The sequence below is a fragment of the Falco rusticolus genome, chromosome 10, assembly GCF_015220075.1.
Source record: "Falco rusticolus isolate bFalRus1 chromosome 10, bFalRus1.pri, whole genome shotgun sequence".
Lineage (NCBI taxonomy): Eukaryota > Metazoa > Chordata > Aves > Falconiformes > Falconidae > Falco > Falco rusticolus.
Window position 1 is genome coordinate 37,051,105 of NC_051196.1, and position 121,896 is coordinate 37,173,000.

Consider the following 121,896-nt stretch of genomic DNA (forward strand, 5'->3'; position numbering starts at 1 on the left):
TCTGTCTAGGTCTGACAGGGCGAAGCCTGAGGAGGGATATGAGAACAGCCTTCTAAAATGCTAAAAATCACTAGAAAGAGATTAGTGATCATTTATTCTTGGTCTACCAAGGATATTTTGTGCACTAATTGGCTTAATTTGCATCTAGAGAGATTTAGGGTAGGTATTAGGATTGCAAGGATATTTTCCTTGGGCCACACCATGATGTATCGCAGGCTGGCTGGGACCTGGCTGCTCCAAAACAGCATGCGGAGGAGCAGCTCCTTGCAGCCCTGCTTGCCCTCTGGGGCTGGAGGGACCCCACTGTGCCAGGCAGGGGACACTTCCCGAGTAAATCAGGGCCAGGCAGGGAAAGGCTGGGGCAGAACCACCTCTGGGCACCCAGCCCTGGGGGCTGAGGCAGCAGGAGAGAGGGGAGGCAGCTGGGGCTCTTGCTCCTGCTCCCGAGAAGCTTCCTGCCTCCTTGCTGTGGGGGGAGATCTTTGCCAGTGGCAGAGGGTGGAAACTGTTCTGGTGAGCTGCGCCACTGAATAGGAAAAACAGTATCTCCAGTTCTTCCACTTTTGACCTGTCCCTCTGCCACACCATCCCTTCCTCTCCCATCTCCCCTCCATGCCTGTTTTGCATCTCATCTGTCATCCTTCTTCTGCTGTACCCCTCCTGCTCTCCACCTTCCCCATCCCTCCAGCTGCACTCCTCCTCCTTTCTAGTCTCTCCCTCTTTATTCTCATTCCTTCTCACAGCAGCTTTTTAATTCAGCAGCATGATATTTCCATTTGAATCACTCTTCTGACTCCATCCAGGACAGGAGCCGAGCCAGGGTGCTGCATCCTGCCCTAGCCCCACATTCATTAGTGTCACGTGGAGGTGCTGGCTGTCACCAGCCAGCCACTCTGTATGCGTGGCAGCAGGTCCTTCGAGCTGAGCCAGGATTGCCGTACATGGTGCTCGGTGCTCCGGTCCGGGTGCAGAGAGGGAGCCGTGGTCAGTCTCACCTGGAGGCACACTGAGTGCCCCCCATTGGCATCCCCAGGGGAGTAAAAGGGTGCTCTGCAGCCACCCATTCCCAGCGGATCTGCTGGGTGTGCAGTCTGTTTTTCCAAGCGTATAAGGCGCGCACACCTGTGCCACCTCTGCCCACCAGTCCTTGTGGGAAACCTGGGAGCCCCTCTGCCAGGTCAGGCACCACTCGGCAAAGGCAAGAGCTGTGTGCGGTGAGGAAGACCAGCTGCTGGAGGGTGGATGTCTGCGAGATCTGCTGGCTGGGGTAACCATCGGACAGTCCCCAGCAGCTGCTAGGTTTGCTCGGAGCGAAGGTCTCCCCCACCAGGATGGTGCAAGCTTGGGTGTTTGCTGGGGTGGGGGTGCTGGGCTCAGCCCAGCCTTGCCGAGGCACTCTCGGTGTAGGACCCCCCCGGCTCTATGCAGAACCTCGGATTAGCCACTAGGGTCTGGCAAAGTCTGTTCCTTCCCAAGGACCATCTCCACACGTTCCTGCTCATCTGGGTGCTGAGGGAGTGTTTTGGGGCAAATTGCCTCTTTTCCACGTTTTGAGCTCTATAAGCTCCATGCTACGACCTGTGCAAAGTGCCTGAATTTCTCCTGTTTTTAACAGCCGTTGCCTTGTGCAGGCTGAGGCAGACCGTGTGTGCGTGTTCCCTGAGGAGCATGCCACTGAGCTCCATGCTCCCAGAGCCACCCTCGGCCCTCCTGTCACCATCACGGGCGGCTGTTTTTCTACCAGAGGCAGCAGTTCAGCCCCAGGGCTTTGGTGGAGCCACCCCTGCTAAAGCACCTGCCCGACTGTCCCCATGGCACACACAGGATACGACAGCCACGTGTGTTGGGGCTGCTCCACTTTGCTCAGCTGTGTGCTCAGCCTCACCAGGACCCTGCCAAAGCAGAAGCAAACTGTGCCCTGCCTCTGCCTCCCTCAGCCTTCCCAGAGCCAGGCTCCCAGGCTGAGAGGTGTCCCCTTGGCTCTCAGCTGTCTGTGCCCATGTACCCCCAAATGCCCACTCACACCCGTGTGAATTCACTTCTTGCACATCAGCGCATGTGAACATCCATCAGGGACCAGACCCCCTTGTGCAGGAGCCACTGTGGCAGCCCCTCTGCCTCCCCTGGGGCTGCTGGCTGAGGGTCCCCAGCTCCTGCACCCGAAGGATGGAGAGTGAGGAAGTCCCATCCTGTGGGCTACCCCTCCATGGATGTGAGAGGCCCTGTTGTGAAAGTCCCCAAGACCAGGACATGGTTCTGTCCCCAGGTGCATGTCCCTGAGGTCTCTCGGTCTGGAGGGCAGGGCTGAGGTGGAAGCGGTGGGGGACATGGCTGTGCATCCTCCCCACCTCCTCTTCACTTGAGGGTCAATTTAGGTGCTCAACCTTGCAGAACTCTACCTCTCTCCCTTGTAATCTTGCAGTCTGCCCAGGCTAAATAAGATTTATTATCTCCCCAGCAGCAGGTGGACACACAGGCAAATAGCTTCCAGCCTCACAGGGCATTTCTTTCCTCCTCTATCAGGTGCCGGTTAATGGTTAACTTTCAGGACTTTTCCTCCTGGCAGACAGGGAGCCCTTCAACATTCTCTTTAACCTCTTGGTTAAAGAAAAACCTAAAGCCGGTTGGTATCTGGTGAACTTCTCTCCATGCCAGGTGGAACCGGTGCCCACTTTGCAGGTCGCTCCGTGTGGGTGCAGCGGCAGAAGGGCAGGGCAGCCAGCCACAGCCACCAGCGGGGCGCTACAGGAGGGGGGCTGGGGGGACAGTTTCCCTTAGAGGATGTAGAAGCTCAGTCTGATGGAGAGCTACGGATGCAGCTAAGGATGTGGGGGCACTGCAACGATGTGGCTGTTTGCCATAGGGGAAAGGGTTATGGTCCCCATCGGACCGTAAATCAAAATTCCACCCATCTCCTTCTCCAGGGACAGAGTGGGTGGGAAGGGGGTTGGCATGCTGATATATTCAGGGGAGCCTCAAGCCCTTCACCCGTAAATGCACAAGACACCCCCAGCATGCAGCAGTTGGCGCTGAGGCACCGGGTGCTGGGAGCTCCCTGGCAGCTGCGGCCATCGGCTCCCTCATCATGGAAGGGAAACGGGTCCACAGGTTTTCACTTACTGTCTCCAAAAGCAGAGCTGTTGCCCCAGAATTCACATATTTGAAAGAGGGTCAGATTCTACGAGTAACAGTGCCAAGGGGTGGAATGCTCTGCAGTCTGTTTTGCGTTCCACTGGTGGCCATCAGCAAAGCATGAATGGCCGTGACCCTGGGACCACCGGCGCGGGGCGGCTGGAGCTGTGCCGCGGGGGCAGCAGCGTGGCACAGTGCCTCGTCCCTTCCTTTTGGCTGGTGTGTTAAAATATCGCTTGATTTTGATTCTCTCTGCCACGATGGAAAAAGCAAACAGGCAAAGAGGCTTTGCGCTCGGGTTGTTAAATTTTCATGGCAATTTAGCAGGGCTGGTTGAGAGTCATTTTCCAGCTAATTTCAGTTCCTTTGCGCTGCTGCTGGGCTGCAGGGCCTGGGCTGCAAATGTGACAGCAGGGAGCTGCTCGTTTGCCACTCAGAGTCTTGTCATGGAAAAAAGCTGAGCTGGGAAATGTTGTTATCAGTATTTGGTAAGAGATGATAATGCTAATTTTGGTCCCAAATCTTGCCTTAATAGAAATGATCAGCTCATATTTATCCCAGCAATTACAGCTGCAAAGAGCTCACGCAGTTGAAGAATATTCTTCTTCTGCAGCTGAGAGAGAGGGGAGAGGTTTACATGGATCATGAGAACTAATGCTAACATGGCTTTTGAAGGAAATTCTCCCTTTGGAGGATGAATCAGCACCTAGCTACTAGAAATCAGGCCCTGTTCTCCCATGGGACAGGCTGTCCGGCATCTGCCTGTTGCACGGGTGTCTTGCCAGTCCCTTCGATGCATCTGGCTCTTGTCCTTGCAGGAGCTGGGAAGCAGGACCTGGCCCTGCTCCAGTGCCCAGTGTGGGCTCGTGCTCAAGGTCTGACACTGCGAGTGGTATTTTGAGGATGCCTGCAAGGGGGTTTTGCCAGTAAATGTCCCTTCCAGGGTGTCGGGTCTTGGTGGGCACATGCATCCCAGCCTACGCTTGTTCCCTGAATCCTTCTGCAGCGCAGCTATGTACAGTGTGACCTGCTGAGGTGGCACCATACATGTACCAGGGGATGAACACTGCTTGCAGATACTGGCAGCCCACGTTTCTCATTTAGCATGTGTGGCCTGAAAGCTCAGCAGGACACAAGGCAGAGCACGTATGGCTCCACAGTGGGGATGCTGGAACTGCTGCCAGGGAGCTTGAGGTTCAGGGGCACGCGCAGACCTGCAGGGCCTTTGCAGGGCATATTCTCCTGTTTTGCAGCAGTGAGAAGAGTTTTCCAGCCTGCTGCAGCCCTTGCAGCACTGCAAAGCATCGTCCTTGACTCAACACAGCTCACTGCCTCCTTTCCATAGCACCAGCCATTAACCTTCCTCCTCTGCCCAAATAAATCAATGTGTCTGCAGGGCCCTTGGAGCAGGGGAGCGATGCCAGGCAGCGCTGGCTGGTGGACCGGGAGTGTGAGGAGCCAGGTGGTGCTGCGGAGGAGTGCGGCAGCCTGGTTTTTCAGGGTCTCATCTGGCTGCTGGGTGATGTGTCAGCCAGAAGGATCAGAGCGTGCTGCCAGGCTGCTGTGGCTGCCTGCGGAGCAGCCCGGACACCAGCCCCGGTGCACGGACAGGGCTGGTACTGGTGCTTCTGCCACGCAGGTGGACAGAAAGGCAGGGACTGAAAATGTGTCTTACGTGCAAAGCACCAAAGCTGAGGGCACAGGATGAATTCCCCAGGGCTCCCACAAGTCAGTCCAAGTCGTTTATGCAAAGAGGAAATCACTGGCATTTCTGTGCCTATGTGCTTATGGCTGGTCCAGGTCTCATATAGAATATCCTTAATTTTAGCACATCAGGACTTTCGGAAATTTGACTCTTTGACTGGCTCCACATGAACACCTTCAGTGCAAAGCCTGCCAGCGCTGCTCACTGACAAAGGCCATTAGCCATCACCTTCCCCTACCCAGTCCTGCTGAAAGGAAGCTGGTATCCGCACTCTGTCTCCAGGACAGTCTGTCATCCCTGTCTCCAGGACAGGGAGAGCACATGTGTTGAGGATGGTAAAGTCCTAAGCCAGGACCCTGCTAGGACCCAGCACTTCTCATCGTGAAAGACAAGAATGTGTCCCCAAAAGCCCCCTGCTTTCCACCCTGAGCCTGTGCTCGGCTCCCATCCCATCGGGCTGGGGTTGGGGGAGCCTCGGGCAAGACCTGCACCATCTGCAAGGAATCAAGCAAGACCACAGCAACTCTGGGAGCCCTGGCCAGGGAGCAGAACTGGCAGCAGGGCAAGTTGTACCTGCAGTCCCCTTCCCTCCTTCCTTGCTTCTGGTCCCATTAACTAGCATCAGCTGAAGCTAAGGGCTGGACATCTCAGAAATGCAATAAATACCTGGAAAACAGGACCCCATGTTCAAGCTTGATCCTGTGCTGCTGGAGTAGACTTTGGCCAGGTGCTGGACACCTCTGGCAGGGTCTGGCTGTGCACATATCTTTATTTTCCAAATATTATTTGTGACTCTGTATGTGATGAGCAATAACAAGGCTGGGATCTCACAGTGCTGCTTGCTGCCAGGGTGCCTGAGCCAGGGAAATTGGCTGTGGAGGTGTTTGAAGTGTTTTCACAGTGTGTGTGTGGGGCTCAGCCCTGGCAGCCCCACAGCCACAGCGGGGGGGCTGCTCGCTGCTCTCTGTGCCCCTGGCTGTGGGGTCGGGGGCAGCTCGTGCCAGAAGCTGCAGTGGAGGTTGCTTGGAGTCCAGGGACGCAGGAATCTGGGACAAAACAGGGTTTGTTTCCTCAGCCGTGACTTGTGTCATCAGCTCAGCTGCGGGGTTCTGTTCCCATGTCTCAGTGGGGTGGCATCCCCCAGGAGGATGCTCTTCTCATCCCATGGCATTTGTGGGGTGGAGACCAAAGGTCCCATGTCCTCACTGGAGCCTCCATCAGGACGTGATGACCCCCTTCTTGTGCAGCTTATGGGCGTGGGCCCCACGGGGAGAGCTACCACTGGCCAGGGCTGCAGAGGAGGAGAGCTCAGCAAGACCCCAGCACTCCCATCACATCCTGCAAGGGGCTGAGATGGACAGATGCAGGGAGAGGGTGAGCCAGTGCCCTTCTGCGGCTGGCACTGCTGCGGGGCCACCTCCAGGCCAGGCTCAGGGGTGCCCGGGATGGGTACAACAGTGGGGAGGTGATGGCACAGCGCTGTCCCAGCCCCACATGTCTGGGATGCTGTGGCTCAGAGCTCCCTGCATCATCCTGACCCTGGGACATGGGCAGGAGATCCAGTGTCCTGTCTGGGGGCTAGAGAATGGAGGCTGTGTGGAGGGAGTGAGGTGCAGACAGTCTCCCTGGCACCATGGAGAGGAGAGGAGAAGGAGGGGAGAGGAGAGGAGAAGGAGAGGAGAGGAGGAGGGGAGAGGAGGGGAGGGGAGCTGCTCCCCATGTTCTGTCAGCAGTTTTGGCCCAGCTGGGGCTGGGCTCTGGGCTGGCCCCTGCACTGCCCTCCCACCCATGGGTACAGCCAGACTGGGTGGTACAGCACAAGCCTGTCACTGGGGATTTGGCCACTAGTCCCCTCTGGAAGAGCCAGCTGTAATCTAGCAATATTGGCTCAGGTTTTTCTTATTTACTTCTCCCAGGCTGCCAGATGCTTCTGCCAGCATATCCAGTGGGGAGGGACTGCCCTCCCCAGGCACTGGGAGTGGGAAAGTGGGGTGAGCTGTGCTGCACTCCGGGTGCTGCATTAGGTGTCAGGCTAGTTGGGTGATGCTGGGGCTCAGTTCATAGAAGCCCCTCAGCAGGGGTTTAGCCCTGTGCTCCAGGGCTAAACGAGCGCGAGGCAGAGCCCCCTGGAGAGGGAGGCAAGGAGGCAGGTACTTCCCTGCCTTGGGAGGCTGGGGAGGGCCGAGAACAGCAACGCTGGCCCAGCTTTTGCCCTGGGTCCCCCTGGAAATTTGCCATCTAGTGGGGGACCCTGGCAGCTGGGCAGGACACCGACACCGCAGCGGGCCAGGGCTGCGGCACTGCCTGTGGGCACCGCTGGCAGCCAGAACGGGCAGGAGAGCAGGCATGGGGAGTGCTGCCAGGGCAGGCAGGTCTGTGGGGCAGGAGCCCCCCGTCACCTTCGGTGCAGCCACCCATGTGGGTGCAGCCAGCCACCAGCCTGCCCCAGCTCCTGCTTCCAGCACCAGCAGTTTCCCACCTGGCAGTGCCAGTAAAACCTGGGATCCAGCCAGGTTTGGCTCTGGCTGCTCGCAGGTCCCTGACTCTCTCTCCTGCTGGTTAGTTGTCAGGGAGAAGCTCTCCTGTCCCAGGAGCTGCAGAGCTCCAGTTTCTGTCAGAGATGGACCAAAGGCATCAGCCTTTTGTCCTGAGGCTTGGGACAAAGCAGTAGGAACTCAGCATCTTGGAGACTGCCTGGGATCCAGTGGGAAGTGGCTTAGGTGCCTGTGAAGGAGGCAGCCTGCCTGCCTGCCTGCCACCAACCCCTGCCCTGACAAGAGGTCCCATGCACAAGACTGGGCAAAGCCAGTCTCAAGCCAAACTCTTGCCTGCAGAGCAAACTAAGCTCTTTTCTGGCCTTCAGCAGATCCCGTGCCAGACCAGTAAGCAGCACAGGCTGGTAGATGACAAGCGAAGGAGCTGCAGCTGCAGCAGCCATCTCGTTGTCACAAGCAGATGGGAGAGCAGGCCCTGGTGCTGATCGGGACCACCTCTCCTGCCTGATGGAAACCGCCCCAAGCACTCATTTTGCAAACAATGCTGCCTAGGGCTGGGCAACTGAGCCCATTCTAGTCTCTCCCTGCCTGCAAGATAGGCTGTGGACCAGTGACCCTGCTCTCATGACGGTGGTCCCCAGGGGGGGTCACACAGGGTCTCTCCTCACCGAGGTCCAGAGATGCTGGTTCTTCCCTGTTCCCCAAGCACATCTGCTCCTGCCCAGCTTCCCACTGGCCATGGCCAGGAGCTGGCAGAGTCTACCCTGCCCACTCTGTGCCCCAGGTTCAGGATTAAGAATTGTGAGATACTGCTGGAGCAGTCAGGGCAGGGGTAGATCTATGTGAAATAAATCCCCTCCTTCTTCCCAAAAGAAACCTGGGGTCTAGCTGCCCAAATGCCACCTACAGACTCTTGCCATGCTATGCCAGCCCCTGCAGCATGGGAGCTGTAAGCAGTTTAGTGCCTCTCCTGGAAAAGATGAGACTCAGGACTTCTCTGTAGGGGTCAAGTAAACAGAAAGGCCAAGAGCAGAAGGCTGCAAGCCCAGCCGGGGTCAGAAGAACCTGCTTGGCAGCAGCAGACCAAAGAACTTCAGCTCATCGGGTTTCTCCAGGAGAATGCCCAGAGGTGCACGTGGGAGCTGTAGGCACCAGCACGGGGAGAGGCTGGTGCATAACAGAGCACTCGGTAACCAGATACGCACAGCAAGACCTGGTGCCTGGTAACTGGAGATCCTTAAATTATGGCTGAGATACTGCTCATACAGCGGAGGTCATTAATTTTCCTTAGGCCTGTGGTCAGCTCACCATCACTCAGCAGCAGGTTGTCCCTGCCATGGACAGGCGCCTGTTCAGCCACCATCCTGGGCCTCGAGGGAGGCTGAGGCCAGTTCTCCAGGCTTTGCTGTGCAAGGCACCAGGCCAGATGACTGTTGCAATCCCCCATGGCTGGGTGCCTTTTCCACCTAAACAGATCCTTAGATCATTCTTGACCCTTTCTTGATTTGTTTTCTGCCGTTCCAGTCTTTAGGTTTCACATTTTCCTGTCCTTGCTGTACCCAGAAGTGTTAGAAGCTGGGATTTTCACAGTCACCTAGCTCCACAACTGGGACACCGGGGCTTGTAAACTGGTAATCTGAAATCCAAACAGGTGGCTTTTTTTTTTTTTTTTTTTTGGTGTTCCCTCCATGCCTGTGATTCTTAATAGAAAAACCCATAGTCTCAAAATATTTGCACTGAGAGGTAATAGCCTGGGCAGCATGAGAGATTATGTGGTACAAAGTCACGTTCTTGGGCAGAAATACCCTTTTCTGCTGGTGCAATCCCCCAGGTCAGCGCTCCTGCTGCAACACTAATAAATACTGCACTCTCCTCTGTGGCTCCCCAAAGCAGAGCAGTTTGGGATGGTCAGTGTTAAGGAGCATCCTTCTAACCAAGGCAGCTGAGGGATACGGGAGCCATGGGAGAGGATGAGATGCTTTGTTGCGGGGGCTGTGACATCAACCTAATCTTTCGTCCCTCAGAGTGATGTTATCAGAGTGGTTACTAGAATGGGTTAAAGTAGCAATCATGACCATGTCCACTCCCTGCTTTGCACCTTGTTCTCCATCTTTCTCTGGTCTCTCTCTTTGGTGCCATGGGTTTCTGCTGGGGCTCTCAGCTGTTCTCCGTGGGGCAGGCTGGTATCAGACTCATCTTCGTTCAATCCCTGCCGTCTTCAAGCTGGCAGTTAATTAAGCTGTCAGAGCCTTCCCTTTAATCAGAGCATGTCAGACCCGTGCCAGGGGCTCCCCTCAGGAGAACTGTACTTTCCTGGCAGCATCAGGGTGGAAAGACACAGGACATCCCATCGCTCTGCCTGTCATGCAGTCTGGGGCATTGCCTCGGCCTTGCTACCTTCCCAAACAGGATGGGACTGATGCTCTCCAGGGACTTGCAGCCCAGGATTGCATCCAGCTGGTCCATGCAGAAAGCCCAGCTGAGGATGGAGCGGCTCCCACAGGGCTGTCTCCTGTGTGGGGCAGGACGAGCACAGAGGGCTGGGGCTGGGAGCTGGACCTGCCAGGTCCTTCCTGCTTGCCCCCACAGCTCCTGGGACAGGAGTAATCCCTTGCCAATATCATCAGTCTCTTTGCTGGTGGCTCCTAACCCTATCGCTGACTCCATCTGCCCCACAGATCTGCGGAGATGGCTGTAGCTCCAGTGCTTTCTGGGGTTACTTTTGCACCTCGTTACAGCTCCGTTGGGTGGCATCAGGCAACCCATGTCCTGCCCTGGCTCTCAGGTTCCCTGCTTGTAACACGGGCAAATGTTCCTTCCTCCTTGACTCCCCGAGCGCTGCTGTTCTTTCTGCTGCAATCCTCTTAGCCCTGCAAGGCGTCAAGGTGGGATGTGTCATAACTGTTACACGGGTCATTAATCTCCTTGAGTTAAATTTTAAAAATGTGTTTCCTACCCCTTTCATTCCTAGTTCTTCACCATGGGCGCAACGATGGGAAGTATGCCCAGCTGTCTTGAGGTCAGCATGCACCAACAGCATTCGGGTACTGGGTCCCATTCCTTAGGAAGCAGAGGGTGAAGGCAGTGGGAGGCCTGCTCGTCCCCAAGACTTCAGGGCTCCAGACATGCAGGGATAAGGGCTTGATCTGATGTCTCTGATGACACTTCAGCCCCAGGGACTTCTTTGAGTTTTGGATCCTGCTCAAACAGCCTGGAGGAAGATGGCATCAAGAGCGGGAAATGTTTTCTTTGGATGGCAACATTTGCTTTGAGCTCCTGGAGGTGAAGCAACCCAAGTTCACCGCCGTATTCCCATCATCCACAATGTGTGAAGGGCAGAAAGTGCCCAGGACCTCAACACGAGGAGCCAAGGTCACTCTCCTGCAGGGTGGCTATCACTGCAAGCCCTCCTCAGCCCGTGGGCACCCCTATGCCTCCCTGCGAGGGACTTTGCTGAGGGAGATGGAGCTGAGGAGCACACAGGGAGCGTCTCACTAATCCCAGCTGGCAGCCAGCTCCCCGAGCTGCACAAAGGGCCTTTTCATGCCCTGCATAAACAAGCGAGAGGCATGAAAGGTTGTTATCGCAGAGCATCAGCACTAGCAGCAGCTCAGGCGGGGATTCCCAAAATAACCTACTCCCAAAAAACACACAGACATGCACACCCCTTTTTCCGTGCTGCTGGGCTTTATGGAATAAAGGGTTTGGGTGCAGCCAGCTGTTCTGCTGAACGCTGTGGCCTGCGTGCTGGCTCACAGGCAGGGCTGGACCCCTGTGCGGCCAGCACCTCCCGCCAGGGAAGGCAGAGCCAGTGGTGCACCAGTACGTGTGTGGTGGGGGTATGCACACGTGGGCATGTGTACCCTGTGCTGGAAGTGACTTCAGCTTTTGCTGCATCCCTTGTGTTTCTAAATCTGATTAAGAGTATTTTGCAGTGGTTATTAATAGCTGGCGGTGTGCTTCCCTGACACTTGTATTGCAAGTTCTCATTAGCAGTTTGCTCTGTGCCTGGAAGGTGGAGCTCCAAGAACTCCAAGGTGCTCTTCCTCAGAGGAGGTTTCCTTTTCATAGCTCCACCTTTGAAGCTGGACCCCTAGCTCCACCCATCCCATTTTTCTTCTCCAAGGAAGAGCAGGTTTCCACATAGAAATACACTCAGGGGTCACTACTGGAAGATGCTCTGATCCTCTTTGCTTTCTATCCCATAAAGCCAGGCCAGAGTCATGGCAAACTTAAATTGTAAGGGGAAAACTTGCTGGAATAAAAGAGCCTGGAGGCTCCCAAGGAGATATGGCAAGAGCTTGGTGACCAAACCTATGCTAACATTGAACCATGAAACAGCTGCAAGCCCTTGCGATTTATGCTAGTCCTTGTTTATTTCTATGGGCATTTGTGTTTTCTTATGCTGTTGTTTCAAGTTGATTTTGCCAGACAATGGGAAACTGGCCAGGAGATCCTCACTTGGGTTGCAAAAATGACCTGACTCCTGGGAGGGTTTCCCGTGGAGCTGCTGGCCAGCGGTGAGCAGGGCGTGCAGGCTCCTCCGTTCACATCGCCACTGCGGGAAGCTCACAGGTTTTCCTTGTGTACTGCTGGGCAGCAAAGGTCTCCAGTGCCCAACGGGCAGACAGAAGCAGTCCCACCAGCTGTGTGGTGGCTGCCTTTGGTGTTTAAAACAACTAACTTTTCTGGAAATCTGTTTGATTTATCTGAAAATATAACTGAGCAAATGTCAGGTCCTTTAAATTCTTTGACTTCTTTAATTCTTTAAGTTTTCAGTTAAGCTCCCCAAAACCTTGTAAAGTTTATGCTTCCTCAACATTATTTTTTTTGGGGGGAGTCTTACTGTCCCATCCCTGTCACCCCATCTGCAATGTGTGGCTGGAGCAAGTATCTCCATCGCTCCCATCGCTGCAGCAGGAATCTGACAGAGATGCAGGAAAGCTCATTTGTCTGTTATTGAATAGCCAGGGGAGGGTCCAGCACATGGTGGGGTGACCTATAGCTCACAGGTGATTATTTTGCGGATCAGGCTCTTTTCCTCATTTCAGCAGGCAGAGGGCTAAACAGTCAGGTACATGCATAGCCTGTTTTCTGTGTCTTCAGGACTGTTCAAGAGTTTCAGGTTTTAACGTGGTGGGAACTGGAGACAGTTCCTGCCGGGCTGTTTGCGAGAAGGAGAGTGAAGGATTCACTGGAGGAATTTGTTCTACATGTTCTTCTGGCTCCTTGGCTTTGTGAGGGGAATGCTCCCTGCATTAGGTACTGGGGAACTATACCAAGGATGTCTGTGCTCATAACTCTGCCAACGTGGTCACCCACTGACTTATCTGACACAAATTCACTTAAAAGTGAATTCCACATTTAAATTTCCTGGATTTTCCTTTGGAGTATGACAGAACCTGACCCATTGAGTAGAAGTTGCTATATTTCCTTTGAATGACCTGAAAGATGAAAACAGGCAGTAACAGTCCTCAAGGCACTGCGCAGAGCTACAGTTGCAATTATTTTTTGCAACAATACGGTACTACTTTTCTCCTGTACCAGTTCCCTACAAATTCAGCCCAGCATGACACGTGAATGATGTCACTCGAAGCACAGCCACCCCCACAGCGAGGTGAGGCACCTATTCAGCGTCGTGCCTGAATGATGCGCAGTGGTGGAGGGCCGGAGGTGAAAATCATGCCTGCAAGGGGAATCTGAGCAGCCAGATGAACTGTCTTTTATTTGTAAATGAATGCCCTCCCTCAAGGGTGGAGTTTTTATTCCAAGAGGTTCCTGCTATTTACCCAACTTTCCAGCTGGGCTTCTCCGAGGCACAAAGCAGCAGGACCTGCCTGAGTTTGTACAGTGAGTCAACAGCTCAGCAGGGGATTAGAGCCCACAATCCTGCTGGCATCGCTGCCTTGGCTCGAACCACTGGACCATGCAGCCTCATTTTGTTCCTGGTACTCTCTGCTGGTATGTGGTTTGTCAGGAAAAAAGGCTCAGTGTGGCTAATAAAGCAGGCACTTTATAAAGCAGTAAAAAAAAAAAAAAAAAAGCCTGCCTCATTCCAGTGCTTCATCCCAGTCGTGGTGGCATAGGGGTCAGGTTCCCTGTGTGAGCGGGAAGGACAGGTTTCCCAAAGGCTGGCGAGAAGGAAGCTAAGGGGCAGCAACCAGAGGCAGCCAGCACAGAGCCCTGGCACCCACTGCTGCCAGGCAGGCGACCATGTGCTGACACACCATGATGAGCCTCCCCAGGCCAGCCCCGGCTTGCAGAGGACAAGCAGAAGCAGCCAGGACCTTCCTGCTGGGAAGAGTCCCTAAGCCTGCCCTTCACTGCTGGATACCCTCCTTTCCTGGGGTCCTGCGCAGGGCTGCACCCTCCGAACTTCAGAGGACCAACGCAGGAACTGAGGGCAGATGCACTACGAGAGAACGGAGCAAAGCCAGGGCCCTATGGGGAGGTGCAGGGCCGTGACACACTGCTCTGCTCAGAGCCCTCCATATGGTGCAGCACGTACCAGTGGGCTTCGGTACCAGCCGGGGGGCTGTGGGAACAAGGGAACCAGCCCCAGCGCTAACCCGTGCGTGCCATCCCCGCTGTCCTTTGCCCCTCAGCATCCGTGGGGCGAAGGGGGATGAGTGTGCAGCACTCCTCCAGCCCCATTGCCCGTTTATGAGCATCAATCTGACTTCACTGAAGGTTTCACCTAGGGCCGTAGAGGCCAGTGCATCCATCCTATGCATCCACGCACCCAGGGCACCTGTGCTGCGCACCCAGTACCCATGCGCCCTGTGGGTGCATGCCAGCTGCCCCCCTTTTCACCTGCACCCCCTGGGAGGGGTGGATTGCCTTGAGACACCCACAATACACAAGTGGGGTCTCTTGGTGCTGTGGGGGTCTTGGGGAACTGGCTTGGGGGTGCCCCATGCAAGCACCGCACACAGCACTGTGGCCGTGGACACTGGGTAGGCACTGGGTGGGCAGCCCACCCCGGACGCTCCAGGAAAGGGGCGACCACCCCCTGGGGGGCTGCAAAACGATGCTGGTGAGTCCCACTGAGGCAAAGCTCCTTCCCTGCGGAAGGAGGGGGGAGCGGCTGGCGCAGCCGTCCGAGCTGAGCCGGGTAGCGTAAAAGGGGGATCACGGGTGCCCCCGCGGGACACTGCCCGTGGGGTGGGGGGTGGGGCACCCGGACGCGCGTGGAAGCAGCAGCAGCAACTCCTCCGCCGCCAGAGCCGCCCCGCCGCCCCCCGCCCCGCAGCGCCCAACGGCGCGGGGGTCCCGCACCCCACCGCGCGGCCGGGGGCAGCTCCCACGGGGCGGGGCGGGGCGGGGCGGGGCGGGGCGGGGCCGGGGCGGGCCGGGCCGGGGGGCGGGGCGGAGCTGGGCGGGGCGCTGCGGAGCCGGGGGGGCGGCGCCCCCTCCGCAGAGCCGCGGCAGCTCCGCCCCGCCCCGCGCTGCGCTGTGCTCCCGCCGCACGGCGGGCAGGCGGCAGGGGCGGCAGGGGCGGCAGGGGCGGCAGGGCGGGCGGCGGCCGCTGCTGCGGCGTGGGGCCGCGCCCGGGAGGCGGCCGCGGCGGCGGAGCGGGCTGAGCCAAGGTGAGCGCCCGGGCGGGCCGGGGATGGGGGGCGCGAGGGTGGGCAGCGCCGGCAGCCCCGTGGCCGCTGCCCGCGGGGGGAGGCGGGCAGGGCGCCAGGCAGGGCTCGCAGGCAGGGCTCGCAGGCAGGGGTCCAGGCAGGCGCAGCCCTGCCGCTGGGAAAGCTTTTTTCCCGGTCGGGCCTCCTCTCCTCGGCCGCTGGCAGGAGGGGGGGCGCCAGCCGCATCGCGTCCTGCCCGCCGGGGGGGCGGGATGCTGGCTCGGGGCGCGGCTCCCCACGGGGGTCCGGCCGGCGCGGGGGGGCAGGGCACGGCGCCTCCCACCCGCAGCGCGGAGCGCGGGGGGGCGTTAGCGCGAGCCGGGTCCCTGCCGCGGGGCGAGCCGGCCGCGGGGACCCCTAGCCCCGAGCTGCGGGTTGCCGTAATGGCATTTGGCTGCCGGGCTGTGATTGCAGGGAGACGGTTTACATTAGAGGGGAATGAGCGGAGAGCCAGGAGCAACTTGGAATGGGTCCGCGCATATTTCTGTGATTATTTTTGGAGTATCGTCATATGGCAGGAGGTGGGCTCCGGAGGTATCCTTGAGCTCAGCATTTTCTCCATAGGCTGGTTACCCGGGAGATTGTACTAGAGGACCTGCCCGGCCCTTTTCCCTCTCGGTGGTTTCCATATAAAACACGGTTTCTCCTGCTGTTCCCGCGGCGGTATTGTTTCCCTCCGGCATGCCCAGCCTTCAGCGCTTTATGGTGGGGGACCCTTCAGTGGACAAACAATGGTCGAGGTATGTGCGGTCGAGTATTCACGATGTGTTGCAGGAGCAGACGATGGAGAAGCTGTATTTGCTTCAGCTGTAGATGGTGTGAGGTGACTCCTGATCAGCCCCCTCTCCACTGCTGTGGATGAGGTGTGGCTTCTCCAGCATCCCTAGAGAGACCAGCCCATGCATCAGTCTCCTTCCGCACTGGACTGTCACTTTCCCTCCAGCTTTCTCATGCTAGACTTGTCCAAAGTGATTTTTGCTTCCAAACAAGTGGAGATGTGGGAAGCACATTGTTTCCAAGGTCTGCTCCTTGGGGCTGCCTTGTGGATCTCTGCGTCCTTTGCACCCTGCTGGAGGGCTCTGCATGTGTCCAACCCCTCTGGCTGTGGCTGCGGGCTGGAGAGCTGCTCTAGTGGCCTTCAACTGCGTGCCCTTGTTGCTGTCAAGCAAGTTTTAAGCTGAGGGAAGGCTGGATTTGGGTGATGATCCTGGCAAGAAGGGAATTACTCTTTAATTACATTATTTTAAGAATCTGGTTTGGTAGGCATGGAGCCTGCCCATGGAGGCCTCCCCAGGGTGCTCGGAGCTGAGTCTCCCTGGGGTGCTCTTGATGAGGACCCTGGTTTCTGCTGGGTGCAGAGATGCTGGGCATGTTCTGGAAGCTGTAGTGGACCCTGGCTGTTGTTGTGTGTGGCAGGTCCTCAACCACCCTCTTCCTCCCAGAGCGTTCCCTCCTCGTGCAGGGGTAACCTCCACGATTGGTGTCAAAGACCCTTGGTGTACGCGTCCCTCACAGGGTGTGAGGTGCCTCCTCTGCACCGTCCTTGTGCCATGTTGATTGTTTTAGCCGCAACTTCAGATGGCAATGCAGTCATTAAACCAGACATCCCTGCAAGGAGCAGAGCCCTGGGCTGGGTCACAGGGGTGTGGGCTGTCTTGGAGGGTGTGATGCAGCTCTGGGTCAGCTGCAGAGCCTGGGCGTTTGTGTTGACAGTGGTCTGGCTTTGGCTGCAGGTGATGTGTTCTTCCCTTGCTGTTTTGGTTGCTTGTTGATGTTGTAGTTGTCCAGAATTTTTATTTTTACCAATATTTTGAGAAATCAGCATTTTCCAAAACCCTCAGAGGACATGTTTTGTTTTGGAGGATGCTTCTAAAAAAGGGTTTTGAAGTCCAGTGTTGTATTTCTGGTCAAAAAGCATGAGGGCAGAAGAGAGCCTGTGTTCCTGGCATGGGGGGGTGAAGGTTTCGGTACTTTTCCTGTCCAGTGCAGGCTCAGAGCTTGCTGCGCCCCCTTGCCTGGGCTGCTGCCGTGGTTGCCACCACCACAACAACCTTCCAGGGTAAGTGTCTTCTGGTATGTCATTTATGGGTGGCCAGGAGGAGTGGCTGGGTCAGCTGAAGAAGTCACTGCAGTGTAGAATGGGGAAAATATTAAAAATCAGTTTTCTTCCCCCAGGTAGTTGAGCTCCCTGTTAAACTCTGGGTGATGACCTTGGTCCCGGTGAGGAGCTGGATCTCTCACTGATTTACACAACAGCCTTTCACGCTTTCTGCTGGCAGCACCAAGCCCTCGTTCCATGTATAACTTCAGCGTCACTCTGTGTTGCCTGCGTTCCTCCTTGCTTTAGCACTGCTGATGACTTCTGCATTACTAGAGGGGGTTTGCAGAGACAGACAGACAGACCGGTCAGGAGCCTGATTAATTTTGTCTCTGAAAAAAGAAATCTTGCCCATAGCTAATGATGTTTCTAAATTAGGAAGTTGCAGAGAATGGCTTGTTGGTTAAAGGGCAGGGGGTGGGCTTGGCTGTTCCTGGGCTTGCTCCGAGTTTCCTGCCTGGTCTCACAGACATCACTTGAGTGTCCTTTGCCTTAATTTTATTTGGCCATGGATCGGGGATATTTCCCTGCTGCCTTGGGCACAGCACTATGGTGCCTGAGTGACAGCTGGGATACTGATGGGGAAGCAAGTGTGTGCGAGGAGATGGGCTGAGTATGGGCTTAAGCTTTGCAGCAGATCAGCGTGGGCGTCTGTAAGGCCTGTGTTTAGCTATATAGTAGACTTTCATGTGGTGCCTGTCACTTGGAGGTCTGAGCCGAGTATGAAGCTCTGTTTTAAGCATAGATACAAAAGAAGAAACACAAAACGGCAGAGGTTCCTGAGTCCCTGGTTGCTGGAAGCTCCTGTGCAGAAAGACTTGTACAGCTACAAATACAGGACTCCTATGGCACTGAAAAATGTGCTTGCACTGAGGCTGTGACAGTGATGACTGCGTGGCTTATTGTTCTCATTTGAGCAGTCGGGTGGCTCTGAGTCAGCAGGTTTGGATTTGTCACCACTGGGGCAATGGCACGGGGAGACCTGTGCGGTTCTGTGGTGCTGAGCGGAGGGGCTGGCCCTGGCTGTCTCCTCCTGCATGGGGATGCTGGGGTTTGAGCCTCGACCCGTGCTCATTGTTGGCTTGAGCCTGGAAGGGTTCGTATGTGTTTGTGGGAGTTGTAGGACAGTCTCCTTTGGCAGCTCCTTTCCGGCACTTGCCCTGTGCCATTTGGGTCTATAAAGTTGAGCCTCACCACTGCCAGCGAGGTAGCTTGCTGAGTGGACCAGTCTTTTTCATGCACATCACCTTGTCTGGATTACAGGAGATGGGAAGCATGGTGGGAGGAGACTGCCTTTGGTGAGGACATGTTGCAGTATTGCCTTGTAGTTGCAGTTCCATCTTTCCTCTCCTCCCAGTCCTGGGGCAGAAGCTTGTATGTTGTCCAGGACCTAAGTGTGCCTTAAAGGGGAGAGAAGGAGATCTGGGAACCACATCTTCCACCATGGAAGCCCTGGCTGCTTTCTGCAGCAGCTCTCCCGTTGGCACAGCGTACCCTGGTGCAGAGCGGGGTGTTGCGCCCAGGCCCCACGGATGTCGTCGTCGTCGTCCCCCCCCCCCCCCCGTTGTCTTGGATGATAGTTGCTCCCTCCGCCCTGCCTTGCTCCAAGGGGGTGAACTGTCTGGGGGTGCGCGGAGGCAGCTGTACCAAGAGCTGCTGGGCTGAGCTTTTGTACAACTGGGACAGAAGCCAAGGTTTGCTTTCCTTGTGCCAGACAGGGAGCTGTGGGACTGTGTGGAAAGGTGCAGTCATCCTAGAGCCCTAGATGGGTGATTTGGTACAAATACTTCATGTCTGCTTGTCTTAGTACACAGCTGAGGGTGCTCTGAACTGATGCTGAGAATTAGTCAGCGCCCTGCCTATAGTGTGTGCATGCCCACGTGCATGCTCACGCACACTCACAGGTTTGCTGTCTGGGAGGATGGGAGTAGCAGACAGAGCCTTAAAACCTGGATGGTAGTGCTGGAAGAGGAATTTCTTTCAATCTTCTCCTGCTGGTCTGTCTTTTGCCCTCCAGAGGGCAATACGGGCTCCCCGGGGGCTTAGCAATGCCCAGGGTGCCCAGGCCGGGGATGCCCAGCGCAGGAGCGGTGTGTCGGGCAGCAGCCGGGTCAGGGTGAGCAGCATCGCGGGTTCGGTGTGATCACAGCCCAGAGAGGGGAGACCGGGCTGACCCTATTGTGCTGAAAACATGAGGCAAATGAGGCTGAAGCTGCAGATCTGCAGTTGCCAGCCCGTCAGCAGTTTTACTCAGGCACTTGGCCTCTTTGCGGTGATGAAACGTTGTGGCAGTTCAGTATCTGCGCCACCCCCCTTTCAGAAACCAGCCCGCTGCCCACCAGCTATTAGTGGACCCTGCAGGCATCTCACTGGGCTTTGCTGTCCCTGACCCCTTCTCAGTCACAAAGACTGACGCTCCTCTGCAAGGTCCTGATGATGGGGTGGAAACCAGGGCTAGGTGCTGCGTGAACGTAAAACCATCCTGTGTTTGAGGTGATGCTGAATGAGGATTCACAGCCCAGCCCTGCTGCCAGGTTCCACCCACCGGCTCCTTCCTCCCTCTGCTTCTACTAACCCACTGCCGGCCCTGCTCGCTGCCACGCAGCGGAGCCGAGATGTGTGCTGGTATCCTTCCCCCAGTATCAGATGGAGAGGAAAACACAGGGTGGAGTCATCTCCTGCACAAAGGAAATGTTGAGGTATCGTTTCTGCCTTCGGTGGATTTTTTAGGTGGCTGGGGAGAAATTAAACAGGATCTTAACGCATTCACAGCCCCCTTCCCACCTCATTTTCCTGCAAATCTGTTGTTGTCGTGGTATCTTTCAGAAGATATTTTTAGCTTTGCCTTTTCTTTCCCCCCCCCCTCTTTTCATATCAGGCTTTTGAAAGGAAACGTGTTTCTATGGGAGAACAGAATGAGCCATTTCACGAGACATTTTGCTATGGGCAGAAGGGCCCGGAAATTTGATTGTGCGTTTTAAATGACACATTCCCCTTTGTAATCAGCTAATTGTACTTGCTGGGGTGAGTGCCAGCCAAAAGCCACCCTGGCCAGGCCAGAGGCAGGCAGGTGCAGACCCTGGTGGGCTGCAGGGCGGGAGGGGGTGCGGACCAGCCCTTCGCATCCTCCACCTGCCCATCCACATGGGACCGGCCACGCGTGAGGGGCTTCGGTGCCGGGAGGGATCCTGCAGGTTTTTCTTAATGATCCTATTGGGGAAGCAGTACCCCCGTGTATAAGAGAAGCAATTACATGCCCTAATTAGGTGCACTATTGATCTGGCAGTGTTTCTGCTGGCAGGAGCTCCCGTTGAGCATGGGATGGTGTGGCACCTGACAAAGCTTTGGGTCTCTGTTTTGCTGGTGATGAGAGGGATGTGGCAGAGGTCTCCAAGTGGGAGAGCAGCTGAGGGCTAAGGGGTGGTTGTACAGCTGGGTCTGCTGCTCTCAGTGGGAAGGTGCAATTTGTTGCAAGAGTATAAACCCGACATTGATGGTGGATGTCGGGGTGGAAAGCTTCCAGCCTGAATTTTCAGCAGTGTTGCCTTTTAGGAGATGTACTGCAAGTCCTGACAGGTGAAGGTCCTGCAGAGTGACCTGGCGAGAGCAACAGAAACCTCCTCTGAGCTCTGATCTCGCTCTGGGTGTGTGCATGCCTACGTGAGGCAGGGGCCATTACTTCTGCAAATTCACTGAGGCTCTTCTTCAGGGAACCAAAAAATGCTTTCTGGTAGTATGGCATGAGTAAATCCATGTTGTCACCTTGGCCTCATGTGTGGTAGGTACATCTCTAAGAAATGCAGCTGGCTTTAGGGTGACCGTTGGAACTACTGCAAGACGTAGAGGAAACGCAGCTGTCCATGCAACTTCCACCGTTGCTGTGAGCCCACCTGGCTGCCTCTGTGCTGCTGCAAGAGCCTTGGAGCCCAGCCCCACCCTGGCGCAGCGGCAGCCCGGCGTGGGTGGGCAGGGCAGCCCAAAGGCCCGCAGGTTGTGGTCCATGGTCACCTCCTGCAGAGCCTGGCTGGGCCCAGCCTTCCCAGCTCTCCAACGCTGATGTGATCCCAGCACAGTGGGACCTCACTCCAGTCGCGCTTGGCAGAGCTGCCCTGGGGCTGCCGTGCTGCCCTGCCCTGCTTACGTGCCTGCTCCCGGCAGATGTGTGAAGAGGGCAGCATGAATCCTTGTCCCCTTCCTTGCCCTTTGGTGTACCCATGAGCATTTTTGCAACGTGCTGGCTCAGATTTGGCCTCCCTCCTAACCCCAGCCAGCGGTTGAGCCTGCCAGTGGTGCTGAGCAGGATTTGCCCCTTGCACGGACCACAGTCTTCATCTGGATGCTGTTGGTGTCCCAGTGCCTGCTTCCACAGCCAGCATTTGCACTCACCCCATCAGGGTCAGGCTGGATGGCTGTGATGATGACGTTGTGACAATGTGGGTCACTGGGGGATGCTTTCAAGCCTGGGGCAGTGTCTGTGGCTGAGATACACTGGCCTGGTGCCGGGGAGAGCTGCACAGCAGGTGATCACGATGCAATCTAGCATGGATTTTTGCTTGCAGGAGTGTTACGGGGAGCTGCTTGTTTGTAGGCAGAAGTGAGCAGGGTTGGGGGAGGGTCTTGCTCCCTCTGCCTGTATTCTCAGAACACTTCATTAATATGAAAATAATTGATGCAGTAGCTCAGATCTCAAAATGTCTATAGCTCAGAGCTTGCTGTGATGCAGCCAGCCCCAGCGAATGCTGCTTCATGCAGCAGAAGATGGGAAGGAGGCAGAGCTGGTGTCTGATGGAGAGCACAGGGGCTTTGTTTGGCAGTGTTAACACAGGCAGGTCGGGGAGCGCTCTGTTGCCCTGCCTTTGGTGACTGCATCCTCCGTCCTCCCTTGCAGGAGGAACACAGTGTGGCCACAGCACCCCTTCTTCTGGGTCTGTTGAAAGCCGGTTGCTCTTGTCCCTGGTTGTGTGTCTGCCTGACCATCTCTGCTGAGCATCTCTTGACGCATCCTTGAGCTGGGATGGGAGAAAGCAGAGTGTATGAACCCAGGAACAGCACAAGGCAGAAATCGCTGGGCTTGGTAGAATAGGAGCAAGGCCACAGAGGCTATGCCAAAGAGGGGAGAGTGCCCCACAGATCCCCACAGCTTTGTGTGATGGTCTGCAGGTGGGAGCAGGGGCTGCTGATACTGGTGTCTGTTCCCCAGATCAGCTTGGCCTGTTGGGGCACCCGCATGTTCTGCCACTGGGAGAGGGCAGAGTTCTCCTGGTGGGCTTTTCTCTCCTTTGGCTCATTAGCCTCTGGGCAGTGGCATCTGCATGAGGAGAGGAGGCAAGTGAAGGACAGAGGTCTCTTGTGGGTGTGGGCACGTAGATAGTGGCATGGGACAGTAGCTTCCACATGCCAGCGGCATCCCTTGGTCCGTGGGCAGTGCAGGCTTTTGCGTAATTGCAAGCAGGTTGGGGAAATGCCATTTCCAGGTCTGGGAGAGCAGTGAGCTGTGCACCAGGGCGCATGTTCGGCTCCTGTGCTGGGCACTGGTGTGGGGTGTTCAGGCCCCGTGACAGTGGCCCCGTGGTGTGTGTGGGTGGGGGGACATGGGGCTGTGGGTGCAGCCAGTGCTGGTGCTGGCTGGCCAGGTACAGGGGTGCCCCGTGTTGCATCACGGCCCTGCTCCCCACACCATGAGACAGACAGCTGAGTGAGTAAAACCAGCGTACATGGTCGCTGCAAAGAAACCTGTCCCTGATGGGCAGGGGTGTATGAGAGCGTGCCCAGAAGCAGCCTTTGGTGACACCCTGCTTGTGCTTCTCCTTGTGTGACAGCAGCAGAGAGCGAGGACAGGACCCTGCACAGGTGGTGGCTGTAATTCCCTCCTCTTTCCCATACCTCTCATGCCAATCGTTTGGGGTGCAGTTTCTCCCTGCTCAAAGGTGATTTTGTTTCCTTGGAGGTGACGTTCCCGGCCTTATTGCATCAGGTTTTCTGCCAGGGGGGCGGCAGTGGGTCCTGTCCTTGTCCAGGAGGGAACGGCTGGAGCCCCACATGGTAGCTGCCCAGCCACGGGTCCATTGCTGCGTGTTGCTGTGCTGCTTGGGGACTCTGTCCAAACGGAAAGTGGAGCAGCTTTTGTGTCCTGGGTGAGCTCTTGGGAGAGTGCTGTGGGTCAGTGTCACTCAGGGTAAGCTGTGTTGGGCTGCACACAGCTGATGTTTGCCTGCAGAGTGAAAGGTTTTTTGCTGAATCCATGGGAGGGGTGGGTGCTTTGCATAGGTGGGTCATCCCACCTGCTCTGCTGCTGTGCTTATGGGAGGATGGCCCTTGCCTGTTGAAGGTATGTCTGAAAACTGACCCTTGGACAAGCAGAAGGTAGCCTTGCTGTGCCGTGAGGTTGTGCTGGCTCCTTCATGTAACTGTAGTAGTGTCTGCCGGGCAGTTTCCCCCCTCCATTAGATTTTCGTAATCTAAAAAGTGTCTCTGAAAATGCTGTGGCAGGATTGAGGCTGCTCCTGTTAAAAGTGCTGATTTTACTGCTGGTGTGGCAGAGCTGCTGGCAGCTCCATGCATGAGGGAGTGGGGCTGGCTCCCGTGGGTCCTGCATCACTGATCTGCATCGTTACCTGGGGTAAAAGCCCTGCTGACCAGATGCCGCCCTTGGCGTTACCGCAGGGGCCGTGCCGGTGAGCCAGAAGGACAGGTGACAATGGGGTGGCACAGATGGCCCTGAAAGGAGAACTTGGGCAGTGCCAGGAGGGTATCTCTATTTCACTTCTCGGAGGTGTGTTGGTTCTGCGGCACTGCCTCTAGTAAATATTTGCTTTTATCACTCAAATGAGCAGAGCTGGCTCACAACGCACACAGCGGGTAGACTGACTGCATGAGAAGGTGCTGTTTTCACATCAGTCTTTTTGAGAGTAAAGTGGCATCTAACGTAAGCTGGAGCTTACATTCTCCAGCAAGCAGATTTGTACGGAGTCTAAACGCAGCGCTCGAGCCGCGCAGGCACCATCTTGTGATGAAGTGTCTGGCTAACATCCTTCCATGCACTTGCCATCATCTCTGGGAAGGGTTTATTTTCTTTTTAACCAAATCTGATTTCTCCTTTGCAGGTTCTGAGTCGTGCCTGAGCAGAGCGCTGAGAGCAGACCCCGGAAGCAGCGTGAGTTTATCCTGAAAGCTTTTTTTCTCCTTTCCAGATCCCACATGAGGCTGAGTGGCTTTTGTAGCGTAGAAGGGGTGGCTCAGCACGGAGCCAGTGCTGCAGGGAGGTTCGTCTGCCAGAAACCCCCGGCAGAACTGAAAATCTGGCCTGCTACCACCAAAGCACAAAACTGCTGGGCTTGGGCTTGTTCTGGCTTTCTTCACATGTTGGCATTTTTTTCCTGGTCTTTGCCTGCTGACAGACCGACTTTAGGATGTCACTCTCTAGTGCTGAGTTTCCAGGCTCTCTTTTGTGTGGAGCATCGGAGGCAGATGGCATGTTTGCAGACCAGCCGCTGTGTTCCGCCTGGTGCAGGTCCCCAGCTCACGGGGGCTGGGCACGGCTGGCCTGAGGTGCATCCTGGGGAGGCTGCCACCGCCGGGCAGCTGGGGGCGAGGGGTGGGAGAGGAGAGCGATAGGTCCGAACTGCAGAATTAAATTGCTGGGATGCCTGAAAGAGCATGTGGTCCAGACTTTCTTGGAGACCCCTGGGGCCCCTCCATCTGGGTGGGCTGCTTCACCCCAGGACCCCAGTGCATGGTACGTTTGCACAGTGTCATCCATGTGAAACCAGATGTGAGCTGCTTCCATGCATCCTGCGGACAGTGTGGGGCTGGGGATAGATGGGAGGACAAGGTCTCACTTCTGCTTTTGCTCCCTGACCTGCAAGGTGAGCCTGGGCAGGGAGCCGCGCAGGGGCTCTACCCTCGCTCTGGCCCCAAGGTGGGAGGAAGGTGTTGTCATCTGAAAACTGGGGACAAGGAGCTTCATGGCTGCTGTCCTGGCTCTTGCCTGGGTGACAGGAACATGCGGCTCATGCACGGCAAGGCTCGCTGCATCCATGGAACCCCGCTGCCTGCTGGGGCTTGGCTCCTGCGCACGCGAGGCAAAGGGTGCAGAGGCAGGCAGCACCCTGGGTGCGGGCAGGGGATCCGTGTCCTTGCCGAGGGCTGCGATGGGCTGCCGTGATGTGCTCCTCAGGGCTAGAGGTGTCTCTGGCCCTGAATGGGGCAGCTTGTTGCTTTTTATGAGTGCTTTCTCACCAGCAGTGCTACAAGACCATCCCTCCAGGAAAGCTCTTTGTGGGTCTGGCACGATTCCAGCTCTGCCTGTGTTTGGGGCGGGGTGTGCCTGTAGGGAAAGCAAGGAGGATGTCAGGGCTTCTTGTCCCACCTCTGTATGCTGAAGAGTTTGGGTGGTGAAGGCCAGTTTTGGAACTGGTGGAGGCAGAGGTGCAGGCTCAGCTTCAGTGGTGGAGTGCATGTGATCCTGCATCGCCACACGCCTCAGTTTGCCTCCAGCATGGGGCGGGTTGCCTGTGGGCTTCTGCAGTGGGGCTCCGCGCGAGGGGGGCTGCTTGGGAGAGTGGGCACCAGCCACCGCCAGCGTGGGAGCGTTTCGCTCCTGGGCAGGAAGCTCAGCCCCTGCATGGGGGTATAAGTCCCTGTCGGGGTTCCCCGTGCTGGGGTGACATGGGGAATGCAACACACAACACCACCTCCACCACTCCTGGTACCCAGCCAACCCTTCACTTCTGCTGGGGGACGGTGGTCCAGGTCTGGGGGTCTTTGGTTTCATGTTTCCCTCTTTCAGTTGTGTCTTGTGAGCCAGTGCTGGGGACTTGGGGAAGCACTTGCACAGCAGAACTGCTCCGTGGCTGTGCATGCGGGGCAGACTCTCCCAGCAGTGTGCCAGTCTCCCGTGGGTCCCAGCTCCCTGGCAAGTCCCGGCAAGCAAAGCCTTGCCAGCAGAGCTGGGCCAGCTGCTGCTTTGTGCCGAGGGAGGTGTCCCCTGGCTTCTGGAAGGGTTGTTGACATTCCGGTCATGGTACAGTGGTTGTGCTGGTGCTGAGTTTTTAATTTCTTTGTATTTCTACAGCTCCCTCACAGCTGGTATAATACCCTACCTCCTGGATGCCATGACGGGCTTGCTGCTGGGTTTGGTAGGCAGGGGTGAAGGGGAAGGACTGTCTCCTTGGGAGCTTGCTCGAAAGAGACGGTCATCAGTTAAATTGTGGTTGTAGGTCCCTTCCAACTGAACTACTCCATCTTCCTTGTTAGTGGCGCACCAGATGTGACCATTACCTTGGGGAAAATGGCATGTCGTAGCCACTGCTTTACACCCCAAACAGGGCTCTGGGGCTGTGGATCCAGAGGATGATGACTGTAGGCAGACAGCCTGGGCCTTCCTTTGGAAGAAGAAGATGGGAGGTGCCTGTGCTGGGCTGCTAGCAGTGGCTGCTCTTACTCTAGGTGCTCTTCACCTACTCAAGCTCCTCTCCTCTTCCAACACGCTGCTTACAGCCTGGCCTTGTGGTTACCACGGCATTTGGTCCTGTGTTCTTCTTGCATGTAAGGTAACTGATCCCCCCTGGCTGCTACATCCCAGTGCAAGACGGCTGAACCCATGGTCTCTACCTTCTTGTCTGCAAGCAGAGATTGTTGCAGAGACAGCGGGTGACCTGGAGTAGGGACAGGAGCTGCTCTTCATTGTCACCGGTGGAGGAAGAGCGTTCCTTGGTGATGGGTGGTCCACATGGTTTGCAACACCCCTGCCTGCTTCTGGTGTGTGTCTGAGGTGCCTTGCTGGTGCTCTGCAGTGGTCAGCCACAGGGCATATCTGCAGCTACCTGAGCTGGGTTCAAAGAGGGTTCAAAAGTTATGGCTGTTGCCATAACAGCCTTTGGTTCAGTCTCCCTCCATCTGCTCCACCAGCCCAGCCCCAGGCTCCACTCTGGTGCCATGGCTGCTTGAAGCTTGGTGTAGGAGGGGAGAGATGGCTGCAGTGCTGGTGGTGCCGGTGTCTCCCTGGAGAGCCTGGTCCCTACCAGACAGACTGCTCTGTTTGGCCACAGCACCTCCTGGGCAGCTCTTTCCCATCCAAAAACACGTGCAGGGGCCAGCAGGGCACAGCCAGCTTTGCAGCAGGGCAGCCCCGTCCCCCAGGTAGAGCCCTCTGCACTGTCTGGATGCAGCACTGAGATGGTTTAGCCCCATAACTCTGCTTGCAGGTGGTTTCCAATGGCTGCAAGGCACAGATGAGCACAGAGCAGCTGCTGAGGTGCCTCCCCAGCACCCCTGGGCAGGATTAGCTCATTATAAGAATTGGTCCAGGATGCTGCACAGATCACCTTCTGCCTGAGAAACGCTGACAGTTTTATGGAGTAGTTAGGAAGGTGAAGCTGTTCTTTCCCCCCTGCCCTTCACCCTGCTCAGCAGTGGGACTCTGGCTGGGCAGGCAGCGCTGCCAGCCCCTGGCACAGCGCTGCTGCAGGGCAGGTGCTGGCTCAGTGGCAGTGCTGTGCCTGCTCCCCCCGCCCTGGCTTAGGGCTGCTGGTGCACTTTCCTCTTGATTTGGGGCCCATCCTCACTGCAAGACATGCCTTGGTCAATGAAGCTTACTCCGTGCTGTGCCATCCCAGCTGCTTTGGCCTGGGCTGTGCAAACAGGTTTGCGGTATGTGGCAATGCGCACCCTGAAGGCTGGTGAGTGTTGCCTGTTCCCTTAAACTCAGCTTGGGAAAGGCTGGCTTCTGGCCAGACACCCTGCTCACTGTGGCTGATGCTTTTAACCTCTTCTGCATCATATCAGTTAAGAGCTGGGCTTCCCCCGTGTTGTGTTACAGCTGGGGTGGGCTGGGACACCCACCCATCTCCAAGCCCTCTGCCCGAAAGCTGTGCTGGGGCTGTGGTCTTGCCCCACCTTTGACATGTGGCACTGTCTGCTCGGGCAGAGGAGATGGGGCTTTCCTTGGAAGATGCAGCTTTGCTGCTCCGATGGCCGTGTGCTCGCCCAAGTCCTCAGCAGGACTCAGCGTGGCAGAGCGCGCTCTGTTCCCACACGATGTACTACCCTCACCACTGATTCTGGATGAGGGTGTGAAAGGCTAGGATGGGCTCCTGCCTTTCTAAGCTGGTGATACCATCAGGCCTGGGTGGAAAGGAAGAGCTGTCTGTTCTCAGATCCCTGTGGAGGAGGACTTGCCCCTTGGGACTGGTGTTTCAGCAGCTTTGTCGACACAGCAGGAACCAAGGGATGGGAAGCTGTAGGCAGCGCCTGAGCAGGCGCAGGGCAGGGATCTGCAGGACTTGCTCCTAAGGGTGAATGCAGAGGTTGGACCATGTCCAGGAGAGCACCCAACCCTGGCATGTGTATGTTCCAGGGCGTCATCTTCCAACAGATGGGTGCAGGTAGTGGCACCTCTTTGGGCTTCTTCCAGCCTGGCTCCCCCACGGCCCTTGTGCTCTCTCCTTTGGTCTGGGATGGAAGCTTTCAATTTTCCTTTCTTGGCTTTCTTCCCTGTTGCTGAAGGGGTTAAACAGTGTTTGGGCCACTTCCCATCTTCAGCAGCTACAAGAGCAGGTGCTCAGAGCTGCTGAGTGGGAGGCTAACAGGTTCTGTGGGGCACAGTCTGCTCCCCTCGTTGCAGCTTGCCAGGCTCAGCCCCATCCAGGGTGCAGGTCTGGGGTGCCAGGGCTTGCCTGCCTTCTTGGTGCCTCCTCAGGGAATGGCCCTTCCATGGGGACTGGGGGCTTGTCGTGCCTCTGCTTACGGCATCTCAGCCTGCTGATAGGCTCCTCAGCACAGCTGATATTTCCTCTACTGTGACATTGCTCAGGGACCTCTGGGAAAGGGCCAGTTCTTCATGGAGCTGTGTGCTGCCCTGCGACTCAGATCTTGGCTTGTGTCCTTCCCCACCTGAAAAGAAGGCAGAACACTTGGTGATGGGGAAGCTGGCAGGGCACCAGTGGGAGCTTTGTGCTGCGGTGAGGAGTTTTCGGAGCCTCTGAGGCCACCAAATGTGCTGGATGGAAGGTGAGGCTGGGTCTCCCTGCCACTGGTGTCACCTGGAGGATGCTCATCCTGCTCCCACATGCACGTAATGGCCCAGGCCGTTCAAGGTAGCCAGCGTTAAGACCGCATCTGTCACTCCACATGTGGCTGCTGCACAGGTCCCACTTCCCTCCAGCCAAAAGCCCAGCAGTGCCCAGTAAACCCCATGGTGGTGGTGGCTGGTGGGATGAGCAGGAGTGCTGGCACTCCCTGTGACCCTGGCATGCTACTGCTTGTTCTCACCACAAGGTTATGTTTTAATGATAAATTTTGGATGGAAAAGGCAGGAGGGCAAGGAAAGGAGAGGGCTGCTGTCATCCTGCTACGGATTCAGCATGGCTTTTGCTGTACAAGACTGCTAAGCTGCAAGTAAGAAGGCACTGGTACCCAGGTTGCCGGGGAGACGGAGATGTTCAGACGTGGCAGATGCTGCGACCGTGCCAGGCGGATTGCCGTCTCACCCCTTCGCTGCCACCAGTGACAGCCCCAGTGGCTGTCCCTGATGCTGTTGCAGGGGATGCAGTGCTGAGCGGTCAGTGTGTGCTGCCTTGTCCCGGGAGGCACTGGCGATGGAGCCCCCACACCAGTGGCTACTGGTGGCTGTGGCTGTACCAGTGCCCTGGATGGATGCCCCAAGTTGGGGCAGGCTGGGAAGGGCTGGCCAAACGTGAGCGTGCCCGATACGGATCAGGGACCCATGCGCCAGGGCCATCTCTAAGTGGGTCCCTTGTGCTGGCCCCTGTGGGGTGATGCTGGTGTGGGGTGCGAGGCTGGCTGGGGTGGCAGGTGTCTTTGCTATTGCTTGTCTCATCCGTGTGGTGACTGAGACTGGCAGCCCCTTCTCTTGGAAAGTCTAGACTTCTCTTCCAGAAGGAAGGTCCTGCCTACTGTCCAGAGGCCATGCTGGGAAGGAGCAAACCCGTCAGGGATGGCTGCCAGGTATGAGAAGCCTCTCTGTCTTGTTCCCCTGATGCTGCAGTGCGAGCACTGGAGCCTCGTGCTTGCGGCATCGTGGTGTCACTGCTCCATGCCCGGCCACCCTGCTACCAGGCTGGGCTCTGCAGGACAGAGGGGTCAGGCTGGGAAGGACTGGGCTGCTAGAGGTGCCTGGGAGCTGCCACTGGCTTTGCATCCCTGGTCCGGGCTGAGGCTGTCCCAGTGTAGCTGGGAGGGCAGGAGCCGTGGCAGCCTGTGCCCAGGACTGCTTGGCACAACCCGTATGCTGGGGAGTGCTGCTGCCTCTGCCAGCCGCTTGTGTCCAGGACCTCCTGGAGACAAATTTCTCTCTTGGGTTGTGCTGCGGGGGTGCCAGCTTGGCTGCAGAGATGGGATCCCTGCTCCCTGTGTTCAGGCTGGCTGCAGCACCCTCCTGTGCCAGGAGCAGAGTTTGTGTCCAGGGTGCCTGGATTGGGACCTTCCTCTCCAAGCACTAGAGCAGGAGGCATTGGTGGTTATTATGGGCTCTGCCCACCTTGGGGCTCTGCCTTGGGTGTGGTGGGGAAGAGAGGCTTCCTTCAGGTTTGCTTACCACCCCCACCCCCCTTTATTTATTTATTTATTTATTTTTAAACTTCCTCTCCAGCCTTTCCTTCTGTTGTTGCTTAATTGTCCAAGTTCCCTGAATACCCGTCACCTGCCTGGGGGTAGAATTTGAGACACATCAAAGCCAGATGAGCTTCTGCAGGTGCTAAGCATACATCCTCTGGGAGCTGGAGAGAGGTTAAACAGCCGAGAAAAACAACTGCTCACGATTGTCCAAGAGGTAAAATGGAAGGACTGGGGGAAAGAAAGCAAAACCCGGCATTATTTGCTTACCAGAAAATGTCTGCCTCCTGCCTGGGAGGCCAGCTGGCGTAGTGGGTCCCTCCTGGGGTGAGGTCTGGAGGATGCTGGATGGAGGAACACCAGGCTGGAGGAGTTCCGCAGTGGGAGCTGGGGGTCTCTGTGCATCTCTCTCAATTTTGACCCTGACATGGGTTTGCACAGCTGTTTGTCAGGGTTATATCTGTGCGTCATCTAAATGACTCTGGTTCCTGCCACCCCTCTGACAGGGTTGGCATCTGGTTGCGTGGAAGTGGAGGAGCAGTGCCAGGGATGAAAAGGGTTAAAACGAAGTGGCAAACTTGGTGTTATACCTGGGCTGGATACCTGCGGGGTCTGCAGGCACAGCAGGCGCAGCGTGGGCAGTGAGCCCAGGCAGCAGGAGCAGACCTGCACCCACCCAGCTGCCTGCGGCTGGCAGAGACCTGCCCGCACCCGAGGGGGCTGAGGCAGGCTTCCACTCACAGTTGAGTGGGGGGGAGGGAGAAGGGAATTTTAAACTTCGTATTTGAAAATAATACAAATCAAATGGAATAAATCCCAAGTGGCGGCGTTGTTTGTATTCTGGGGAGCAGATCAAGGCAGCGCTTGGAGAGGTGTCAGTGGCTGGGTCTCCGGTAGCAGCCAGCTGCCGTCGTGCACGGGGGAGCATGGGGGGAACACGGTGTGGAGCTCAGCCGACCAGCCTCCTGCGGCTCCTGGTTGCTACCCTGGCCTTGCTGATGCCTTTGACCAGTCCTCTGTGCCTTATTAAACCTTCCTTTGAAGAAGAATGTTTTTTTTTAATTTGTTTCAAGAAAACCTATAGTAGTCATTTTGTTGCATCGCCTTGCCATATCTTAAAACCCCAAAGAGCAACCCAGCTAAGCTACTCTGTTCACGGAAACACCTTTGGTTTTGATGATGCTGGTGAGCAAGCTGGGCATGGGATGCTGGGCCACGTCAGCCAGTAGCATCTCCCCTGCCCCCTGGCATGGCCCTGGGTGGGGGTGCAAGGGAAGGTGGGGGCCTTTGGGAGAGCAACCTGTGGAGACCCAACTGCCAGTATTTTGGGCAACTTTAATGCCCGAGGCCTTTGGCTGCTGCAGGCTGGCAACCATTACCCAGCTGCAAGGAGGCTGTTACTGCAGGGTTGAAAGCTCGTGGAAGCCCCCCAGCTTTTTTAACGAGACTTTGGGGCAGTGTGCTTGTTGTCACGTCAATTTCTTGCAGTGCTGATGATTAATCAGCTTTTCAGGTGCCGAGTCAAAGGAGAAGCTTGGTTTGCTCTTGAGGTTGGACCTCCGCTAGAGCACCAGTGCCAGGGATAGTTTAAGGAAGCCCCAGAAAGTCTATTTTCCGGTTTTGATTTTCCATGGTTAGGATAGCAATTTCCTCCTCTTTCCAGCCAGCTAATCTGTCTTCACTCAGAAGTGAGATGAACAGCAGCATAAACTGCAGGCAGTGTTCAAAAAGGTGCTGCAAGAACCATTTTCTTCTGTGAGCTCCAGCTCCTGCCTGTTTCACTTACTGATCTGCTGCTTTTCTTCCTGTGAACCTGAAGCTTTTTCTTCCCTGCAAAGGAGTTTTGAGGTGTTTGGAGGGATTTTTCCCAAGTACATTTGCCTCATCGGTTGGGAAGCAACAGTGACGCTGAGGCTTGTGACTTACCCTTTGCAGCTTGGGGACTAGCTAGGGGAGAGCCAAGCTGTGAGGGCTGATGCTGGGCCAGGGGCGGGGTGGGCTCAGGCACACCGGTGTCCCTGGGAAGGCAGGTTGTGTGGTGCTGTGGGAGATGCTCGTTCCTGGTCAGCCAGGCTAACTGCTTGAGATGGCCTCAGACGGCACGAAATGGTTTCCATTTATCCTTTTCCTTTCCCTATCTAGGATTTGTCAGCTTCCAGAGGCAGCAGCTGGACTTGAGGTGGGTCTGTCTCATGTAAAAGTGCTGCTCCCTTTCCTGTAGGCCGTGGCTCTGAGGCAGGGCTTCGGGCTGAGATGGGGGGGCTGGTGGGGTGCACAGACAGACTGCTGCAGTGCATGTGCCTGGCATGGCCAGACCCTTGTGCTTCAGCTGGAAGGGGGGACGCTGGTGGGTACCAGGTGGAGGTTTCTGGTCTCACCGCTGCTGCCAGAGCCATTCCAGCAGAGCTGGCGCTGCCAGGGACACGCAGGTGAGGTAGCTCCTGAGGGATGCTGGTCGCTAAGCAACTGGCAGAGGTGGAGCTTTCTGTGTACCATCCCCAGCACCTCTGCCTGTGTTGCTGCCTGTCTGCTCTGGCATTGCCCCTCCATCCCCAGGCAGCGCAGCCCTGCCTGCACCACCCTGTCCTGGGGCACCCCAGCGCGTCTCTGGGAATTGCTGAACCCTGGTTTGGGGTTCCTCTGCCCAAGATGACCGACACCAGCACCCTGGGGAAGGAGGTTGTCTTGAAACTCTGTTGACCCTCTTGTTTGGGGCTTCTACCTCAGTGCTGCTTCCCTGCCTGGTTCTGCCATTTGGCACTGAAGCAAGGCAAAAAGTGGGGAGCCCAGGACTCCTGCACCCCCTGGCTCACATGCAGCTCCTTGGCTGGGCTGGGGACTGTGGATGCAGGGTGGGCTGGCTGCGAAATGCTGGGGGAGTATGTTTTGCCTCTGAGACAGTTGTCCCAGTGGAGCCTGGGTGCCTTCGGTCCTCCTTAGGTGGTGGCTGCAGGGAGACAGGGGCAGTCAGGGCGGTACGGGAAGGCTGGGTGGTACAGAAAGGCTTAGGGGACATGTCGGTGGCTGTACTGTTCAGGTGTCCCTACTCAGGGGTGTTCCTTGAGGCGACTGTAACTCTGCCTGGGTCCCTTTTCTTTATGACCTTCCTGAAGCCTGGTGTTGGAAAGTCTTTGGGTCAAATGACATCCTGCAGCGTGGGATGGAGCTGTGCCAATGACTGCTCAGGGGCTGGAGGATGGGGAGGTTGCTTTGGGTGGTGGCTTAAACCCTTCAGCGCACCCACAGTGCTGGTCCACCGTGTGCATTGGAGGATGTGTGCTGCATGTTAACCCACCTGCTTTCTCCCTGCCCTCTCCAGTAATATTCCTGCCCGCAGCCAGTGCTTCTTGCTGGAACTTTGCCGGAAGAGCTGAATGCCCTGGGTGCACCATCATGTCATAAATCTGTCTCCCCACTGCTAGTGTGCTCTGAGCTCTGCTGACAGTGCAAGCATGCCTTTTAAAAGGTATGTGTTTGCCTGGAAGAGGCACATTCCTGGCTTTACAGAGCTGCCTGCAGTGCGAGAGGGACAAGCCGAGCAGCCTTTGGCTTTGCCTGGAGCAGCGGGCAGGGTGCGGGCAGCCAGTGGAGGGTGGTGCGGGGCAGGGTTCTGGTGGCTGTGTGGTTTCTGGCACAGGGTCTGCCTGGTTTGCTGCTGGATCCTGGTGTGAGGGTCTGTCCTCGATGCGCCCTTTGCTCCGGAGTGGCTGAGCTGCCACCCTGCCGCTGGGAGCCTGTGCTTTGGGGTCCCTGTAAGCCTGTGGGCTGGTGTGGCTGTACCAGCATGAAGGTGCTGCATGGCCATGTGGCCGTCGCGGTCAGGGAGGGGACTGGCAAGCTGTTCCCTGCCGAGACATGCTCCTGTCCCTGAGAGCCAGCGGCGGTGCTGGCAGGGTGCAGCCTTGCTGCCAGGCTCCCTTCCTGAGGAGGCAGTGCTGCCTGCCTGCCTGCACCTGCCTGCTGAGCTGCTTCGCGGATGCCTTGGGGTGGGTGGCCGGCAGGGATGGCTCCTGGGGAGCAGCAGCAGTGGCTCTGCCTGGGAGCAGGGGCTCGTTTTCAGCTGGTTGGTGGCACACAGGCATTTCTGCTTGTGCTCCGAGTAGCTGTCATCAGGGGGAGGGAGCTGAAGTGTGAGGGAGTCAGGCTGAAATCGGAGGGCTTTGGAATAGCATCAGCCCTTTGGCACCTCCGAAGGTTGAGGGGCTGCCCTGGACTGGGCAGGGGCAGGCAGGGCCCTGGCGTGGCTGAGGGCATCGACTGGACTTGGCTTTTGGAGGGGAAAACAGGTGAGACCGGAGGGACCCTTAGGTGCCACGGAAAGCAAAGAAGTCCCCAGTGTTGCTAAGTGGGTGGGTTGTGGTCTGCCAAGAAGATGATGCTGTGGTGTCCAGCTGGGCTCAGCGATGGCACACGGCATGCCATGGCTGGTGGTGCTGGTCCCATCCCACGTGCTCACGGGGGACTCTGGGAGCAGGGATGGGGACTAGGGGTGGCTGGGGGTTGTGGTCTGTGCCAGCTCTTTCATCTCAGTGATGGGTGGTGTCTGGGCTGCACTTTCATCTGGAGAAGTACAGGGTGTTTTTGCAAGGGCTGAATCACTGCTCTCCTGACCCACCGGTTGAGAAAGCTTCATTTGCATGTTAATGAAGTTGTGTGGAAGGTGTTTCTTGGCTTTCTGAGCTGAGCTGTCTGCTGCAAGGGGTCACAGCAATTTATTCCTGAACTTATTTATTCAGCTGGGAGGTGTCACTCAAAAGGGTAGGAGTGAAACCTTGTTTAAAATGGCCTGAAATTGCCCAGGTCTTGGAAAACAACCACGTGGTGCCGTGTGTGGCAGGAGCAGGGCAGCAGGGAGAGGACATGCTGCCTTTGCATCCTGGCAGGCTTGGAGGAGGTGGTGCTTCAGGCCTGTCCTGTGCCCCTGCCAGGGATGCAGCAGAGGTCATGCTCCTCTTCCCTGGTTTTTCCTGGTGTCAAAATGGTTGGGGCCAAAGCACAGAGGTAGCGTGCTGGGGGGAAGGTTTGGTCTCTTGGAATGGACTCTGCCCTGGCTGCTCTCGACACTGGCAGCGGAGCTGGGGAGGCAGTGAGTTGCCATCGGTGCCTAACTTGGCTGACTTGGGGGACAGCCCTGCCTTCTCCCTGTGAACTCGGTGGCTTTTTAACTCCCCCCCCAGCTTTCTCATGATTCATTTTTGACCCATAGCACAATGCCTTTGGAGCTGCAGGGGAGCTGAGCCCAGCCCCCAGCGTGTAGTTTGGTGAAGTAAGCTCAGGCTCCTGCTTTAACCCTAAAGCAGGTTACTGCCCACCTCCCCGGGGCCATGCCAGTGGAGGACAGTGTGATTTGTGGTGGGGGAGGCACTTTTCTGCCTGTCAGCTGTATTAGCAAAAGCCCAGCATCCTGCTCTGGGGTCAGATGTCACCACGCTGCCTGGCTCCTGCATGATGAGTGAGCAGATGTCCAGGCCTTGACAACTGCTGACATAATATAAATCTATAATTGCTCAAACACAGATTCAACACGTGTCAATTAAGTCTGAGCTTGCTGCAGGAGAGCAGCTTTGCCAGCCCCATTCGGAGAGGTGAGAGCCCCATGCCATGAGCTCCTCCCCCCTGGTGGATCCCAAGGCCTGTGGAGGTGCTATACAGCATCACTGCCCTCACATGAGTGTGTTGCCACAGGTGTTGTTTACTCTCATATTTTTCCATGCTTGACCCAGTTCATTGCTTGGCAGCTCCAGCCTGGCTGTCGTGTACCCTGTCGATGAAGAGCCACCATCCGTGTCTCATCATGGTGCTCAGCAGCTGCTTCAGCCCTGGGTTTGACTCCTTTTCCCCAGCTCAGCATCCCTCTGGAACTGCAGATCAGGTCAGTGGTTGCAGGGCACACCAGCTCAACAGCCCAAGCTTGCCAGGCTTGCCTGGGGCTGGAAGGCAACCACCTCTCCTGACAAAGGTGCCTGCAGTAGCCATCAAAGCCCTGCATTGATTTAAAGCCTGCTGAGAAGACAGGCTTGGTCCTGTCTTCAGGAAGGGACAGGTCCAGCCAGCCTCAGTGAGATCTTCTGCCCTCCATCACCGAGCAGGCTCTGGGCTGGACCAGTCACCTCTGCTGGAGTGGCGGGAGCTGCTGGGAGCAGTCTGTTGTGGTCAGTTGGTGGTGATCTCTGCAGCCAGCTGGTTCAAACCTCATTGGTCTTCCCTGCCTGAAGGCAGGAGCTGTGGCAGGGCTGGGTCCTGGTGCTGTGTGGTTGTGTGGTGGGCCAGCCTTGGTCCAGTGAGCAGGACAGTGCAGAAGAGCTCGGCTGGGCCAGTGTGAGGTCTGCTCACAGGCTGGGGCGAAGAGGGAATGCTCACACTATCCTTCGTGTTCCTAGAGTGACCTACTTGAGCTCACACCATCCTGCTGGGCAGGAGAACGTCGTGCTGTGTTGGTCTGATGTTTCCTTTCCAAATGCTCTTGGCACGCACGCGGGTGGGAGGGAGCAGGCCTGGAGGGGGTGTGATGGCAAAGGGGTGAGTTACGGGCAGCGTGGCTGTGAGACCATGCCTGTATGCAATGCCATGATTGCACATGTGATGCAAGGCTCATGGATGGATGGAGGGGTGATGTCTGCAAGCACCTCATGGTTGCAGGGAGAACTGGTTGAGGTGGATGGGTGAGCAGTAGAAGTGTCTCCCAGCACCCCAGTGCCCAGCTGCTTCTGCAGTAATAGAGCCCTGCTGCACAGGGTGCCTGTGGGGAGCAGTGCCTGTGCTCTCGTGCTTTAGTCCTGCCTGTTGTGTGCACGTCTAAGTGCTTGCTGGGTGGAGGAGCCAAGTCATTGGGAACTGGAGGATGCCTTTGGTGTGAGGCAAGGGGGGAACTGCTTTACTATTGATGGAAAACATCAGAAGATTGTGATTGTCTGGAAAAAGACTTGGATGCTAAAACATCCATCTGTGTGACTGATCTGAACAGAGAGAAAATATTGGGACATGAGGAGGGAATGTAGAGGGAGGGCTTAAGACAACTGTGCGGGCATGAGGGGGTTAGAAAGCTGTGGTTACGCACCAGACGGCAAGCCTCAGTGCTGTGATCACAAAGCCTTGCTCTCCCAGCTAACAAGGATCTGCAGGAGCCAGCCAGAGATGAGAAGTGAACCCCAAGTCCATCCAGCTGCATGTGGACTAGACCTTCGTGGCACATCCAAGACCCTGGTGGCAACAGCAGGACTCAAGTCCTTTTGGTTTGGACCCAGCAGCACTCGGTGCCCAGCTGCCCGTGCCTCTGCCAGCTGTTTTCTGCTCTTCCGGGGTTGAACAGAGAGGAGCTCCTGGGGCTGGTCCTGCAGGGACCTCCCTGGGCAGCGATCTCTGCCTTGGCTCAGTGGCACTGTAGACCTGTTGCTCTCTGAGGGTCTCCAGATGGCCTCTGGGAAGGGCCAAGGCTGGAATCTGATGGACCTGAGAACGGGGTGGACGCAGGTCCTGCTGGTTGAATGGTGGCTACAGGTCGTTGCTGTCCCTGGGCTGAGCGAGCTACCACCGGCGTTGCCTTCTCCTCCATGCAGGGCTGAGCTGCTGCCAGTGGCTCTCTGTGGGGCTGCTCCCATGGAGGGGTTGCTGTAGCCTGGGGACAGTGGGGAGCTGCAGAGCTTGATGTAGTGGAAAGGCAGAAGGAGCTCTGCCCTGGCTCCTCGGGACAAGGACAACCACAGCCCAAAACTGCAGGGAGGGAGGTTTGATGAGATGCTGGAGAATACCTTTCTGATGTGATGAGGGTAAAGCCCTGGCCCAGGCGGTAGTGCAGGAGTTTCCACCACAGGAGACTATGAAAGGCTTGTGGGGCCGATGTGGATAGAGCTGCTCCCTGCCTTGAGCCAGATGGGATTAAATGACCTCTTGAAGCATCATCTCCTGCTGGGGTGGAGGGCTGGTGCGGCCCCCTGGGGCTTGTGGAGGCGGTGTGGGGACCTGGAAGAGGGCTGCCAGGAGCGGGCTCGTGGGGGGCTGCGGGGACCAGGGCTCCCACGTCAGTCGCATCCAGAGCGTCACCTCTGTGAGTCAGCGTTTCGCTGCCGATGATTCACAGCAGCACTGCAAGACAGCCACGGGCTGGCGCAGGGCTAAAATTAATTGTCTGGAAGGAGAGCAGTGCAAGAGTAGGGAGAGAAGATGTTTTCTCTCATCTTATCAGCGTTTCCCAAGCCTGGCTGCGAGGTACACCAGCACCGAGATGGAGAGAGATTGTGCTCTGCCTGCAAAGGGAGCTCCACCGTTCAGTCCCCTCCCTGGCAGCAGCTGGGGCACAGAGATTGGTGCCCTGGCACCTTGGCAAGCTGGTGGCTGCATCCAGCCATCATTGTCCTAACCTGAGAGCACAGTCCCCTGTTGGCTGGACCTCCTGGCGTGCTGCTTTGGTCACAGGCAGCTCCTGCCCTCCTGCGAGCTAGTGGGGAGGATGAGATGACCTCTCTCCTCCCTGTGCCTGCATGGGGACGCATCTCTGGTCCCTGCAAACCGCACTGCGGGGCTCCTTGCTGAGCAGGTGTTTCTGTAATTCAGGTTAAAAGTTGGGGTCACGTGCCTCCCACCAGGAAAAGGGACATCTGGCATAACTCTAAGTCCGTTGGGCTATTCTGAACCAACTCAAGGATAATGGACAAGTACTGTTGTTATGCTTCAAAAATATTTGGGTATCTTTCCAGGTCCTTTCTGGGCTCGGATACCCGCAGCCTGAGATGTAAATTGTCAGAACTGCCCATGGGTGTAATCCTCGCAGGAGGCTCGGCCCCATCCTGGATGCTGTAGCTCACAGCTGGGTTGTAGGCTGAAGTACTGCATCCTCAGTGCGCACGTGTCCAGGCCGGTGCTTTCCAGCCTCTCATTTCCTTCTGAAGGATTTTTGCAGACCAGGTGCCCTGCAGCAAGCTGGAGCCTGATGTCAGTGGTTTTTTTGGTTGTATTTTGCAAGTCATTGAGGATTTTTCCATTTGTCCCTGGTTTGGGTGTCTGTAGTGTCTGAGCGCTCCAATGCCAAAGGACGGATTCTCCCCAGCTCTGCGGGGACGCAAATGCTGTTGCTTGCAAATATGTATTGAAGTGAGACTAGTGAAGTATTTTCTTAGCAAAGCAGAGTCAGAGCTGGGAAAGGAAGGTTGTGCAAGGCTGTGAACCTCTTGCCATCCATCTCCACTGAGGCACCTATTTGAAGGTTGTTTTCTGATGGGGGGGGGGTGTCTGGCTGCCCACGCCATGGACCTTCCCAGCGCAGCCGAACCCAGGCTCCTGGTTGCTATTTCTGGCTCCTGCTCAGCCCTGTGACTCCTTCAAGCTCCTTTGACACCTTGTTGGTCCTTTCACGTATCTGAAATGCTTCAGAGCATGGAAATTTCCAAGTTAACGTTTTCCCCACAGCAGCTGGAATCCAGCTATGCCGCACATATATTTTAGGACTCGGATGTAGGGCGGACACTGCAGTGCTGGTCGCTGTGGGCACAGCTGGCAACCAGTGTCATGGTGGCTCTGGGACTCAGACCTTCTGAAGTGATTGTGCATGGTGCATTTGACTGTGTGGTGATAACACTGCATTAATGTATATTATATATATGTTATGTATATGTTCTGAATATAAAACAGGCAGGGAAAGCAGCCTGGGCAGAGCTAATTGCTGCTGAAAGACAGACAGGGGATGGAAAAAGGATATTAAGCAGGAGGGAATCTGTTCCCAAGAACTGGCTGGCTGGTGTGCAGGCATTTCTCATGTCATGCTGCCATGAAGCCAGAGCAGTGCTGGGGGGAGGTGGCATCCCAGTGCCTGGAGGATGTGACCTGGTGGGGGAGCCGATGGGAGAGGAGAGCGGGGCCGGGAGCATGTGGGACTTGTGAAGGTGGGTGTGGGGCAGTGCCAGGGGCTGGGGCAGCTATGCTTCTGCTCCACCAGGCTTGGTGGCATGGCGTGGCCTGTCCCCTCCCTGTCGTCTCTGTGGCAGGTGGGGAGGGCTGGGGGCCTCTTTCCTCCTTGCCCTTGAGGCTTACCCTGCGCAGCCAAGCCCCAGTCCAGTGAAGTGGGGTGCTCCCCCCAGTGTCTGCCTGCCAGAGCCCCAGATCCGGCCAGCACATCTCCTGGCAAGCTTTGCATCAGGTCCGGGTGTGCCTAGGGGCATCTCTGGGGACCCTGGATGCTGGAGCACTTTCCCAGGTAAACTGGAAAATGTGAGGACAGGCGGGAGCGAGCCCCTGGAGGCTTGCCTGGCAAGCAGGGCACTGCACAGCCCCGCAGGACCAGGGGCATGGTGCAGCGTGTCCTGCCCTCGGGGGTGGTGGGAGGTGGCAGGACCCCGCTGTGGGCAGCACTAGCGGGGGTCTGGCTTGGGTTGGGGTGCACCACACAGTGCAGTTGCAGTCCTGGGGCAGGACCAAGTACCTTCTCCTTGGCACCATTTTTTTTTTCTCTGCAGTAGCCCCAGATCTGCCCATGTGACCTGAGTCCCTGCTGTGTCCCACTGTCCCATGGTGTCCTCTGTGTGGAAGGTCAGAGCTGATGAAGGAAGCCTGTGTGCTGCTCCCCACCCTGCCGCGCCTCTGAGCAGACTTGCTTTTTCTTCTCCCCACCCTCTGTTATCCCTCTTCCGTCCCTTCTGGCCTTTAAAACGTTTGTCTCTTATCTTTGATAATTGCCTGCAAGGCTTGAACATCTCCAAGGGCTCAGAACTATCCTTGCCTTGGAAAAAGCTAAAAAGCTCTTTCTCCTGTGCCTGGGCACCCGCAGAAGGTGTACATCCCTCTGGGCAGCAGCGGGGGGGGCGGATATCTCCCTGCACAGGGGAGGGTTCCTCCTCCTCTGCCCTCCTGCTCCTCGTTGGAGCTGCAGGTCTTCACCAGCAGATGGGCTGCTCCAGGGTTGCTCCTGCCCTGGCTGCAGGCGCTGCCCAGCAGAGCTGGCCTCGTCCAGTGGGTCAGTGCCCCCAGCCCAGCTTCTTAGTGGGATGTTGATCCCAGAGATGGACAGGGGGCCGTGCTGCCCGTGCTCTTGTTATTCAGTGTTATTTGGTGATGCTCTGGGGTTTCTTAGGGCCCTGATCCCGCTTCAGTCTCATCACTGGTGGGGATGTGGTTTGTGGCTGTACAGCCACAGGGATGCTGTTGTTCCCTTCTCCTGGACATAAGTTCCTCGTGGTTGGGAGAGGGTCAGATGGGGAGAGACACAGGTGCCTTTAGGCATTCAAAAGACATGAAACAGGCATCCTGTAAGCAGAGGATTGGGTTAAAACCCACAAATACTCTAATAACAGCCCCTCCAGCACTTGCTTCGGCCTGTGTGAACCTCCAAGGTAGGTGCTGAACTCCTTTTTGCTTGTGTGAGTACCAAGCTGGGCAGACGTGGCAGGGACGAGTGGTTCAAGTGGAGTGTTGGAAAGGCTGTCAGGCATGCCGTGCCTCCCTCCTGCCGGGCAGCGCTCCCCAGGGCCGGGGGGGTCTGGCTGAGCTGGGGGCTGTGCACAACATGATAAATGAGTTTTTTTCCCATCCGGTCCAGGTCCAACCTGAGGCATGGCTTGGGTCTCTGGTCCTTGTCTGCCGCTCTCTCTCCCTTTCCCCCTCCTTTCCTGTCTGTTTTTCACCTCCTCTCTCGGCTCTGGGCTGGCTCTTCCCCCGGCTCTGTCTCTCCTCCTTGTTCATGCAGTGGCTCTGGACATGAGGTGTTTGCAGTTGTGGTGCTCGGGGATGTGCCATGGTGGCTGCTCTGCCTGTCCCCCTGCCTGTGCACTGGGGCTTCCCTCGCCCACTGAAGGCAGGATCCGGCCTCTGCTGCAGCGGTGTCAGCACTGCACTTGGCGGCGCTTCGTGCTGTTGCGTTGCAGGGGTGCGAGGCACCTCTATGGAGTGTTCCAGGCCCCGTGCTTCGCTCTGTGGTGATGTCCCTCCTGGGGGCGGGGCAAGGAGCCACGTGCCCTGCAGGCAGGGATGTGCCGGGTGTCACGCTCTGCACTTCAGTGTGTACGGGCGCGATGAAAGAGCTTCTGTTCAGCTCTCGCTGCTGGTACATCTCCAAGCTGACTCGTGCAAGTGAGGTGCTTGGGTACGTGTTTTGGAGGCAGTGCAGTGTTTGCTGCCCCAGGACCCATGTAAGGGATGGGGGGGGGAGGGTGATGCAGGGAAGTGCCGGATTAACTTGGGATGAAGACATGTAGCGGGTCCAGCTCCCTGCCAAGCAGCCAGTGCAGGAGCTAAGCTCTCCTTCCCTGCCGGTGTGTGCATGGGGAAGGATCCTGGCAGGACTACAGCCTGTGCCAGCTCTCTGGTGCCTGGCCTGGGATGAGTCAGGTGTTTGCAAGCCAGGGGGGCGGATGGGACTGGCACCAGCATCCACGTGGGACCCTCCCACCATGCCAAGGGGCTGCGGTGCAGGCACAGAGCTCCTGGCGAGGGGGGAGCCCAGCAGTGGGATGGGAAGGCAGCCCAGTTCCCAGCTCGGCTGCGGCTGCGGTACACATCAATCACTGTGCGGGGGTGTTGGGGCTGGGGAAGAGACAGCTCTGCAGAAAGCGCTGCCTCGGACGCGGCAGCAGCCTGGCAGCAGTGAGCTGCGCTGGAGGCATGGGAAGCTGGCACCAAGGTAGGGCTGGCACCGCCACAGGAAAGGCAGTTACGCGGGATGCTCTGCGGTGGCGGCTGACTGCCCATGAATGCTCTGGACTTTAGCCAGCAGCGGGTGCCCAGCATGGGGAGCACCATCCTGGTGGATGTGGGTTCTGGAGCTCGGTGAGGGGAACAGGAGGCACTTTTCCAGCTGGGGGAACGGTTTCGAGGCAGTGCATATCTCTGCCCCTGCAGGGCAATGAGAGGAGCCGTGTGCAGTCTCAGGAGCTGGGGACACCCTGTGTTTTTGATGCCTCCTCCCCCCCACCCCCCTCACATAAACAGGGCAGCTCATATGGTTTTTTGGCCTTGCTGCAGAACAGACGCAGGGTTGCTCTCCGGGCTGCCTGCTGCACTGCGGAAGCGGTTTGGGGATTTGCATGTCCCCCAGTGCAGGGGGTGAGGACTGGGTGGCAGCGGGGCTTAGGGGTGCCGCATGTTGCTGGGGCTTTGGGGACCGCTCTCCCTGTTCACTTTGTATGTGTCCCTGGAGGATACCCAGGACTCCCTGCTGGGACTCCTCTGTGTTTCAAGGATGGCTGGAAGGCACTGCTTGTGGTGCCTGTGCACTCATCCTGCCCATCCCTTGCCAGCTCAGCCTCTGCTCCATGGCAGGGGTGCTGGGTGCTGCGGCCCTGGTGAGCTCCTCCATTGTTCTTGGGGGCTGGCAAGTACCTGGACCCCCTGCCCAGTGTCACGCAGCCACTGTCACCTGCCTGTGCCCCGCTTGCTCCCCATCTCTGGCTCTCTCCACGGCAGCTGCCTGTCCTGCAGTGTGGTGGTGGGCTTTGCTGCCAGGATCAGCCACCCTCGGACCCTCAGCAGCTGCCGAACGCAGTGGCAAGGGAGGAGGGTGCTTCGTTGCTACCCAGCTCTGTGCACCCCAGTTGCGCTGGAGCTCGTGGAGACCTGTTTGGGCACTCAGCATGGGGCTGTGGACAGAGACGTGCCTGCCCGTGTCCGTGATGCTTCAGAAGCGCAGGGAGCAACGGGGGAAAGCAGAGCCCAGGCGAGAAGGGGGGATGCTCAGCCTTGAAAACAGCCCAGCAATAGGGAGTGAATGGGCAGGGGGAAGGGGAAAGCAAGCTTGGGCGAAACCCTGTTTGCAGGTGGCAGGGAAGGGAAAGGCTCTGGGGGGAGCGCTGTGGAGGCTGGAGCCAGGATATGCTGGGGAAGTGCGGGGGCAGAGCGTCTGGGAAAGCCGTGAATCCACACTCCAACTTGAAAGGGGAGAAGAGGAAAACACCAAGGGAGGGAGGAGCAGGCAGGGAGATGATGGGTGGAGATTGTTGGCATGACAAGCAGGTCTACTTGTGATCCTGCTAAGGCTTTTTTTGCAGTCACCGTTCCCACGCGCCTGTTTTGGTAGCCCGGAGCTCCGGCTGGCTCCAGCCGTTTCTCCTGGTGTTTGCCCTGAGGAGGTGCCCCCAGCCCGGTTTGGGTCTGGCTGCAGCAGAAGCGAGCCAGCCCTTGCTATAAACCAGGCTTGTGCTTCGCTCTGGGCACCAGGGGCTGCAGGTGCAGAGGAGCCCCCCTGGCCAGCGCCCTGCTGGGGAAGGCTCCGGGCACCTCGGGCACCTCTGCCACCACTGCCCGGGCAGCTGCCGGCCTCGGCGCAGGAGCTCGCAGGGAACGTGTGTGAGCAAGGCCAGGTGGGGAAGGGCTGGGGTGGCCCGGTAGGCTGCCTGCCTGCAGGATTGAGTCCTGCCCCTGCTGTGGTTAATAACAGAAACAAATCAGATTATTTGGGACAGCATTTCCACTGGTCTTGGTCAAGTTTGCTGCAGCTGTGGTCTCAACCTCTGCTAAAGATTTGTGATGGGAAATATGTCAGTTAAACTGTCCCTTTGGCAGCATGCTGGCACCCATGTCCTTTTTCAACCCATGGCCCCCCACCTCGGGGTCTCTGTAGGGCGTCCTGTGAGGTGGGCAGCAAAGCTGCATTTTGCATCGCAAAGTGCCGCGTGACCAGCTTCATGCTGTCTGAAAGCGTGCTTTCTGGCCTTTAAATCGGGGTGGTTCCTGCTTAAGGCAGAGATGCTCCCACATAAGCATCTTCTGCTTTTGAAGCTCTGAGTGCTACAGGAAAGTCAATCCCTGGTGTGCGGTGGGGCCAAGTTGTGCTGGGTCCAGGGAAAAGGGGCAGTGGCCAGGATCCAAATCAGGGTGGCAGAGAGAAGCCAGGCCACAATGGGAGCAGGGAGATGGTCCCTGGGGGCTTGCCAGCCCCTTTGCCAGGGCTCTGCCACCTTGCATCATGCTGCCACAGCTCAGCTGGATGTTTAGGTTCCCTGCATTGGACTCCTTGCCCACTGTCAGAAGGTTTGAGCTGGAGGCGTAATATGCAAACTAGGCTGTCTGGGAAGGGCAGGATGAATTTCCCAGCTTGCTACCCTTAAACAGCCCCCATAATTTCCTCAGGGATCATGGTTGCTGGTGCAGGGAAAAATAGTTTGGAAGAATGCTTAGAAACCTCAAGTAAAAATGCAGCAGTTTTGGCCCAAAGTGATGGTTGTCATTTCAGAGGTTTCACATCGATTAAAAAATTCACACGCTGAGAACCAAATGGAAGCGGTTGAGAATGATCCACGCAGGGACTGGAGCTGGGAGCTGGCAACTGCTTGAATTTGCAGTGGAAAAACAGCAGCCCCGTTTCCTCTGCCGAAAAAATAAACTGCTGGTGACCTTTGAAATCTTCTCATGCTCTTGGCCAGGCACTGGTGTCTGTTAGGAGAAGCTGAGCTGATGTTTCTCAGGGGCTGGTGGCAGGTTGTCCTGCCTGTTCTGGCCAGGAGAGCACGGCCCTGGGGCAGGGGGTGAAGTCCTGGCTCTTCTGGTGTGAGCCAAGTCCCTCCGCGGCGGCTGCATGGCCAGCACAGCCAGCACGGCCGCAGCAGCTCTGGGGCAGGCTGAGCCCGGCTGTGGGAGTGCAGGCTGACCAGTGCCACCCCCTTGCCTCCTGTCTGTCCCTTTCCGCCCTGGGAGCCCGTTTTAGCAGTTATTCTGGGTAAGGTTTCACATCTCCCCATTGGGCTGAGGGCACCTGAAAGGCAGAAGTGGGACAAGAGCTACAGTGTGAGATGTTCTCTTTGTAGTCAGTAAGTTTGTGGGTGGCAGCAAAAGTTGCCTTTCCCTGCCTGACTTAGGTCATGGTCTTGGCTGGAGTCTTGCTCTCCCATACTTGCTAGAACAGCATTTAGGTAGTTGGGACTTACAGGAGGTGATGGTGGTGGGATGTCATGTCACCAAGTAACTCCTCGAGCCCCAGGGTGGCAGAGTTTGTGACCTGGAGCTGTTCTGAGACCTCATCCCTGTATTAATGCTGCTGGGCCTGGGGCAAAGCCTGGGGTTTGGCAGCTCAGGGAGGAGCTGGCTCCCTGCCTGTGCCATGTGGGCTGTCATTCCAGAAACAGGGACCAGAAATATCCCATATGGGCTTCCACACTCCAAAAAAGTGCAGTTTTTCTGGTGTTGCAGGCACTACTCAGGGCTGCTCCTGTGGCTGCTGTGTGGGCAAGGTGGGTGATGTGACCTTGGACAGATGTTGCTGGTTGAGCCAGCTCATCCAGTCACAGCCCTCAGGCACGCTGATGGCGGTGATCCCAGCTGGTCCTGCACAGCTGGACATGGTCTGGGGAGCTGGTGGGGCCTGAGCAGCCCGAGTGGCAGATGGGTGATGGTCACAAAGGGCGCTTGATGACCTGCATGCACATGGACCATCCCAGGAGCCGTCACCAGCCCCACGCTGTATTTGCATAAAAGTTTCAAAAACTTAAAGGTTGCAGGAAACATGTTTCTGAGCACCCCAGCACGGAAAGTGCCTTCACCTCCCCTGTGCCTGGCCCCAAGTTTATTTTTGCATCTTGCATGGGACAAGCAGCTGGAGCCAGAGGCAGGTTTTGTCCCACCACCACACAGGGTCCGGCCACGCCAGCCGTGGGAACCCAGTGTGCTGCTGCTGCTGGGAAGTCCAGAGGGGAAAAAACCCCAGCCATCCCGGATGCAATATGTGGAGTCGTTCGTGTCTGCAATTTCCTGTCTCAGTGCAGCCTTTACCTTGACTCACAGCCCGTTTTTTCCTCCCAGGATCAGCCCTCCCATTCGTGAAAAATACTAGTGAAGGTACCGAAGACCCCAGGGCTGGGGGGAGCAGGGGGTTATGGCCAGCTCCACTCCCTGCTGTGAGTGCAGAGTTGGGGCGTGACGATGGGGGGTCCCTGCCACTGGTGTCCTTCCCCACACCACTGGCTCTTCTTCTCTGGCTCAACTAAGTACGAAATCCTGATGTCCTGTGCTGCTGCCACCGGCCGTTTGCAAAGCCAGCTCTGGGCACGGAGGGGGAGCGGGCGCCTGGCAGCAGGGCAGGGCTGGGCAGGTCCCCTGCCCCTGTGGCCAGGGCATCCCGGGCTGCCTTGCCAGCATCCTCCATCCCTGCATGCCTGGGTGACACCTCCTGTCTCTCCTTGTGGTTGGCGGGGGCAGAGCAAGGTGACCAGCGGCCATGACCACGGAGACGGGCCCCGGTTTGGAGGTGAAGAACGTGCAGGAGGAGGCTCCGCAGCAGCAGCTGGAGGCAGCCGTGCAGGGCCCCACCGCCGCAGCCAGCCCCGCCGAGGGCAATGAGAAGCCCGGGGCACAGTCCGATGCCCGAAACATGGAGCCGGTGAGTGGGTGACAGCTGGGTGCTGTGAAATGTGGCAGAGAGGAGGGCGCAGCGGAGGAAGGGAACGTGCCACCACTCTCTACTGCCCATCGCCATGTCCTTGCTGCAGCGTGGGGGCTGCAGGGAGCCCAGTGAGGTGGGCACCTCCCCTGTGCTGTCAGCCCTGGGGGAACATCCCGGAGGGGATGAGGGTGGGCTCTGCCGGCTGCCTCCCAGCTTCCTGCACAGGTCCCTGCAGGCAGGACGGGCAGAAGGAGCAGCATGGCAGCCTCAAGCACTGACTGTGCTGGAAATGGCACTGCTGCGGCTGCTGGCCAGGGCAGGGGGTCGTCAGCCCCCGTCAGCTGCCCTCTTCTCCCTGCTCTTGGAGGGCTTTCCCTATCTGTCTGCCTGTCCATCCTGGCAGTGGTGCCAGTAACCCTGCGCGTCTCCCTTCTCCAGGGAACAGAGATGGAGGAGAAGGACTACAGTGAGACTGATGGGCTCTCTGACAAAACAACCCCCAGCAAGACCCAGAAGTCACCCCAGAAAACCACCAAGAAAGTGAAGAGTGCCCTCTGCAGAGTGACTCTGCTCGATGCCTCCGAGTATGAATGTGAGGTGGAGGTGAGTCCCAGCTTCAGGGGGCTGCATGGGCACCAAGGAGGGGGACATGTCTCAGCCCAGGGACCCTGCCCAGCCCAGCGAGTCCCCGATGTCAGGGCTCTTCCAAGGACAGCTTTGTAGCACCTCTCTCCTAGGGGAAAGGATCCACATAAATAGCTGTTTAAGTTGAAATTGCAAAATAAGGAAAAAATCTGGACAGACATGTGTGTGCATGTGTTGGCGGAAAGAGGCTGACACACATGGAACCTTACGGCTGTCCTAGGCAGGTTTGTGTCCATCCTCTCTGTGTTCATATTCCCAACCCTTGCTGTCCTTCCCCATAAAGCCAGCAGGCCAGGGACCGCACGGCGAGGTGTGTCAGAGCCTGTCAGCAGGAGCCCCTGGTTGCAGCTGGGGGCAGTGAGCTGCGGGGGCTGTGCCACTTGGTGCCCTGGGCTGCCGTCCCTGGGGCGCATGATGAGGGTGCTGTGGTAAATGGATGCCTTGGAGAGGGGAGATGGGAGCTGCTGGGCTGGGAGGCTGTAAACAGGGGAGAAACACACGCGGGAGGGGTTGTTCTTCCATCTGCATGAGCCAGTCTGAGCCTCACTGCCACCAGTAATGAAGGGAAATGCAAGGGTACTCAAAGGACCAGATAATGGGCAGGGTGCCCTCCATCCCTGCCCATGGCATGGGCTCTTCGTGGCTCTTTTTTGTCACACCATGCTTTGGGACCCAGCTGCCACCACGAGGAGGGTGTTGGGAAGGAGCTTGTCCCACAGGCAGCACCGGCTGCCACAAACTCTGGGGCATATTTGTCCCAGCTTCCTGCTCTGAAGCAGAGGCGCCTGGGCTGGCTGGACTCCTTGCTGGTTCAGCATCACTGTCTCCTGGTGTGATGAGGGATGTGCTGGGTGGGCACTGGGTCTCCCTGGTCCATGGGACCTGCTGTCTGCACTGCACCGGCTCAGCTTGACCGTGTCCCATCCCCGCAGCCCCAGGACCACCTGGGTGTCCCCAGAATGGTGCTGCCGGGTGAGAGGGCTGCTTTTAAAGGCAGCCCAGCATGTGTCAGTGGTCACCTGCAGAGCTAGAGCTGCCCTGACCCTCCCCAGTGCTGCCTGCCTGCACCCAGTGGGTGCTGCCTGTGCCTGCTGGGTCTGCAGGAGCACAAGGGAGTCAGCTCACCATCAGCCTCTCCGTGTCTCCAACAGAAGCATGCCCGAGGGCAGGTCCTCTTTGATATGGTGTGCGAGCACCTCAACCTCCTGGAGAAGGACTACTTTGGACTCACCTTCTGTGACTCAGACAGCCAGAAGGTGAGCATGGGGGGTCCCTCTGTGGCCGCTGCTGCCGCCATGGTGGGGGGGGCCCCCCTGACCTGCTGTCCCCTCATTGCAGAACTGGCTGGACCCCTCCAAGGAGATCAAGAAGCAGATCCGCAGTAAGTGCCTGGGAAGGGTCCATCCTCCCCAGACCTGGGGTGTCCCGGGGCCCCTGGGTGGCTCAGTTGTGACTGTCCTCTGGCAGGACCCTCCCCACCTGCCCTGGAGGGGACCTTTGGCAGCTGCCCTGAGGACCCAGATGCTGTTGCTCGTTTGGCTGCCTGTTACCCACCTCTCTTAGCTGTGACAGGTGTTGGGGAGCAAAGGACCCCGTCTATGCCACTGGAGAGCTGGCTGAGACCTGGTCTCTTTCTGGGTGCCATCCCCACCTGCCCTGCACAGGGAGGATGGGAATGGGGGAGAAGAGTGGGGGGCTTGCTGGGACAGGTCCTGGGGTTCCTTTGCCCATGATGTTGCCTTGCTGCGGTGGCAGAAGGGCTGTTGCCCAAGGTCTCACCTTCTGGGGCATATGAGGCTTTTGCTGTGACACTGGTAGTCCCACTGAGCTGATGGCTCCTGAAGTTGTGATGCTTTTCTCTCCCTAGCTGTTTGGGGAGGATTAACCAAGTTGTGCTGGTGTCTTGAGGGCTGTTCTGGAGCCCCCTTGTCCCTGCCCTGTGCCAGGCCTGGGGGGAGTAGTTGGGACCCTTAGTGGATGTCGGGATGCTCCTGCACACCTGTGTGCAGCCAGCATGGATGCTGCCCTTACTGCTCTCTCCCCTCCCTAGGCGGGCCCTGGAACTTCGCCTTCACCGTGAAGTTTTACCCTCCAGACCCTGCCCAGCTCACGGAGGACATCACAAGGTGAGAACCATCCCTGCATGGGCACAGCTGGCGGCAGCTCCCAGGGGACCATCTGGGAGCGTGTGGAGGGACAGAGCTCAGGCAGGATGTGGGTGGCTGGGGGATGTCTGGGAGCTTGCTGCCCTGCCGAAATCATGCAGAGCGGGCTGGGAAGGTGGCTGTGGGAGGTGGCAGTCCCCACAGGGAGCATTACAAGGTGGGGTGTGTATCGCCGCTTCCCAGGGAGCCCCAGCCTGCTCCGGAGGGCATGTGACTGTGCCCTGCTCTCACCCTTTGCCCCCTCCTGCAGATACTACCTGTGCCTGCAGCTCCGTGCGGACATCATCACAGGGCGCCTGCCCTGCTCCTTCGTCACACATGCCCTGCTGGGCTCCTATGCTGTGCAGGCTGAGCTGGGTGACTATGATGCTGAGGAGCATGTGGGTAACTATGTCAGCGAGCTGCGCTTTGCCCCCAACCAGACGCGGGAGCTGGAGGAGCGCATCATGGAGTTGCACAAGACCTACCGGTGAGCCCCAGAAGAGGACAGGCTGGTGGCCAGGAAGGAGGAAGGCACTAGACAGCTGGTCCATGCGTGGTGGGGCGCCCAGCCATGTGTCTCCCTCTCTGTCTTCCTGCAGGGGAATGACCCCCGGGGAAGCGGAGATCCACTTTCTGGAGAATGCCAAGAAGCTCTCCATGTACGGGGTGGACCTGCACCATGCCAAGGTACGGGGCCATGGGGCTGCCAGAAGAATGGCCAGTGCCACCACCCAGCCCTGACTGCGCACCCCTCCCCACCCAGCCCCTGCCTTCCACAGTGAAGGTGCAACAAGGACATGGTCCTGGGCAGCTGGCTCGGGGTGGCCCTGCGCTGGACCAGAGGACCTCCAGAGATCCAACCTCATCCAGTCTGTGATTCCGTGACCTCACTGTCAGCAGGTCCCCTGTGGCAGAGCACAGAGCAGGAAGGAGCGTGGCACTGCTGGCTGGACTGGTTGTTACTGGGCAGCTGAGCAGTCCCCTCCTGTCCCTCTTGCCTCCTCCAGGACTCAGAGGGTATTGACATCATGCTGGGTGTCTGCGCCAATGGCCTCCTCATCTACAGGGACCGGCTGAGGATCAACCGCTTTGCCTGGCCCAAGATCCTCAAAATTTCCTACAAGAGGAGCAACTTCTACATCAAGATCCGCCCGGGTGAGGTGGGTGCCATGCACCAGTGCAGCCCCAGGGCACGGCAGGCTGCCTGCTCTGCTGAACTGGGGCTGCCTGGTGGGGAGGTCCTCGCCTGGCTCCAGCCTCTCCTCCGGGGTCCCAAGTTAATGACCATGCTGACCATGAGAGCACATCTCCTGTGGCATATGGAGGCTTTCCAAAGGTGCTTTCCTGTTCATTCTCATGGGCAAAGTGACTTCATCAGGCTGAGGGCACCCTAGGCTCCTTTCCCCACCAGCCAGATGCCATGATTCGGCTAGCATGGGGAAGTCACCCAGGAAGGGGGGTTGAGGGCCATTTTTGGTGTCTTCCGTGCTTCACAGAAAACCATCAGGAGGCTGTTTCGTTTGCTTTCCAATTTTATTTTCACTCAAAGTGCACGGTTAGGAGAATGCATTTCCACCCACATTTTCCAGCAGGCAGGAGGGAAAGGACAGTAAATCTGAAACAGAGATGCCCTCTCACCAAACCGAGCTGTAAAAGGTTTTTGTTTCTTGAGGGAATTTATCTTGCACTGAAAAGCCATCTACAGTTGAGGAAAGTGCTTAGGCCAAAAGTGTGGGGGCGTGATCCCACCACCTAGTGGGGCTGGGCATGGACCTTTCCAGCACTGCTTTGAAGACAACTGGTTTTTTGTATGGTCATGGCTTCTGCCAAGGCAACCTGAGTGCCTCTGCAAGGTCCCATCCCATCATGTCCTCTAGAGCAGGATCTGCCTGTAATGGTGTGCCTCTGTCTTCCCCAAGTACGAACAGTTTGAGAGCACCATTGGCTTCAAGCTGCCCAACCACCGCTCCGCCAAGCGTCTCTGGAAGGTCTGCATAGAGCATCACACCTTCTTCAGGTGAGGAGACCTTTGCCAGACTTCCCTTCTTGGAGGCAGACAGGCTCTGCCCCTGCCACAGTGGGTACATGTTGGGGGCAGCTCTGGGGGGGGCATGGCTGGGGCTCGCTGACGGCACTGCGCCTCTCTCACCCCTAGGCTGGTGTCCCCGGAGCCACCCCCCAAGGGCTTCCTGGTGATGGGCTCCAAGTTCCGCTACAGCGGGCGGACGCAGGCGCAGACACGGCAGGCCAGCGCCCTCATTGACCGCCCGGCTCCCTTCTTCGAGCGCTCCTCCAGCAAACGGTACACCATGTCTCGCAGCCTTGACGGAGGTATGCCCCAAATTGGGGAGGGGGAGGGAGATTGGTCCGCTGGCGGGAGCGAGGGGGATGCTGTTCAGCTCATCTCTGCGAGCTGTTTGGCTCATTTGGCAGGGTCACAGCAACCATCAGGCTTCCTTCTGGAGGCTGTCCCCAACCACAGCCCTGTGGCAGAGGGTCTGTCCCCACCCCAAGTGATGGCTCAGGCTGCACATGAGCCGGGGGCCGTGGCAGGGCTGGGGTCAGGCAGCTTGGGGAAGGGGCTGCGCCTGGCTCCCCATCCCTGGGGACCCCTGGGATGAGCCATCCCTGCTGCAGGGCGTGCAGGGCTCCTCGGTCCCCGGGTCTGAGCAGGCAGGGCGGGGGGCAGGGGATGGGGGAGGTTGGGGGTGGCAGGGCTGTGGTGACCCAGGCTCTCCCCCACGGGCAGAGTTCTCGCGCCCAGCCTCTGTCAGCGAGAACCACGACGCCAGGGCGGAGGGTGAGAAGCAGGACGAGGACGGTGAGTTTGGCAGCAGGAGAAGGTCTGAGATGGAGGACGAGGAGGTGACCACCCCAACGAAAATCAAGGAGCTGAAGGTACAGACAAGGCGGAGAGAGGAGGGTGGCCGTGGAGGGGTAGGCTGGATCACATCTGGAGAGGGCAGACAGGGGACCTGGCACAGGCAGCAGGGCTGGGCTGCAGGTAGGATCGCCCCAGGGCATGGTTCCCCGCAGCCCCTTCTCTGCCAACAGTGCCTCAGGCTGGTGGGACCCCTAGGACACAGCTCATGGCCTCACCGGTGGAAATGGGGCTGTCGCAGGGGCTTGGCTTGACTCTGATTCCCCAGCACCCTCCAGGTGGTCTCAAAGCTTGTCCCCAGACAGGGCTGGACCCAAGAGCAGCCCTGTTCTGGGACAGGGATGGGGATGAGGACAGACCAGGCACACCAGTACCCACCACTGCCTGGGCACAGCCCACCCACTCCCTGTCCTGGCCCCCAGGCTGGCCCAGGAACACTCCAGCCCATTTCAGCCCCACAGTGCAAGGGGAGGGGGGGTCTGGTCCTTCTGCACCCTACAAGCCCATCAACTTAACTGTGATATTTGTGACAAGTTCCCTCGACTGACCCTGCTGGTTACTTTTAACCCTCTCTTTGCTGCCAGCCGGAGCACGAAACAACCCCCAGGCACAAGCAGGAGGTATTCTGTCTCTGGAGTATCTTAGTCCTCATCGGTGCATCATATTGTCCATCCTTTCCAAAGCAACACTCTGTGTCACCCTATTTACTGGAATACAAGATGCACTGGGGCGGGGGGTTGGATGCTAGAGAAGCCCGATGAGCAGATAGCTGGGGACCTGCCCCAGCGCACACATGGCATCTTCTATCCCACTAAGTAAGGTAGTCCTAATCATCTAATTGTCTGTGTGAGCAGGAGCCCTCCCAAGGCGCAAGGGCCAGGCCCCCGTGCTGAGTCCCTGGCCTGTTGCGAAGACCTGGCTTCTGCTCATGTTACTGACTCCGCCATGTCCTTGCCTCGTGTCTCTTCTCCGTCCAGCCCCGCAGCCCCAGCTCTCCCATGGAGGCTAGTCCCATCACTCCCGCTGGCGCCCTGACCTGCGCTCCGCTTTTGCCTGACCTCAGCTGCCTTCATCCCCTGCCCTGCCTGGTGGCCCTGCTCCCACAGCCCCCACTCCTGCAGCGCGGTGCCCCCACAGAGAGCCAGGCTGGAGCTCCCCGCAGCACCGCAGCTGCTGTCCCGCTGCGCCGGGGGCAAATGGGTCTCTGAGCTGCCTTCGGTGCCGGCCGCAGCAGGCACTGGCACCCACCCCCTGTGCCCAGGGCAGCTGCCTGCCTCTGCCCGGCCAGCAAGCGGGCTGTCGCAGGGAAAAGGGAGGCTGTGCCCTCCCCTGCACAAACTCCCGTGTGCGTGGTGGTCCCCATCAGGAGCGGTTCATCCCAGCCAAAAATCCAAAGCTGCTCCCCTGGGATTTTCCCTCAGCTGGCAGTGGGAAGCAGACCCTTGCTGGAAGTGTCGAGGGGGGCGAACGCAGCCAAGCGGTGGGGTTTGCCACGCTGGTACCACACAGCCCTCACCATCCTGCTTGGCACCGCAGGGCAGACCCCGCTGGGGCGGTGGGCACCAGTCCTGGTCCCTCCCCTGCCCGCCTCATTGCTTACCCCGCTGCATGTGCATGTGCTGCTCCCCCGGTGTACCCCGAGCCCAGAGGTGGGCAAACACAAAGCACTTCACAGCTCAGGCATGCGGGTCCCTGGGGGCAGCTTTTTCACGAGTTGCGCTGAACCTTCAGGATCTGGAAAATTTGTTAAGAGTTTTTCATGGGACTTCCTTGGGTCTCTGGGCTGTTGCAGAGGAGGAAAAACCAGGGAGGTATTTTAGGTGACGCCTTTTGAACCTCAAAAGAGGTTTGAGTTTGAAGCAGAAGCCTGGGTTCTTGCTCTTGCTGGTTCTTGCTCTGAGCCAGTTTGCCCACCTCTGCGGCAGGACGAGGGGAGCCACCCGGTGCCTGTACGGTCGCAAAATGATGCTCTAATGCCTAAACCCCACCTTGCACTTGAGTGCACTGAGCCGTCCTCTCTGCATCAGGTGAGACCCCAGCCCACCGCAGGCTGCCATTGGGCCCAGGCTGGTCCATGGTGATCCAGGCTTGGATCTGTGCTGGACATCTCTGACCAGCCCTTGACCTCCTGCCCTTTGGCAGAAGCCCACTTTGAAGGAGCTCCATTGGGAATGCCGGTTTCCTGCCTTGCTGGGGCAGAGGCACGGGCTCCCTTCGTGCCTGGCACAAGAGAGCAGCAGAGGCGGCCACTGGTATTGCCAGTGGGGCCCAATCCCTTGCTGGTCCCAATGGAGAGCCCGCTCTTCTTCCAGCTGGCTCAGCTTGTCCTCAGCAGGCCGTGCCAGCGATGCCGAGGGGCGCGCTGTGCCCTTCGCAGGGGGCAGCTGGCCACACGTATTCGCCCTCGTGCTGCCTTTTTGCTGCTCCTTGCAACGGTCTTAGTGGGAGCTGCAGACCAGGGTGCTCTGCCATGCTGCTCGTTTGGCTCTCGAGACCCTGAATTCAAGCCTGGTGTGAAGCAAACCATCCCAGTGCCCCTGCTCATCTCTTCTGCCTTGGCTGGTGCTTTATCACAGTTATCTTCTTCTTTCCTTCCCCAAGTTTTTAGACAAGCCAGAAGATGTTTTGCTGAAGCATCAGGCCAGCATCAATGAGCTGAAACGGACCCTGAAGGAGCCCAACAGCAAGCTAGTTCACAGGGACCGGGACAGGAGGCTGCCTTCCTCACCAGCCTCTTCCTCACCCAAGCATGAGGATGAAACACCAAAGGGAACCCCAGAAAAGGCCAGCGAGGTTTGTTCTGCTGCTTCTCTTATGGAGGGGAACACGCTGTTTGCGGGGAGGTGTTCCTCAGCTGTTGGGCTCTGAGTCTCTGCCTCCAGTGCTACCCTGCGGGAACAGGGTGGAAATGACCTTGTGGGGACACAGGGTGGAGGGAGGGGGCCTCTGGCCAGGCTGCTGGCTCTGAAGTTTTGGATGAGCTAACCGTTATCACACTGCTGGTGGTGATCTGCCCTTGTGCCTGGGCACTGCGTGGGGCTGAACTTTGCACCCTTCTCTGGAGGGCTGTGTTTTGGGGGTGCCTGAGGGTTGGGCTGTGGCTTTTGTTGGCCCACAAGATGGGGCTGGCCTCAGCCCTCGTACTGTCAGGGCTGCTGCGTGGCAGCACCCAGTGCAGCTCTTGCCTGAGGGGTGTCCTCAGCAGAGCAGGACCAGGCACCGGCGGCGAGGTGCCCCACGATGCTCTCACCAGCTGGGACCCAGGTGGTGGGAGCAGGTGCAGGCATGAACGGTGCCACTGCTCTCATGCAGACTGCACGCATGTCCTCCCCTCCGGGTGTTTTGCCTGTTGGCTTTGTGGTGGGACCTGTGAGTGTGAAAGGAAAACACCTGGGGAACTGGAACTGGGGGTGCTAGGACGTGCAGAACCCCCAGTGCTGTGTGAGGGGCGCAGATGTGGTGTGGCTGGGTGCTCTGTGGCGCTGGGCTCTTGGTTGGCTCGGTACAGGCAATACGTGGCAAGGACATGCCCGCTGCCAGCCTGGATGCCCTCTCTCTGTCAGGGACCCTCCCTGCTTGCTCTCCCTTCTGTCATGTTCTGTCCCCTGTGGGGGCTCTGGAGCCAGTGCTGTGCCCGTGCCAGTGGCCGTGGCTCCAGGCAGGGTGGATGCCACACATGGGACCTGCTTTGCCCCGGCTCCCTCCCAGGACAGTCGTGCAGAGCAAGTGAGGTGGGGCTGGGCTGTGCGGAGCATGCGGGACGCTGTGGGGCGGCTGGGCCAGGGGCTCTTTGCAGGGGATTCGTGATGTGCATGCATGCCTGCTAGTCCCCAGTGCTGACCAGAGAGTAGGGGCTGCAGGGTAACCCGGGCAGAGTGAGGTCACAGCCCCTCATCAAAGCACCAAGCTTGGAAGAGGAATAGGGACTTCAGCCCACATCTCTTTTACAAGCAAATATATAAAGTGCAGAGATGTAAATGGAGCATCTAGAGCTGGCATAGCTGTGGCCTCTGTTCTATCTATCCACTCATCCATCCATCTACCCTTCCATCCACCCACCTACCCACCATTTGTTTCTTTCATTCCTTCTCATGTGCTTTCTCTCTCTCTCTCCCCCTCTCCCTCTCCCTCTCTCTCTCTGTCTCTGTCTCTCTCTCTTTCCCCGTGGGTGCTGGGGTTCCCGTGCTGGCACAGACGATTGAAGAGGACACCCTAGACGGTTTTGCATCTGAGCACGGAGCTTCCCTAAGCATGGAGTCTTTCACGCAGAAAAGCCTTGTCTCCTCTCCTGAGGTTGTCACCATCTTCCTTCTCTCCCCACCCCTCGCTCTCACAGTGTGACCCCCCACCGTGGGGCCCTCCAGCCTGCCAAGGGGGTTTCTGCCCTCTGAGCAGAGCTTGAGCTGTTCGCTGCCCCCCCGGGTGGGTCCCCCCTCCAGTGACGGGCAGGATCCCTTGCCAGGACAGGGCTGTCGGTGAAATCTGCCCCCCTGACTGTTTCTTCTGGGCTGTGAGACAGGATCCTGGGAGAGACCTTCCAGTGGAGCCCTGCTGCGCACCCCCGGGTCTGGCTGCGCCCTGGGTGAGGGGGCCATGCTGGAGGCCAGTGCTGGGGGTCCCAAGGCAGTGCTGACCCCATGGCACAGGCACTCCACAGGGGCCTGCCCCAGGTGCAAGCAGGCAGGCAGCTACAAGCTGTCTTTAGCAATCCCTTGTGCTTTCCTTTCATTTTGGCTAGTTACAGTTCCTGGGGCCCAGGCACTCTGAAACAGGGCATCTCTGGAGGCATCAGAAGTGTCAGACTTAAGCCTCTGCTAGGCAGCATGACTGATGTCCTCGCACAGTGCCCACGGGTGAGGATTGTGGTCTCTTGGCACTGCTTGCCTGCAGGATTTATCTCGCGTGATGGTGGTTGTTTCCCAGGACAGCCAAGAGAAGATGCCACTGAGCAGAAGAAAATTGGTCTTTGAGACTTGGTTGTGGTGTGGTTGGGTCCCGCCAGCAGTGCTGGGCTGCACATCCTGCCGAGGGCCCTGGGGAAGGCAGCAGAGCAGGAGCAGCACCAGGCAGGGGGCAGGTGGGGCAGGAGGTAGCTGGTCCCACTCTCGCTCCCTGGCATCTCCCGTAGCGCAGGAGTTGCCAGTGTCAGCAGGCTGTGCCCCAGCAGCAGAGCTGGAGCCTGAGCCCGAGCCTGGGCTGGCTGGAGCAGGCGGTGTGGGTGCGAGCGAGGGCCCGGGCACAGCCTCAGGCTTGAGCATGGGCACCGGCACCTTCAGTGAGGCTTGCGCTCTGCAGCAGCACCCCCTGGTCCACGCTGGGACCCTCTAGGTGCCAGTATTTAGGAGCCGGTGGGCAGAAACCGCAGAAGGGAGGTGTGCTCACATCTTTTGATTCAAAGAGTCTTCTCCTCCACCCTCCAGAGACCCTCGGGGTGCTGGGGCTGTGCGGGGGTGCAGGTGCCAAGGTTGCTCACTGATGATTTCTCTCCAGGCATTAGTGGCTGAGACTCAGGAACTGATATGTGAGAACGTGTCCTCTACCAGCCTGTGGTCACCATGAGGAATCTGTGACCCCGAGAGGGTGATGACATGAGGACGGCACATCTGCAGCTCTTGGAGCTCTCATCATACTCAGCTAGAAAGTTTTTTGGTGCCTGTGGGCTCTAGATCCACTGAGACTGGGTTGTCTGTTACCCGCAGCTACCCGCGCCTCCACCCTCCTCTCCATCCATCCCTCAGTCCTTGCTTCTGCTGGAGGACCGGAATGGGCTGGGAGGTTCCAGCAGTCTCTTCAGCTTTGTGTGACAAAGCAACCCAGTGTGTCATCTCTGTGTCTCAGGCTCACTCATTCTCCTCTGCTTGTTGTGAGGCTCCTGCTTTCCCCTTGGGTGAGCTGGGTCTGCCTGAGCAGAAAGGAAAGGTGGCAGGGACACTGAGAGATGCCAAAGGGAGAAGCCTCCTGCCTGTCCTGGGCTTTGCTGAGGTCATGGACCTTGTTGGCAGGGGCAGAATGCGGTGTCTGCTCCATGCTGTCATTTCCTTTGTTTCTACCAACTTGCTGTCTCTTGTGATGTGCAAGCCACGGTGAGAATGGACTTCCCAAATGCTCCTGTTCCTAGAGCAGATGCAGTACGTGTCAGGGGGAGAAGTGTGAAAGTAAATTATCCCTTGGGAAATCAGGGTTGCTCTACGGACAGACCCTTCCCAGCATCATCACTTCTTAGACTCAGCTCCTGCCTTGGGACATGCTCTGTCCTGCCAGCCTACTGACCTCTAAAGCTCCAGAATTTATCTTTCCTGGAGGACATACCCAAGTATCCAGATATTTGCTCCAAACATCCCTGAGAGTCCTCAGGCTCTGGAGACACAAGGGCTGCTGTGAGCAGTGGAACCAGAGCTGTGGCTGGACCTGGCACTGAGCACTCTGGAGCAGAGCTCAGATCACACCACAGAGTAGTTGGCTGTTCCCTTGGAGTGGGCTGTGCTCATCCCAACAAAATTTGAGAAAACTTGGAAATAAATCTGGAGCTTTTGGATTTTCCTTACTGGTTAAGAGGTGCTGTCATGGATGAACACGTTGTTCCAGGCTTCAGAAGACTTGTCTCAAGGCTTTTTGATCTACAACATATATCTCAAGCCTTAACTCAGAGAAGGAGCCTGAAGAAACTCATCATCTTTGTCCAGGGAAGGTCTCTGAAGGACTCTGGTTTGCAGCCAGAGAAGGGAATTGAGAGGACCTCACTGAAGAGGTTTGTACATGTGTTCGCAACCTGTCCATCCTTGCCTTGGCTGCAGAAAAGGTTCAGCAATGAGACCACAGTGCAGGAACAGAAGAGAAGCTCTGTACCCTCAGGGAAGCAGCGTTCTGGTTGAATTGCACCGGAGCATCAGTACTGAACAGGAAGACTGGTGCTGAGGGAATGCCAGGGACCAACCTGGGCTTCCCAGCAGGCCCGGCACAGCTGCCGAGTTAGTGATAATGTTGCTTTCATGGTTCAAACCCAACTCTGAAAGATCTGGGTGCAGCCTGGTGCCCCTGGCAGTCACTGACTGCCTCTGTTGCTGTTTCCATGGTCTGAGAAGTAGAACCTGCACTGGAGGCAGGTGTGGACGAGAGCAGGTGGTGCATGGGAGCGCAGGGTGAAAGGATGTCGGAGAGGCTTGTGTGAGCAATGCTGTAGGGAGCTGCCATGGCACAGGTCTGCTGAAGACCTAGCTCCTCCACCACGAGTGCACAGGGCTGCCTGGCTGTGGCAGGGTGCAGGTGCTATGGCACAGTCCCTGGCAAGGATCCGTCTTCCATCAGCGGAGGGTGCCCCTACCACCCTGTGTGCAGTACGGCTTGCGATGCGCGTGTGCCGCCCCAGCAGCTGCCCTGGCAGTGCGAAGAGCCTGTGCCGGGCACCCCTGCCTCGGGTGCCCCTGCCTCGGGTGGCTCGGCGTTGCGGCAGGGGCCGGCAGCGGGCTGTGCCTGCAGCCTCCACGGTGCCGCCTGCCCAGGCACAGCCCTGCTGGCACTCAGGTGGGATTCTCAGGGGGGCAGCTGCACTTGTGCCAGAGCCCGTGGCGGGGGGGCAGGCGTGAGGGCTGCCGCTTGCCCGGGTGCTACCAGGGCAGGGCCTGGGGCAGCGTGCCCAGGGAGCTCCGCTTTCTTTGGCATCTGGCAAAGAAGGCAGGAAGCGGCATTTTTCTGCCAGGGACATTCATCAGTTTCTGATTCCCCTCCTTGTGGAAGCCCTTCCGCTAGTAATTATTCTTCCTTCTTTCTCTCCTCTAATCTCATCTTCTTTTCCCTTCCTTCTCGCTCTGCTTCCCTCTACCCCCCTGTTTCCCCTTACCCAATATTAAGTTTCCATTTCGGGTGCAAGGGCTCCAAACATTCACCCCGACCTCCCCGCGTGGGGCATGGCTCACGTTTTCATGGATTGTTTTTCATAGTTTGTGGGGAGCGGACAGCCAGCCCCCGCACTTGGGTGGAGCACATCCTGGTGCCGCAGGTCAGCCTTGCGCAGCCTGCAGGAGTGCTGCTGGCTCTGCCCGCGGGCTGGTGTTGGGCAGCCCGTGCCACGGGCACAGCCAGCCCCGTGGTGAGCTCCGCAGGACCGTGCCCGCAGCATTGCCCTTTACGCCTGCATTGCCTGGGGTGGCTATGGAGGCTGCTGGGCTTCCTCATCGGTGCAAGTGTCTTCCTGCTGCTGTCTTCTTGTGGGTTATTTTCTACCTTCTGTTCCAGAAGTGGTTAAATTTTAGCAGTGCTTTGTTCTTGGCACTTGTGAAGTCTTTAGCTGTCTTGAAGGACAAATATGTGAGTGTACAAAGTGTCTGTAGTAACAGGAATCTAGCATCCTCCCCTGCACAGCAGCAAAGATTCACCAGCTGGTGGATCACATACCACCGTGTCCTTGCTGTGGGATGCTCCGCAACCTTTACTTGGTCCTTGCTGCAGTACCCGTAGCTGTCTCAGCTGCCAAGCCCGTGCTGGTCTTTTACATTTCACAGCTAACCTTTCATGCGTTGCATTTCCTGAACCGCTTGGTTTCAGCATATCTAGAAACCTCTCTGAAGTAATTGCTTCTGATGAAATTTCCCTGGAGATCTGAAAAGGAAGGATGGACTTTGGAGTGACCCTGAGATGCAGCATCTGGTAGGAAGGGGAAAGGGCCTATCTGATGCCTAAAGATGTTTTCTTTACTTGCTCATGCTCCTGGAAATCTTGACGTAGTCTTAGGGCACGTTCATGAAGCTGAGAGTGAAACTACTCAAAACACAGACTGTTGCCTACGATGAAATCTCACCCTTTGTTCATGGAGATTGCTAGAGCCAGCTGAAAACAGGAGTCAGATGGGGAGCCCCAGTGGGTTTAACCAGCTGCATTCCCCTGCCTCATGAGAGATGCCCCAATGGCTGTTAATGTGTCTGCTGGGAGCATTGCTCCCACCTCTGTACTTCCAGCAAAGCTGCAGCTATTGCAGGTGTGTGAGTCAGCCACTGTCCTGAGCAGAACATGGTCCCTGCAGAGAACAGAGGGGCTCCGTCACTGCATCAGCCCCTTATTTTCAGTCCCTTCTCTCCATCAGCGTGTTGCCAGGCTCTTTGTATAGACTCTGCCTCAACTGTTGCATGAATAAAATAATAATAATAATAATAATAATAATAATAATAAATGATGTAGTCAGCCCTGTCTGATGCAGATCAGCTTTCTGTTACTCATGACAGCAATCATCAGCAGTTAGGTATAGTATGTTTGAATGCTAACTCTTCTTGCTCCAATTGCAATGCAGGGCTCGGAGCATTGGGTATTTATAGAGAGAGAAACTCCTAGGCTGGAAGCGGTAGCTCTAAAGAAAGCTCTGGGAGTCAAGAAAGAAGAAGCACATGCAGGTACCTCAAAGGTGAAAACGAGTGTGAGCATATTGAGAGTGGAGATGGCAGGAGGCAAAGCCAAGGAACTGGCAGGCCAGGAAGAGCCAGCAGATGCAGCCCTGGATACCCGGACAAGAGCAAAAATGATTGCTAGTCCAGAGGATTTTGAGTCCGTCTGGGAGGATGAGATCTATGAGAAGGAAAGCAGGGGGGAGCCCAGCCAGGAGGCAGAGTGCCTGCCAGCTGCAAGCGCAGAGGAGGAGCCCCAAGGGCAGGGCGAGGAAGCAACCACCAGTGAGCCAGGTCTGCCCAAGTCACGTCAGCAGCCTGAAGAGAGGCAAAGGGCCAAGATTTTGGGGCCAGAGCCTCCTCAGGGAGAGAGTGAGGTGTTCTCCAAGGAGCGTGCTTCTGCAGCCTCCAGGAAGCAGGAGGCCAGAGTGCCGTCCACAACCACAGAGCTTGTTAAAATTAAAGTGAAGGCTGGCGACGACAGCTCAGAGACTTCTGCGAGCCAGAGGATCATCTACTTAGGAGATCCAGAGGGAGAGGAGGACAGTAATGCACACCTGCTCACAGGGGCTGGTGGACGGCTTGGCTTGGAGGAGAGACCAGAAGCCACTGTGAACATGTCTGGGGAGGGATCCGAACACGTAGCACCTGAAGCAGAAGGGTTCCCTCCCTCTTCCTCAGCCAGTCAGCAACACAGGGCAGTGTTTGGAGAACCTGCTGAAGCACCGGAGATGCCTGGGACAGGCTGTGATGGGACCAGCCTGGCGGGACGTCCCACCATGAGGCAGGAGGAAGGGCTGCCCCTGCAGCGAGAGGAAGCATCTGCTGGGCTGGCAGGCTGCGAAGCACCCGAGGGAGGTGAAGCCCTACTGTGGTCCCGAGGGGCGGGACCAGAGGAGACACATCGGCAAAGCTCAGTGGGAGGCTTGAAGTTGTGTGACCTGGCAGGGGATGGCCGCAGGGCTGAGGAGCACAGAGGCAGCCCAGTACAGAGCCCGGACATCTGCACCGCAGTGGGGGAGCTCTCAGGAAGGATTGGGGCAGACAGCAATGAGGAGGAAAGTGCCAGAGTGGTTCTTCAGATGGAAGAGATAGAGACCAAGTCATCTCTGTCAGCTGTGCCTTGTCAGGGCCACCCTCACACCACCGTGGGGTCAGAGGGGGATAAGCCCAGCGCTCCTGCCCCTTCGCCCTTTCCCCAGCCATCCAGCCCTGTCCCTGCAGAGCCAGCCCCAGGCACTGAGCCTGAGGGCAGAAACCTGTCCCAGGGCAGTGGTCCTGTAAGAGCTGTGGGCACACCCAAGGACATGAACCCCTCAGCGGAGGTGGCACACGAGGAGACAAGCCCTGCAGTGAGCAAAGGAGCACCCAAGGACATGAGCCCTGCAGCAGAGGTGGCAGTACTTAGGGGCACTGGTCCTGAATCTGAAGAACAACCCCAAGATGTGGGCTTTGCCACATGGAAACCACAGCAAGGTGCAAGTCCTGTTGCAGGAGGTTGCAGGAGGTTGCAGGAGGTTGCAGGAGGACCACCCCAAAACACAGATGCTACAGTCAGAGACCCAGCCACAGGGGAGATGGACCCTGTTGCAGCGAGGGCAGCCCCAAGCAAAGTTCCTGCCCCAGAAGAGCTGCTCAGGGAGGAGAAGCGCACGACAGAAGAGCTCTCCCAGGACTTGGGGCCCACATCACGGAAGCTGACCAGAGTTGAAGACAAAAGTCCTTGCATGGAAGAACTGCCTCTCCAGGCAGAACCAGCAAAACAACAGACTGAGGCCATGAAAGGAGACCTGCCCCAAGAGGGTCCCAGGGCTGGAGGGCTGCCCCACAGTGCAGACCCCAACGCAAAAGAGCCACCCTGGGACTTGGAGTTTAATGTGGGACAAGATTTGCAGGGCAGGAGTTCTACCACAAGAGAAACCACCAGGGACAGGGACCTTGCTCCAGGGCAGCCACCACAGGATAAGTCTCCTCCCAGAGAAGCTGCTGATGTCCCGCACTCCCACACCCCTGTAGCAGGATTGTGTCAAGGAAGCGAGCCATTCTGGTTTTCTAACTTGATCTATGAAGGCAAGGAAGAGCTGCAAGCAAACAATGGGGCACATCAAACACAGTCTGGGTCATCGATGTGTGTGGCTGGGAGGACAGGAGCTGTGTCCCAGGAGCATGGAGATGTCACTGTGGCCACAGGTAGCTTGCAGGGCAGCGAGACCTACAGGAAAACCTCGGTGGCCTCTAAGATTAAGATGTTTGAGCAAAGCGAAACGGAGCGAAGGGCAGCCCAGGAGGGACAAGAGTGTGTGACTGAAGCTGAGACGTCAGCAAAAGCAAAGGGAAAGACAGGTCTGGCACAGGAGATGCTTTTGAACACGGGCCTCACCTCCCCGCTGGCAGTGCCAGTTACTTCAGCGGCATCCATGTCCAGTGTGGTCTCCTTGGCCCTTGAGCAAGGGGCTGGTTCAGGAGACACCTCCCAGCCCCTCTCTCTGAAGGAAGATGTTTCTGTTGACCTGGAGCATGAAGGAGAAGACAGTGCTGACCTGGCCTCCCCTGACTCTGGCTGCGAGCTCACACTGGCAGAAGCGGTGGTAACTCTTCCAATGAACTGTCCGGATGGAAAGTTCATGCGCATGTTGTGTGGCTCTTTATTATCATGTTCAGTGGCTCCTCACACATCCATTGACTGACAGCAGTGGCTTTGCATCCCCTGTCCTTTTCTGTATGTGTGTGTGGTCGGGCTTATTTGCTGAATGCAGACCCGCTGGCCAGTTGGTTCATCAGCTTTTGTTTTGTGACCCCCTCCGACATTTCGGCTCCCTGGAGAATGCCACTCGCTGAACCCAAGAGCGGGCACCCAAGCTTCATGTCCAGGAGCAAGAAAGGGAGATGGGGGGTGGCTGAAGGAGCTGTGACTCTGTCACGGACACGCACACACACCTCGCAGCAGTGTGCCCACGCTTCCAGCTTCACCCTTGCATTTCTTACGTTGATACCCCTTCTTGCTTAGCTCGCCAGCCTCACCCACCCTCCCCTGTCTTCGGCAAGCTGGTGGCTGGTGATGAAATAGCTTTCTTCGTTCTCCTAAGTGCTAGATGAGCTCCTGTAGAGTTCGTTTCCTTACAACTAACCATTTTCTCTAATCCAGAGCAAATCTCAGGAACCAAACGGGGAAGAAAAGGATTTATCTGACCCATCAGTAATATCCAGCCTGAAAGAAGAGAATCTAAAGACTGCTGTTCCAGTGGTCTTCCAGGTCTCAGTGCTGTTTTACTAACTGCTTCTTACTGTAGTATGAAAGCTCACCTTAAGCAGCTGAGGGCTGTGTGCTTCCAGCTCCTCTCCCCGTTGCAGAGCTGTTATGTATGTATTTATACATACACACACACACACATGAGAACACGTATGCAGGTGTGTTCCTCTGGAGTTTGTTTGACACTCTGTTTCTCATACCTCTCAACCTCCCAGCAGCGCCAGGGGAGGGTGGTGCTGGCACAGCCTGGCCGGTGGGGTGGATGGCTCTGGCTGTGAACGCTTGGACCAGAGTCCAGGTGGTGGGTTTCCTCTGGCATCACTTGGGCTTCGAACCATTCCTAAGGGAGATCTGCTGAGAGCAAGGTGCAAAGTTCAGCAATGGGTCTAGATGTCCCAAAGTCCAGCATGGGTGTAGACTTCCCATGGCTTCATGGCAAAGCATGGTGAGGGGAAGTGTACCCTCTGACGGCGGAGTTGAGAGGTATGTCCATATCGGGAGAAGAGCTGATGGAGGGGGGTCACCCCTTGGCTCTGATCATGCTGTCAATTACACTGACCACACACTCAACCAGGTCATTCCTTAGCTCACCGCCGGCTGTGTGGGGCTGCGGGAGGGGAGTGCTGTGCTGGTGGGGCAGGCTTAGCCCCTGGTGCAGGGCTGGGGGCAGCCCCGTGGGGATGGTCCTCCTCCCCCGGGGTGATGCTCTGCAGGGCCCACATGGCTGCTCAGTGGAATTGGCACACTCCTTCGCTTCTCCTTCACCGTGCGTGGCTGATGGGGCCCTTTTCTTTCAAACTCTTTGCTCTTTCTTTCCCTTTGTTTGTGGTTTGTTTTGTTTGTTTGTTTTTTTGAGTGCCCAACCTTACTGGCATAGATACCACTGGTGTCTGAGCTGTTTCTGAATGTCTCTTAACAGACCTGTTGTTTTGCGTACATCCGCTTCCACCGGGTGTGCTGACATGCCTCCAAGCTCGCCAAGCTTTTCTGTGTGACTGATCCTTTTTTGAGATGATTAATTACCAATAGGCTTTTGGCAAAATCAGATTGAATAACCCTTCTCCCCCACCCAACCCCTACAAAGTTGCTGCTGTCAGAAAGGTTTCAGTCTCCATGCTTGAGCTGTGTTTGATTCTACTCTGTGATGTTTGCTGCAGCCTTCTTTCTCCTCCTCCTCCCTTCTCCCCTGTCGGCACTGCGGCGCCGTGTGGTGCTCACTGTCTCCATCTCTCTCCGCCATTGTGTCTCATTCAGAGAGCGGGCTTGAGGGAGGGCACCGAGGAGAAAGCTAAGCCACCTCGGCACCGGGCTCCCGAGAGTGACACCGGTGATGAGGAGCAGGACCAGGAGAAGGACTCGGTCTTTCTGAAGGACAACCACCTGGCCATCGAGCGCAAGTGCTCCAGCATCACGGTCAGTTCAACCTCCAGCCTGGAAGCAGAGGTGGACTTCACAGTGATCGGTGACTTCCACGGCACAGCCTTTGAGGACATCTCCCGCAGCCTGCCCGAGCTGGACAAGGACAAGAGTGAAACAGAAGACGAAGGCCTGGTTTCCTTCCAGCACACTGACAAAGTAGTTCCCAGGCTGGAAGAGGATGTCAAAGGCGGGGAGAAGGTCTCCCAGCCCAGCCCAGATGTCTCCCAGCTAGAGGTACACAGGGATGCAATCCCTCCCAGGACTGTCTCAGTGCCATCATGCATCCATGTTCCTTGTCCTGCTGCCTGGTATTTCCTCACTGGTGTGCGCTCCCATGTTGGTTTGGAAGAGCATGTCTGGTGTACCTATTTTCCCCTGATGCACGCTGTCGCCTGTGTCGCATGGCTCTGCTGTGTGTTTTGTGCATCTGCCAACCAGGAGAAGTCCTCGTCTTCTCATAAGCCCTTGCGTTTGGCTGCCTACCCCGTCCCTCATATGGCTCCAGCATGTCAGCAGCTGAGCAGGGCACATGTCACTAACCAGCGGCTCTGTCCTTGTGTTTTGCATGAAGTCAGTGACCAGTTTGTGTAGTGAAATGTGCTGCCAACTAACATCTCCAGTCATGCCAGGGCTGGGAGGGATTTACAGAGTAGCTTTGGGAGCTGCTCCAAAGCTTGTGGAGGGTCACTCCTCTGCCAGGAGTGCTTATAATGGGGCTAAGAAAAATGCATGCGGCATGCGTGGAAGTTGAGTGAACGCTACAGGGAGAGGAGGCTAGAGCCAGCTCCAGCACAGCCGAAACGTAGCCTTGCCTCTGCATCAGGCCAGGGCCATCTCCTGCCCGCTCAGCATCGGGGCAGCCCTCCAGCCCTGGCAGGTAAGTCCCCAGTGCTGCCTGGAGCTGCCAGGGTAAGTCCAGACCTGGAGCCAGGAAAAAGCTGCAGAAGGAGAGGGAGCTTTTTCTGAGCCAGCCTGGAAACCCTTGTGCGGAGTATCTGATGCCGTGGGCTCCTGGGTCCCAGTGTGGCCATGGGCAGGGGTGATCAGCTCTGCAGTGCCCCGTGGCTGTGCTGGGCAGGGGAGGCCGTTGGCTCGGGAGCGCTGAACACTGGCTAAGCATCCCACATCCCACGTCCCTGTGCCAGAGCCATCGGCAGCTCTGGTTTCCTGTAGTGGGGGAGCGCTGGAAGCCTGTCTCCATTCCCCTGAGGTTCTGATGCCCTGGGTGTAACCACAGCCACCGGCAGCTGGTGCAGGTCACAAACCTGCTGTGGGGCATGAGTGAAATGGATTTGGTGCGTCTCACTTGCCTTTTGAAGACCAATTTGACCTAACCCATGGTGTCTGTAAGAAGTCTATCCAAAAAATCCCTGGGATTTCCCTGGGTTTTCACCCCAGGGACAGAGCATCAGGTCTGATGTGGGGCATGTCAGTCACACAGGGCACTTTGCGTGGTGGCCGTCTGCCCAGGGCAGCAGCCTGGCCTCTGCTCTTTGCCCAGGCAGGGCTTGACATGACATCATACATGTGTGGCACTTGCAGAGTGGGGCAGGGATGCTCTGCTTGTGGGGGTCGGCGCACAAGGAGCACTCGAGGCTGTTGGCATCGTGCCCCAGTGCCTGACTTGCTGTGTTTCTTCTGCAGTCATCAGCCCCGAAAACAGATGCTGTGACCGTCAGCCTGGGGCTGGGCATGAAGAAGCCCGAAGCAGATGACTCTGCTCCCCAGCAGGTCAGCACCACAGACACAGCCCAGGTGACCTGGTGGCTCTGTCCTCCTGTGGCCCTGCTCCCCAATGGCTCTGCCATGCCTCAGTCCAGCAAAACCTGTCCTTGGGCAGTAGCCCTGGGAAGGCAGGTGGATGAGTGGGGGAGACGGGGGTCTCTGCTCGCCCTTGTCACGCTGGAGTCCCCAAAACATCAAACCAAAGGCCACCCAGAGAGATTCTGTGTGTGTCCCTGGCCCCATCCACCATGCCGCTGGGCAGCACTGGCACATGGAGATGTCTGCAGAGGGTGACATCCACCATACATGCAGCGTCGTGGCCCTCACTGGCTTCCTCTGGCAGCCAGAACAGCCGCACCATCCCTGCAAGTGTCACCCCCTCCCTGGCACCTCCTGGCTCACCAGGTTTCCTTTGCCCTGGCAGGTGGAAGAAGGCACCCCGGGCAACAGGGACACCACAGCCACTGCTCACACTGGCACGGCAGAGACAGCACTGGCGACCTCAGTAAGCGGGGCTGGCCCCACAAGAGGTGGGGGAGCCGCTGTCCCTTGCAGTCCCTCTGCTCCAGTGAGGGCAACTGGGGCCAGCTGTGCTGGGGGGGGACCCTGCCCCACCGTGGATGTCTGCGGAGGGTGACCTGCCGTGTTTGCCCCCGTGTTACGTCCAAGCCAACATGCCCATCTGCTCTTCTTTCAGGATCACAGCACCAGGGCTGGGAAGGGGGCTGTTCCCACGACAGACCTTCGCTCCCTCTCACCGGTGAGTGGGGGATGTGGCACCACCAACCAGGCAGAGTGGTGGGGAGGGAGGAAGGCATCCCTGTGGGACTGGGGCAGCCTGGGGTTGGTCCCACAGGGCCCCCTCCCATGTTCCCAGTGCTGGTACCCTCAGCTGGTGTGTTGGTACTAGGAAGAGCAGAAGGATGCTCAGAAGGTTGGAGAGTGAGATGGCAGGGGACGCCCTGCCCGTGGCCTTTCTCCTGTGCCAGATACACATCTTGAGCAGCTGCTGGAGGAGGATGATCCCTAAAAAATAGCCCAGTCCCTGGTGAAGTCTCACAGTGGGCTGAGATACCTTTAGCCAGGCAGGACACCCAAGGCCACACAGTCTTCTGACTCCCAGTGGAGGTGATGGCGATCAGCAGCCCTGCCCAGCAGCAGGCCTTACTGTGTAAAGTGTTTACCTACTCAGCTGCCTCATTTCGATGGAGTCAAGCCTGGCCAAACACCATGCGCTGCCCCAGGCTCATCACTTTGTGCAGCAGGGAGAACGTACCTGGTGCTGCGTGGCTGGGGCACCAGCGTAGCCTTCCCAGCCCTTGCCACGCAGAGCAGGACAGACAGAGCTAGAGGCGGCCTGAGAGCTCTGCACTTAGGGTGGCCCTGAGGATGGATGGGGATGAGCAAAATGCAGCCATGAAATCATCTCCCTGCTGCAGAGGCCCTTTCTTGCAGCTCTGTGGAAACCTCTCTCTGCCCCCCCGCCCCCCAGCTACATCCAGTTGGAAGCACAGTGCAGTATCTTTTTGGGTTTTTTCCCCCTTTGCCGCTGTCTGACCTCCTGTGCTTGGCTGAGTGGGTACATCCCGGTGGGAAGGTCCCAGCTCTTTGGGAGCTGGCACTGAGGGCTCCCCCGTGGCTGCCCCGCTGATGCTGATGCTGTCTGTCCTGCAGATCACCAGTGGCTCCACTGGGAAGGAGGTGCTCACCAGCATATTCAGTGCCACTGCGGAAACCCTCTCCACTTCTACCACTACCCACGTTACCAAGGTAAGAGCAGCTCCAAAGAGGGCAGCCAGGGGGGTCCTGATGTAAGGCATTTGAGGATGGGTGGATTTATATTGTGTTTCATACAGCAGAAAATGCCCCTCTCCTCCTTACAGATGGAAAAAGTGCATGCTGTCCTGTGGGGGACGGCAAGCCAGCGCAGCGCCCCATGGCCAGCTCTGAGCACCCCATGCTCCATTCAGCCCCACGGCGCTGCCTGTCCCATCCAGCCAGGCCTGACTGCAGGGGCTGCAGGCGTGGACAGCCAGGCACCGGCTGTTCGTCACCTGCGTGCCACCCACGGGGACAGTGAATACGTACTGTGCCCACCTCTGCTCACTGGTAGAGCAGGAGGGCAGGGAGTCGTTGGGGCGAGGGGAGAGCAGCACGCAGTGTCGCTGACCTCTTGAAGCCCACTGCAGGGGTGGAAGGGACCCCAGTTTGGGCTGCCAGCAGCATGCATGCAAGCCCCTGCCCGTGCAACTGGGTGAGTGTTCCCAGATGTACCTAGAGCCAGATGACAGGTCCCCCTGGCCCAAGAACCCACAGCACTGGTGCTGGAGCACCTTGCCTTGTGTCACCTACAGGAACCTTGTTAGCATGGGCTGTATCGGGTTCATTAGAGCCGGAGTGGTGCAGGCAAGGGGGAGTGATGGTAGAAAACAAAGGAGATGAGACTGCATCAGAGGACCTTACCCATGGCCGTTTCATTCCCAAATTAAGTGCACATAAATGAAAGCAGAAGCTCAGTGAGGGACTTGAGCAGGAAGGAGGGCTGCTCAGTACTTGCCACCTGGCCCTTTTCCTTTCCTCCCCACCTGCGAGCAGCTGTGCCTTGCCGGTTCTAACCGTGCACCAAGTCAAGGGTGTTGGGAGATACACTAAATTATGGGGGGAGTTCCTAAGGTGATGCTGGCATTGTCCCTCCTCCTGTGGGCTGAGCTACGTTCCCCAGGAGCTGGCCTGTCAGACAGCTGTGGGTGAGTGCTTTTCCTTCTTGTTGTGCAGACTGTGAAAGGAGGGTTTTCCGAGACCCGAATAGAGAAGCGCATCATTATCACAGGAGATGAAGATGTGGACCAGGACCAGGTAGGAGCAGGATGCCCTGGCTTTGCCCAGCTCTGGCTGCCCTTGACTGCAGCACTGCATGCTTCTAGTTCTGGCTTTTACCTGTTTACTCCTTCTCTCCAAAAACTGACCCTTGAGCCCCCCAATCTATCAGCTCTGCCCAGCTCCCATCAGCGCCCACTGCAGCAGTGAAGCAGCGGTGAAGGTTACATCTCAGCACAGAGCCCAGTGATGGGATCAGCTTTTTATTTCCTTAAAACGCATTTCTAGTTGCCCTTTCTCTGTTGGAATACTCCAAAGTGACCCAGGTTCTTCCTCTCTTTCCAGCACAGTCTCACTACAGGTTGACTCACTCCAAGTGATGGTGTTTTGCACCTGCCTCCATGATGGAGGAACAAAAAATGACACTCTTTTGGTGAAGTAACAGACTGACACAAATCTCTAAGACTATAGGGTCATTTTCCTGTGCCTAACCCTTTGAGATTTGTTGCTTAAGAAGAAAAGTCAAAGTGCTAAAATATTTAAAAGGCTCAAAAAAAATTTAGATCTTTTAAGACCATAATAATAAATCTAATTAGATTACTATTGTAGATTCTTCTAGGGTTTTGCTGCAAGGAAAAGTGCTGCTGTTACTTTGCTTGGGTTTCAGTAGGGAACCTGGGACATAGCACATCCCTTCAGAAAAAAAACAGCAAAAGAAAGGCAGTGCATGAGGCATCCCAGTGGTGTACAAATCCCTGATCAGCGGTGGACTCCAGCCTCTTCTGCCAGGCTACTGTAGGTTCAGCTTTGAACCTCTGCATCCGTGTCCTCCTGGAATCCCACATGGCTCCAGCTGCTTTCTGTCTGCAGGTTCTCACTGGTTGACAGCAATGCACTACATGTCAGGGAAGTGATGATAAATGCCTTCATCCTTCTGGTTTCTAGGCACTGGCTTTAGCAATCAAAGAGGCAAAACTACAGCATCCTGACATGCTGGTAACCAAAGCTGTGGTATACAGAGAAACAGAACCTTCTCCAGAGGAAAGGGACAAGAAGCCTCAGGTAGGTGGAGAAGTCACCAGGTGTGATTTATACCTGCTGTGTAAGGGCTGGATGTAACTGGGCAAGTGTCTTGGACCCCCACCAGCTGCACATGCTGGTTGGCGTTGCTGCTCCTCAGCACTAAGAGTGGCAGCTCCCGCCAGCACTTCCAGCGCTATGGTGGCTCCTGGCATGGCTACCTGGTTGTGCTTAGAAAGCCGGTGCCATGCCACCAGAAGCAGTTCTGCAGATGTCACCTTGCTGTCCTGCTCAGCAGAGGGGTCAGAGTCATTTGCATGTAAAGAAGAAAGGACCTGCTTGTCCCCCTGGGGTGGGGAGGGAAAGAGATCATACCAGTTTTGTGGACAGGCCAAGAAACTTGGCTACAGGTTCTGCAAAGCCGGTCCAAAGTATCAGACAAGCGTTTGTGGGGAAAAAAAAAAAAAAAAAAGAGTGGTGGTGGTGTTCTTTAGTCCCATTCAGGTCCCCAGGCTGTCTTTTTATACACATGCAGGTGGAGGCAGCAGCACACAAGGTTTGCACCTCCCTGCAGATGCCCCAAAGCAGTCCCAGCCCCAGACATTTTTCCTAAAGGCAAAGCTGGCTTGAGGAGTCCTACTCCACTTTTAGCCCCCTGCTCTGACTCTGATGGTCACCCATCAGCTGCGTTGCTGCAGCTCCTCGGTGGTGGCACAGCCTGACAGACCTCTGTGTCAGAGCAGCTGAGGGACAGAGGAGCATAGTGGAAAGGAGAGGGGGAACTTCTGAAAGGCAGCTTCACTGCTGAAAAATGTTTGAGGAGCTCTGTCACCAGCCAGGCTGCAGGTGTGTTTCGAGAGGCCTCTTTGGAAATGGGATTTCATGTTTCTTTATCATATGAAGATTTTGACTGGCAGCTTTTAAGCCTGGAAAAGTGACCAGCTCCTTGAAAGGTCAGAAGAGGCTCTTGCATCTGCCTAATCTTACCTCCTATCGAACAGTACAAACAAGCAAGCCCAGACACTTCTGCATCACTTAGGGAGCCACCCAGTTTTAACTGAATGGCTTACAGTAAGGGAGTGGTGACTCGCTGTTATCTCCCCCACGCTCCAACACCAGCCCAGTGAATTAAGAGTGCCCGCTAATTACCAGAGGTACTGATAATTAAGTGCAAACTGTGGCCCCAAGTGTTTGCAGATTTACTGTCCGGTGCCCTCCTATGAAGAGGAACCCTTTTATAGCCAAAGAAATCAGCACCCCGTGACTGGTCATTTCCATCTGCCTTGTACAGGAATCCTGACCAACAAGTTCACAGAAGTCGGCATCTGTATTCAAACCCGTAGAACAGCGGAGAAGGAGCCTTCATGCTGGATTTGTCAGCAAGACATAGACATCCTGGCTGCAATGTTCATGGCGAGAGACAAAAATTTTTAAAAAAGGAATAGCAAATATATTATATATATATATACATACATACATACATATATATATATATATATAAAAACAGGAAACAAAATGCATCCTTGCACTGCTGCTATATGCTGGAAATGAATAGCAAACAACAACACCAACAAACAAAGCCAACCCTTTGCAGATAAATTGAAGAATTTACTGGATTGGTGATAAAATAAGATTTAAAAAATCCTAATAATAACAGTAATATTGTTAATAATACAATAAGCCACCATCTTGCATGTTACATTAAAGGATACACAATCATGAGATCATTTGTTGCACACTGAATGGAAAGGAAAACTGCTTTGCAACAAAGCAAGAAATAAGCAAACTGAAATAAAAACCCACAAGCAGAAGCAAAACCATTCCCCACTCTGAAAGAAGAGAGAAAAACATTGGATTTATTACCTTAGAGTTATTTTCCGATTCACAAGTGTCGTTTTGCCCTTCTCCTCATTCCATGCTGGTTCTTTTGCATCTTTTGGGGTTCTGTTAACTCTCCCCTTCCCTTTCTTATCTTCTTCTCTGTGCACTTGTCCAGCCTCTTGTTCTCTGAAGGTTATTTAAGAATGGATTTCATTTCAAACAAAACAAATGATACGTATATGGTTTCTCATTTATAAAAAAGCAGCCTGTAGGGGTTTCATATGGATGTGCATTTAAGTTATGTATATTATTATATATATATAACAAGGGGGGAGGGAGGGAACAATACTGAAATAATTCAACAGTACTGGTAAATTTGACAACATTTTTAAATTATTAACTCTTTGATTGACTATGGTTGGTGTATTTTGAGACTCTTAGATCACACATGGGACTCTCACTCCCGCAAGAAGAGAATGGGGAAGGTTTCAGCCACTGCTGTTTGCGAGGGAAAGGGGAGAGGGCAAGAGATGGGAGATGTCCCACCAGCTGATCTGCAGTGTATGGTGGTTGGATTTGGAAGGTCAGTGGTGGACTTGGAGGGGCAGGGAAGGAGGTTGAGGCTGCAGCTCTGGCAGCTGCAGGCAGAATCATCTCCCCAGTCCCTAGCCAGAGCCATGTGAGTCAGCTGGGAGCAAGGTGGCAGCTGCAAGGTTGCACCCATTGCTCCTTTCCAGCCCACTGAACTGTGCTGGTGGTTGGAGTGGGTTTGCTTTGTTTCTGGATCCCAGTAATGAAGTTACTTGAGCTTTGTAGCAGGGTTGAAGGCAGAGGGGTTGTTTCAGCCCTGCCTGCCCCACTGCCTGGGTTGTGATGGTAAGGGCTGCCTGAGGCACTGTGGGCTGGTGACAGCGATGGCAGTCCTTCCACCAGCCTGCCTAGGGGTGGGCAGTGGAGAGACTGTGCTGTCTCCATCACTGCAGAGCATCCCCAGCATGCCAGGCTGGACCAGAGAGCCCAGGCCCTCTGCATAAGAAGGTGCATGTTGAGGAGGTGTCAGTGGAGCTGCTTTCCCCCGGCTCATCCCAGCTCAGCATTTAGCCACAGGCTTCCTCTACAGCTGCCTTTGGAAGGGGATCTTGGGCCAAGCCCAGGGCCTCGTACACTGTGAACCAGGCAGTTAGGGTAGACCTGGAACCAAAATCAGAAAGGAAAGGAAATAAATGGGTTTCCTTCTTGGAATCATCTCTGGCTCCTGTGGAAACAGAAGGGCCCACAATTCTGCACCATTTTGCCTTTAGTCTCCCACCCCTCACACAGACTGTGCCCAGAAATAGGTGTGTTTTGTCAGGTCCTGTAACGGCTCGGAGGATGACAGCGAGCAGGAGAGCCTGTACCGTGAGGATGTTGTGGGCAGACCCCGCTCACTGCCTTTGATGTCCCAGGAGAAAGCCTGCTCCCTGGCAGCCAGGGTGCACCAGTTGCTTGCTAGTACGGCTCCGTAAAGTCTGTTCTTCTGGCAGAGAGGTTTCTTCTGCAAGCATAAAAGGCATGAGCACAGGCTGCTCGGGAAGCAGACAGAGCTGCTGGCTGGCGCCAGTGCTGCCAGGTCGTGAGCATCTCCCCAGCTTACATCCAAGCGCCTTCAGCTACTTTTAAAGACTAGGCCCCCAACCAAAAAAGAGTTAAGGCAGTTGCAAAGAGGCTAATTTTCTCTCTTTCCTTTTTTCAATTCACCCAAACCAGCTGTAATCAGCAGTGGCACTTTCAGAGAGAGGTGGTGGTGGAGGAGTTGTGGTCTGCACATGGTGCTGGTGTTCATCAGCACATAGTGTGTTTCATACTTGGAGGAGCCCACCTGGCTTTGATGCCTTTACAACCTACCAGAAGCTACTATGAAACTAGATACTTGCTTTTGACATTGTGTACAGTTATAAATTTGATGGTTACTGTTAAAATCAGTGGCCTTACAGAGTTAGACTTGATGTGCGCTTGGACTGAAATGAGTTCCGTTTGGAGTGAGCAGATCCAGTCCCTGGCTTCCGCAGTGTGTTTGATGGGTGGTGGTGTTTAAAAAACTTAAAAAAAAAAAAAAAAAGAAAAAAAAAAAGAAAAAAAAGGAAAGAAAAAAGCTCACTGCTTGTTTGCCTGGGGAGGTGTGGGTTTCTGCTGCTCAGCAACAACTGAGGCCCCTGTGGGCTCAGCTCCCCCAGCCTGCTCATCACCTTGCCTCCGTTTCAGACAGCTGATCACTGCTTGTTTTCTTCCAGGGGCCTTTCTGTTGAAAGGGGTGGGAGACCCGAGTGCCTGTTTTTACCTGATCCCACAAATTCATTCCAAACCTGGCCTGCGATTGCCTGAGTAATAATAACAGTAACAATAATATTTATTTTTATTTGAGAAGCACCTTACCAACCAACTGCAATGCCTCTGTTGTTCCTTCACTAACTTTCCTTTTCTCTTCCTTTGTTCTCCCTCTCCCCCCTTCAGTCATACTCCTTTTAAGTGCTTGGTGGTGTATGCGTGTGTGCTCACTGTTCTTGTATTCAATGAAAGTGAAATAAATGTGTTTGATGCTAAATCAGCTTGGGGCTTCAGTGGACTCTTTCCTACCAAGGGGACAGACAAGTGAAGGGGGAATCTTGCAGCCAGGGTCTCTGCACACGGATATACTGGACTCTGCTCTGCCTAAAGTGAAGATGCTGCCAGGCTAAGTATTGCAGCTGGTGGAGCTGGCAGTGGCTTCATGTGGTGGCTGCGACCCTCATATGCAAGTGTGTGGTAGTTGGAGGTGGTTGTCAGGATGCTCAAAACACAGAGGAGGTGGCAGCTGTCCCTGAACCTGGCTGTTCCAGAAGGGAGGACGCGGTGCTGTGAGAGCATCTGTCCTGCTGCAGGGCCTGCTGTGTCTTTCCTGCTGAGAGGGTCTCCATGCGTCCGTCCTGCTGCGGGGCTCTCGGTCCCTTTGTCCCATGGCAGGGCTTTTGGTCCCCCTGTCCCATGGCAGGGCTCTCATCCCCGGCTGGGAGGATAGGGCCTCGGGGAGTGGCTGCCAGCGGGGTGCCGGGGGCAGCGCGGCCGCCTCGGGGGGACACTGAGGCTAAGGGGAGCAGCCGCCGGCCGCGGGGGGCCCAGGGGAAGGACAGCCGGGGCTGGGCCTCGGGATCCGGGGCTGAGCGGGAACTGCGGGCCGCGGGCGGGACCTCCTGCAGTGCGGGGCCCGGCACCGCTCGGAACGGCCCGGAAGGGCTGTGCCACCGGAACGAATGTGCCCGGAGCGGCCGTGCGCCCGGGCGCTTTCCAGAGCGGACCGTGCGGGCTCGGCGGCGGCGGCGCGGCGGTTCCGGGCCGGTGGGAGCGGCCTGCGCTGCCCATGGCGGGCCCGCGGCTGGAGCCCGAGCTGGCCCGGCAGCTCTTCTTCGAGGGCGCCGCGGTCGTGGTGTTGGGCTTGCCCGAGGGAGCCGAGTTCGGCATCGACTACAGCGCCTGGACCGTGGGGCCCCGGTTCCGCGGCGTCAAGATGATCCCGCCGGGCATCCACTTCCTGCACTGCAGCGCGGGGCGGGCGGGCGGCAGCCGGGAGACGGGCCCGCGTACCGGCTGCTTCCTCAGCCTGCAGCGGCGGGAGCGGCGGGTGCTGCGCTGGGACACCTGCAGCGAGGCAGTGGGGCTGGCGGCGCCGGCCGCGGGCGAGGCCGAGGCCTTGGCGGAGAACCTGCAGGAGATGGACCGGTTCCTCGGGCCCTACCCGTACGAGACCCTGAGGAAGTGGGTCTCCCTCACCAGCTACATCAGCGAGGCGGCGGTGGAGCGGCTGCAACCGGAGAGCGGGCGGATCTGCGCCTTCTCGGAGGTGCTGCCGGTGGCGGCGGGGCGGCACGCCAGCGAGCGGGCGGAGCAGCGCCGGCCCCGCTTTGACGCCGAGTGCCGCAGCTACGCCGAGGGGCTGGCGCGGCTGCCCCGCATGGAGCCCAGGGCCGGCACCGAGATCAGGTTCACGGAGCTGCCGAAGCAGACGTACCCCGACGGAGCTACTCCGGAGGAGATAACCAGGCACAGCATGGACCTCAGCTACGCCCTAGAGAGGGTGATCCGCCAGCGGTACGCCGGCCAGGCTCTGGAGCTGCTCGGTGAGTACCGCCGTCGCCCCGCACCGCCCCCGTGGAGAATGAAGTCATTTCTCTGCGAAGGGAGAGCCCCGGGACGAAACCCGCCCCTGCTCCGTGTGCCCTGCGCCCTCGGCAGCTCTCTGGGCTGCCGCTCGGATGTCTGTGGGGTTTTAGCAGCTGCAGGGCCCTTTGGCTCCGGACACCGAACACCAGCCTGTCACATCTGCCTCTCTCGCTCCAGGGTGCTGCTCTTGCAGCCCAGGTCGCCTCAAATTCAGTCAAAAGTAGCAATTACAAGTGGCCGCAGGTTGTGTAGAGGGGGCCTGTCATCTGGCACCAGCCTGTTAAGCTCTGTCATCCAGAGTTCTCGCTTATGGAGCCCTGGGAGCATTGAGTGGGCTGAACATCACGATTTTCAGATTCTCGTTCCCTTTCGGGTAGTGAGGTGGTATTGGGCCTCCCAGCAGGCAGCTCCCACGGCAGTAGCTGGTCCTTTCCCTGGCTGGAGCTCAGCTATGTGCTGCTGGTGACTCTGTGGCAGAATTTGGGCTTTGCCAGCCCAAGGGCTGTGGCTCCCAGTCGCAGGTCTGAGTTACCCACTAGCCTTTTCTGACAACTTGTGGTATGGATAAATATGAAATCTATGGAGGTCCTGGAGTGTGGTTGTGTTTGTGGCAGGTTGGAGGGAGGACTTGGGAACCCAGCTGAGCTAGAGCCTTGAGGCTGCTGAGGTTTGAAATTGTATTGCCTTTGGTTTTCCTTTCTTCCATTTTCCCTGCATTAATGTTGTAAAATTTATTCTTTATTGAAATTAACAAAGACAGTTCTAGGATATACAAGGAATGAATTATCATAGGAAATGACGATGCCATCATTCTGGCAAAGTACCTGATGCTAAGCGTCCAGTGAGGTGAACCCTGGCTCTTAATTCAACAAGATAAAAACATCTATTAATGTACTGCTCACCTCTCCCAGTGTTCCCACAGCCCTTGCGTTCAAGGGCGGTAGCATTTGCACTCCTGTGTGGCTCTGGAAATCCAGGCACAGGTGGACTGAATGCTTGCAGAATAACAGCAATGTCTGATTTCTTATTTGGGTATCATTTTGAGAACATGGATGACGGTGGAAGGCCTCAGGTGGCTGTTTATCATCTTTGGGGAGTGATTTTACAGGCAGACTAATTACAGTTACAGGTGGACCTACCTGATGATCCTTTGCATTTTATCCAGCTGGAGAGCAGAGCATTAGGAAATAGTGTTCAGAGTATTGCTTGCTGTTAGCAGAATCACTGGAAGGGCAGAATGCGTGTGCAAAAGGCAAACCTGGAATTCTATGCAGTCATTTGCAGCATTTTTGAGAGGACACATACCTTGGATATGTTTTCAGTCTTATGTGTGTTTTGTTTTGTTTTCCTTTGCTGAATATGCACAGCTGAGTTGCAGTTTGCTTTCATCTGTTTCCTGATTGGGAATGTATATGATGCATTTGAGCACTGGAAAAGGCTGTTAAACATCCTGTGCCGATCTGAAGATGCCATAGGGAAGTATCAAGACCTTTACATCAACCTAATTTCTGTGCTGTATCACCAGCTCAATGAAATCCCAGCTGACTTTTTTGTGGATATTGTCTCCCAGGACAACTTTTTAACCAGCACCTTACAGGTATGTTTGCAACTATCTCTTGAAAAATGGGAGTGGGAGGAGAGGCCGTATTTGAGCAATATTTTAGGAGAAGCTGCAAAAGGAATTAAGTTACTGTTGAGCTGCATGGGAGATAGCGAGACTAAGCACGTATCTAAGCTTGTTTTTTTCTTTTACTTTTTCCCTGTGTTAGTTACAAAGAAATGCCATTTGCTTGTTATCTCAGAGTGTGACCTGTTCCAGCTATGCCTAGAAGAGTCTAATGCAGTATAAAATTGAGTTAGTCTGCATGCAAAGAGGCCAGAAAAGTGAGGCAACAAGAAGAAAGGCTATTGAAGATGGCTGCAACAGAGAATGAGGACTATGTCTTTTTTGTTATGTTTTCCTTGCAAGTAGTGCTGAAAGTAGCCTGCTACACTGGCATGAGTCCTAGAGTTCTGGAATAGTACATCTAATGTGACTGAACTGTACTGGCATACTTTTTCTAAAATTTTTTGAGGCCTTTGACTACATAAAGCTGTACAGCTGTAAAAGAGGCTGAGAAAGTGCAAGATAATATTTGTTTATTTTCTCCCAATCACCATTCATCCTGTAAATAAAAACCCCAAAACTTTGGCATAAGAGACTGATGATGCTGATTTTTGGTCAGCTTGAATAGTACGCTTAGTGTGCAGGGAAGTTGCAGTGAAACCTTATTGAGCTTAGGGCATTGGTAGTATTTAAGAAGCTTTTCCATTCCTGTTAGCCTTAAGCAAAGCTGAAGACTTCCTATAATCAAGTTGTTACGCAGAGGGAATTTATGGTTAATCCATACTGCAGAAAACACTGCTCCTACTGAGACAGGCATAGGCAAATCTGTAGTTCAGCACTAGTGAAACCAGTTACTCCCACTGATTGTAACCATGCTAACATTTCAGCAAACAGACTAAGCAAAACTTGGTTTAAAAAAAAAAAAAAAAAGGCCCAAACCAGATACACTGGTGATGCTCAGCAGTGGAAACTTAATCCCAGCAAAACCAGTATTAAGTTATGTTGCAGGTGCTTGATGCAAATTGGTAGTATCTTCTCCATTCTCAGGGAGTGGTTACATTTCTCTGCTTGTAACTCCCAAGTTCTTGCTGTAGATTTGGGGAGGGTGGAGGTGTTTGTTTTTAGTTTGCTGGGTAAAATTTTATGGGAAGCATTGCTTTTAACAAATTTTAACAAAATCACTTTCTTCTCTTTTCTGGAATTTGGATTCATAAAAGTCTCAATTTTTTTAAATCTTCATTTTAGTTGCTGGGTTTTTTTCGTCATTACAGGACTGGAGAGCCTACCTCTATTTGCAGCACGCTTGCAGAGCAACACTTTGCAAGTGCCAATTTACAGCAGTACAATGAATGTGTCAAATGGCCCTTCTTTCCATCTGATGGGAATTTTGGCAGCACCCCGCCTTGATGGTTATCTTTCCTTTTTGGATACCTGAGTCTTGTATGCCCTTGGAATTCATCAGTCTGTGTTTTTGACTTAAGAAGCCAATGCCTTTAGGTGGCTGTGCTGTCTTCAGCGATAACTGTTAAGCCCTAGCAAGAGTCACCACATTCCTAGTAACAAAGAAGAAATTTGTCTTACGGTTGAACTGAGCCTCTCCTTGCTAAAAGCTCTTTTCTCTGTTCCTGTGGGATTTCCCTGATGTGCTGAAATAGTGCCAGGGAACCTCTGGGACTTACCTTACCCAGTCAGTTTAGGTACACAGCCATCAGACTTAACATTGTCTTGACTGGGTGTGGGCAGGTACAAAACGGTGTGTGTGGGGGGAGTGTATTATCTCTGTTAGCTTTTGCTCAGCTTTGAATGCAGCAACTTTATTTTTGGAGTTTGATCCAAGGCACGCATAACCTCCATCGAATATGCAGCCCTAACAATGCTTAAAGAAAAAAAAATTGATTAAATTACTAATTTAATGTGAAATTCATTGAGGAGAAGTGGGAAGTATAATCTTTTTTTTAATAGCAGCCTTGCTGTGTTAGAATTCTGTTATAAAGAGACAGTTTCATGGTAGAATGAACAAGGAAAAGGCAAATGATTATAAAGCAATGAACTTTGCTTCTCATTGTCAGTGTTTTATCCAGCTGTCAGTAAGTCTCTCCCAAGTTAGCGCCTGCTTTTTCCCCTGGAGTGCTTTCCCTTCACTTCCATTGTGCAGTCATTTTTTTTGGCCTTTGAAATACAAGTTTCTTCCTGTGGAAATGAATTCTGGATCACAAGTTCTGAAGAGGAGCAGAAGCAGGCTGATGAGAGATGGACTCTGTGGCTGAGCCTTGTTTGTTGATATACAGGTGCTTTAACTCCAAAGTGCTAACAGAAGCTGTACATTTTGTGAAAAGTTAATGGATCTCTGTGTGTTTAGGTGATGGAGGGGAGCCACCCTTAAAGGTTAGTCCAGATTTCAGTGCCCTGTGTTCAAGGGAATGGCTGTGCTGGGGGTAACTGGATCTTTTCCAGAGAGCTCCCATTTGTCTCTTACCTTCAAGGTCATTTTAGTAAGTTTCCTCTGTATCCTAAGGTGTTGGTGTTACCATATTACCAAAATACTTTGAGGGATCTCCTGGTCCATGCAACCATGAAAAAGATGGATATAATTACCTGTTGGCCTTTTGGACACATGCTGTAAAATCGGCTTTGTGGCAAATGAAAACTGACAGTCCTTTTTTTGTTGGGGTTTTTTTTTTCCTTCTGCTTAGACATTTTTCTCTGTTTACACTTCACGTATTTCGGAATTCCATAGTACATATTAACAAAGTTATTACCTTAGTGCAAATATTTCTAACGCCGACTCAGTGGAGTGAAGGCAGGATGTCTGTCTTGGCTGTGGGGTGAGAGGAGAAGTGTGTAGGCTTTGTTTACATAGCCCCAAAGCTGGAGGGTTTCCAGGGTGGTAGATCCCTTACCAGCGGCCTAACCTGAAACGTTTCCTGGTTGATGACACCTCTGTAGGAAAGAGACGCACAGCTTGTGCCATGGCTGAGTTTTTACTGACCTCTGCTCTTTTCTTTTAGGTGTTTTTTTCCTTCACGTGCAGTGCTGCTGTTGATGGGACCCTAAGGAAGAAGGCTGAAAAATTCAAGGCTCACCTAACAAAGAAATTTAAATGGGACTTTGAGGCCGAGCCTGATGATTGTGCTCCCATAGTGGTAGAACTTCCTGAGGGTGTGCAGGTGGACTAAGCACAATGCTTGCTTGGAAACAAACAGCTTTTTAAAGTCACTCTTTCTCCATATCTTTTCCAACCATGCCAGATTCCTAAAGTCTGTTTCTGAAGTTGTCTCTGCTTTCTGCTGTAGAAGCAGATGTGGAAAACCCAGGAAGATTCCTAACTTTGTGAGAAGACCAGAATTATTGGAGGAGTTTGTCATATGGCTGCTTTGGACACCTGGGTTTTTTTCCCCTAGCTCTTCTGCAGCATCTCCTCGTTCTGTACTCTGCTCACCTCTAGATCCCTGGTCCCTTCTGTCCTCCTGGGCTGGAGGTGACCCCTGTTTGGAGAGCATCTGTGGTTTACACTTGAAGCCTTTGCTGCTCTGATTTGATGCTTCCTGAGCGAGGAGTGTAAGCCCACATGACTGGTCACTGCAGCTTTTGACAGCCCAAACCCAGGCTGTGACCTCCTGCATTACAGGGGTGTAAGCACAGCTGTTTCAAAACTGTGTTGGATGCTTCTGCTGGTCACTGTAATTTATTGCAATAATCTGTTGTGGAGGAGGACTCAAAGCCACAGCAAAACTCCTCCCATTTCATGCCCCTAATCCTGAGGTATCTTATTCCTCCCATTCTGTTAAAGCCTTTTGTATTTACTGCTGACACTCTGTTTAGCCTGACGTAAAAGAAAGTTAACCGTTTGCTAACAAGAAATAGAATTATTGGGCAGCAGTCACCCAGGTCTTAAAGAAGAGAGCCAGCGTAAGATTAAAGGTCAGACTTCCACATGAACTGGATCCTCTGTTTTGTTATAATTGGAAATAGTATTTTCACTGGTGGCAGTCTCTTCTTCCTCCCCATTTCCCATGAGTAAGCTCTAAGAAAACTTGTAGTGCTTGTTCAGAGCTGCACAGGGACTTAGTCCTACCACTTGCTTGTTACTCTCTTGGCTGTTAGAGTCCTTCAGGAATTTGTATGCATGTCTAACAAGATAATGCTGGTTTTTAGTCTTTTATAGTTCAAAATAAATCTCGAGAACCTTGTCTACAGAAAACTTTTGTATGAATGTGGTTTTTAGTTATTTAGCCAAAGTTTACAGTACAGTGACACTGCCCTCTCTTTCTTATTGGAATGTTCAGTGTCCTCAGAAGTAACACCACAGTGGTATCTGTGACATCCAAGTGAAATGGTACATGGCATGGCAGGAAGCTCAGTGTGTTCTGGGAAGAAGGTATGTGATGTGGTGTTTCCAGATAATCTGGAACTTGCCACGGGAATCGGCTGTCAGAAGCCCTGTCTGCTGCTCAGTGCTGTTTCCTCCCTTTCCTCAAGGGCTCTGCGCTCCATTACTCCAGTGGCTTGGTTTGTCCAGTTTAAACAGACTCCGTATTGAGCACAGGCCCTTAGGCAAGTGTTTTGTTCTTAAGTCTTTCTTACCATGCTTTCTTGTCCTGAAGACCCTAGAGGTCTTTTGTACAGTGGTTTGTGCTCTCCTCTTGTTGTCTTGCCCTTTGTATTCACAGGCAGTGCTGTCTTTCCAGTTGCCTGTTGGACAAATCATTTGTAATGAATGGTCCCAACTTTGATGAAAGATACCTTTTTGGTGTGTTGGCTCTTTGCACCAACCTGATGACAGGTTTTGTTGTTTTGGAGCAGAACACTGATCACTGATGTAAGCAGCGAAGGTAGCAGAGAGCCTGGGGACCTGCCTGTCTGGAAGGGAGAGGAACAGTGCTCTGGGTCTGCAGAGGCTGCAGACCAGGCTGGCCAGGCAGTGTCAGTGCTTTCCAGGCTGTCCTGGCAATGCTCCCAGTTGTTTGATGGGTAGGTTCATTTGAGTGCGTCTTTGTTAAATCTCAAAAACAATAATGGAAAATTCAGTTCCAAAGTATGTAGTAGTCAGGTTCCCATAATGACTGACGTTTATAGCAACTGAGAAAAAAGAATGTAATTGTACTTCCATTGTGCTTTTTTTCATTTTGCAAGGTTGTAATAGGGAGAGGTAATATCTATTATTAGACGCACAAAATAGATGAGGAAGAAACAGGCCTTAGGGGACGCAGTCCCTTTGTTAGGTATGAAACAGAAGCAGCAAACTTTCAGCTAAATACAAGGTGAGGTGTTCAGAATTTAACTATTATAGGACTCAATTACACCCTTTGAGGGAAAAGGGAAGCTGGTGCATAAGAATCAATGTATGTTGGATGCTTGCAAGGGTGGAGTTACAAATTTGGGAGGGAAAAGAGTGCTGCTGTTCCTGTTGAAGTCAGCAGGAAGGAGGCTATAAAAGGAAAGTGGTAACATGTAACAGAAGGAATATTTTCTTGCCCTTACGTAGCCTTAGGCCAGCTATCACTATGATAACACTACCCCTTCTTGCAGCTAAGATGAATATAATGATCTGAAAGCAAAAGCAAGATTGTGTGTGTGTAAATACGCATTACTGCCAGCTAATGAAGTGTAATATGTGATGTGTTTGCAACACTGATTCAGCAATGAATTAGGGTCAGGACAAGCGGCTTTTGGTGCGTTGTGAAGTGGCACTGAAGCATGAGGTACATTGGCCTCCTGCTTATGTGGAGAGTTGTCCAGCTGCCAGAATTGTGCAAGTGAGGCAAATTGGCATCATTCCTCTCCTGTAACATGTGCTTTCACTGCAAATTCTGCTGGAGCATGGGCCCTGCTTAGCCCTAGGTGAGGCTAATCACTTGTGAATCAGCAGTGGCATGAGCTCACCAGTGGATACCCCCAAAGATGCACTGCACACGGCATTTGCAATGTAAAGCCCAGTGGGAGTGTATTCAACCCTGAGAGCTGCTATTCTTTTTTTTTTTTTTTTTCTTATCCCCCCACCCCCGCTTTCCCCATAGGTTCAGTAAGGTTAGCCAAACCAGAGTTTTGAGATTGGGTGATACGTGCTCTGTGCGGGGCCTCTGTGTTGTCCTGCACCACATTGCTGCTTGTTTCATCGACCTTGCAAATTCAAAGATGTGGGATATGTTGCCTGAGGCTGTAGGAAGCCACCTTCCTGTCCCACTATTGTAGCACACCTGGTTTTTTTTATTGGGAAGAGAAATGGCACATCTTGCTCTGTCAGGTCACGCAGCTTCCTTTGCAATTTCCACCATCCAGCTGCCAAAAAAGCAGACAGACCACTTCTGTCTTTTTTCAGGTGGATTGCTGCCGATGATTTCAACATGTCACTGATGAACATCCGCAGTGTAGTTTTGCAGTTCAGATTGTGGTTTTGTGTGGCAGCTGTCTCAGCAATGCTTTAACTCCTGTGGCAGCAAGGCTTGCAGACCTTGAACATCACCAAGTTCACACAGTGTTGGATGTTACCCAGACATGCAGAGGTGGTGGTCCTGTTCCGCAGCTCTGGTACTCTAAATGCAAACTAAAGGTGAAAGGAAGCAGGTGAGGGAAGCTGTAGAAAGCTGTCAGTGACTCTGCAGCTTGTTAGTGCTGTGGTTTTAAATCTGAAGTGAGCCCAGGGTTTATTATGTGAACCAGCAGCTCCCTTGGTGGTTTCACTTTTACTGCTTAAGGGTAAGTTGAATTTTTGGTTATTTGCTCAATGTTTTCTTACGGTAACCCTAGTCATTCTGTGTGCATCTTGTTTCAGTTAAAGTCTTTTTTAATTCTTATTAGGCTTTTCTAATGTTAGTATTCTACTGTTATTCTTCTAATCCAGAAAAAACAAACAATAGATATCCATTTGGCATTTGGGCCTCTAACAACTCACAGGAGCAAGAGATTTTTCAGGGTCTCTTAAACTTACACCACGTTTGTTTGGAGCAATGTTTACTCCTGCTTTGATAGCTGGACATAGACCATGCCAGCTGCTGCAGATGGAATGGCTGGCACTGAGCTCCTGGGGTATGAAAAAAGATGAAAAGGGACATCTCGATTCCTTACTCTGAAAAAGGAAATAATCTTCTCCTGGTAGCGCTGTTCATTGTCGAACGAAGCTACGACAGTGGCTTACTCTGCAGCCCTGTTACTATAAAAGGGCTGTGCTGGAGAATGGTCATTCCTTCCCAATGCGCGCAGATATTTCAGAGCTATTTCTGCTCCCCGTCTGAGAACGTGCCCCTCCTGTCCTGCTGGGGCTGCCGGGCAGAGCAGTGTGAGATCTGGCAGTGCAGGAGCACTTCCCCGGGAGGCAAGTGCTGTACAAACAGCAGAGTGGAGCTGGAGCATGGGTGGGAGGATGCTCTATAAAGCATGGGCTGTGCTGGAGCCTGTAATTAATGCACAGGAGGCATCCATTCTGCAGGGGCCTCATTAAGAGAGTGTAAATGAGCTGCAAGGCAGCCTTAATACAAATAAACTCCAAATGGGTTAATCAATAGGAGGAAAAATCCATATACACAGACTGTCAGAGCTGCTGCTTTGGGTGTGTTGGTCGAACTTGCTGCCCTGCCTGCCTCGGTGGGCCTGGCTTCACTTGCTCAGAGGGCTTCGTGTTGTCCCGAGGAAGGGGCCGCTGTCAGGGGCAGCAGCAGAAGGGGGTTGCACAGCTGCAGCCCAACCTCTGAGGTGCCAGGTCTGCCCCTTGCTCAGGGGCTCGTGCTGCAGTGGCACTTGGCACCTCAGCCTGAGGGGCTCCGCAGGTTTGAAACAAAAAGGCTGTGCTCGTGCTCCTGGTGGCGTGGCTGCGCGCCAAGCAGCCCTTGCCAGCACTCGGCTTTGAGCAGGCACGAAGCAAGAGGGAGAAGGAAACAAGAGGGTGAAGTTCTCGTCTCATGCAGCCATCGAGAGGGCTGTGCCAGTGGCCTGGCTGGCAGGTGGTAACTCCCGTCCTGCCTGGGATCAAATGGGATGCTTAGTTGGAGCTGCGGCCTGGTTCTTTTTAATGAAGCTATCTTTATTTAAACAATGGAAGTCCCTGTGAATTCTTTTTCAGGAGCCTGTGTTGGGTACCCCAAGTAATTCTGTAGCTGGAAGGTTAGCAGTGGCGCAAGTTACCGGTGGGACTCTTCCCTTGCTGTGACAGTTCTTTACTGAACTGGTAAGAAGTGTGTTTATGTTACAAGTGCAGTCCTGTTAATGATGAGTTTCTACAGCTTCCCCCCCAAATACCTTGTGGCCTGGGAGGGAGGGGCCACTTGCCCTACCTTTTCTGCAAAGGTTCCGTGAGGAGAGCGTTACTGGCAGGAGCACAGGCTTCATCACGTGTTTTAAAACAAACTTCTCCATTAAAATTTCTTTGGATTGAGAAAGCTGCTCCTTTGCAGAGAAGGGATTTTCAGTGGAGGAGAAGGACCTCTGGGTGGCTCCATCTTCACAGGTTTGGCATCGGATATTGTAATTTCTGCATGCGTACTACGTGAACGACTTTATTTTCCTGATCCATCCTTATGTTTTAACTACTCAGCAGCAGTGAATGTTCACGCCTGGTGAATGCAGCTAGCTGGAGACAGTCTTACTCCAGTCAGTCCAAGAGACCGTTTATAGCAGACAGTTATCCCTGGGAGCACTGCCTCATCACTGAGCACTGGTGATGTATCCTGAGTCTGTGCTGGACATCCCATCTGGGAAGCTGGGAGCTTCACACACATGCTGAGACCCTGCAGTCATGTATTGGTCTGGAAAGTGACAGGCTGCTCCAGCACCCAGTATTGCCTACTCCATGGAGCAACAAGGCAGTCTGCACCATGTAGTTCTGCAATAACCTGCATTTCAGGGATGGTTGTCCCCTCCAAGCAGAGGTTGACTGTTTCCAGTAACAGGAAGGTGAACTGTTGTTCCAATAAGGTTTGCTGGAGGATTTTATGTACTACATCAGTAAGTGTTCATGCAATGCTGCTATTCCTTCTCTGTGTAAGTTCTTGTGCCCTTCAGACTGCTGTGAGCTGCTCAAACAGGTTAAATGGCAGGTGACCAAACCCACGTGTGCACCAAGGGGACCCTGTGCCAGGCCACAGTCAGCTGCTTTGCCAATGGGGATGGCTATCTCCAGGGAGACTGATGGTGAGTGGGTCCCGAGTGGGGATGTGGGGTACAGCCCAGCTCCTGCCGCGGGACTGCCTGTTTGCACCATGCACACCTGACTGCATCCATGAGACTCAGAATCTTGCTGAAGTGAATTCCTGGCATCTGGGCAGGAGATGATGGAGCAAGGATGAGCTGGCAGACCTTGCAGCAACTGGGGAGAGGAGGCGATTCAGGCAGAAGTGCTGGGTGGCCCCTTGGGCTCAATTCTTCCATTTGTGCTAAGCACAGCCTCTTGTCTGGTGGTATTTTTGTTTTGTTTTTCAAACAGCCACTTCAGGATTTAAAAAGCATCACTTGAGAGTCTGCTGATCATTGCTGTGAGCTTTACAGACTTCTGAGAGACCTTCCATGTGCAATCCAGCAGGAACCTGTTAAACACATCACCCAGCTGTGGTGTGTGGTCACCCAGGGTTTACTTCATTAGCAGGAGTTCACTGGGGAGGGCTGTGCATGTTTGTTGTTGCTGGAAGTTCACGCTGCCCAAACGTGTTCATTTAATGGACTTATTTTCTTAACTAGACCAATAACCAGTGTGAGCTAACATGCCTTCTGGGGCTCTCATTCACTTTATTCCTCAGCAGAAGCAGGCAGGTCAAGAGCTCTCCTGCATCAGCAAGATGATGTTCCACCTTCCTTATTATCCACCATTCCCTGCAAAGATTCTTTTAAGCTCCCAAAGAAAATGTTAGCTTTGATTTGCATTTTTTCTCTCTCTCCCTTTGCTTCTTCCGTGACAAAACATTTATTGCTACTTCAAAAAACCACACAACTTCTCTTATTGTGTCAGGGGTCTTCGTCCAATTCCAATGTGACTTAACTCCCCCAGTCTTCTCAAGCTTCAGTACTGAAAGGAGATGGCAGGTTTTGTCTACCGCCCCCACCCCTTTTCTTCTCACGTCCCCACTCAGTAAAAGCATCTTCTGGTTGGCTTTACCAGTGCCACCAGGCCAGGTCTCTCAGAGCTGCTGGACCAGCCTGTGTACACAGAGCCATAGGTGTGTGGATGCACACAGTACCAGTCACTGAGCACTTGGGTGGGTTTGGGCACTTGAGTAACAGCTCTGCTCCTTCCTCTGGTTACTGCCAGTGCCTCTAAAAACCTTCTCTCTCTCTCTCTTGTCACCTGGTGGGTGATGGGAGGACTCAAGCCTGTGTTCTTTCTGCTCTTGCAGGGCAGGACAGGAGATGCTGAAGAGAGGCATGCCTGGGAGAGGGCTCAGGGTCTGCAGCCAGCCCTCAGTCCCCTGAACCCACACCGAACGTGCTGAGTGTGCGCCAGCGCAAATCAGGTGTAAAGTGCTCCATGGAGTAAGGAACAAGTAAGTCAGCAAAGACTGAGGCCTGGGATGTCCTGAAGATGTCTTGGTAATCAAAGCACTGTTGCAAGGCAATGAAATCAGTTTGTTGGGCATGTGAGCAGAGGCATCCAGCCTGCTGCTGGGGCAGGACCTGCACAGCCTTGGCTGTGGTGCCCATGTTGGAGGCTTGTTACTGCGAAATTAAGCCAGCAGCATCTATGCTCGTTCTGCAGTCAGTGGAGGTGAGGGCAGAGCCCAGGAGCAGGAACCTGCTCAGCTGCTGCCTGACAACTGCTGTTCATCAGTAGTCCTGTGTCTGTGCCCCGGGTTTCAAAGCTGTTTCTCCTCCTCTCCACCCCACTGATTTTCCTCTTTACTGTTTATCCTGGTCTCTCCTGATTCTGTTGTGAATTGATGGGAAAATGCAGTGGAGGAGAGCTTGGCATGCCTTTCCTGCCTCCCTGACCTGGTTGCTTCCCGAAGGAAGTGTGGCTGAGTGAGGCACCTGCCCTCGACTGACTGGACATCAGATAGGTAAGTGAAGTGCCTGGGGTGGTGGGGCTGGTCCTACAGTGACACAGCATGCAGTGGAAGAGCTCTTTGCCCTGGAAAACCAGCAGAATCAAAGGCAGGAATGGAGAATGTGCCTGAGCTGTTTTGCTGGTGATGAGGGCATCAATGCAATCTGGTGAGACGTGGCTCGTTGGAGGTGTGACGATGTGGAGATGCTGAGCAGGCTGCTGGTCAGGCGAGGCGTGTGGGGCTGAAGACCGGAGGGACCACGGGCTGGGATGAGAAGGTTCTGGAAGTATCCCACTCCCTCCCGTCTTTGGAGTCCCTGTGTGGTACCAGCAGCCTTGCTGGGTCTGAGAAAAGATGTAGTGGGATCTGCATGAGAGCACTGTGTTGGCTGAACTCCTGCAGGTACAGGGAGGAGAGAAGTGGTTTGCTTTGCAGCCCTTCCCCTTTGTGGATGGTGACCTGTGTCCCCGGGACATGAGTCAATAGCAGGTTTTGGGAGGTGGAAATTTGAATGCTTCCTTAGATTTGGCAGGAAAATGCTAGGAACACAGTTTTGGGAGACAATAGAATAAGGTGAGGGGTGCTGCAGGTAAGATGGATAGCTGATGGGGGGGAAGTGAGACAGGTTGTGTCTGGTGTGATGAGGAAGGAGAGCAAAATCTGACAGAGCTGGAGGGTTGGGGAAATGGGGCCCAGGTGGTGAGGAGCTCAGCCCCCAGGGCTGCGAGTGCTCCCTGGCCGCATGGCCGTGCAGGCAGGTCTCTGGCAGGGCCCCACCAGCGGGGCTTCCCTGGGGGTCCTCAGCGGGGTCAGGCCCAGGAGAAGATCATGGCAGGGATGAAGAGCATGGGTGCCCATGGGAGGTGCCACAGCGAGTGGCGCAGCCAGCCTGAGACAGTCCCTGCTTGACATGCATTGGAAATGTGCTAGTGGGAAGATGAGTGGATAGCAGGATCACCTCCGAAGGACAGCAGGGTGCAGGCTGGTTGGGAAGCTGTGCTGCTGCATGTGCAGCCCTGCCCAGAGCTGGGGCAGAGCTGCAGGGAGATTGCTCGGGCAGTGCCTGCATCTTGGTGCGCCCCTGAGCTGCCTGGCTGGAGCAACACGTGTGTGAGGAGTGACCTGCCCAAGGCTAGCACCGGGCACCTCGGTGTTACCTGAATGCTGCTATATACTGTGGAGGAGATGGATGCAAAAGCATCAGTCCTGCAGGCTAACGGCTGTGCTGGATCCATCCGAGGGTTGCGGTCTTCCATGGGGTGAGCACCTCCTGTTAGCACAGGGGGGGCATCGATGCTTCCCTATGCCCTTCTTTCAGTTGAATCACCCTTTTGCTGGGTAGCAAAGTCCCCCCAGGCAGTGCTCTGCCTGTCAGTAACCCATGCAGCTGATGTGCTGTGAAGGCTTCAGGAAATAATCCTTCTCTCTGTGTACTTCCAAACAAGGGAACCTACTGTAGAGGACAACAGAAGGAGCTTTTCTTTAAGGTCACCTTTCCTGGAGTGGTTCTGCTTTCCTTCTGATCCTGCCTGGGCAACGTCTGTCAGATTTTCTGTTTGCTTGCAGCAGAGGCAGGGCCTGAAGATGCTCACTGGGGCATTGAAGTGGCCCAAGCACTAAAAAGTACTGTCTGTCTGCAGCTGGCAGAGTTGTGCTGGTGTTTCACCCGGGGAAGCTGGGTGGCATGATCCCAGCTTGCCCAGTGAGAGTGTGGCAGAGCTGGGAGGAGACCCAAGGCTTCTTCAAACATCCTTCTTGGCTCCTCCAGCTTCTCTGCCACCGTACAGCCCAGCCAAGGCTTCGTCTGGCTGTTGGGGCAACACTGGTGCCCGGCTGTCTGCCACAGCCAGTACGATGGGTGACAGCGCCGAGATACAATGCACAGGCAGGGCGAGAGCACCCATGCGTGCTCGGCACTGTGGTGGCATTGGGGGCACAGATGGGAGCAGCTCGTGGCCAAGGGGTGAGGCTGGGTGGTCAAGCCCTGACCCCTCAGTGTCACGTCAGAGCCGGGAGGAGCTGCCAGCCCTGGCTGCATGGTGTTTGTGCCTGCCTGGCACGGCAGCAGGAGCGGCAAGCGTCCCCTTCCCACGAGTAGCAGCCCCGGGTGCGGAGGAGTTGAGGAGCAGCTAATTGCTGTGCTCTGTAAGAAGAAATAAATAAAAAGGACTTCTGCAAAGAATATAATCTCCTGGGGAAGAAATTGCTGCTCTGCTCCACCCACGCCATGCATGAGTGGCCCTCATGCACTGACTCATCCCTTCCTCCCCAGGCAGGGTGGGCAGGGCTCTCAGAGCCCGCTGCTGGGGGTGCTCCCCTGGCCTTTCCCCCTTCCCCTCTTACCCTTGTGCTGGGCTGCGGGCTGGGCAGCTGGGATGGCTGTCCTCCATGGGGCCTTCAAGGGACCCCAGTGCTTGGAGGATTTCAGCTCTGGGTGACTGTGGTCCTCCAGGAGCTCTCGGACTGCACATGGCGATGCAGTCCACGTGGCCCTGCCGGTGTTTGCCCCTGCTCAGTGCTGTCAGTCCTCCTGCCTCCTCAGCCAGCACGTCCTCGTAATCCCAGGGGACCTGATGGGTGTCAGTGTCCGTGCACCCGCTCTGCAGTGACAGAGCTGTGGGTGGTGATGGGATGATGTTTGGGGATGGTGAGGGTGTGCCTGTGTCTCAGGTACAACGGCCCCTGCTGAACACCCTCTCTGAGAAACTAGAGGGGGACGGGGAGAAGTGGGACCCAGGACAGCCTCCACAGAGCTGTGAGACCCCTCAGGGATGGGTTCTTCTCCTTCCCTACTGGATGTACTCATGGAGCTGGTGGAACAGGAGGGCCATTTCTGAAAGGCGGCTTGTCCACTATGGACTAAGCAGGTAGGTTCTTTTAGATGCCTCAGTCCCACACAAGTATCTCCTCTTTCCTCTTTGCATTTTTCGCTTCTTAATCATGTCTTGATATCCTTGGCTGCAGACACCTGCGTGAAACATCTGGAAACATGGTGCTGAGGTTGGAGACTGACTTGTGGCTTGTCTCAAAGTGTGGTGTTTGGCGCTGACTCGGAGATTCGGGTGAGTGGTGGGGGACAGGCTGTGGCTCTTGGCATGGTCCCTCCCTGCTCAGCACTGTCACGGCCCCTGAGAGGCTGGTGCTTGTCCTTGTGCTGCTCCTCAGCTGTGAAGTCCTTTCTGTCTGTGCCTCCATCCTTGCTGCAGGTCAAGCAAGGAGGGAGCTCCAGGGCCCTCATGTGGCATCCTGACCGCGTGAGGCAGGGTGGCCCCACGTGGTCAGGGGGCCAGTGGGGTGCCCCAGCAGTGGTTTGTTCTTCGTATGGCTTGTCCTGGTTCTGGTCCCTTGCAGGTGCCCCTCAGGGGCACAGTCACAGCAGTGGTGGGAAGGGGAAGGTGTGGAGCTCCCTTTGCTGCTCCCAGTGCTGGGCAAGCTCAGCAGCATGGCCCTGGTAGCTCTGGACAAGGCTTTGCAGTGGTGTGCGGGAGACGCAGCAGAGGAGCAGCACTCGGCAGCTTGCCCAGAGCTGCTAACTGCAGTATCTGTGTTCGTGACTTCAAAGTGAAGGCTCGAAGTGGCCAGCCCATACAGCCACCCGCACGTGTGCGTGGTGCGGTGCGGGGAACTGGAAAGCACGTGGCACATGACAGATGAGCGTTAGTGCTGCCGTGCTCGCTGCAACGCGATTTGTCTGGCTTGTACTGAGCGAAGCGCTGAGCTGCAAGGAGCTACCTCCTGATGAGGACACAGCGTACCAGAAAATCAGGTGCATGGCTTGATAATAATACAATTTAGGCTCATACAAGCAGTAACAAGAGACAGGAGCAGAATTCAAGGAGCCAAGCACCTTGTGAGAAAAGAACTGAAGAGGGAGATGTGGGAAGGAGATAGGGAAGACTAGATCTAGGCTGCAATAGGATTGTTGCCTCTAGATTAGGACTACCGATCTATCCGTCCTGGGAAGAGGATGGATGGCCAGAAGGTGGCCCTTGGGCTGCGCTGTCACAGGTGCAGGAGGGTGACGGTGTTGTTTTGCCGCTCTTGACTGAAGTCTGCTCTCTGTTGGCAGGAAGGGGTCAGCTCCCCATGCCAGGCTGTTTGCATTTTTGCTTTGTTTTCTTAATAGACTTAAAACATTTCAACATGCAGCCACCGATTCTATGAGCAGGCTGCTGGTGCTCTGGGGGAGGCTGGCTAACAAAGCAGGAAGCATGACTAGGGGATCTTTATGCAAATGCAAAATATGCATAATTCACCAAGACATTAATATTAATGATCAACCTAGCCTAACCCCTTGTAAAACAGTCAGCATCAAAACTGCTCCTGCAGCTGTGTAGAGGTCTCATTTTTCCACTGGCAGCAGCGGGGCTTTCTTCCTGCTTCTGTCTTGCACTCACTTGGGTTCCCAGCTCCCCCCTCAGCACCGGGTGAAGCGATAAAAGGCAGCTTTTAACAGATCCTTGTGCTCTCCAGGGCCATGCAGGAGCTTGTCCTATACCCATGGAGCTCAGGGCAGCCTCAGGACTCCTTGCTCTACCTTTCCTTCCAGACACAGGATAGATTTTCAAAGTGGCGGCTCTGTGACTTAAGTTTGGGGGTTTTTTCCCCTTCAATTTGGGCCCAGCTTACCCTGATGCCTCTTTTTCCACCCTGTTGCTGTGTAGCGGTTGTATGTTACTTTAGAGTCACCGTTCAGATTGTCTCAGCTGGCATGATACGGTGTTTGAGTCGGTGCTGTGGCACTAAGAGTAGGTTGATGTCTCCTGTAATGAACCTCCGTTCCCGTGTTCAGCTCCATTCAGATTTTCATGGGTTGCTGAAAGCCCATTCCAAAGGGAATGGTTCCAAGAAAGCGGAGCCCAGGTCTGACCCCAGAGCCAGTGCGTGTGCCACCAAGGGGACAATACCCTTCTGGAAATTGCTTCCACTTGTGGTTACTCCTGGAAGCAAAAGCATCTGAGAACTACTCTAAGAGCATCTCCAGGGAGACAGGTCCACTGAATAGTCACAGCCTCGTGGGCTGACCTCCCTGCCTATGCCTGTTGAGCAGCATCCCGATGTTCTGGAAACATTCCCCTACTTCTGGCTCCCTTGTTCCTAGCGGGCTCCTGGGCAGCCTGGGTGAAAATGTCTCAAGTTGTGGCACCATCAAAGTTTAGGAGCAGTTGGCAGTGTGGATGGAGATGGATGGGAGAGAGGGATTGAGGGAGGGATAATGCACCAGCTTCTTTCCAGCCTGCCCTCACACCAAGAAGGCAGGAGGCCAGCCAAGACTAATGCTCAGATGCCTCTTCCAGTGTATTTACGTACCTGCATGTAAGCTGGTAGGAAGGCACGGACTCGGCTCTACAGTGTGTGAGGTTGGGTGTCAGCAGGTCCTTGTGCACAGAGGTGTGTTTTGCCTCTGTCAGCGGGATTGAACATGAAGCAGTCGTGTCCCCTCGGCACTACTGCTCTGACCTTCCCTGTCCTTTCCTCTCTGCAGATACCTTAACCTTTTTTTCTAGAAACTCTTGATTTGTTTAAACCTGAGTAAGCCTTCCAGTTTGGGGGTTGGAGTGCAGGAACTGCCTTCTTTAATGGCTGCACTCGAGCAATCTTTCCTCCCAGAAAATGGAAGACTGAATGGAGAGCATCAACCCATAATGCAGCCTTCCTTCCTTCTGCTAATGCTCCGTCACTGGTGAGGAGAGAAGCTCTCAGCTCCTGCCAACCAAGTAATGCACTATCATTAAAGCTCTGAAGCAGCAAAATGCTTAAGAATGTCTTCAGAGTGCTTTCCAGAGCCTGGAGTGAAATCTCACAGCTGCAGTGCAAGGCTGAGCCCCACCAGATGCTTAGAGGAGCCCAACTTCCCCAGCTCTGCACCCGCAGCCGGGATGCCTCCCCTCTGGGGCCCGGGCAGCCTCGGCCAAAGTCCAGCCCCCCCAGGGCTTCTGCTGCTCACAGGGGCAGGACATGTCCCCACAGGACCCTTGGGAAGCGCATGGGGAGGTCTCTGTGTTGCAGTCAGGTTTGTGTTTCCCTGGCAAAGCTGACCACATACTTGGGTTTCTCCATTTGTCTTGTGAAGTATTGAAGCAGGATGGGGGACACGTTTGGACTGTGATGGTCCAACCTGGTGATCTGGCAGAGAATTCTTACTGTTTGTTGAGAAAATAAGGATTGCCACATGCAGGATGCTTATGGGATGCATGGGTCCTGGTTCACATTTCTGGTGGTGGTTGAAACTGTTCAGATGTCAGGGACACAGCGCAGGTCTGACAGGCTGGCCCAGGACCTGGGGAGGCTGTGGCTGCTGGCAGCCTGGCAGGGTGTGCTGGGGTGCCAGGGGGGCTGCACGGATCCCTGGCTGAAGCAACTCAGGGAACCTGTCTCAGAGCCGTGGGTCTGCGCTCCAGCACCTCTGCTCTGCCCCTTTGGGCACAGCCCTGCTGCCCTTCTCCCTGCACCCCACAGCTCCCATTCCCCACATGTCCCTCACTGCCATGGAGCAGGGAAGGACAGGATGGGGAGCAGAGATGGGGTCAGCAGGGCACCCCCTTTGTAGCCACCTGCTGTGCCAGGAGGGGAGAGCGCGCTGCTGAGTGCAGAGGCATTGCCTTTGCCTCGTGGCTGTGTTGCATTGCTCATCTCTCCTCCTCCCTGCTGCTGCCCTCATTTGGCTGCTTTTTGTAGATGAAAAACAGCCTTTAAAATATAGGCCAAGGTCACCCTTCCCTCCCCACGCAGCAATCACAGCCCCGTGCGGTTGTGCCGTGGTGCTCGGTGACAGCCTTGCAGACATACTGCCTGCAGGTGCTGAGAGCTGCCCCACAGGGATGCAGTACCAGCAATGCCGTGTGTGCCCCCTGGGTGGGCTGGGCAGCAGCAAGGGTGCCAGTTGGTGTCCTGGCTCTAGTGCCACCTCGGCACCCAGGCAGGGCAGCACTGGGCTGGTGGCCAAAGGGCTGGAGCTGGCACCCACCTGTGCCACTGCTGCTCTGTAGCAGGCTGCTTCGCATTGCACGTCTCCTACACCCTCTCCTTCAGCTGTAGTGCCAGCTGTCCCTTCATGCCCTGCCAAAGTCATGCTGCTCACCTTGCAGGAGGGATGCCCAGTCCTGCCTGGGTGTCTCCAGAGCAGTGGAACTTGGGTGGTTGGATTTGCAGTGACTCCTGGCCCAGCACGAGCCACTGCAGGTGGAATTTTGTTCCCACAGAAGCGGGAAACATTCTTCTTGCTCACCACTGGGCTTGCTTGCTCCTCCTGGCACTGCCAGCACTACTGACAGCTTTATTCCTCTGTGGTGTGAGCTGGTGGGGGAACTGACATGCCAGCAGCCCAGCGAGTGTCTGTAGAATTGATGCCTTGCAGGCCAGCATCCGATGGGCATGCTCAAGTGTTCTTGCAAGGTGCTAGAGTGGCATCCAAGGGTGCTGTCTGGAAGGGGTCATCCGTGTCAGGATGCCCGAGTCCATTTTATTGCAACTTTCTCTTCCTTTTGTTGCTGCTAGACACTGCCGTCTGAGCGCCTAAGCCCTCCGTGGTCCGCACCGTCACCACTCCAGCCCGACCGAGCCAAGGCAAAGTGCACAAATGAACTTCCTTGGGAGCAATCCAAGCCTGAAAGTCCTCTGCCCTCCTTCCAGGCATAAAGGTACCGAATATAAACAGGTTTGTTACTTCAAGGGGAAACAGGGGTCTATGGCAGAGCCTCCCAGCAGCAAATGCTGAGCAGCAGCAGCCCTTGATGAGAAGTTTCCCTGTGCCTGTCCCTGATGGCTTTCCAGGTGGGTGCCAGCACTCCCATTGTGCTTTTAGTTAATGGAGAAAGATAATCCTGATGTCCTAGCCAGCACTGTGTCTGTGCAGTGCCCAGGGCTGTCCAAGCTGCTGATGACTGTTCTGTTTCTTTGTGCTGCTGTGTGCTGCCAGGATCTAGCTCTCTGGCTGGAGTTCCTGGTGTCCCCAGGAGAGGACAAGCTGCTGCCCCAGGCCTGGGCACCATCCTACTCTCAGGGGTGCCACAGTGTGCAGGTGGGGCAGAGCCAGAGGTGGAGGGACAGGAGGCCAAGGGCAGCGCTGGCCTGGGCGCTGAGCACACTGCTCCACTGAGGTGCTGGCTGGGTGCCTCCTACCTGCAGCCCTTCCATTGCAATCTCTTGGCAAAGATGCAGTTTACCGAAGGGAAGAGGCAGGTGGTCAACCCCAAATAACCAGGTGGTGCTGGGCCTCTGAATGTAGGACAGGGTGGACCTGTGGCTCCCAGTGGTCTTGACTAGTGTCTGAAGGCTCCTTTCAGGTCTCTGGAGTAGAAGTGCCAGGCTCGAACTGATGCTGCCAGCTCCTGCCCCAGGAGAGGATGCAAAGGACCACAAGAGCCATGTGGGTCCACAGTCCTGCCTGTGGGTGCTGTGCTGGAGGCGTGCTGGTGCTGCTGCCAGGGCGAGCTTGGCCCCCTGGACTCCAGGAACTACTCGTGTCACAGTGTCACAGCAGACAATGGTTTTGCTGTCTGGGCTGAGATTATTTCCCATCTGATTTCTGAGGGACAGAGCTGCCAGTGCAGCAGACTCTTGTGCGGTGCCCTGCACATCCTAGAGCTCGGGGAGGTGGGGAAGTCGCTCCAGCCCTGCGGCTGCTGGGGGAGCAGCCTGCATGCGCTGACGGCAATGCGCACCTCTGGGCAGCGACCTTCCTGCACACGCACATCGGGTTTGCTGTAACAAAAGCACCGGCTCTGCACACACAGTGTGTGTGTCCCCATCGTGGGCCGGGGCCTCTGAGTGGTACCAAGTGAAGCAGTGGTTGATCATTCTTCAGCAGGGACCTCCTATGCATGTCTCTAGCTGAGACTGGAAGAGACGCCCTTTGAGAAGAGTCTGTCTGGGAGATAATGGAAAAGTCCCCGGCATGACTGCCCTTGCCAAAGAGGTGTCTCTCTGGTTCATTGCCTTGTGTGTTTCTCAAGGATGCCTTTTGGTACTGCGGCCCAGAGGCATTCACTATTTATGTTTTTCAAAGCCAAGAACTCTGGATTCAGGATTTATAACTCCATTAGGATATTTCATTTATTCGCTTACTATATTATAGTGAGGAGTGACAGGCATCCTTCCACCTTTCCTCTAAGGAGATAAGCCCACTAGAATGTGTGCCCGTGATTAACTGCTGGTCTCTTTGCTCCCTTGACAGTGCACAAAGCTGACTCCTGTTCATTTGTGTCCTGGTGGGTACTGACAAGTGATGCAGTGGTCCTGGGTTTGTCCCCCAGCTTGGGCTGTGATTCCAGCCATGGAAGGGAAATTATTGCCTTGACCCTTCCTCAACATCCTGCTATCTGGCTTGATCCATCTGAATTCGAAAATAACAAGCTTGGTGTCATAAGAGAGCCCTGGGTGAGATTTGTTATCCCAGTGGCTTCCAGTCTCCTGAGCATGCAAGGTCTGAGATCCCATTTGGCTCTTAGATCTCAGACTGGTGCCTCTCAGATCTCAAACTTGTGGTGCCAGAAAGGCTTGTCTCCTTAGATCCTGTCAAACTGGGAGTCTTCCATGCGTTAGTCAAAAAAGCAGTCCAGCCCTTCAGACTAATGTTCTGGGGTAGTCTCCAGAAGCACTATGGATCTGCTAGGAACAACCTTTGGGTCCTTATGGAGCATTTACATATGGATAGTACTTGACACGGAGTTGATGTGAGCTGGCTCTCTTAATGGTGTAAGCCCCTCTTAAAGACTTAGGTGGTTTGTTGATGTGTTTGGCTCCAGGCTGGGCTAGGTGGGCTTACAGCACAGAACTGCAGGCAAGGCTCAGACGGGGGTCCTGCCATGGCTGTGCTGGAAGCTCTACCCAGGCAGTCCCAAGGGTGCTGAACAAATCTGTAGGAGCGGTTCAATCGTTTGGTCTTTCAGGCACGCACTGACAGAGGCTGTTGCAAGATTGTGCTGGGTCATGTCCTGGCCAGTTACGTTGGCCTTACCCACATCTGCTCAGACCAGCTACCTCAGGATGTTTTCTCTGAGTAAGAGCATTTTTCTGGCTGAACTGTCGAACCCAGACTACCTTGGTTCAGAATGAAGGCAAATGGTATTCAGTTTTAATACCTAGAAAGTATATTTTGATCATGCTGACTCCTTTACACAAAATACAAGTGCATGATGTTTTCTCTGCTGCCGTGTAAGCACAAAGGCCACGTGGCTCACAACAGCATGTTCTTCTTGCTGACAAGTCAAGTGAAGAAGACATAGTGGGGACAAGCTCTTCCACACTCCCTTCACCAGGGAATCTGCAAAAGAACTCCACTGTGAAGATCAGGCACCACCAGCCTTTATTAAACATCATTAAACTTGTCCCAGCAGACTGGAAACATGAACATTTCATGTGGCTTTTAGTAAGGCTGGGCAGAGCTTTTTAAACATCTACGTCTTGAGAAAGATGCAGAAAGAGATCAGTGTCAGATGGGCGATCGGGAAGAAGTATTCCAGAAACTACACCAGGACGGGAGGTGACCTGTAGTGAGCCTCCGACGGCTCTGTCAAAACCCCGCTTATTTTTTAAGCATCTTCTTGATTTTGAGGCAGAGATTATAGGAAGTAGCTGCTTGTTGCAGAAGATCTTAGAAACTCTGACCCAAAATGACCCTTTTATTCCTGTACCTGTGAGAGCAGGGAATGAATGTCAAGAGTTTAGAGGAGACTGGCTGTCCTGGTCCCACTGCTGCCTGCTGCAGCTTGGGTGCTGTGGGCAGCATCAGAGAAGCTGGTCCCTCTGCACCAGTCCATCAGTAACTGTCAGTTCAGTGAAACTGGAAAGGCTAAAACTTGCAGCAGAATGTTCTTGTCACACAGGCCAGCCATGGTCTGTAAGCCTTGCTCCTGTAAGAGGTCAAGAGCTGAGAGGGTGAAGGATTTGTCCAAACTCTGCTTCTGGTTTCACAGCTTCCACTGGCACTGCCAGCCCTACGTTCTTTCTTGAAGAAAGCCAGAAGCTGCCGTTCCTCAAAACCTTGTGCAAAATACCTGAATACAGGGATGTTCTCAGTACTCCTTGTGTAGGAAGGCTTTACATCCGGAAAGCCTGGCCGACAGTCAAGTGATGCAATGCTGTATGACAACAGGACCACCACGGTACAAGCAAGGACATGGTGAACTAAACCCAGTGTAGCCATGGGTGAGCTGGCTGGGCTTACCTACAGCCTGGGAGGAGAGCAGACCAGCACGGGGCGGACACAGGTAGGGAAACCTGGCACAGGCTGCATCCAGGACCACCCTGGTCCTGACAGCTTGGAGGAAGGCAGCTCTGCAGCTGCTCCCTCTCGATACCACTTCCAGCTCTCCAAGGCCTCCCTAATTGTGTGAGGGCACGCTGGTTTGACATTTGCCATGGTCGTGCTGGTCCTGAGCCCCCTGGCAAGTCTGTGGCGTCAGTTCCCCCACACCAGTTGCACCATGCTTTTTGCCCTGTTTGCTGCCAGAGCTGTGACATGCTGGGCTCTCTCCCAGGACTTGGTGGGGGGGTGGGGGGTGGGGAAGTGGAAAGAGGCATCTGGAGAACTGGCCCCCAGTGGTCTGTGGCAAGTGGCCCATGTGGCAGGTACCCCGAGGCAGGGGCTCTGCTCTTAGTCCCCCTCCAGAGGCTGCTTTGCACTCGCAGACCCCAGCAAGGACGAGCGAGCCTGTGTGTTCCCAACTGGCTTTGGGAAGTTCCCAGAAGTAGGAGCCAGCTCAAGTGTGAGTTTTGCCAAGTGACAGACCTGGAGGTTGAGCTGCAACCCAGCACTAATTAATGTAGCACTTATTTTAATGACTGCCACTAATTGCAAAAGCAGGCAACTCAGCACCTGTGTGTCACTGCAACACTGCAGGTGATCCATGACTCCTCATTTCAGGTGAGGAGGGGGAACAGTGCACCTGTTTTTTCCTGCTCCCAAGGTGACACCGGGCCATGCTCCCCTGTAACAGCAAGGGGTTATACAAAGGGTCCCCCTCCAGGCTGCACTCCCTCTGCAGTGGCGGGGCAGCTGGGCTTCTCTGTAATCCAGCTCTTTGGATGCCAGAGGAAGGTCGTTCCACATCGCAGGGCAGTTGCACTTGTGCAAGGCAGCTCAGTGGCAATCTGTCCAAGCCCATCTGAGCTCAGGGCTCTAGGAACTTGCACTGTCCCCTACCCGTAGCCAGTCTCTGGCCCTGACGCTATTTTAAGTCTCCCACCTCGCTGGGATGCTCCCTGGCTTGGGGGGCTGGGCCAAAATCCTGCACTGTGAAACAAACGCTCTTGTGAGGCAGGGGCTGAGAGAGATTTGGCATTTCAAGTGCAGAGACAAACTTTCCTTTGGGGCATACGAAACAAGGGGTGAGACCTGCTGAGCACTGAGTGATCGCCAAGGCCTGAGATGAGATAGGAGCCTTGAACCTGGAGAAGCAGGGAAGCGCCTGGGAAGCGGGGAGGAGGGTATCTTGCAGCTGGTCCTTCCTTTCCTTCACTCTGATCTTTTGTCTCCTTGCCTATGGAAAGCTCCCCAAAAGGCAAAAGCAGCTTTCCCCCCACCCCCCAACCTGAGCTTTAAGTAAAAAACAGCTAAATAAATATTCCCGATGCAGCAGTGGTTTGCAGTGAAGGCAGCAGCGTGATTCTGTAGGTGTTGCCTTGGTGTGGGATGGGGGTGTGTAGAGGGCAAGAGGCCGCCTTGGAGCCTTCCAGTGTGTTTGTGTGCAGGATTCACATCTAACCAGCCCAGGCTGCCAGCCTTGCCACCTGAGCTGGGCACACAGACCCAGGCACGCTTAGGGCATCCCCTTGTGTGCCCAGAGCTGTGGGTCCCTGTGTGGCTGGAAACCTGGTCACTTCTGTTGTTGCTGAGGAGGGGAACGGGTCTTGTATTTGTTGGTGATTTTCACTGTTGCTTTGAGTAAAACTGACAGACATTTGTTGAGGCTCATGGGCTTGGATGGGATGCTAGTGCAAAGAGTGTGATACAGCTCCGCACTCCTAGCAGCCCCTGCTGCTGTCTCTTTCTCTCAGGGACTGAACCCAGGCTCCTGCAGCAGAGCAAGGCAGGCTTGCTGGCCTGAGCTGGCTGCAGTCCTGGGAGTTCTAACCTCTGTTTCTTCTAGGGCTAAAACTGGATATTGCTGTAAACTGTTGTTTGCTCAACCAAGACCTGGTTCTGCATTGTGTGGCCCGTCCTGCAGCTACCCTTCAGCAAACCCGGTCCTCTCCCACTGGCACTGATGCGATGGGCAGCGTTGTCTCAGGAAGGCTAGTGGAGGTCCCCTGGGGTAGCCTGGTGTTGGGCATGGCAGCTCTGACTGAGTCACAGGCTGGCAATTTGGTTCATTGGGTAAGAGAGAAAACAGGGGTCCCCCAAGAAGGCGAGGAGGGCTACGATCCCCCACCTCTCTGCAGTAGGACCCCTTGCTGTGGGGGTCAGGTTGGCAGGAGAGGCCGTGCATTCCTACCTGCCCATGTTGGGGTGGCACCTGCCTGTCCACATGCCTTTCTGAGGGCTTGCACCCCACAGCCCTTACTCCACTTGGCATGCAAATGGCCATCCCCTTTTGTAAGCCCCTTTCTCAGAATCCCGGCTTGAATGCACAGGTCTGCCCCACACTGGCTGCCTCTCCTGCTCCCCCGGGGCCACTCCTGGTGTGGCTCACGCACTGGTGGCTTTTTCGTATCATAGGGCAGAGATGTTGCCATAAGCACTCTTTCAGGTGGATGCAGGAGGAGGACAGAGGGACTCCTGTTCTCCTCGGTGGCCGAGATCACTTTCTCCTCTGCTGCGGGTGCTGCAGTGATGGACACGATGAGCAATCAGGGCAATTGCTTGAGATAACAGAGCCTAGTGGGGATCCCTGAGATCGTTTTGTAGTTCTGCAAGTCACAGTAGAGTTGGACAGAAAAGGGGAAGGCTTTTTGCTTTAGCTCACGCAGGGGATCCAAAAAGCCTAATGCCAGCTCTGATGCACAGTGAACGCTGGGAAAGTGCTCCTTCTGGGCGAGCTCCACTCCCTGCCCACCCCATCCCATGCGGGAGCCCACCGCACTCCCCAGCCCCAGGGACCAGCACCGGGTGTCTGAGGCTGTTAGAGACATTACAGAAATACAGCTGGGGGTGTGTGCAGAGGATTTATTTATAACCTTCCTGGTTTCACCTGTCTGCTCAGTCATAACAGTCCCAGACACACTGCCTTTCCTCCCCCGTTTTCCATATGCTAATGCTTTCCTCTCACCTGCCAGGGGCTGCTAATAGACTTGTTCGTGTCAGCCTGATAGCACTTTAATTTTCTGCTCCTGCAAAGTGTGTGGCTGCAGGAGGAGACCACCTGCCAGGGCATGGTGGTCCGGCAGGTTTCCAAACCGCTGTGGTCCCTGCAGGGTGTCTGGATTTGGGCTCTGGGCAGTTTGGGACAAGCGGCTCTGCCCTGCATTGCTGTGCCCAGTCCAGCCCCAGTGAGCAACTGGGGCTGTGTCAGCCAGTGGCCGGGAAGGCCAGGTACGCACCGCAGCTGGGCAGGTTCCTTCGCCTCCCCGGCACGCTGCTCCCTGCAAGACCTTTTCCCCTCCTGTTGCCAGCGTGGCAGAGGGGCTGAACCCATCGGCAGAGCGATGCTGCTCTCCCAGGAGCGGAGAGCTGCCCGACTGTCCAGCTTGCCCAGCACACACACGGCAAGGTGTGAGGACAGAGGGAATAGGTCCCTCAGGACAGGGATGCCACAGGGACCCTCGGAGGTGCCAGCAGTGCCTGACTTGCCACCAGTGAGAGGTGGTGGGAGCCCTGCCTGTGCCTGGGGTGGGGGGCTCAGCTGGGTCTGCTGTCTGGCAGCCTTTGGGCAGGCTGCTCTGCCTGCTCCCTACCTCAGTTTCCCCAGGGCAGGGCCACAGCCTCAGTGCCTTTGTTTCACTTGTCTCCAAGTCAAGGCAGTCGTGCTGTCCCTGGCTTTGCGTTAGGGGCCCACAATAATCTGGATCTTTCCAAAACCAGGAGCAGATGTGGCATGAGCTGCCATGCCTTACCTCAGCCTCCTGCAAGCTCTCCAGTTCTGTATTCCTGTGGCAAACCCAAATGCTTCCTGCTCCTCACCCCTCTCCCAGCTGCCGAAAGAGCCCAGTGCCCTGACCCAGGACCTACAGCAAGCTGGAGACACACCAGGCATCAGCACCCCACAGCTCTGGGGGCTGATGCTGCACCAGCCCTGCATTCCCCTGGGGCTGAGGGCTCGGCAGCCTCCCCTGTCGACCCTGGGCCTCCCCTGCCGCGATTTTTCTCACTAGATATTACTCCTGTTGAGCACCTTCCTCTATTCATGGGTCTTTTGAGCATCGTTCATTTCCCAGGCATTCTCTGCGCACACACACACACACACACCCTTTTATTTTTAAATTAAAAAGAAAAAGAGTTGTTTCCATAGGAACTGGGTGAGAAGCTGATCCCAACCTCATTATTTGCTCAGTGAAAGGAACTTTATTTTTGTCTGTTTGTGTACATTGTCAGATTGTCAGATTTTGGCTAAACCTACTTTCCTGACTTTGTACAGCGCGTTCTTTTAATCTTCATTTCAAATGCATTCATCCCGTGGCTTAATTTATCCCGTATTGTGATCAAATTTAGCTGAAAGCGATCTGCTTTGCCAATTCTGAATATTCATCAGCTGCCTCATTCATTCACTGGAGCAAACCCTGCCCAGAGCAGCGGCTGCGGCCACAGCAGCCTCGGCCGGGCGCTGCCAGCCAGGTGCCGGCTCCGGGCGCTGCCTGTCTCCGTGCCCTCAGCCGCTGCCCACCGCCCGCGCTCAGCCAGCCGGCAGTGCCGGCAGCCCTGCGCCGTCGTGGCCAACTCGCCGCCACAGCCGGCGGGCACGGGCTCCCCGCACCGCGCTCTGTGGACCCGTCTGAAGAGGGAGGGAAGGAGGCTGCACTGTGCAGGGAGAATCACCAGGGGTTAAGAGGAGGAGGGAGGGATGTCCTTGCCAGCTTCGCCTGGGAGAGCTGCAGGTGGTCGGGGGCTTCTCCACCTCCCTGCCCTCCCTGCCTGCCTGGGACTCGTGCACAGACAGGGCCTTTCTGATCTCCCCTGGTGACCCACCTGGCCCCTTCTTTATCCAGAACTGACTCTTTTCAGCCTCCATCCTCCTGGGAGTGTATGAGTGCGAGGGGAACAGGAGGTGGAACACCCACAGCCTAGAGGAAAATTCGCTAGACCTTTGTGGAAACACGACCAGCACAGGTTATAGTCTGTGCTTCCCAGTATCCCCAGCTGGCACTGGAGCACAGACCAGTGAGGTGCTGTCATCAATCCCCCCATTCTAGCCTGTGACTCACCTGTGAATCGACATCTGCACAAAGTGCAGGACAAAGGTCCTTGATCTTGGGAAAGTTATACACCCTCTTTCCCAAAAACACAGTGACTTTATGTTTTTAGGGAGACGCTGCACCCATTCTGGCCAGCCCTGTGCAGTGAGCGTGGCTGCAAGAGGTGGTGCTGGGCTGAGCGAGCCCCCACCGTGGCACGGGGGGTTCAAGCCACATGCTGCCCTGCACAGACATGGTGTGTGGGAGGGAGGACAGGAATACTGCAGGCTCTGCTGTCCAAGTTGCTGGTTTGTGGGAGGGATTTTGTTTTCACCTTTATTTTCAGGCTACAAGTAAGTATGACAAAGTGGAAAGAAAATTACTTGCCTTTGGTGCTGATACTGAGGTTTTCAAAGGAGTTTTGATACAGATGGAATTGAAAAGCTGTGGGATTGCCCCATTCCCTGCTTTACCTTTGTCTCTATGAATCATCAGCATCTTAAAGAGGTGAAAACGTTTGTTTGAAAACTGGATTGAAACAACACTGTTCACTAAATATTTGTGGGAGAAAAAAAAAGTATTTGAGAGGTGGGTTGTTTTCATGAGTGCCTCTTCCCTCTCCCCCAGCTCATGCTCACAGGTCTCAAGGGCTGAGGAGCAGCCAGCAAGGCAGGACCACCTGCACCTTACAAAGCCACATTCCCACAGCTGTGCCAGTGAGGCACTGCCCTGTCCCCAGCGCAATCTGCTGGTTTGCAGATTGAGGCGTGTGGGGTAGCGATGCACCTGCAGCCCTACAGCAAAGCAGTGTTAAATTCAGGGTCTGGTGGCTGTTACATGATGCTGTCCACTAGACCATGATGTGTCCTCAATAAAATATGCCTTCAGCCTCTGTTTCTTCATCCCTAAGAGGCAAAGTCTAAGAAGATTTGGCTAATAGATGAAACTGGTCCTCTTAGTATATTCAGCTGGAAAATTGGGGCACCTGAGGTACCCATGAGTTCTTCCTAGATCAGAGACCAGGTCCAAGAGCTGGATGGTGGACTTCTCTAAGGCAGTGTTCAGTGCTTTCAGTCAGGCAGTGAGTGCAGTGTTTGCTATGTTCTGTTCTCCTCCTGGGAGAAATGAAATTAGTGTAATTCATAGATGAAGGAGTTTTGAGAAGTGCTTCGTGAGAGAGACTGGAAGCTGTGGGAGCCCTGTGGCTGAAAAGCCAGCTGGGTGAGGGACATAACAGTTGAGCTTGCTTTTCAGCATGACAAAATTTAGGCTGAGTTTGCTCTATTGGCTTGGGAAGCAGGAAAGAAGATATGTTTGCAAGGTCTCAAGAATCTACTGTTCTCACTGATTCCCCTTATCCCCCTGTTGTGCAGAGCAGGAGTCCCTCAGCTCAGAGCTGCACCCAGGTGTGGCCTTTGGGGATGTGAACGGCCCCAAGCAAATGTCATGGCCAAAGGAACGCAGCAAAGTCAGAGGCAGCGCTTGTAAAAGGGATTGAGCACTTTGTGCATCATCTTCCTCTGCGGCAGGGCTAGTGTGAGATGCCTGGAGTGAGACAAAGCAGAAATCCATGCATAATGCTACCTCCAAATCTCCCATTTAATCCATCCTTCTGTATTAATGTCACTTTACAGCTCTTGCACTAGCATTGCACTGCCCCTAGAGACTAGAGAGATTACTGGGAAGGAAGTGTGCTGGTGCTTTGTCGTGGGCTCCCACAGCACTGTGCTACCTTGCACCGGCTGAGCATCTGCCCCTAATCTGCTTTAGCCTCATACAGCTCAACAAAACCACTAAATGGATTGGCTTATCTCTCCTCCACTAACCCAATCTGTGAATTAGATCTGGCTGGTTTTTGCATGGTGTACAAGTCTGTCCCAGAATCATTAAGGAAATCTGTAGATGGGCTGCTTGGAGGCTCAGTGCATCCCCAAGCTGGCTGGCTCCAGCCACCTGATGCCATATGATGCCAAACTGTTGGGAGCACAGCGTGTGTGCCACAGCCCTGCCAGCCCTGGGCTGCTGGGCACGATAAAACACACCTTACCCCATCACCTCTTTGTCCTTTGCAGAGCTGCATCACCCCTGATCTCCCTTTGGTCATTGCTGCAAGGGGAGCAGCAGGATGAGTCCCTGGCCTTATTCATTCCCTACTCTGCAGCTTTGTCCAGGCTGACAAGACTTTGAAGGCAGTAGCTGGGAGTGCTGCGGGGGCGGTGATTACTGTGCTCTGGCACCCTCAGTGGGGCAGGGGAAGAGAAAGGGATGAGCAGGGCCATGGCCATTGGAAGGGGCTGGAGACGCTGGTATGTGTAATGCAGCTCATGTTCCTGTCCTTCCTTTGACTTCACTGGGACTGTTCCTGCATCCCAGATCCTTCAGGCCACTGGGCTGGCAGTGTAGCACAACCACTGCTGCTCACAGCCCACGTGCAACGGTGTCCGCTTGCACCAGAGACAGCAGCTCCCAGCCCTGGATCACAAACATCCAGCCCTGCCCAGACTTCACATCGCTCGCCTGCCTTTCCCAAGGGGGAGAAAGCTGGGATGAAGGGTGGGTGGGCAAGGGCTCAAATTGGGCCAGAGACCTCAGGCTGAGCCCCCTCCAGAGGCACCAGCTGAGCATAGCACGGTGCAATGCCCCCACAAGCCACCAGCTCACATCTGCAGGCCCTGGTGAAAGTAGCACTGTGACCACGGAGCTACCTGGCCACCACAGCTCCAGGTACAGGGCAGGAGCAACTCTGTCCCAAAGCCAAGACAGACAAAATATCCTGGACAGAAATCCCCTACTTATGTAAAAAAGGTAACGCAATGCAAAGCATTCTTTTTCCCAGGGAAGAAGGGAGGGGAGGGCAGTCTAAGTCCCTAAGCCCCATCTTACCCCATCATCAGGTCAGGGAGCAAGAGGAGAAACAAGCAGATCAGTTCTGTGCCTACCACCTGCCAAGGACAGGCTGTGGCTGGGACCAGCAGCACTGTGAGAGGTGCGGTGCCGGCAGGAGCCTCGTTACACCAGAGGCACACTTGGCCTTCTGCAGCCAGCTTTGTGGCTCCCCAGCCGTCCTGATTACCGGGCTTGTTCCTAACAATTCTTGTCTGTGGTTGGTGCTGGCTTTTTGATTTGCCAAACTGCTTGCCAGGCAAGAGCAAATTGCTTTCTGGAATCAAGTGAGATTGAATATGTGTTCTGCTGGGACAGCCATGTGGGTTTTTGGTTTTTTTTTTAAAGAAAAAAAAAAAAACCCAGATCTTTCAGAGCTAGGTTAAAGGTTGCTCAATTCCTCAAGGCTCCAATTTAGATCAAGATCAGCTTTTTCTTACTGTGATGATAAAGGTCAGAAGGGGAAGAGTTTCTGGCCACATCCTGAAAGTTCGTCTCCCCCCAGATGAACATCTGCAAGCTTGCATCCAGGCCTAGCTGCAAGTGCAGCACCTCATGCTCAGCTGCTCCTCAGCATCAGTTGCAAAAAGAGACACAGCAGAGGCGAGGGTTAGGCTTGCTTTTATTTCCAGGCTTTGTGACACTAAAGCACATTGAGAGAGTGGCTGCTCTGAGGGTTTATGCTTTGAGCTGAGCATTCAAGTCTAACGCTGCTCCACCTCTGGAGACCACCACTCCCCTCCACTCCACCTGTGAAATGGTGATGATCCTTCTGCCAGTGCTGCTCCCGTCTCTCTCCAGTGAAGCCTGAAAACGGGGCTGACAGAACTGGGACCCACGATTCCCTTCTTTAGCAAACAAGGTACAGAAAAGCAGCACAGCTCTAAAACCCCAGGCCACCTGGGACCTTTACACCTCTTACAGGGCGCTGTGCTTCCTCTCATCCTGTGCTTCCTTTGTGTGGATCCACAGGCGAATGCCCGCTGCAGCAAGCTCTGCACTTGTGCACCGTCCCAGCACGCCCGCATTCAGTGCTAATAGCGGCTAATCACTGGGCTGACTTGATTTTTAATGGCAGAATGAGGCAAGTGCTGTTCCGTGGCAGGACCTCACCTTCCTTCCTCAGTGCTGAGAGGAGAAGGAGGCTGTGCATCACCCCTTGCGCTTCTGGGGCCAGGGAAGACTGGAAGGGAGCTTGTGGCATGCTGGTGGTAACACTTGGGTGTTTGACACATCATGGGACAACCGATCACAATGTTCAGTGAATTTCAGTGATTTTTATGACCTCGCATAAGCAAAAGGTGGGGCACACCTCTCACTACAGACTGGGAGGGTTTTGGGTCCTCTGTGACCATGGAGGGCTCTGAGAGAGCTGACACTAACTCCAAGCTGCCTCTGGTGAGGCTGACCCTGGCAACCGCCCTCAGCCCGTGGGCTGCCCGTATGACTCAAACAGCGGGGAATGACACCACCTCCAGGCAAAGGATGAAGCATCCCTTCCCCTCTGCTGAGCAAGGTGAAGAATTTGGGCGTCCTCACAGGAGACAGGCTGCTGTGTTGTGACAAAGCGTGGTGTTAGGAGGTTGATCTCAGGTAACCACACAGCTGAGAGGCAGACTGGGGAGAGAGAAAGGCAAGCACAGAGCTGCTAAAAGCCTTGCACAAGGCACAGCTCTTTGGGAAGGTGGCAGGACAGGAGACAGGGCTTAAATGGTGCTTTCCCATTTCTCTGCAAGTAGTGGATGAAGTGGAGAGGGAAGACTATGAAAAGGCAGCTTCCTTTCTTACAGTAGCCTGCTCTGAAGCACATGATGTTTTTAATGCTTTCAATTAAGTCAGGCGGAGGAAGCTAACTATCACAGGGTATTACAGAAAATTGAGGAGTTCCGCACTCTGCACAAAACCTGAGCAGCTGAGTGGTGCCTTTGAATGAAGTGCAGAAATCAATAGCAAGCACAGAAGAGTTTGTGGCTCTTGTAAATCTAGAGAGGCACTATTGCCAGGGCTAATGGATCCCTGATATGAGATAAGGTCTTTTAGCAATTCAGAGATGGGGGGGAAAAGCTCAGAAAGCCACCAGAAGGACACAGAGTTAATCCCAAACCAATCTGGATTCACTCATCAAAAGCAGGCATACGAGCTGGCCCATGGAGCATGAGTTGCTCTGTCACTCTTGACCTGACAGAAGATCTGGCTGTTATAGGAGAGATTATTGGTTTAGAGCTTACAAACAGCAGCACATGGGTCTGCAGGCACTTCAGTCAAAGTGATAGATGGGAAACAGCTGTGAAGGGTGACAGGTGACCTCCCTCTGCAAGGATTTACCCAGGGTGGGGAGGAAGGAGCTGGTTCAACCTTTACTTACAGGAGGAGCACTCTAGAGGGGCAATGCTTGCCATGGTAGCAGCAGGGAAGCCTGAGAAGCATTTCTGCAAACACAGGGATGAGATAAAGCTAGTGTCCCTTCCCTGGTCACTGCTGAGGTCAAGGAGAGCTGAAGGAATACCATAACTGTCTACAAGAAAACATGTTCTGCTGCATTCACCAGCTCCCCGCCACCCCAGATAAAATCCTGCCCTGGTTGTATCCGCAGCAGCTGGGAGATGCCCTTAGGGAAAGTGAGTGCATGTTTTTGAGGACTCAGAATCTCCAACAAGAGGGGATTTCTTCAGTGTCCCCTGACGTTGTCTTCAGCTCTGAGGTGCTTCACAGAAAATGGTCCATTCAGGAGAGTATGGCAGGGCCCAAGTTCTCCACTGATGACCTTTTGATCTAAGAGAAACTGTCAAAGATCACAACTAACCTGTAATGAGTTTTGGGAAGAGTAAGGACCAACAAGCTAAAGGAAGGAAAAGGATGTCCTCAGTAAATAGCATGTCTGGGACTGTGATGGACACAGCAGAGTGCCAGACTTGACTCGCAGTGATCACTGGAAAACACCAATTATACCAGTGTGAGGGAGATCTGGCCCAATTAGCAGCTGTGTGGAGTTGCCTAATGTCATCCAGGCTGTCAGAAACCCCAAATCATGCCGAGCAGTGGGGGTTGGGCTCTCTGCTGCCGCTGCTGCGGGGTCTCCTGTGGCTCTGGGGCACCACAGAGCTGGGCATGCTCACCTTGGAGCTGTGAGGCTGGGGGACCTGCAGGGGAACCTGCCTTTCCTGCACCTCCCCTGGCTGGTGCTCGACTGAGGGCTGAACCAAGTGGCAGTGAAGGAGTTGGAGAGCCGAGGATGGAGCCAGGGTCACCAGGGGCTATGCTCATTGCCGACGTGTGCCACCCACTACCCGTACTGATCTGCACCATGAGGCATCCTTACAAATCCCCTTTTGGGGTACCAGAGCTGAGATCAGTCCCCGAGGTTACCAAGGGGCTGTCAGTTTGCTGAGGTTTTGGATGAAGTATCTGTTAGCCTCCAGGGTCACCTGGCAGCAGGGCGGCCTTGTGCTCTGCCAGAAGCTGCTGCTCTCAGAAAGGGGAGAACGGGAAGTGTAGAGGAATGAAGGCAGTGGGTTGATTAGCATAGATAATATGCAGCTGTGGCCTTCATGCAGAGGTGGTGAGTTGACTGACATGGACAATGTGCAGCTGTAGCTCGTTCCTGCTAAGTAGTAAAATAGTCCTAAGAGTGTTAGGGAGAGGTGGTTGGTTGGAGGAGCAGCAGTGTGGTCTGGCCTCTGGAGGAAGGAGCAACAGCATGGACAGTGGAATCTGACTGATGGTAAAAGCCTTGTGTAGCCTGCTGGTTTGTGCTGCAACTGGGAAGCATCTCAGAAATGCAGTGGGTAAGAGAAGGGGGACAGCAAGGCTTTGGACTATGTGGGCAGTGGCACTTTTCTGTAGTTGTCCTTGCAATGCCTATCTCCCCCGTCTGTATGGCTGCTGCTGGGGCTCGGTGCTGGAGGAGCTCCCATCCTCCCCTCACAGACCTGCAGGGTGTGTGTGTTGGGGAGTGGGGGGGTGGGGTGGGGGTGGTGGTGTCTGTTCTGCTTGCCCCCTCTAGCTCAGCTCCTGCTGCCCAGCTCAGGTCTAGACTCAGTACTGCTCCTGATGCCCTTGTGCAAGATCCTGCTGCCCCATACACGCCCTCCCCACCACTTCAGTGCTGGCATCCTCAGGTGTCTCAGATGAGGTTTGTGGTCTCCAGTTTGTTGTCTTTGGGCCTCTCTATCCTTTATGTCCAGTTCTCCCAGGAGCACAAATACTATCAACACAGCTTGACATTAAGTGTCCTGAAAACTCCAAAGGAAGACAAACCCACCAATTTTGCTCCTTCTCAAGCTCTGGGGAAGACCAGGGTCTTGTCCTGGAAGAGTCAGAGAGTCCTCAGACTTGTGCATGGCTACTTGTAACACAGAGAGGTGAGAATCAGTCCATAGGGTGATGGGGGGGAAGTAACAGCAAGGGCACCCTGCCCCAGGGGACAGTGTTGGGTGGGCTTTCGGGGCTCTGGCGTTCGGGAGATGAGCTGCAACTTGTGCTGTAGCCAACCTGACCCAGCTGTCTCCCACTCTGTTGCGAGTGCTCCTTCCACACGTGTTCCTCCGGTATTGCTTTTATCACCAAAGCGCTTCCCGGGCAACAGTTATTTGGAAGCAAAATGACTATTAGCTAACAAACGTTAGGGCAATATTTGTCTTCTGTAGGAGTTAAACAAGCCCATGCGCCTTGTCCTTAAGTTGCTGCTGGCTGCTAAGCCTGGGTGGGCTGCAGAGTCCCAGCCCTGCTTGGTAAGAGTCCAAAAGAGCCCTGAACTGGCAGGATGGGGATGAGAAGGGGGTGTCCCCGCCACTGTTAGCAGCCCCCCCGGCTCCCCTGACAGATCCCTGTTACGTATCAGCCACTGAGGGTTACCCATGTGGACCAGTGTGACATTCCTTGGTCTCTCACACAAGGACAGCCAGGCTCTTTGGGGGAGTGTTTCTTGATTTGTGTACCCGTGAGGGGTGGGCAGCTTCACCCCGTCACCCCAGGGCTGCCAAAAGCAGCTGCCTCATTGAGGTATCACCGCTTGTTCAGAGACTTCTGAGATTGCATGCAGACCGTCATCTCAGGTGTTGGACTTATCCCACCTCAAATGCCTTTATTCTCTTTGCCAACACGATGCCCTGTGGCAAGGTCCACGTTTGTACGGACAGATCCTTCCTTTTGTGTGTTTTAACCCTTCTGTGGGACAGCTTCTTTGCTGGCTTAGCTCCTGTCTTGTGCAACAGATAGAGTAGCTATTGCTGACTTGGTTCCAGTCCTTCTCAGTCTCCTCATCTGTGCCCCGAGGACCCTGCAGGAGCAGGTCCCAGCCACTGGGCAGCATTTGACTTTTCTGATGGGACAGTTCCCTTCAATTATATTTTTTTCCCAGAACAAAGGCTTTTGTATAGCTGAATCTGTGAAGATAAACAAGAGCACAGGACAGTCTATGGGCTGGTTAGTTCTCACTCATACCAGGCAAGCACCACGGTGGCTTTCCATGGAAAGTGCCAGGGGCCATGCCAGAGCTGATGCCAGGAGGTGCCCTGTCCTTCCCTGCCCACCTCCCCGTGCCGGCTGACCCCCTTTCTCCTGGTCTTCTCCCACTTTGGCTCCCAAGGTCCAGCCCTGGACCTTACGGCAGCTGGCTGGGCAAAACCTTTCTGAACTGGCTGAGGTTAAGCAAGTGGTATGTCAGACAGGAGCCTGGACTCGGCATGAAATGGCTCTGTCCCTCCCCAGCAGCCTATTTCTAGATTGTCAGAGCCACTTACAGATGTCTTCCTGCTGCAGTCCTCTTGTCCTGCAATGCAATAGTAGCCAAAAAAATGATGAAGAATAAAATTGCTTTTATCCATTAACTCTGTCTCTCAGGCATGTGCTCATATACAGAGTACAACAATCTCATGTCACTCGATAGGCAAGAGGCTGCAACACCAGCAGATCTCTGGGTGCGCTGACAAGGAGGTGAATCACTAGCTAGGCGGATTCAGGCAGACATCTGCCAGGCGAGCACATGGCTGGATAAACAGAGGTACAGAAGCTGATCAGTAGGTGGAAAAGCATTAAAGATCCTTTCATGGTTCATCTGTAGTGCAATAAATAAGACTCTCTCCAAGAGCGGAGAGCACATCTCTCTGCGGTCTGCAGAAGCGTGAATGATGTACCTTTGGCAAGATCTATATGGAGGGACGATATGGTCCCTGATTAATAAAGCAAAAGACTTTTGTCTCCTACATTTCCAAAGCATGTTGTACTGAACTGTGAGCTGAGATGATGCAGAAAAAGGAAGGACCTCAGCTCTGCACAGCCAAAATTTCTGGTATACCGTTTTACCACTTCCGAGATCTGTGCTCTTAAAACTGAGCCTTTTCACCGAGATTCACAAAATAGGTATTTCCATGCTGAGAACAATCCAAATCACACTTAAAACTTTCAATTATTTTTTTATACTTTCCCCAGTGATTAGAGAAACGAGCCATTTTTAATGGAAGTATTTGCAACATTTTGCAAATCTGTTGTGAAAACAGGATGATTCTTGCACTCCTCATGAAGAGTGAGGAGACTGGCAAAGAGCGTTTCCCTGTTTCATTGTGTGTATTAGTCGCTCGGGGGGGGGAGAAGAGACATATAGAGATTTAAAGGCACACAGATAAATAAATCTACAGGAAAAGAGCACTTTGTAAATGGACAGATGAGGGACAGAAGAGGGGAGAAATAGGGTGGAGTCTGGGCAAAGCGTATGTAAAAACAGTGGTGAACCTGGGGGTAGAAAGATACATGGAGGGGTGGCAAACTGAGCCCAGGAGGAACTCCTGCTTGTGGAACATCCTCCTTGTGTCTGAGCGCTTCCTCTTGTCCCTGCCAGGGCAGATGTGGATTTACCTGCAGTGCCTGGCTGCCCCGACACTGGCTGTCTCTGAGAGAAGCTGTGTATGGCAGGATTTACCCCAAAGAGAGCGAGGAGCATGTGTGGTCCTGCATGGAGTGTCCCCTGTCCCCGCAGAGCTGGCCAAAAGCAGCGGGCACGGCAGCAGCCCTTCTGGGCTTGGTGCCCCAACCTGGCTCTGCGGTGGGCTGCAGGGCTCATGGGCCACCCTGTTGCTTGCCTGAAGGCTCTTGTGCAGTGCAAGGTGAGCTCAGCCTCTCGTCCTGCTTGCTGGGGCTGTGCACTTTGCCTAAAATGCTCTTGATCTAAGTTCAGCGGTGGGTAGGAGGCAGGCAGTGTTCGACTCACCCACCACCCAGTCCTGAGGAGTCCTGACATTTTTTTCATTTTTCAAAATTTCACTTGGGAAACAACGATTACAGTCAACATTAATTTTATTTTCAATACTCTCAGTTTTGCATCACTGCTATTATTGTTTTGATATAGTGGTCCAGCGTACACATCATATCAAGAGACACATCACGGTGTGTAAAACCACTGCTGATATATCCTAATTGAATTGTTTTGTAGTGAAATGTTTTGACACTTTGAACAAGACAGGAAGAAAAGTATGCCGCATACTAATTAGAGGACCAGCAGTTTTCAATGTATTAAATAATGATTTTAAACTAACACAAAGTAATAACTGTGTCGAAGTATTTCATTAAAGCACAAAGAAACACTTTGATCTAGAAAATAAGATGTTTCAGTCAAAGCGAAGTAAAAGCTTTTCATAATGATGTAAAACAAATACAGAAATGTGAATAAAATAATGTAAGAGCTGGAATCCTCTGTCCCAGCATGTGCCTGATGCATGTTATGCAGCCCTGACATGTCTTGAGTGACAGAACTGTAAAGAAATACAACTTGTCTCCCTGGGAAAACGATGAATATTTTATTTTAAATTTTATTTGCATATTCATTTTAAAGCACAATTTTCACTTTTGCTTTCCAAATTATATTTGTTCTGGAATTGCGCATTTTATAGGGCAGTTTTTTCCCATGAGCTAGAATTAATGCAGGTTTCAAGATGTGACAGTTTCTTATTAAATGCAGTTTCCAAGTTTCAGCCACTAGTAGGTACGGCTTGTGCCACCCATCTTGCTGTCCCTTGCCTGCCCGCGGCTGGATGAGGCAGGGCAAGACCCCCTGCCCGCGCCGGTGCCACGCTGTGCCCAGGCGCCCGGTGCTGCCTGCTGCTCACGGACCTCGGGGCTGTGCCTGGCTGCGACCACCTTGCCCTCAGCTGTTGCAGAGGGGCTGAAAATTGGTGCTTCTTCCTCTCCCTTGAGGCTGATGCTCTTTGCAAGGGCGGCAGGCGTGCGGAGCTGCAGCAGGTGCTGCTGGCATCCCTCCCCAGGTTCTGTCCCACAGCGGGAGCAGGTTCCTGCAGCTGGAGTCTGTTGAGAGTGCTGGGATTCTCCACGGACCGATGGCATCATTACAGAAAACAGCATCTAAGGGAGTCACGATCAGCCTCTGACTTTCCCTTTGGGCCCTAATTCTGTTCCTCGGCCACAGATATCGGGCCCAGCTCCATCAGGGGGCTGTGGTGTTATCCCAAGCACACCCTGAGCTCCCCGGGAGCAGACCCGGACCGTGCGGTCCCTCCCTTCTGGCACTGCTGGCTGGAGGACCCACTCCCCTCTCCGCATGCTATGGAGGAGCAGCACACAGCCTGGGGTAAGCTGCGTGGCATTAATTCAGTTCTGGCTGCTCTGGTGGCTCATGAAGATCCGGAGAGCATCCTTCCTGAGCTGCAACATCACAGCATCACATGCACTGGTTCAGTCCCAGCCCCAAGCAGCAGCTCCCTTACTCCTCCCGCCCTGAGCAATGCTGTGGTCGCTGCCTCCCGTCCAAACGTCCGCAGCACCATCGGGACAGAAGTCTTGCTGGTGGCCTTTGCCCAAGCTGTCCCCAGCGAGCTCCCCGTGGCAGCCGGGGTGTCCTGCTGCAGGCCTCCCTGGCTAGGAGGCAAGCCTGGCATTTTCTGTTCCACTGGGTTTTTCATATATATGCTAAGCAGGTAATCCGGGCTGGTAGATGTAACCCATCCATCTTAACGCAGCTGGGGATCCATCCATTTCTTTCTCCTGTTTTGCAGGGTTGTGACAGAACTTCCTGGCGGTACCTGGTGTTGGGAAAGTGCCGAGACGCTACAAATCTGTAAGGGGGACAGCACCAGTGTCCCCATTACACACACAGGTGGGCAGTGCTGCATTTCTTGGACACATGCCTGGCCAGCCCCAAGTCACTGCTGCCTTGCTGCTCACCTAGGGGCCCCCTGCAGCTCAGTGGCCCCTCCAAAAGCTTGCACGGGCTTTGGCCAGGCGCTGCTTCTCTGTAAGAGGCTCAGGAGGGATGCTGGGCTCTGCTGGAGCTGCTACCATCAGGAACTGTACAGATGATCAGTAAATGAGAAAAATCGGCTGTCAGTGGAAAAAAAAAGTATATGTCACTGAAAATGGCAAGATAATTTAGAAAAATCTGCTTCTCTTCCTTTGGCTTTAGTCTCTTGTTGGTGTCAATGCCTTGCATGCAGTGTGTGGATTTAAGGGTTTTTGTGTGTTTTGAAGATTCAAAATGATGGATTTGGTATAAAGGGATGCAGAACTCTTGTAGTGCATGCCTGGGCTGCTGGGTCCCTGCTGTGAATCTGTCCCACATGCCCCTGGCCACAGGCAGGGCTGTCCCTCTCTGCATGTCAGTACAAGGCAATGTCCCTGGACTGCCCTGCTGGTGAGCGAGGCAGGACTGGGAGCTGGCCGAGCTGCTCCCATACAGCTGCTGGCTGCGGACCGTGCAGGCTGCTGTCTGCCTCAGTACCTGCCAGGAATGCTGGAGACCGGCTAATGGCTCCTCCCCACACTGCTCCAGACTCATGGTTCAGTGTTTGCAGCTCAGGGACTTCACAAGCCAGGTCTGGTCTCTGGACATTTAACAACCTGCCTGATGATTTCATTTATATTCATTTATTTCTTTTTCACACTTGTTGTTGTTGAACCCTCACAAATTCCTCTTTCAAGCAGTTTTCCAGTCTCCATCTATTCCTGTAGACCCTTGGCATCTACAGCATCCTGCAGCAAGGAGTACCACAGCTCTTGCCTCCACTTCATCACAGCCTGCCAGGTTCGTTTGAACCTCGTCGGTGTCAGCTTCAGTTGGAGGCTGTGAGCTCTCTCCAGGTCTGACTCCTGTGTGCACTGAGCAGAACAGAACTGCCACCAGTGTTCGAGAGGTGGTTTTCAATGTGCATGGTGGCTCCACCATCTCCTTTCTTGCATGTGGGGCAGGGCCCAGCTGCATTGCTGGAAAGTGTGCAGGTTCCCCAGCTGCACGGCCATCTCGGGCTTCCCACGGCACCAGCAGTGGGACCAAGCTGCATCACGGCTGTTGGGAACAGTTACAGCTAAAGCCAGCTCCAGGCCCTGTGCTGCAGGAGTTCCAGGGCACGAACACCCAATGCGGCTTTGCTGCCCGGGATGCTGAAGTCAGAAAGGCAGTAGTGAGCTCTGCACCGCGGCCATGCCCTGTCTGAAGGAGCTGGGAGTGATTCAGCTCCTGAGACACCACAGCCTTCCCTGCATTCCACAATGGCCTTTCTATTTCATCTCTAAAATGTGCCTTGTGTGCTCTCTGTGTCTGAAAAATAAATTTTAAAAAAAAACAACACAAAAATGTGGTATCGCCACACTGCAGGGAGGTAATTAAGACTAATAATGATCCATGTTGTAAATGATTTTAAAAATAAAGTACAGCTATTTCTATTAGCCTTTTGTATAGCTTTTATGAAGCTTATAGTTGGCTTTTTAACATAATTAACTATAGGTCCTAGCCTACACGATGCTGATGTTGCACCTTCAGACCAGCTGTACTCCCCCACCCTGCATCAAGCACCCCTAGTCATGGGACACCTCTCCACCCATTTAACAAAGTACCTCGTAACATTTGTAGATTTTTCTCCACACTGGTATTAAACTAATTGCTCTGTGATAGCTCAGTGATCCCACATGTTGTGTTCGCTGCTTCTCAGTTCCTGGAAATCCTGTTTTTCTTGAGGGAGCTCAAATCTTGATGCTTA

General features: G+C 55.0%; 2 protein-coding genes and 1 long non-coding RNA gene across 14 annotated transcripts; all 3 read left to right on the forward strand.

Moving 5' to 3' along the window:
• Positions 1-14,776: 14,776 nt before the first annotated feature.
• EPB41L1 (erythrocyte membrane protein band 4.1 like 1) lies at positions 14,777-77,604 on the forward strand. Of its 10 annotated transcripts, XM_037402172.1 has the most exons (28): positions 14,779-14,921; positions 15,525-15,700; positions 24,162-24,211; positions 47,740-47,920; positions 48,362-48,526; positions 49,720-49,824; positions 49,907-49,949; positions 50,619-50,694; positions 50,984-51,202; positions 51,315-51,402; positions 51,723-51,875; positions 52,635-52,732; positions 52,871-53,046; positions 53,465-53,613; positions 54,181-54,216; positions 56,198-56,389; positions 57,791-57,889; positions 62,877-64,454; positions 64,485-65,555; positions 66,113-66,220; positions 67,472-67,870; positions 69,281-69,367; positions 69,786-69,866; positions 70,059-70,121; positions 71,036-71,131; positions 72,137-72,217; positions 73,124-73,240; positions 74,490-77,604. In XM_037402172.1, the coding sequence occupies exons 4-28, from the start codon at positions 47,759-47,761 to the stop codon at positions 74,496-74,498; spliced, it is 5,451 nt and encodes a 1,816-aa protein (XP_037258069.1). In that variant the 5' UTR covers positions 14,779-14,921; positions 15,525-15,700; positions 24,162-24,211; positions 47,740-47,758; the 3' UTR covers positions 74,499-77,604. The 10 variants fall into 10 exon arrangements, 9 of the variants coding, with proteins under 9 accessions (XP_037258071.1, XP_037258072.1, XP_037258069.1 ...); XR_005106487.1 differs by lacking the exon at positions 15,525-15,700 and having other exon boundaries at positions 14,777-14,921; positions 69,786-69,891; XM_037402171.1 differs by lacking the exon at positions 15,525-15,700 and having other exon boundaries at positions 62,877-64,464; positions 64,495-65,555.
• A 715-nt stretch (positions 77,605-78,319) lies between these two features.
• On the forward strand, positions 78,320-84,999 carry AAR2 (AAR2 splicing factor). 2 transcript variants are annotated; one of them, XM_037402181.1, is made up of 3 exons: positions 78,320-79,149; positions 80,560-80,789; positions 82,070-82,853. In XM_037402181.1, the coding sequence occupies exons 1-3, from the start codon at positions 78,393-78,395 to the stop codon at positions 82,145-82,147; spliced, it is 1,065 nt and encodes a 354-aa protein (XP_037258078.1). In that variant the 5' UTR covers positions 78,320-78,392; the 3' UTR covers positions 82,148-82,853. The 2 variants fall into 2 exon arrangements, with proteins under 2 accessions (XP_037258078.1, XP_037258077.1); XM_037402180.1 differs by lacking the exon at positions 82,070-82,853 and adding an exon at positions 83,807-84,999 and having other exon boundaries at positions 78,323-79,149.
• A 6,085-nt stretch (positions 85,000-91,084) lies between these two features.
• Positions 91,085-99,431, forward strand: LOC119154934. 2 transcript variants are annotated; one of them, XR_005106560.1, is made up of 4 exons: positions 91,085-91,264; positions 91,672-91,777; positions 94,730-94,827; positions 99,263-99,431. It is a non-coding gene; the product is annotated as an uncharacterized LOC119154934 (long non-coding RNA). The 2 variants fall into 2 exon arrangements; XR_005106561.1 differs by lacking the exon at positions 94,730-94,827.
• Positions 99,432-121,896: the final 22,465 nt, after the last annotated feature.

Coding starts and splice junctions, on each gene's coding strand:
- EPB41L1 (XM_037402172.1), top strand. CDS start 47,759: ATGACCACGGAGACGGGCCCCGGTTTGGAGGTGAAGAACGTGCAGGAG. Junction 49,825..49,906: donor GTGACTCAGACAGCCAGAAG/GTGAGCATGGGG, acceptor CCCTCATTGCAG/AACTGGCTGGACCCCTCCAA. Junction 64,455..64,484: donor CACAGCAAGGTGCAAGTCCT/GTTGCAGGAGGT, acceptor AGGTTGCAGGAG/GTTGCAGGAGGACCACCCCA.
- AAR2 (XM_037402180.1), top strand. CDS start 78,393: ATGGCGGGCCCGCGGCTGGAGCCCGAGCTGGCCCGGCAGCTCTTCTTC. Junction 79,150..80,559: donor CCAGGCTCTGGAGCTGCTCG/GTGAGTACCGCC, acceptor GAATATGCACAG/CTGAGTTGCAGTTTGCTTTC. Junction 80,790..83,806: donor TTTTAACCAGCACCTTACAG/GTATGTTTGCAA, acceptor CTTTTCTTTTAG/GTGTTTTTTTCCTTCACGTG.